The sequence below is a fragment of the Poeciliopsis prolifica genome, unplaced genomic scaffold (genome assembly GCF_027474105.1).
Source record: "Poeciliopsis prolifica strain line A6 unplaced genomic scaffold, Auburn_PproV2 SCAFFOLD012, whole genome shotgun sequence".
NCBI classification, from domain to species: domain Eukaryota; kingdom Metazoa; phylum Chordata; class Actinopteri; order Cyprinodontiformes; family Poeciliidae; genus Poeciliopsis; species Poeciliopsis prolifica.
In genome coordinates, this window is record NW_026562387.1 from 10,257,512 (window position 1) to 10,378,544 (window position 121,033).

A 121,033-nucleotide genomic window follows, 5' to 3' on the forward strand; every position below is an offset into this window, starting at 1 on the left:
ATCAGAGGCACAGAAGCAGCTAAAAAGTGTGGCAGACAAATCCACTTTTTGAAGTCTGGCCTCCAACTCCTTACTATAATCCAGAGCTTCATCAAGTGCACCTGTAAAACCACAAAATAAAATAGCAAAACATACGATTAACAATAAGTTTTAATTATATATTTGAAACATTACTTCTGTGAAGATCAATACAAGTTGAGTCAGAGCATGACCATTGACTTAATCTTTCCACAAAATACATAACCACATAATCTCATAATTTCATTATTATGTGATCATAATAATAATATTATTATTATAGCAACAGTTATATTTTACTGAAATTATCTTACATGGAAAATATATACAACGTACTATCTTTTACCTGCGGGTGGATGTGCCGTGTAGTCATGGTCCGCAGTATCATCTTCAGCCTGGCTAGCTTTCTGAGAGGACAAACTGCCGTTTCTTATCCCTCTCGAAAGCAGACTCTCATTGCCGGTGCAGTGAAGGTATTCCAGGCAAACAGGGAAGGAACAGCTCCACTTTTAAGGCGGCTGGTGGTGGATCCGCAACAAAATCCTCCGGTGTGAAGTGGCGGCTACATACGAAAGTGCTCCCCGTGTTTATGCAAAAGTCCGGACCTTCATCTCTTCGGATCTCCTGGATCCACTTCCTCCGTTGGTCCGTGTCCGTCGGGAACGCATGATATGACAGATAAGGCTGTTTTCTTGCCCCACATGAACAACCAGGGACTGAACAAAAACAACTGCGCCGAGACTGAGCCATTTTCCTAGCCCTTTAATGCTAACGCTATAGCAACCGGAAGTTGTCCAACCCCACATCCGCTTTATTAAACGCATGCGCACAACCGCCCCTGCCCCACGCATGCGCACAACCTTCCGGGCCCCGCGCATGCGCACATCCTCCCCCTTGCCACGCATGCGCACAACCGCCCCTGCCCCGCGCGTGCGCACAACCGCCCCTGACCCGCGCATGCGCACAACCGCCCCTTCCCCGCGCATGCGCACAACAACGCCAGTCCCGCGCATGCGCACAACCGCCCGGGCCCCGCGCATGCGCACAATCACCCAGGGCCGCGCATGCGCACAATCGCCCCGGCCCCTTCGGGTGGATGTGTTGTGTCGTCATGGTCCGCAGTAGCATCTTCAGTCTGGCTAGCTTTCTGAGAGGACAAACTGCCGTTTCTTAGCCCTCTCGAAAGCAGACTCTCTCATTGCCGGTGGTGCAGTGAAGTTATTCCAGGCAAAAACAGGGAAGGAACAGCTCCACTTTTAAGGCGGCTGGTGGTGGATCCGCAACAAAATCCTCCGGTGTGAAGTGGCGGCTACATACGAAAGTGCTCCCCGTGTTTATGCAAAAGTCCGGACCTTCATCTCTTCGGATCTCCTGGATCCACTTCCTCCGTTGGTCCGTGTCCGTCGGGAACGCATGATATGACAGATAAGGCTGTTTTCTTGCCCCACATGAACAACCAGGGACTGAACAAAAACAACTGCGCCGAGACTGAGCCATTTTCCTAGCCTTTTAATGCTAACGCTATAGCAACCGAAAGTTGTCCAACCCCACATCCGCTTTCAAAGCCGAAGCGTGGAAAGGTCTATCGCATTTTGTTCAAAGGTTTTCATTAAAGCGTCTTAGGCAGCCACAGGCAGCTGGTGTACACATTGTTTGCTCAGACAAGGACAAGAAGAAAATATTTTTTTTTAAAAGGGATTAATCACAAGAACTCCATTTGGCTTTTGCATCCTTGTTTTATCCCATAGATAAATGAGCAGCTCTGGGAAACAGCAGAAATCAGTTGTCTTCTTGTGTTTTTTGCTCATGACTTGATGTGTTTGTTTGAATGTCTGCTTTTTGTTTGGCACCTTCTCTAATTGAAACTTTTATAATCTGCTGGCATTTACAGGCAAAACATGCACAAGTAAGTTGACTACATAATGACGTCCAGAGACCCCTAGTGGGCAGGCACAAACCACAAAATCTGAAAATAGGGTGAATTAGGGCTTACAATTAATTGTACCAATTCCTTTCCCCATGCTAATAGTGTCCTAAGCCTTTAAATTTTAATTTGACCCTGAAGTGTCAGGCTTCCAAATCTAAACATCTATGTAGATGCGACAAATTCCTTCCTGCGTAAATGGCCCATTTAGAAATTAATTAGAAATTAGGAAAGCTTTAAAATAATCTGTACATGCCACACAGTTTTATCTACAATTGTTCATTCAAAAAGTTTTATCTTTCAAAACCTTTAATTTAATTAAATAAATTTGTAATTTGTAAGCAGCGGCTTAATGTTTTGTATATAAGTGTTGTATAGCCACTATTGTTATTGAAAAACTATGTAAGGAAAGCTCTGAAAGTACATCAAATCACTTCAAGTCACACACCATAAAAGAGAAAAAACAGGAGTGTTTTTCCTACAGCAATGGGCCACAGTGACTTTCAGCATCAGTGCTTCACCTTCCGTGATTCTCATTTCCTTCAAGCACCACTCCCTCCTAAAAAGAAGAAGAAACGCAGACTTAATTTTATGCTGAGCGAGGATTTTCTTCTCCGTTTCCCTGCATTCAGCCAGTAAAGGTTGAATCCCGTTTGCGACCTTTTCATTTATCCACTCTCTTACAAAACTGAGCAGATTTGACCTTTTACTCAACTGCCGCTGACCTCTGAGGCAGCAGAGCAATAAACATGAAAAGAAAAAAAGAGGAATACAATGTTAGAAACCCTCTGCTACATTTCATGGGATTTATTTTAATAACCTTAATGCTGTGTCCCCATCTTATTGCTTTAAAAGTGAAAGTTTTTTTTATTAATTTTCGGAGATTCTGTTAAGGGAAATTATTTCTGAAAAGAGCAGCTATTACATAATAATGACCATGCTTTCAGAAAATGAGTAACTGTGCTGACAGATCATCATTTCTGCTATTTTAGAGTACCAGAAATAAAATGGATGCTTTTTACCCATGAGTCCCAAATACACATAGGGTCAAACTGAATTTTAAAATGCTGCCTTACAATTTCACACAGTGAACTATTTCTTGTTGACACAAAGGTAAATTGAACAATGATAATTGATCAATGTAGTCAACACTTGTTTTGTTGCTGCACCTGATTTTACAATTTTGTGATTTTTTTGTATGTCATGATCTGTGGATATTTGAATTTTAAGTTTCATCTGTGTTTCCAGTTTTGATCATTTCTGTATTTACTGAGATCTGATCTTGGTTCGTTCTTCTATGTGTTTTCTGATTGGTTATTTTTTGTGCATGTAGAGTTAGATTCCTCAGATTGCCGTTCATTTCTGCAAAGTTTCAGGTTTTAATTCTGTGGTCCCACAATTGATATTTTGATCTACTTACAGTTTCCAAGTTGGCACACATATTTCTTGAGTGATGTAAGCTTTTTAAATCAGATCACATGTTAAAATATAACAGTGGAAGCTAATCTGCACAAAAATGTTGTCTTGCATTCTTCTTGCATATTTTATCATTAGAGCCAGAGACTTCAGTTTATACTTTTACATTTAAAGCAGGACCAAAGAGACAAAACGTGGAAAAAGTTAATAGATGTTCAAACTTGAAATGTTTACTGAACTAGTTAAAAGTTTGTTCCTAAAGTATCTCAGTTTAGCATTAGATTAACATCTTAAGATGGCTGTGGCAGTAATGCTTGGATCAAACTCATCATGGAAATGGTTCAAAGTGCCCTTAAAGGGTTAATGTACACACTCAACTCAATGTAATTTGGCGCAACACAATTTACCACTTTTACCGATACAAATCTAGAGAGAAAATTAGACTTATTGATTAAGTGACGTGGAAACCTGTTGCCCTTCATCACTTTTCCCAACATCTCAGCATTTCTCTCCCCATGAATCTCTAGAGCTTCTCTAATAAGACTTTTAAATCCTGGGAGAACAATGATAACTGTGGGTGTACAGTATACAATCTGCATAAAAAGTAAAAAAAAAAATAACAACACCAGTCCAGATGTTATTGAAGTTTGAAACACATCACAGTGTGCTACTTATTGATGTCCAGGTTCAACCTGAGCTACAGTTCAATTGACCAGGATAGCATGTTTAAATAATGGTTTGCTAATAGAAGCAGCTCGATATGTTGACAGACGCATCTGCAGTCTCCTTGAACACCTGCTTTCAGTCCACCGTCATCATCCTCCCTTCCCAAGGAAAACAGTGTGTTCTGTTTAAATGACTACTGTCCGTTTAAATGCCACATTTGTGATAAAGTGTTATTAAAGGGGAGTTATATCTCACCTCAAAAGGACCACCATCCAATAATAATGATGCTTTCATTTATTCAGGGCTTTTATACTAGAGGCCAAGGGTATTCGTTGGCTTATGCTGTTTAATGCCTTTAGTTTGTCATTCAACATTATTGTATTATGGATTTATAGAGTAAGTTCCCGTCCTCCATTTCTCTGAGAGGCAAAGACCACAAGCCTGGGGCAAAGAAAATCACATTTCCCATTATTTATCCTCAAAGGAGCAGCAGCAGGGGGTGAAGGGGACAACACCAGTATGTTAACAAGTACGCTAAGTATTAATGCTAAACATTTTCTGCCTTTGCTATTTGCAGTTTCTTGTCTTCAAAATGTTAAACTTTCAAAATATTAATGGACTTCATAAGGTTAGACTTTTAATCCAATGAATTAGTAATCTAAACAGCTGATTTATCATGGGCATTTCTTGTCATTTTTTATATTGACTTATAACTTTATGGTATGATGCTTCAAAATAAATTACATTTTTGTTTAAACTTACATCTTAATCCTTATTTAGATAGAAAATGGGATAGATCTTCAATTTAACAATTTATTCAAGAATTTTTCCTTTTTTTTAACTACAAGGCAGATGGTCATAACATTATGTTTGATCAGAGTAAATTAGTCAGACCAAAGTGGAAGTTAAACATTCTTTGAATTCTACAGAAACCAAATTAATGACTATCTCAGGCTCAGTAACTTCTCAATTAACCTCAGATGAGACATTTATGTTCTTATAAGGTCGAGGGAATTAGCATGTCTGTGAAAATCCTCAACAACTTCACCAGAAACCAACATGTCATCATCAACACCATGGTAGTGTGGCACGTAAATCCGTGCAGGGACATTTACAGGGTCTACAACAGGACAGAATACACCCCACTGTCCCATCATGTGACTGCCATCAATAAACAGCTACAGGAGTAACAAGTCAAGGACGATGAAGCCCACAGCTTCCACCTTCAGGCTTGTAAACGATGAAGCCATCAATATTTATCCAGTCTCCATCAGTCCATCGGTAACTGGATCTGTGTTGTTGACGTTCATCTGTTACTTAAATTTTAGAGACAGACCCCTGTACAGGATCTTTAAATGTCATGGTGGCATTTAAAGATCTAACAGATACTCTGTCATCTGTTTTCTAAACTATTTTAATTCAAATTTAGTTAATTACTAATGTTCTTCAAGCAAAACACCTGATAGATTTACAAGCCCACAGCTGCAGAAAGGTCTCTATTATGTGTTGAATCCTGTGGTGCCAGCCCTGCTGCGCAGATTGCAGCGAGTGCATTTCTCAATTTTCCGCTAGTGGTTAAATTACAAAACGCACACAATGACAGCGTTATTAACAGATTTTCAGATTTTGTTTTGTCAAATCCTACAAATTATTGATTTGAAAGAAAAGAGTTGCCTCTCAAACTTTCTGATGACTTGGAGCAATATTTTGCCAGGAAAATAGCTGTATTATTTTATTGTCCAGCTTAAAATCCTATCTGGCCCTAGACAATTGACTGTTTATTTTTTTTTTTCTCACCTTAGATAGAGCATTTGACCTTCAGCAATTTGTTGATGCAACTGGGGCCATCTAAAACTCCACATAACTAATTCAGTGAAGAAACATAAAGCGTTTTGCTGGCAATAAAAAAAACCCTGTAGGATGCAGTTTATAAACATGCACAAAACTTAACACTTATCTCACAACATCGTTATTTCCAGTCAAAGTACAGGATGGTTCAGGCAAGGCTGGAAGTAGCCTATTTAGGGGTGAAGAGCCACCGTACAGAGGACATCAATTTCACATCACATACTGCAAATAGGGAATTTAAGTCTTTGATCAAAAGATGCAGGCTTTGAGGTCACATAGAATAGTGTATCATTTCCATAATTATGGTATCTTGCATTATTTTTTTTATTCTTTGCGATAACTGAGGACTGCAGACATTAATCAAAGGGGCCCAAGATGGAGCTGTGGGGTACTCCACATGCAATGAAGTACAGGTTTTAATCCCAAGAAATCTTCTAACGGCACAAAAATTAACGACCAAACACCCGTTTCCACTTTTTTGCACAATGTTTATAAATAAGAAGCTAAGCTAAAATTATAATAATTTTTATCATGTCTTTATCTCTTTTTTTTTTTTTTACTGGAATCCAACTTTTTGGAGCTTATGTACACACTTTGTGTTGCCGTCAGAACATTTATTGCCAAAAGGAAAATCCCATCAACCCAATTCCAGGGAAGCCTCATGCAAACAAATTGGATTTTTCACAACATAAATTAGAATAATCAAGCATGACAACCAATCAGGCCTCCGCCTAGCACTGTAATGTCACAAGTTCTCTGTGATGAAGAGTGATAGAAGCTGGACATAAAACCATTTAAAGAAAGTGCAGAGACATAGCAAGGATACAGAGTAATTGACTTCCACAAAAAGAAAAGAAAGTTATTCAGCCTTTTAATTCCCCCACGTCACCTCTGATTACATTTACACAAAACAGGAGGGAAGGTCATGATGTTAAGCAATGCATCTGAGTAAAATGCTGTGTAATGACCCCTGTATTTCTGCAGAATACTTTTTACCTGTGCCTTTATATTACGATGCTCTGAGCTGCATGCCTGAAATCAAAAATTCACTCAGCGCGTCCACCAGAGCCGGCAGTGTCATCTCCAATGAAGCAACTGCCAGCTGAAGATTTATTTTGTATAAATGAATCCTGAGATACATCAGGGAGCTAATAAGGCATTTGGCCTCCTGTTTAGTGAGCAATCATTTATGGCCAGCAGAGAGCTGAGATCCCTGGCTGCTGCTCCTCTCAGGGTGTGTTTCCATAGGGACAAAATAGAGGGTCGGGTGGTACAGATGGAGTCACATCCGTCTCGGTTCAAGTTGTCCTGATTGTTTTGGATCGGGTGAAATTGAGGGGAATCTTTTAAAGGAGCCGGTTCGGTGATGCGAGCACTTCAAGACTTTTTTGTGTTTTTTGTATTGTCAGCAAACAAAATAAAATCCAAATATCACTTCGGCTAACTGCTATATTTGTATCAGAACCCTGGCTTAGCTTTTTTTAGACATAGCTGTCAGAGGGCAGCGCTGGTATCCGGTACCAGTTTGAAACGCATCAGAGAGCCTCATAAGACACACAGAGTGACATATTTCTCTTTCATCCAAAATTCAACTTATTTACAGACAGCTCTGTCTCTGCAGGTCCGTAACTATCACGAATTCAGCATCTTTTGAGAGTTTCTGTCAAGCACACTCCATCTCCAATATGCCGTGCCAAAAATGACAACCTTTTTAATTTTGTATCAAAGCAATTTTAGTCATCTAAGATGTATGTAACAGAGACAGGGAATATACATGCAATAAGCAACGTAAACCACTGGGTATCACAGTGTCCTCAAACTTCATCAGAATGAAGTATCGAATGCATCTGATCAAATACAGTTTATGCAAGATTTTTTGCATTAACTATCCTAAAATAACATGATTCTTATTTGGCGGCAGCAGCATCTCATACTCAACATTTTTTGATAAATTCATCATTCATTTGAATGATTCTCAATTCTCCTTTTGTGGGGGAACAATCTCAGCTTGAAAATAATTGTTTCCACTGAGAACCTAAGCAAGTACTATGAAACAAAGGTAGGAAAAGCCCATTTGCAGTTTGGACTTATTAGTAAAAAGTATTTTCCTTATAAAAACTTTGTCAAGTTAATTTCCGATATTGTCACAATTTGTTGTTTCAGATCATTAATTTGATATCATCAGACACAGAAAACCTGAAATTACTGTCTAGAAACTCTTAAAACAAAAACTGGTCCGTCAACTTGAAGGAGGCTGAAAAAAAAACACATCAAGTCACAATTAAAACAAATATTAAAAACAAATGGAAAAACATAAAAGAATGTCTGGAAATGTATAAAAAGTGATTTTCTTGTAACAAATGTCTCATGACAGTTATGTGGTTTTGGGGGAATTCAACTTTTCAACAAAGGGACAAATTGGTTTGCAAAGTGTTTCCCTTAAAAAATAAATCAATATTTTTTGCATTTAGCGTATCTATGTGAGAGATTTAATTGTCTTTTGATGCTCTGAAATATTTCAATGTGCCAGAAAAGCAAAAACAAAAAGGAACTCTGAAAGGTCACAGTTACTTTCAAGCTGTGCTATGCATTAATTACAATGTCTAAAACATTTAGTTATGAAGACTTCCTGTCACTCTGGGGCATAAATAACCTCTAGTTTCTCAACAAAATGGGAAAACATTAGTTTGTACCATTCAGACAAGACAGATGTATTGATCTTCATAATGTCTGTTGGAAAATAGAAACTCCTAAATTTGCTCATCTACTCAAAGAATCAACTAATTAAAATAAATAAAACTGTGACTCATATTACTGAACAGCAACTCAAGTTTGCACTAATTTAATCCTTTTAATGTGCATTACATGAAAGCCAAACAAAAAGTTGAAAAGCTCAAGAACACTTTTTTATTTTTATATATACTTGTAAGGCACTCTATGCTTCAAAATCAAAATGAGTTAGGAATAAGTAGTTACTAGATATTGAGGTTAGTATATTGTTCTTCTTCCTTTTGGTAGAAAACTGTCACTTTTTGAAATTTAATTAAAAGAGGAGTTATTTAGATGCAAATAGGATAATTAATTAGGTTTCTCTGAACATTTCAACTGAGCCAAATAAGAAAAACAAGCCACCGCATTGAAATGAAATTGAAAAACTTCATTCAGTTTGGTGCAGTGTTAAATATTCATGAAAAAAACTTAAGAATAGAGCCAAGATCTTAAAAAGTTATTTGAACTTTTTATTAAAATCCCTGCCAAAAACAGCATGGGTTAGTTAAGTCTTTACGGAAATCACCTATTCTTATCACTTCATTTAGGGGAGCCAATAAAATCTGATCTCTTCCGACTGAGAAACATTACGACAATTCAGTAATCCCTCTTGGCAAAACACTGTGGTGAGGGAAAATTAACCTGAACCAGGCTGGGTTTGCTTATACTGATGGAAAAAATCTGACTCATGGAAACATTGTTATGAATAAGGGCGAAATATTCAGATTTAGATGAGTTCTAAATTGAAATGATGCAAAAAAAACAAAACACATTTATCTTTGGATGAAGGTTAAATGTGAACAGAAAACAGAAGTTTTGTAGCAAAGTCTGTATCACAGAAAAGTAGGCCGTAAAATTGAAAAGCATCTGTGCATCACGTGTTTTAGTGTTTGTTTTAGATTATGCGATATTTCTGAATTCCTTTTCATTTTAACGATGTTTTTCAGTCGAATTTTTCTGCCTCCTCTTGCAGATCTTAAATATTTTGTGAAATTTTAAAACACTTTTTCTGTTATCGGTATTTTACCTGGTGTTTTGTAAAATTTATTTACTCCATTTCATTTTAATCAAGGCATTATGTTTGTTTCCATTCTCTATGGTCTGTTCTGGCGTGATTTTCTTTCTCCTGTTCACAGACTTTCTCATCTCTTGATTATTTTATTTTTTGCATTTTAAAAGTTCCCTCTCTGCTGTTATGTTTTGGAGCGCTGCAGTCATTTGATATTCTGCTTTGTGGTGTTTTACTGCTTGAGCCTTGAAGCAGATTAATATTATTCTGCTATGCTTTTTTTTTTTTTTTAAATAAATCTTTCTGGTTTTCTGTGCTTGGAAATTGTTTTATTAAATTTACTGCTTTAATGAATTTTTTAGTTGTCATTTATGCTGTTTGCATGTCTGTAATCAATTTGCATTCCATTCATTTTTTGTAGATATGGTCGTTTTATGTAGTTCTTGAACTTCAGATTGCCTTTTCAATTTCTGAAGTTCTCTTTTTGTTTCCCTTTCAATTAACTTCTTTATATTTCTGTTTGTTTTGGATACAGGAATTTCAGATTCTGTTTTTGCTTTAGTGCTCTTTTCCTGTCTCTTTTTGCAGCTACTTAACTTCTCCGAGGTGATTTTGTGCTGTGTCTTTGCTCTCCTTTTGGGGACTTTTATTTCATTCCATTTTGTCATACTTTTTGGACGAAATTGTAAGGGAAAGTCTCCTGGAGGCTTGCCCTGGGCAGGTCCCCGGTGAAACTATCCGCTGCGTCTGCTGCTGCAACACCTTGTCAAATCAATGATTTAGGCTTCCAGCACACTGTCTACGCTTCCCCACAAAGTGACAAATACTTGCACTGTCTCCCGTCTCTGGACAGTCTGCTCTTACAACAGAATCCCTCACAGTTAAACCCTTTCACAGGCCATCATTTCCTCCCCAGTGACACCCAGCGCACCCAATAACACTGGCTTTTGAGATGTTGTCATGTCGTCAGTCTGTTTTGAATGAGTAGCTGACCTCAATCCTTTTTAAATGTTGTGCTGTCACAACATCAGATAACCATCCAGCTGCCATCCGAAGAGTGAGACAAATGTGAGGCTCAGCTCACGCCACAGACTGGAACATCAAAAGAAAAGGAGAGAAAAGAAAAGAAAAAAAACTTGCAGCGATCAAGCCTGAAAGGCGCTCTCCGTCTGTATAATTGGTTGAAATGAGGAGTGAGGGCCACCTGCTGACTGTGTCATTTAGAGCTCTTTTACATGGAAAATTTGCACTGTGTCACTCAGTGCGACAGAGAAAGAGGCTCAGAAAATGAGCGTGAGCTTCACTGATGGAGGCTCTCACTTCTGCTTGATGTCTATCCAACAAAGAAAGCTCATTATTGAGAGGACTGCTGTTGGAAAAAGAACTAATGGTGATACGGTGACGTCAAAACAGCAGATAGTACCAACAATGTTTCCCTGTCACTTTAAAGTTGTGCCTCAAAATAATTTTACCAAAAAAAAGTTATAAATGTCATCCAATCGAAAACCTTTGTTCCCTTTGAGGTTTTCCTCACTTGCTCACATCGAAACTCCATAGTGAGGCCAGATTTAAGAAATCTATGACCAGTTGCTGTGCTGTAGATCACTGCAACTTCTCGTGAGTCACTGATGAACACACTCTTTTCTCCAGCTTTTCAGTTCAATTTTTCAATGTCCCAATGTTTCAGTTTTTTTCAATTGAAGATGTTTGACTGAATAGCTGTTTTACAAACCTGCTCTAAACCTCTCCACACTTTTCTTCCTGATCTGTCTGCTGTATTTCTTGGCCTTCGTGATACCGCATGTTCGCTGCTGTTCTCATTCAACACCTGAATTTATACAGAGACTGTACACAGATGGACTACTGAATGATCTGGTTACTCCTGAAGGTAACAAATGCATTGGTCTCATTTAGGAAAAAGGGAGTTGGATACAAATGCAGGTTGTTCTTATTTTCTAAAATAAAAATAAAATCTGTTGGTTTATCTCATAAAAACCCAATAAAAACATTGAAGTATGGGGTTTGTAATGTGACATAAAACCTAAAGGGTAAGTAGGCGTAAGTTTCCCAAGGAAACTTTCTAACTGTAAATTGTTATTCATAAAAAAACAAACCATACAAAAACACATTCTAATAGTCAAATTAAGCAAGCACTAAAGATGTGAGCTATAGGTTTCAGAAATAAAACAACTGCATAAAAGATTTGGCCAACTTTGCTCAGAACTAGTTATGATGCACGTTGCAGCACAGACACACACACACACACACACACACACACACACACACACACACACACACACACACACACACACACACACAGAGACCCTCATTTCTCAGTTCCCTTCTTTCTGTTATCACAGCCTGCTGTGAGGCTAAAACATGAAATCCATTGCAGTATGTTACATAAATTCCCCACGCTAAACCCACTGTTATTGCTGTGCCCTAAAGCTGCTGCTACAACTGAAACTACAGCTGGCAAAAGTTGGAAAAAAAGTACTTTTAATTCATATGAATGAAATCATCTGTTTGGCCTTAAATTAGAAACATTAGTGCATATTTTGAGGAGCAAAGGAGAAACTCTGCAGCCAAATGGGAACTAAATATTAAATTTGATCAAATAACATTCCAAGACAATATTTTCTTCCTTCTTTTTTTTTTTTTTTTTTGTAGTCTGTTTTGCTCCGTTCTGCACCTCAGCCATCTCAGCTCTTTCTATGACCTTTTACAGCTGCAACAATTTTCTGATTCTGCAAGATATTTAAATTTTTCTGTCTACTTTATCTGGTTCCTTTAGTTCTTTTCTCACACATAAACATTTATACAAAATAAAAAAAACATAAAAATGTGACATGATCATTAAAAAAAAGGGAGGATTTTGAGTTTGGAAAACTTAATGCTTTCAGATTTATTGCATATTTATTTTATAGAACTTGTAAAAATATTTAATTTATGACTTCAATCTGAATTTTCATGAACACAATATAGGTATTAATTCATGTTTATTTGCAGGATAGATTAAGGCAAACTTCATGCGTTGTTGAAGATATTAAAGTTCATTCAGATGCCAAAATGTAGAGAAAACAGTTAAATAGCCATCTACCAATTCACTGGATAAGCAGCCAACTTGAACAGTTTGTTTGAAAATTTAAACCACAGAATCTTGTTTGTAGATATTGTAGAATTTATACGTCAAAGGATGCAATTGTAATATGTAAAATACTTAAGAAACCTATTTCGTCATATTATAACCATCTGGTATATTATCGTTGGTTTTTGAGTGATGACCACATCACAAAGCAGCACTGAATGGGGAAGAAGCTTATAGATTTTGCCCATTAATAAAAATTTGCAAAAGCTGGTGTGATTACTATGCAGCCCTCTTTATATAAAACCTCTGAAAAACATTAGCGTCAGCCAATTGCCGTCAGAACTCACCTATTTGGCTGTTTGTGATAAATCTCAATATAAATCCAGCTGTTCTGTTAGAAAACATCAGTGACCAGAAAGCATTGTGAGCACAAAATCCCCTCTGTAAAATATGGGCGGTGGCAGCATCATGCTTTTCTTTGCCAGGTATCAAAAAGCTAAATGCAGTGCAGGCCAGCAGAAAATATCTTACATTAGTCTGGAGATTAATCCAATTGAAAAGCTGTGGTAAAGACTGAACATGTTTCCTGAAACTCCCCATCCAACATGCCAGATCTTGAGCTATTTTGAGAAAATGGGCAAAAAAAATTGTTTCTAGACATAAAAAGCCATTAGAAATGGAGAGAAAAATGCTCAGAATAAATAGAAAATCTATCAGTATTTCTGTCATGTTTTTTACATATTACAATCACAAAATTTTTTAATTACACTTAATATTACCACTTAATATCTTTTCGTTTCAAACGACTAATGTTGAACTCAATCCTCAGCCTCCCACAACCTCCTTCTGGGAGAAAACATCTATATTTTTCCCAATCATAATTTTTTATTTTCCCCACACTGGCAGCTTCTACAACTCCAGTGTGGGATTTTATTGGGACGCAGCTAATCAATACTGAGGAATGTGAGACTGTAAAAGGCCCTGTGATGCTGGTCTCTACAGATTTACAGAAATGCAAGGTCAACAGCTCAGACTGAGTTCAGAGTGTCTGAAAGATATTCTGCTTTCTGGCAACATGCATTTCTCTTAGGTCACTGCAAAAAAAAAGATCACAGTGGTTTTAAAATGTGAAAAGATTTTTTGTTTTAATGTGACAAAAAAAAAAAAGGTACATTTGAGCAAACCAATGGTGTCGGCATTGTGCTGTCACAGGACCCATAATTCAACCAGCGCTGGTTTCATGATGATGGGACACTGAGAAGTGATTATAGTCGACTTTTATCTTCACATACCCTTAAGACGTTCATAGTTCAGAGGAGGAAATTGTGTTTTAAGGCTGGAAGTCTCTTTACAGTAAAACATGGTTTTGATTTGTCCTTTTTAGCAAATCTGTCAGAAGTTCAGAAATGTCTCGTCTCCTGGAACTCGACCAGCTTTTCTAAACCACTTTAAAATCTTTCTGCAATATTCAGCAGCTTTTATTGCATTAATCATTTGCATTTTCATAGATGCTTAAATGAGCCCAAGGCTGCTCATTGTTGCACTGTGAAAGTTTTATAAAATGGTTATAGCATTTCCAAAGGAAAATGCTATATTATATATTATTTGGCCATTAATTGCCATTACCAAAGAATACCCTTTCTTTAACAACATGTTTAACATAGCCACCAAATCCAAAACCACATTCAGCCTTTTTTCTAATGTAAGTTTTAAACTGACAGTTTTAATTTCCTTTATCAGATAAGGGGTAATGCATTGCAAGTTCATTACATTCAACTTGCAATAAAAGTTGAATGTATTCAAAAGCATTTTGCACAGTGCATATGTGTTTTTCTGTACTTTACAACAGACAATGACAAGCTCAATAAATCTATGCAAATAAACAGGGAGGAGTTCAGACCCTGAGAAGCAAATTCAATCGTCGGTCAGCAGTAATGTCTTCTAAAAGACCACATTAATGCTGAAACCAGAGGAAACCACAAAGTGTGGATTATTTGTGCAGACCTTCATTCCAGTTTGCCACATGCACTGGCGTTCTTTTCACTGTTGAGAACCTCATCTGGAAATGTTTCAGGGTGAAGAATCTGCAGCAGCTTTCCTGGTGAGGAAGGGTGAGATCCAATCGCTTCTATTTTTACAGACTAATATGGCGGATTGCCCTTCATAACCTTCCCTGCAATACCTTCAGTCTGCTTGTATCCCATAAGACGTTAAAATAAACAGTCTAGAGGTCACTGCTCGTTTTAGATTTTACCCTGCTTCCCAAAGACTTTCATACTTTTTTTCCTTATCGTTCCTGGCCAATTCTGTGCTTTTATTACGCAGGCACTTACACTCAGCTCCCACCTACTTAATGACAGCAAATCCCCCAACCTACTTCTTTACAAAGCTTGATGCAGTTTGGGTAACTTACAGTACAGTGGGGGGGAGAAAAAAACTCCTCATTGCTGTTTCATAAATCTGTCACACTCTCCTCTTACTACATGTCCCCTGTCCCCCTCCCACAGGCATCCGCACGCTCTGGCAGTCAATTATACCCCCTCACCTTCACAATGAGCCATGCTCCATCACTGCACGGGAGGCAGCCCAAACCCATATCTGTATCTGATCTTTATCTTTTGTCAGCAACATGAAGGGTGGAGCTGTCAACTCGCAGCTCCTGTTGGCAGGGTGAGAGGAGTGGACGGTCGTAAAGCACTTTAGTAACACTGTCTGACTTAACGTATCAATATGGACTGTTTATACTGAGTAATATATTACCCTGATTTCTTCTTCTAATATGTGCTGCTATGTAAGTTAGTCCATTCGACGTCTTATTCCTAGATTGTCGGCGTGTGTTGAAGGAACCATCATCCTGTCGAATGATTGCCAGTGTGGGTGGATCTAAGGGATACTGGCCCTCATTGAAATAATATGGGCCACAGTAACTTCCTTCTTTCATCAACAGTGGCTCGATTTTTAATGCAGCAAACAGACAAAACGCATTTTGCACATCTGGCACTGCGATTTTGGATTTCAAGCATTTGGTACATGTCTGGTGGACTTTACTATGTGACCTGTAGTTGGAGTACTGTCAGGAGATGCAGGCACCGATGAGGTCAGCAGGTTGTCAAACTGGGCCTTCAGAAGATGAAGTTGCGCTGAAAGCGACCTTCGTCATCGCACAGATGCTGTAGGCAGTGGAAATCACCAAACTAAGAACGCCTCTGAATCTTAATCGCTAAATACCCAAAATATTTGGTCATGCATTCTTGTTTTGTTGTTTTAGTCATTGCCAGCAGTTTGAGATATAAACCTCCACTGCGAACTTGAGATGAACCGAACACACAAACAGAGTTCTCAATATCTATCTGCTCCTTTTCTTCTTTATTTTTCAGAGATCTGGGATAAGCAAACATAAGTCATCTGAAGGTCTGTGCAGCATTACTGTAACCTGCATTGTGCCAGTTTAGAGAAACATTATCCGCTTTACTCCTTTTCTGTCCCAAGCACACATCTCCTCAGGAGGTCCATTTTGTCATTGGCCAAAGCTTCTCTGACTGCCCTGAAGAAACTGTGGTAGTGGCTTGTGTTGTGAATCATGAGGAGAACTCCCGCCAGCAGCTCATTGGTCATCAGCAGGTGGTGCACGTACGCCCTCTGGTGGTTCCTACAGCAGTAGCAGCCACACCCTTCCACCAGGGGCCTGAAATCACCCTGGTACCTGGGCAGAAGTTCATCGAAAGCTCGAGCTGAGTCGAATTTACAAGCAATGAGCGTAAATGTAGATCAAACACATGAAAGCGGAGAGTTTGCGAAACCCTGTGGGGTTCTCACAAATCCCTCCACAAACCTTTTGTCTTTGAGATCCATCTCGAAGCGTGTCGTGTGTGTTTGATCATCACAATTAAGATCTCCGTTCGACTGCGTCTCCCCCGCTGCGTGCTGCTCTTCATCAGCCACTGCCAAAACACACATGCACCTTATTAATTCCAACAGAAGCTGTTCAAACTATAATCTTACCCTGTGGCAGAAAACAATTCCCTATGCACACAACTACCAGCCTAAATAAATGCCAATTATGCTCTGACCTACAGTGAGGCCATGCTGAGCCTTTTATTTTCTCCCTTCTCCATGTTAGAAATGCTAACAGGTTGCGTTGTGAATACTAAACTTTGCTTTATGCAGACAGTCTCCCTTTGGTTTTATGCCAACTAAGTGAACTAGAAAGAAGAAGAGTGAGACGAACTGAAGAGGAGCATGAGGGATGGTGAGAAAAGGAAGGATGAGGAATCGGCCCAAAGTTAAGCACAGGATTACAAACTGAAATCTACAGTCAATACAGGTGCAAAATGGATTCAAGTTGAACGTGAAATAAGCAAGAAAGATTTGCGTAGAACTGTTGGGAGAAAAAAAAATCATATAATTGGGTCTGTCTGCAAAATAAAGCTGGGGAGGTAATAACCATGAGAATAGAATGGGACAGAACAAAACTCAAGCAACGATAGTAAAATGCAAAGCAGGGAGATTTCACCTGTGCTGAGGATAAGTCATGCATTACAAATACGAACAGCAGCAGATACAGAAACCAACGGGGGAACATGACGAGTCTGAAGGCTTGGAAACAAATAAAGACGACTCCTTTTTTGGGTTTTTTTGCTTTTTAGCAGAAAAAGAAGTGAACTACAGCATCATCTTTCCATCCTCTACATTATGAAACATAATGTGAAGTAAAGATTTTTACACGTGGGAACAAAGATAGGAGCTACACTTTCTCTCACAAATTTGAATACTTTGTCTTTCGCATACCTTTAATGACAACCAACTTCTTGTTCAATTAAATTTATATTTGTATCATTCCATCAAGGGCGAAACGTGACACTTTCTGCAAGAAATAAAACAAAGTTGCTGTTTTAAGCTGCAATACTGTCATGCTAAATCTTCTGGTTGTTGGTTTAGACGGTGAGGGTCAAAGCTTGCAGATGTTCAGCAGACAGCTGACCCAATTTTATTTTTCCCAAAAACTCGATTGTAAAAGTTTGAGATTAATGGATTAATGTTCCTACATTTTATGTTGTTCATTATGTTGCCTATAAAATACAGTTCAGCATTTTCAAATAAAACTAATTTTGGAACTGGATACTGAAGCTGAATAAGTTCGAACGTCAGCACTTGACATGTGAGCTTTTGCACACTTATGTAATCAGGGTGGAGCAGATTTTCCATCATCTTCCTTCTCAAATATTTGTTTTTTTTAGGTTCACAATAAATTCTCCATTATTGATTTAAAACAAAATCTGGCATTTTAACAGGGCTGTGTAAACTTTTGAGAGCTCTGTAGATCTAATACAGCTCTATCTTTTTTTAACAATTTCTCTGAGCACTGCATGCTGTGACCTTTGGATGAATCTGCAGGGACAGACACTGCTGGGATGTTTGGAAAAAGTCTTGAATGTCTTCCTCTTTCTGCAGAACATTCTTACTGCAGAACAAGGACAGGATGTCTGGACCTGGCCTTGTAATCCTTCAGAGATTGATACACAGCAACAAGTGTTTCCCTAAGTGGCTTTCATGGAGTTCACCTGAATTGGGTTCACCTGACTGCTGCTTTCCTACTTAGTCATATACAAATATGTTAGTTTTTAACTTTTTCTCTTGACTTTTGATCAATGAAAACATTTAGATTAATAAAATCAAGGAACTCTGTGCATCTTCCAACAAATAAGCAGGTGCAGTGCATCTGAAGGAGCTCACTAATCATTTTCCAGCTTTATTATGTTTTGGTATCGGCATCACAAGATCTCGGATCAAGACACAAAACATTAATCGTAAAGATGGAAAATGATCCCTTTCTGCTTTTGCAACCAATGCAAGTTGCAACAATAAACAGAAATTATTGTTGCAACTTCATTCAACAAAGACTAACTAATAAAGAAGTGGACACAGCATATATGACTGGATATTTGGTTGGATTTTTGTTTTTATCAAAACAATAGATAAGCAGCTGTAGCCACTGACTGATTTAATAGGCAAGTTAACAGAAGATTCAATAGAGTCATTTGAAAATGGTCAATGTTGCCAGCTAGGAACCTTTTACAAAAACGTCTAATTTCAATGCAAGAAAGAAAAAAAAGACTAGACAATAAAAGAGGAAGTTCAGAAAATTGAGAATACCCCATAAAAACTAGAAGAGGATCGAAAAGGAAGCAAGGGGCGAAGTGAGTAAAAGATTGGACATGTCAAGAGGATCCTAGCAGGAGGGTGAGGGTGTTTTCACCTCTTCCCAGGGGGCATCATAATTGGCTGAGGGAGGGGAGTCACAGTTTCTCCTTGGATTCGACACTATCACTGCTCTCACCTCAACTGAACTCTATTATGCACCCGGCACAGAATCGATTACTCTCTTTTTGACACTGCATGCCAAACCCTGTCAGGGGAGTTTAACGCAACTTTTTAATTAACCACAAAGTCGAGAGTCAGACCAGTTCAGCGCAGCTCTTCAAACGCAGCTCCTTCTGTTCCACTTCTTCACTTCCTCAACAAGGACAACAATCACTGACAGGGTCGCGTCTAATTGTTACCTCGCTTGAAGCTGTTCAGGAGATATATTATTGATTTATTTTTTTTCCCACCTAATCTATTTCCGCTTTACCCACTGAGTTAACTAATCTGACACTGACTTTCACACACTGCCATGCATGCATAATTTTGGAGCCATTATGTGAATCTGATCACTAAATCCACTTATTTCCTATTCATCAGGAGAAAAACGGCTGTCGGACGAGGCTGTGCTGTTCACCAGACTGAGACTAAATGAGGGGCTGTTTGTGTACCAACAGCCCTCCGCGGGCCTTTAAACTAGACCACTTAAGTCTAATTGAACGTGGTGTAATTCCCTGCTCAGAGGCGTGAGAAGAATGTTTCTTTGCATTTCCGTAAGAACCAAGATTGTTCATTCAATGTTTTTTTTTTAAACTCCAGATGCTCCTTCTATGGAAATGAAAGAAATCCTGCTGGGTTCATGAATCAATCATGAGCTTAGTTTTATCAGCTCAGTGCAACTTTGTGCAATTAAAAACATCAAAGCTGATTACCGTGCTTTTAAATATGCTGACATCACCGATATTTCCTTATATATTAGCATATTTTCTTACTGCAATCTCATCGCTACTCTCCATTTGCATGTCTTTTATGAATTAAATTAAAGCTAAATAAACCATTTTATGCAGAAGGAATTAAATTTTCCATGACATCCAAATTCCATTAAAGAGTCCTTGTAATCAGAGAAACAGGAAAACTTCAAACTTTTCAATGATCTCAGTTTTCTCCAGGCACATATTATTACAAGCCGCTAACATAAAATGCCAGCATTTTGCATCCTTTCAGGAGTCTCATTTGCCCAATCCTAGTTTCATTAAAAACTGTCACCTTTTTGCTTTGGGCAAGGTGTTCTTACCTGAAAAGATCATTAGAATATAGAAGAGAAGAACTAAGAAAATAAAAAAAATAAAAACTATCAGTGCAGCAGAGTTTGAAAAAGTCTTAAAGTGAGTGGCATTTACAGTGTGCTGCTTAATGAGTACAAGACAGCAGCTGTATGGGAGATCTGGGTCCTGCAGGGGATAAAACAAAACATCTACAACAGGGGTTGAAAATCAAATGAAAGTGATACACTCAACCTCAAAAGTGTGCATTCGTTTGCATTTTGTCACACAAAAAGCTTTGAAGGTTTTGAATTATTATTATGAAGATGGAAAAAATATATAGTTTGACAACTTTTACTCATAAAAATAAAAAAAATATATGTAGTCCGTTTGTTTTCAGTTCCTAATAAAATCCAAAGCAACAAATCGCAGACGTCACCAAAGTAGTAAGTAGAGTTCAGCTGTGTTCACTAAATTCAGCGAGACCTAAGAGACGCATTGCAAAACGAAGGAACACAGCAGACAGGTGTCCTCCACCTAATTTTGGAAAAAGTGACTTTAAACTGTTGAAGGCTGGAGTGAAGGTTTACAATAATCCCAAACATACAACCAGAGCCACAATAAGGGTATAGTTTGACACATATCGATGTGCTAAAATGTACTACTTAAAAGTCCAGATTGAAATTACAACTGTTAAATTATCATTCACAGAAGCTCTTCATTGAAACCAATTTTCACCAGTGAAAGGATGAATATTTTCAGCTGGTAGGGCTTTCCAGCTAAGAACAGTACAGACTACATGGCCTTACCAAATACACATAAAGTACATAAACATGTAAAAAGTTGTTTTTTTATTCATAGGAATTAATCAAACGTAATAAATAGAAGAAGACAGCAAAATGAAGAGGTAAGACTTTGAGCCATCACAGAGTTAAAGTTTGACAGATTTTCACCACACCTGTGAGGCGGGCTCTACCTGCGCTCTCCGGGTCCGATGTGATGTTGAAGCGGAAGCTGAGAGCGCAGCCCCGTTCCGTCGCCTGGAAGGGGAAAAAGCCCTCGAAAAGGTCTACGCCTGCTTCGATGCACGCCAGCACCTCATCAGGCCTCCCCACCCCCTGCAGCAATCTGAGTCACACACAAAGACAGAGACGACAAACTTAGAGACACAAAAACAGCAGCAAGTATTAAACATTAATGCAACATGTCTGAGAAACAAGACAGGTGACGTGCACAAACATCTGCAGGATTCCTTTCACATCGGCTTGCGCTCCTCTTGTGTGTTTTGAGCTTTCCCTAAAACTGGCTGCTTCTCACTCTTTGCCTGCAGGCATCAAGGTCAAGCCCAATTTAGCATCCGATAATGACTCCACTCCACTTTCTGGCTGGAAGCTGCACCTGCCTCCAGCATGAAGAACCAGCAGGGGGGATGCCCCATGGTGTTCCAGATGAGCCAATGAAGCAAAGCTCTCAGGGAGCCTGTGGAAACAGATTATTGTTGCTCGCAGCTGCACTGCAACGCTCAGGGCCTCTAGCAGCAAGCACAACTCCTCCACCACTTCCAGAGCTCATGTGAAACCGACTTCTTCAGAGGCAGGGAAGTTTCCAACACGCTAATTTAGTCCAGAACACAACTATTTCCAAACAAAGTTTTGTCCTTGTGTCGTTGAAAGGCACAGAGGTCTATTTGAATATCTTCAAAAGAATCTTGTTTTTGAACAACAAGCAGCTAGTAAAATTATCACCATGTCAAAGTTTCTTTTTTATCACAACATTCATCAGGCAGCTGTGGTTTGCTGAGTCATGGCTGATTTATGGTTGCACATTTGCATCTGTCAGCGCCGCTCTGTGACCTTGAGGAGTGAAGGATTAAAGGAGGTTTGACCAAAGCAAAGGCTACAGAGAGAAAGAGGCGCGATGACAGTCCATCAACAAACGAACAGCATGTTACCTCTGGCCGCATCAGCCAATATCCTGGGCCTTCTGCAGCAGCCGGGTCAAACTCAGGCAACTTCTAGCATCTACGCCCAGGATGAATGCTTAAGGCGATGCAAATTTGGTACTTTTAATAGCGGCATATGTATAAAAAAACAACTTTTCTGTGCTTGAGAAAATACATTTGAGAGTTAGAATCCCTTTGCAATTCATAATTAAAAACCAAATGCTGCCACTTTTTAAAAGCCTCTAGGTTTGAAAATATCCCACACAGTGAAGAAGTTCAAATTTGAGCTGAAGAAATGTATCGCTGCTCCACCTTAGAGAAAAAGAAGACCTGTGCGTCGTTATCTCCTCCCATGTTTCACTTCCAACCATGCCAGACTGCCTAGGTAAGGATGTGTACAAAGCCTCAGAATAAATTTACCTTTCATTCCAGCAGCATAATCTCACTCTGAGGAAATCTAGGGAAATACAACCTTTAATTGGTGTAAAACTTTTGTAATTTAACTTTTTCAAGTTTAGCACCTTTATAACAACTTTATGCTCTCTTCAAATTGGGGAAGAAAAATATAACTGGATATGCGAATACAAGTACAACAAGGATCTATATTTATTTTTGCCACTATGCATAATGTAAGAAACAGAAGGCAGTAAATTTCAAAAACGTTTTATTAGAAAAGTGAAATTTTTGTGTAGAACAAAATTTCAAACTGCAAAACAATAAAAATGCAAGCTATTGAGCTGCTCCAACAGGGTTGCCAATAATTGTGAAGGATGCTGTCGCAGAGTTTGTCTTCCATAATGACGATGGAAATTAAGATTCCACAAAAGTTCTACTGGAGAGCATTTGGACACTATCTAACGAGTACGCTAAATCGCATTTGAGGTAATGGAAATGGAAAGAGAGACAAAGAAAGTAAGAGATAATGGAGAATGTGGAGACAAATCGTGAAAAGCACAGCTGTGCTTATTGTGACAAGCTTTTGAAACAGGCTGGGCCGATTGTTATGAGAAAAGGAGGATATTAAATAGGTTGAATCTGCAGGAGATCCCTGAAGAGAAGTGAACCTATGACCCCCACTTTCTCGGATGATTGTTCAGTCTTGTTTAGTCATTTCAATAGTTTGATGATGTTGAAATTTAGTTGTTTGTCTATAAAAATGTAAAAAGCTTTTTGTTTATTTCATCTCTGAAACAACACATGCATCTGAATGTGTTTGAGAACACATTCAGATGCATGTGAGAATTAAGAGAAAACACATAAAGCCTTTTAATCAACATTAGTTTGTATTCGCTCAAAGTTAACAGCAAAACAGTAATCGTTTTGTGGAGTAATGCAACATCCTTTTTGTGACATTGAAGCAACACAGTTATAATACCTCTGCAGCTAGCAAGATGTACTTTGATGCAAATGCTGGTGATAAACTCTCTCCATAAGGATCTATCTGAATATAGATCCTCCAGTTGATTCTGCCACTCAGAAATATTCCACTTTACAGAATGTCAAAGCACGGATCTGCAACAGTCCTATAAGCCAAGTGGATTTCAATGGAGAAATGGCAGTGTGGTGTAAGATCATAAGGTAAGAAAAAAAGAGTCAAATTGCATAAATATCTGAATGCTAGGCTTAAAGTCATAGAGAAAATAATTCAAAGGAGATGTGGTGTAATATTGAAATTTATTTCAACAAGACTGAGGCTTAGAGTTGGATTTCTACTGAAAGGCTGAAATGTAAATGCAACTCAGTGATTTTGGTTTGATTTACGATGTAATAATGGGAGCTTTACAAGTCAGCCAGATTTTCCATAACAGATCTTGTGCACATTTAGCTACATGCCACGTTTCTGCATTTATTCCTTCATTGCTTTTGTTGATACTGGCAACACAAAATGATCCCCAGGACTTTTCAGGGCACATTTTTTATGTTGCTTTCTTTTTTCTTACGTGAGTTTTACAGTTTTCAATAAATTATTTTTACTTAAGCCCTAAAAACTTGTTAGATTTCCTGGGGAAATATGAACCTGGTATCAGAGTTTCACCTGGGTTTGTCCTCAGGCAGCTCCTTGGTGACAGCAGTGATGAGCTGGCTCCTCAGGGCCTGATCCATGGCACCGTTCTGGAAGCCGTCCAGGCAGAATCCCGCTACGGGCCTTTTGGCCGTCTCCCTGGCTGAGCGCAGCCTCTCTTCCAAGATGTCTCCTCCCTCCACCACCCCAAACACACTGACTCCTTCCAATTCCTGGCAGCAGAAAGACACACTTGTGATTGCACCCTGAAACTGCTACAAGATTCAGGGAAACAGAGGATAGAAAGAAAAACTATGAGGAAAAAACACTCATTGTTTTTTAACCAATAAGCATGATGCATGAAAAAAAAAACTTGAAGGTAAAATGTTTTTTTCCTTCTTCTTCTCAAGGGGGAAAAATAAATAAATAATGACGATTTCCTCTGCCAGACTCCATTTGGATTTTGATTACTCAACAAGCAGTTGCACATCACGAGGAGGACCGACACACTGGGGGGTTTGGGGAATTTGGCAGCAATCTCACAGCTCACTGGGTATATGCAAGATTAAAAAAATTACCTGCAGTAACTCAGTTCTTTTTGCTCAACATGATTTCTCATTTTATTGTGTCAAGGAACATTTGCTTGGCAGTCGGGCAAAAAGAAAAAGATAAAAACGGTGGAAAAACTGTTTTACATTAAAACAGACAAACGGAAAAGCTCTGCTAAACATGGAGATCTGAGAGAATGGGGTGATTTATTAGGAGGAAAAAGTAGAATCTGATCAGTCGCTCTTAATGCTGCAGGCTCACACATCTGCTGACAATGTGTTCACCCTAATCTTGCCTGTTTTTCCAGCAGCAGCTTAGCTGCAAGGCGGTGCCAGCGACAGCCACCGAACAATCAATCCATGTCTGATGTTTTTCACTTTGCGCTTGACTGACTCCAAAAGTTTGTGTGTGTCAGTTGAATGTGTGTGTACCTGTGATTTCTGATGCACCAGCAGGCACTCGTCCAAATGAGCCAGAGATCGGTCCACCGACTTTCTAACCCTTTTCCGCGAGATGCCGGTCTGCCGGGTCTCCCCATCTGCCATGGTCTGGTACCAGTCTGGCTGCACCGTCCTCTGAAGGGCCATGTACTTAGCCACTGTCAGCTCTATCCGCCCACCGCTGCCCCAAACTGACACCGTCTAATGGTGGATAATTACATTCAAAGCCCGAATGTGCTTCCTTTTTGGCACCTCAGTGAGATACAACCTCTTCCAGGAGGAGCAGCTCACCTTGTTGGTGGTGTGGCCTGTCGGGCTGTGGGCTGCAGAGTCGTGGAGTGAGCAGTACAACACAGTATCATGGAGACCTAATAAAAAACAGCAGAACCCCAGAAGTCACTCAATGAGAACAAACTTCAAATCCACACAGCCTGCGGCAGCTGAACCCAGAGCAAGCTGGCGTAGCGACGTGCTCCATTAGCGCATGTTAATGTGACGACTTGTATAGTTATCAGCAGAGCCAGCTGCAGCAGAAGATCAGAAGGTGAGAAAACAAAAGGGCTCTAATTATTATTTCTAGTAATTAAATCACTACTCTTCCTTTCTGTAGCTTTAGAGACAACACTGAAGTAATCCCTATATTAAACGAAGCAGCGATTACATTTCTAATTTTAAATGTGGATGCCAGGGTGTTGATAGAGCTCAGCGCCATCGCAACGGAGGTGCCGCAACGACAAATAGGATCACACTTCTAGCAGATTTAACACAGAGTACAAATGAGAAATTTACTACTTTTAGTCAAGCTTAAAAGAGTTAACCCTCTCCAGGCAGGTGTTGCAGATTTGCAACAACTTAAACAGTCTTTTCAAGTAATTTGAGCCTGAAAGAGTTAAATAGATTGTAAATATTTCTAAAATGCAAGGAAGGACGTTGTAAGGCAGAATGGAAAGAATTGACATGGGACACACGAAAGTCATGAAGGAATGACAAGCAAAGGAGAGAAAGGAAGGAACAACAAAATAAAGGAATGAAATTATGACAAGCAAAGAAAGATCGATGGACAGAAATAAAAAAAACAGAGAAGGTATGAAAGGCTGGTAGAAAGAACAAATGGGAGGAAAGACATTTGCAACATAAATGAGAGCATGTGGAAGGAAAAAAGGAGGTGAATGAGAGAAAGGATGAAACAGGGAGCACAAGGAGAGATGAAAGGAATGAAAAAGGAAAGTAGGAAGGGAAAACACTCAAGGAAGAATTGAGAAAGAGAGACAGGTTGAACAAATGGACACAATGGGAAAGGGTACATAAGGACAGAGGAAATTGTTGATTACATTAGGTCTAATAAGGTAGAAAAGGACTTATGTAGGTTATTTGACAGCCTCAATAAAGTTGAACATTTCCTTCCATCCTTCTACATCAGAAAAAAGTTGTTTTACCCACAAGACAAATGCAGTAAACAAGAACATATAAATAACTTAATGCCACCACTTATGCCTTGAAAGGTTGTGAGGGGCTGGTGCCTATCTCAAGCATCAGATGAGGATAATTAATTCACACTACATTTTATATCGCACATTAATCACATGAAGCCAGATGAAGAAAGTGTTCTCCCCAACCACACGTGTGCTTTGGGTAAAGCATATACCTTCCGACGGGTGGAAAGTCTTGAGGTTATTCCCTGAACATCTACCAAAATGTCCTGTTGTTACTGTTTTTTGTCAACATATGTCAAACTGTTGCTTTGCCCAAGCTATGGAAACCTGGGAAAGAATGGAGCAAGCACACACACTTTTCTAAAAGATGCTTTGCACAACTGAGAAACTGAGATTTCTAGAGTCCCAATTGAATTGAATCGAATTCACAAAAGTATTTTATACTTAGCAAAGTATTTATGACACTTTAAAAAGCAGCATGCAATGAACCAACTACTGAACATAAAGGATTATTAAATCAAATAATAAAACATTAGAATTAAAGCAAAAATAAAATGATTAAAAGCAGAAATAAAAAAACCTCAAATGTGGAAAGATATACACGTAAAGCTAAATAAACCCAGTCTCTTGGCCCTCTTCTAAGATAGGTATCGTTTTTTTTGTACATATAAAACCCAGTTTAATTTCTTGATTACTTCCAATTGTATAACCATGAGTAATTAAAACAAAATTAAATGTGATTTGTACCTGCAAACTTCTTAAATCCGCCTTTAAACTCCTCCAGCACTTCTTGGTGCTCTGCACTGGAGAGAGATGATGGTCACCTTTAAGGAGAGAATCAGGATGTGTAGTGTGTGTGTGTGTGTGTGTGTGTGTGTGTGTGTGTGTGTGTGTGTGTGTGTGTGTGTGTGTGTGTGTGTGTTCAGGCTTACACGTTGGACAGAGTGACCTGAGTGACAGTGGGGAGGCTGCTGAGGGTGTGCAGGGTGTCCTGGGTGAGGTGGGGAACGGTGCCCAGGTGCGTGAACAGAAGACATCCTGGAATATCCAGACAGTGCTGCCCCGTCCTTCCTATCTCCTTCAGTTGACCCAAACGACTTCTTCCCTGAACCACTTTGGACAACTCCAACTTCATCCTGCTGCCAGCCATCACTAGCAACTCCTGAAAAAAAGCATGTAAAAATACTGCACGGAGCAACACTCGTCAAAGTGGGACCACTTTGCTACCACAGGCAAAGCGTGGAGTTTAGCCACGTCGCTAGTTAGCTTTATCACACAAAAGTTAAGGCGCGAGAAACCCTTTTAGATACTTAATATGTTTAATTCAGCGAATAACTCGTTATAATAGATAACACGCGCAAGTAGTCATGCTCAAAGTACGAGTATTTACTTAATTTATAGACATACTTTCGGCTTACCGCTAAAAACTCGTGGGAACTACAAGTCGGGGAAATATAACGTCAGAAGAAATTGTACGTCAGTACGTCCGCCATATTGTGAGTGGAATGTTCTCCTTGGAAATTGGATATTCTGAGTAAAAGAAGCACTTTGCTTTGAATTAGTTGTGAACCCAATTACGTGTATTCACTTTATTACCAATAGAAGGCAAAAGTTTAACACAATGTGCAAAAAAGCACTATGACTTCTTTCAATTTTCCTATATTAAAATATATATACACTGCTCAAAAAAATAAAGGAAACACAGTGTTCCCTTTATTCTTTTATATATATATATATATATATATATATATATATATATATATATATATATATATATATATATATATATAAAAACTAAATAAAATTGTTTTACTTATAGAAACTAAACATTATTTAGTTAATCTAATCTGTTTTGCAAATATAAGAGAGGTTCTTTAAAGTCAATGTTTAATATATATGTTGCCAAACTCTCGTGAAAGAGTTTAGCAAATAGCAGAGATAGCATCCTTGCAAGTTTGCAGTAGTTTTGGGTTTCTATATTGATTTTATTTAATGCCTGCTCAACGTCTATTTGTGGTGATCATTTGAACTGCCTGCAGAAAGCAAATACTCTAGCTTCCATCTTGTGACAGACTGGCGATCTGTTCAGAATGTGCTCGTATCGTAGATCATGAAAAACACCTATAAATACGTGTTTAACTCTGTTAAATAGGTTTAATCCTCTGTTAAACCTACTTATTCATACAAATTAATTTCTCTAACCACATGCAACACATTTAAAAATCCCTTATTCCGTTTTCAGAGGCGAACATAGTTGTCATGGGAACTTCTCAACGCCTCGAAAGCTAACTGGGACTCGTAGTTTCGAGTCCCAGAGATTCAGCAAAAATGATTGTAGACGCACTCCATTACCCAGAATCCTTTGCCGTCCAAGTTAGCGTTAGTTATGTTGACACGTTTACGGCGTCCGTGTTTTACTCTGGTAACTTTTCTACCAAATTTTTGGCCTACCGAAGTTTGGTATCGTACACGGTGGAAATAATAGGCAAGTCTATCGCGGGATTTAGGATTATATCGTAATTTTATGCAGATGCATAAACAGTTGAGATGGCATCACCAGGGTTCAATTATCACCTGTTCAGGTGGAAAACACTCGGCTCTCCCAAAAAGGTAAGCCTGGCTTACACTTAAAGAGAGAGTGCGCATCTCCAAGATAAATATAGAAATTTTTCTTAACAAAAATAAATCAAAAGTAGTCACTTAATATTTTATATATATTTATATATCAACTGACAAAGTAAAATAAATGTGTGTTCTTAATTTCAGAGCCTTTACATCAGGGATAAAGTTATAGTGCATTACAAAAATATTACCTTTTACTCTTTCTAACATCTGTCAAAAGTACTCCTTTGCATTTAATCGGATTTTTGTGTGGCATCATAGTAACACAAGGTGGAACAAATGTTTAACCTCGTTTGAAATCTGGAATGTGTGCAGCCCTTACTGCACAAGGTTGCCATTAAATAAAAACCTAGAAGAATTAGGAAATAAGGTCCAGATGAATGCAACACAAAACATCGCCCTGAAAACGCCATCTCTATTGGAAAAACATGGCAGTTGAATATTCATAGTAGGGGGATGCTTTTGTTTAGTAGAGAGAAAGCTGGTGGGTGTTAACTGGATGAAGGATGAAGCAAAATATAAGGCAGTCCTGATTGGAAACCTGTAGACCGTGGAAGAGTTTCCATTTCCAATGACACTAAACAAACTGCAGAAACTACAATGGAATGGTTTTGTAGTTGTAATCTGACCAAATATGAAAAGGTTGTAGGGGTATGTGAGCCATTTTGTATGAAGATAAATGATACATGAAGGATACACACATATAGCCAGAGTATATGCATAGATGTGGCTTTTTCTAAGTCAGTGGTAAATATCATCCACGTCTGTTGTCAGATATTTACACGCTTGCAGCTGTACACGCTTGCAGGCTGAGACTGAGATAGCTGAATTGCTACCGGTAAACCGCTCACCTTTTGAAGTCTGGGAAATGATTCTCGGGGTAATCTGCGGATTTAAGGCAAAAGCTGAGCTTTCCTGTGAAATAATCCACAGACATCAGACCCTCGCCTCAGCCCACAATTTGCACACTGCATCAGCAGCTCAAGGTCCCTCTGAGGGGATTTTCAAAAAGGCAAAAGTGACAATGTGACGTGCATCTTTCAGTTCTGATTTTACCCAAAGGTGTTTATTTATGTCCTTTAATAACAGAAACCTGTGAAGAATGATGACATTGATGAGTGGAGAAAGGTGAGACTTTACCATCCCTAACATTGAGCTGGTAATATAAAGCAATTTGCTCATAATGACATTTTAGACTTTCTTTATTTTTAGCTACATTAATGTGTCTTATTGCCCTTGTCTCTGTCCTCAGCGAGTGGAGATGGCCTCTGAGTTAGCCATGTCTGAAGTCTTCTCCCATAGGAAACCTCAATCAGCAATAAATAGAATGGCTGTACCTTTGGAAAGCTCTGAACAGTTGAGGGATCACGATGACGCTTACAGTGAAGGTGGGTTAGCTTACAGAAAAAGCTACCTTCTATAGTTTACTAACGTAAAATGTTTCTTTGTTTTCAATTAGGTGTAATCATTAAGTAATGTGGATGCTTACAGAATATATCTTTTGCTGCACAATTCTATATTATTTATTTATAATGTAGAATAAACACAAAAGCTTTGCAATTGCAAATCTTTAGATTAATGTGTTTCAATAAAGCCAGACTGCAACTTGAGAGTAACTCTCACAAATTTCTCCTTCCATTTTTCTCCATAAATTTTGGTTATGATTATGTTTAGGCAAATAGGTATCTTATGGATAGCAATCTCATTTTTCAACATACATTTCTTACTTGATTTGCATGTTTTCTTGCATTTTCCGAATTAAGATTAACCAGAAAAACAGGAAGTCATTCAGTTGGATTGGATTCAAATCAGTTCAGCTCATGGCCACAGAAAGCCATGGGATGATACTTAAAATTGAAGCACTTTCAACAATTGTAAAACCAAACTATAAAAAAAATAACAATTCAGTTACATTTAATTCTTAAAATTTGCTAAGGGTGTTAAATATATAAAAAAAAAACATTAAAGTTGTTGTTGAACACCAATGAATAAGCTTAAACAGAAGCTTATGAAAAGTTTTGGATTCCACCAAATGCAGTTTGTTGTTTATGAACTAGAGAAAATTTTAGATAATTTTTATCCTCTTAGGAAAGTTGTATTAACAAAAAACATCATATTATCCCAGCAATGTGGCAGTTGAATCCTAAAGCAAGTTTCCATTTAGGAAAACCTGTAATCTCAGTGACAGCGTTCATGTGATCTGATCACCAGTACACCAACAACATTACTAATTCCATCAATTTTTTAAAAATCCAAGTGTAAGAAAGTTTGTGATTTCACTTGGCTCACAATCTGCTCTTTCTTGCAGCTCAGGCTCTTCTAGATGACTGGCTGAGTGATAAGTTACGGAAAGAGCTGAACATGGAGGATGACGATGAATTGAAGGACCATGTTGAAAACACACAACCTACTGCCGCAGCTAGTGTCCAGCCTACTTACATTGATTACAAAAAGTTTGACGGTATTTTTTTTTTTTTACTTATTATTTACAAGGTCTGAAGATACAAATGTTATATTGTCGCCATACTGCAGCTATTAACTGGCACCAAATAGATGGAAATCCATTGAATTAGCTAAAAGGTGTAATTTGTGAAAAGGTGAGGTTCATGTCTCAATCTTATTTCAGATCTTTATGACTGTCTGGTCGAAGAAGAAGAACAATTGGCTGTTGAGAGCTTCCTCCAAGATCTAATGAAGCAAGAGCTGCTGGACTGTCGAATGCTGGAGGAGTTGTCTCATGATGATCAAGAAAAGCAGAAGAAGTTTAGAAATCCAGCAATCACCATAGAAGCACGACACCAACAGGTTTATGCATGTGCATTCACTGCTATGCAAATGTATTAATGATCCAGGGAACATTTTCACATTTTGTCACATCAGCCACAAACACCTATGTATTTTAATGGGATTTTATTTAATATACTTGCACAGGGTGGTGCATAAATACTCCACTTCATACAGATGAAGTGGAAGGAGAAAAATATTTATGGTAATAGGGGAATGTGTGTAGTTTGAAATTGGTATAATTGAAGCTGTTCTATGAAGGCCACAGTGGTTTGTTAGAGAACATTAGTAAACAAGCAGCACCATGAAGGCAGACAGGTCAAGGGAAAAGTGTGGAGAGGTTTAGAGCAGGATCTAGTTATCATCAATATAACATCTGAAAATTGAAAAAATGTATCAGAAGGAGCATTAATCAGAGAAGCAGCCAAGAGGCTTAGCTGGAAAATCAAAATACCAGTTGAAAGAGCAAACTTTAGTCATGAACTCCACAAATATGGCGATTATATGAAAGTGACAAGAAAAAAGTGTAGAAGGAAAGTAAGCTAAATTACGTTGAGACAAGTCCTAAAAAATAATGTTTAGAGTCGTTCTCTATCAAATCTGATAGCACTTGAGCTGTTTGGCAAAACATAATAGGCAGAAAAGACATATTCTGGAGATGTGTATTGCAAGTACACAAGTACTGCTGAAAAAGACATTCAACTTTAACAACAGTTAAACAGATATTCACAGATATGGACTCACAGATATGCACTACTTTGTGTAAGTACAAATAAAAGATTGTTGTTGTAACAAAGTGTGAAAAGGTTCTGGTACAAGTATTTTTCTATGGCACTGTAGGTTCAGTTCCTTTGTGGCCACAAAGCTGCTGCTTGTTTCTGCTCAAGGTGCGAGAGAACAGGGCCCGAAGAGAGGCTGAGAAAAAGAGGAAGAGGAGAGAGAAGGAAGCTCAGCAGGATGCCATGGAGGAGGCGAAGAAGAAGGAGCAAGAGGAGGAGAAGAGGAAGAAGCAGCTGAAGCGTAGAGAGGAGGAGATAGTGCAGCAGGAGATGGTGAGACTGAGGCGACTGATGGAGGAAAAGAAGGCCTTGGAACATTCATCTCGTCAGAAGTAGGTCATTACCTGATTGGATAATCTGTTCTGACTCTAATTCATTCTTATTAGCCATAACATAACATTCATGTATTAAAAATCCTTCCTTGTTGACCTGATGTAATATTCAAATATCTATGAAACTGAATTAAGGGTTTTCATTACCTGTAAGGCTCAATAATTAAACTTAACAGAAATAATTAAAAATAAATATCACTCTCTATATAATGAATGTAAGTGAGTTTCACATTTTTGAACTGAAATTGGGTCCCCAATTTAAATTCTAATTATATTTGTTTCTCTTTCCAATTTGGAAAAAAAAATCTTCACATGATATTTTTATGCTGTGTTATGATTTCAAAATGTTGTAGTGAAAAACCTGACCTTAACCCAATCACTTTCTAGAGCTGCTGCTTCTAAAGCCGAGTTGTTTTAAAATTGCACAACTTTGGGCATTTCTAAATGAAAGCGAGTAAAACCTATAATAGAAAATTCCAGATTTTGCTGTAACTTAGAGTGATGAGTATTTCTGTTTTATTTAATATCCTGACAAATTCATGTTTCTGCAACAAACTCTTGATGTAATTTATCGTACAAATGAGTCTTTGGTCTATATTTTGTTTCCAGAAAGAAAGAGAAACGAGTGCAGAGAACAGTCAGAAGCTTTGAGTCAACCCCTGCACTTCCCTCAAAGCAGCTGCTAAGGGAGTTTAAACTACAACAGCAACAGAAGATTCAGGCAAAGATTGACATGAGCAACCTCCAGGTTGGTGCACATGCTATGCAGGAGATGAGTTCACTGACCAGTCTGGGATTTCAGGTTGTAATTTCACCTGCAGATGTTAATGTAGTTGTGCAATTGTTGTAGTGTCTGCACAAGCATCTGTCTGGATGGCATTCAGTGGTGTTAAGGCGAAAGTTACACGAGGGTAAGGCGGTGGCCCTCTGTGATTGGAGGAGGCAGCTGAGAGCATGGCGAGCGTGGCGAGCTGTGGTGTGGGCGGAGCGCAGTCGGCGAGAGGTGGCAAGAACAGAGGAGCAACTGCGAATCGAAAACAGGCAAGTCAAAGAATTGACCTGCCTATCGATTGCATTAGGAGTTAAGTTGCACTAATAGTTACAGCTCTTTGCAAAAGTATTTTGGCCTCGGGAGCTTTTTTTTGATTTTCAGTACAAAATCAAATTAAACATCAGTAAAATGATGAATGATTTTAGAAAAAATTTGTCTACAAAGACAAAAGTGCATATGTATTTTTGCTTCCCTTTGCTGTAATAGCCACAAAACAAACAGCAACCAGGAACACAGCAGATAACTTTCTAAAGTTTTAGATACCTTGATTTAATAGTTTTAAAGATAAAATATAAGCAAACCTTCATGTTCCTTAGGCAATTCCAGCTGGCTGTGGAAAACGACCAAAGACGTTTGCTTCGGCGATGTCTGAATGAGTGGCAGCTCTGGAGCCAGAGGGCAAAGTTACAACGGGACCTTTTGGCCCAGCAGCAGAAAACCAAAGTTAAGATGGCTGCCTTGATCAATGCTGCAGCTACAGGCAAACTGACAGCCATAGAAACTCCTGCCAATTTACCAATATGTTTGGTCCAGGAGCCGCCGAGTCAAAAGGATACAGATGCCAAGGTGAGGGATGCAGCCTCCTTTACAAACTCAAAAACTACACATTTCTTTGATGCTTTCATCTAAAAAGTACTCTATGATTTATTGTTCTTAAAAAATGACTCAAGGATCGCAAACATGACTAAAACATAAGTTGATCCCTGATGGTCGATGTTGAAAGTCTTAAAAAAGCAGGAAAATGTGTTGTTTTTAAGACAAACTTCTGGGAAATAAACAAAGTAATATTGTTCTGGGACATTTCTCTGCACATTTAAAACATGAAGCTTTTACTTCTAGCCAGCGAAAATAAATAAATCTCTCCAGCTGAAATATTCACTGCTCTCAAGAGAGAATAGAGAATCAAATTGGCAGCAACAGAATAAAGTACAGCATTACTGTCTAATAAATAAAACAATAATTTATAATCCACAAAGATCACAGACTTAACTTAGAGTGTCTTATGCTTAGACATTTGTTTTATGTCTAATATTGTAGATTTGTAATGGCAGTAAGCCATTATCGTTGAATTTAACATAAATAAATCCCTTAAATGTCTCATTTCCTGTGAAGTAAACCTATATCAGTGCTTTACTTTGAACTGGAACTTAGACCATTTTTAGCTGATGGTTTCTACATGTCTAATCTTACCTTCGTTTGTTCATCATATATTCAATAGCAGTTCTGCCATGCAACAGAGAATGAGGTCCTGGAAGCTTCTACAGGACGTCAGAGTAAAAACTCTGTGGGTGATGCGGGCCAACCTCTCCGGCCTTGGGAGGTGACCAGACGCCACATTGCGCCCACTGCCGAAGAGCTACACAATGCACGGCAGAGGGTGACAGAAAACAGGGTTCTCGGTAACAAACGCACGGCATCACCAGCTGGCAGGTTCGAAAACAGACACGCCATCCAGAAGCAAATCATCACGCAACAGAGGAAACTCCTGAAGGAGCAGCAGGAGCAAATCACCCGGCTGAAGGAAAAGCAGATCTTTACAGAGTTGGAGTTAGAAATGGAAAAGGCTGCGCAGATTACTCAGCTGTCAGCGCTACAGGAAGCGAAGAGATGCAGTTCTGTCCCCGGGGAAAACAGGTTGGCTCACTGAACATCATTAAAAATTGAAGCGACCTGAGATCACTTTCAAAGCAACACCAGTAAAGAGATTTCTACTGGCTTATAGTCAGTATAGAAACCCTTTAAAAGTGATTTCTAAACCACTTGTACATTGCATTTAATCTTATACATTAACAGGACTTCAATCCTAAATGTTTGTGGACTGTGTTTTAAAGCCAGGTTCATGCCAGGAAACTAACTTGGAATATTTCTAGAAAAATAGAGCACCTTTCCCCAGTGCTAAAGTCCTTAAACTGACTCCCTGCAGCTCAGACAATGGACTTTAAAAGTGTTTTGTTGGTGGAATAGTTTAGCATCAAAATAAATTAAAGATATGTTGCCTTTATGCCAACCTCTCAGTCCACTCGTGTCTCCTGGTCTTCTCATCCCCGGGACCATAAACAAACATGGAGAAGCAACATTCAGTTTTTATGCTTCACTAATCTGGAACAAACTTTCTATAAATCAGCTGAAATACTGAGTTCCTTTATGTCAAGGCCAGTAATCCACCTGTTTATAACTGTCTTTGATTATAAACAAATTTGTCTAAAACAGTTTTAGTTTTAGTCAAGATTGCAACTTTTCATCATTTCTCTATATTTTACCACTGCAATGTCATGTTTTTTTTGTTGTTGTTGTTTATTTATTGTGTTATGTTTTTATCATGTAAAGCACTTTGAATTGCCTCGTTAATGAAATGTGCTACACTGATACACTTGATGAATACGACAACAATGATGATGATGATGATGATGATGAAAAGAGAGGTCAAATATCTAGACTTGTATGTACTTCAAAAAGTGTATGCTTTCCATGCTTTTTTTGTTATTTAAATGTAAATAGCTTTAATTTTTAACATAGATAAATTGTTTAAATCCTTTATGGATAAAACTGAGTTATTTTTTGAGAATTTAATGTGAAAAAAAAGTATATTTTGTGAGATAAAACCTGTCCGCAGTTTCAGATTTATTGCCAGTCTGACGTTACTTCTCGCCGCTGGACATTTCCTCCGCCGTCTGAAATTTGTCAAGCAACTATCAGGATGATGTGAGCACACGAACAAAAGTTGTGACAGACTTTCTTTCTTCTGGCTGTTATCATCCCAGCTGCAGAGCTCCAAAGGCTACAGGAGAGCCGGATAGTCAGAGTGCACCTTCCAGGAAACCTGTCAGGAAGCAGACATGCCCCCATCCCATCATCACAGGTCAGTCTGAAAGCTTAACAACAGAGAATGTTCACAGACGCACTCAGTGTAAGGAGACACAAGGCAGTACAATATCTTGATCCAATCATTATTTTACTTTCTCTCTTTCTGAAATTACTGTAATAAAATATTATATTTAATATCGCAAAATATGATGCGTTTTTTTTTTTTTTTTTTTTTTTTTTCAGTTTTACCTAATGTGTAAAACAAACAGTAACAACAACAAAAAAATGTGCATTTTCACTTTGGTCCTGGAAACCTCATTTCCACAAACCTTTTTTCCTCTGGTTGCTTGTTGTGTGCTTTTTGACTTTATCAAAAATCTTAAATTACCAGTAAATGATGTAACCTCAAAATGTACAACAGCAATGTTTGTTATTGTTTAGAAATATAACAGTCAAATGTATTCATGGAGCTTCAGTAACCTGAGAAGATGTTAAATTCAGAACAATTTGACATTAATCCCAGATTGTTTCATTGAGGCTGTAGTTAAAAAATCTCAAATTTATTGGCATTTTTTTAGAGAATTTGAGTCAATTGCATAAAGTTCACGTAACTGATATTTTAAAAAGATATACTTGAATGTAAAGACGTGCTATGCAACACGAACTACTTAGTTTGTATGTTAGGAGGCCCAGAAAAAAATACCCCTGTTCTTTAAAAAGATTCCTGAAATAGAAAAACACCTACATATACATACAAACTGATATCTAGGGAGACTTAATGGTTCAACCTCAATAATGTTAGTTGTACCTTGATCACAGTGAAAGTCAAAAGGAGCACCTTGCCTGTCACTGTTAGCATTCTGCATACTTAAGCCCAGTTTCGCTCTATTAATAGATAACATTTAAAAAGATTGATGAAAAAACACCCACTCTCCTTTAATGGCACCATTTTTAATCTCATGCAGTTTCTCTGTTGGAATCTCGTCTTTAAATTTAACAGCATATGTTTTTAATCGGAGAGAAAGAGAAATAAATTAGTCAAAATAACTAAGCACATCAAATGCAGAACCAAAAATGTTTAGCACAATGCTGCAATCTGTTACCGCAATTTCTTCTTCCACCAGCTTCTGCACTTCTGACACCAAACAAGATAAATCTTGCCTCATTTAAAAGCCCATCTTGTGACCAGATTCAGCAGATTGCTTTTATGGATTATAGATTCACACCCTGATGGAAAATAAATGACCTTCATCTGAAGCTGCCTTGGTCTTCTCCCACTTCTGTCTGGCACCCGTCCGTGTCCCTTCATAAGAGGATTAACCTCCCCAGGGTGTCCATTGTGTAGTAGCTGACCTCCGAACTTCTCATGTCTTCATGCGTCTTATCCCAAGCACTGCTACTGTCTACACACACATTTGAAATGGAACAGAGAACAAAGGGAGCCTGTTTTCATCACCAGTGCCCATTTATAAACACACAGTAGGACAATACTATTTTATTACCAACGGACAGACTTTAAAAATGAAGGACGGTTTCCTGAAAATTTCCTTTTGGGGACCAAAACTATTAACTATTTTCTCTTTCACCAAAAAAAATATACGTTCAAGTTGATCAGCTGGTGGATTTACAGAAAGTAAACATCAGGCTAATCAACCTTGTCAGATTAGCAATTATTTCTTGTCCAATGATTTCCTTTTAACACACTGTTTATCCTACTGCTTCTGATGTCAGATTAAACTCAAAACCTCATAAAATACTCACTATTTGCTTTCAGAGGTTGGAAAAATAAAGAGTTGCCAGTGAATCAATGGATTGCATCAAATAAACAAAAATCTTTATTTGGCTCAAAAGGGATAAAAACAAGAAACTGATTTTTTTTTCTCTCTCTCTCTCTCTCCATTTAGTATAGATTTGCTTTCTCTTTCATTATTTCACATCTTTACCCAGGTGTTGTGACTAAGACTCAGACCCAAACATACAATTATATGCATATTTAACCTTGCCTGATTTTCTGACCTTTTTTCAAACCCACACACACGCTACTGTTTATCTCCAATTTGCGAAATGCCCTTGATACGATTGCTTCTTTTCTTCATTTTACTGCTTAAAGAGATGCCATGCCTTCCTAAGAACTTCTTACTTTCAAGGTCTTTGCTAACCTACAGAATTCTTTTTTTTTTTTTTTAACAAAATAAAAAAAGCATTTCCTTTGCCTTGAAAAACTTGAATCTCTCTTTTCCCTCTCCCGAGCCATGGAAGCCCGAGCTCGACAGCGAGCCGAACGGAGGCAGGAGATCGAGGAAATCAAGAAAAGGAAAGAGGAGGAAAAGTTGGTGAGACTGACAATCCTTCCAGAGTAACCATATGTTCAAGCATTAATTATACAAATTTTAATGACTGAACCTTCAGTCTGAGATGAAAGCTGCCGAGGAGCAAAGGCAGAGGGAGGAACAGGAGGAGAAACGCAAGGCAGCCGAAAAGAAGAGGGAGGAGAAGAGGCTGGAGCGAGAAGTGAGGAGTATTTTATGTTTTATTCACCTGACACAAGTTTCTACAAGTTACACACAAGATGTAAGCGTTGCTGCTCTGCGTCCATCCAGAGAGAAGCAGAAAGACAAAGACGATTAAAAAGGCATCAGGAGCTCATGAGACTGGCCTGTGAACACCATAACAAAACCTTGTTGTTGCATCGAGGCCTGGCGCCATGGAAACGCCTCATGCAGTTAAGACGTGAAAACATGGAGGTAAAAGCAGCAACATGGACATGTTAAAATACATAATATTCTTGCATCATCTTGTATGTTCAGAACATACAAGATGACATATAAGTATAACATACATGTAACATGTAAGTAGAAGCAAAACTAATGTCTTTCAAAACTATCCATACTCTGAGAATCCACATTTTGTCATGTTGCCGCCACTAGCTTTAGTGTTTTGGGATTCGATGTAATTAACCATCACTAAGTAGTGCATAATTGCCACACAGAAGTGAAATTACTTTGTTGTTTAGTTTTATTTTGTTTGATGCAATACAATAAATGAAGGCGCAGAATGTATCTGCATCCTTACAAATACATCCTTTAGTTCAATTGTTAGTCTGTGGCGGCCGTTATTTTCAAAGACAGTTTTAGTTATTTTGGACAATAAAGAACGCGTACAGGTTTTTGTTTTTAGATGTGCAACGACGGTTAGAGGCACACCCTAAAAGACGTGCAGCAGTAATAGAAGCCAGACGTAATTTCAAGAGGTATTGATTTACAAGGCTTAATACAAAAGCACAGCATTCTTTTCAGATCTCTGGTTGCACAAAAATGTATTTAGCAAAAGAAAACGCTTCATAATCATGTACTGCTTAGAATTAGTGTATCACATAAAATCCTAATAAAGAGCGCAAAGATTTGCTGTGAAGTGACAAAATTTATGGATATGAATACTTTTGTAATTCACTATAATGATGTTACAGTGCGCTAACATCTTGACCTCTTCTATGGCGCTTAGATGTTGTGTGCAAAGTTATGTAAATACTTTTAATGCAATAATTAAAGGTAAACATTAATTGTAAAGGAACAACAATCTGTCGTCTATTGCTTTGTTTAGCAACATAATAGAGTAGTACTAATTTATCTCCCCCCATTTGTTCCCAGCTGGCTGAGAGTCACCACAACCTCTTCCTCTTGAAGCAGTGCACCCTGGGATGGCTACAGTATGCAAGAGAGACCCAGCGTGAGAGGGTGGCCTGTGCTGACCAACTTCAGAAGCATTTTTTGCTTCGTTGGAGTTTAAACTGCTGGAAAAGAGTGAGTAGACCCTCTTTATACCCAGTATACATTACCTTGCAAAAGTTTCTGTGTATAGTCTTTAAACTTGCAACCAAAATGTATTTTATTTAAATTTTACCTGGCAGAGCAACAATTTCTAGGTAAAAAGCAATCCAGATGTTTTGTGAAGGTTTCAGTTTAAATTTTGCCACAATCTGTCTTAAATACTATCGAGCTTACACAAATCCGTTTGTAAACATCATATGTAATGGATAGAATACCAGTAAACAAGATTTAGTTGTTTTTTTATACCTCATCAGTTACATCATCCTTATCTTGGTTTCAGCTGGGTGACCTGCGGATGATTCAGGAAGAGCGCGCTGAGCGTTTTTATCGGAAGCGGACTCTGAGAAGGTTCCTGCTTGCTCTGCAGGACCATGTGACCCTACAGAGGCTGACGGAGTGGGACAGTCGAAGACTGGCTCAGCAACACCGGGACAGGTCTGCTCCACCTGATGCTGCATTTTGTTCTGACGTTGCCCTGATAAAAACTCTTTGCTGTGTTTCTTTCATGGGACAAAATTTATCAGCAATATCTAAAAACTTCTCCTTTAAACTGCAGTATATCCACTATTTTAAGACCTCTAACAAACAATCTAAATGTAGAGACTTAAAAACATATGCTATGAAATGATCTAGTTGCCTCAGCAAGATTATTTTTTTGTTTTTTAGGGGTTTTTTTTGTTTTGTTATTAAGTAATAGACAAAACAGAGTTTTTAGAACATGCAGGCTTACAAAACCTTCAAGAACACAAAGACAATGTGTCTCTTTGTCCTGGTGTCCCCCAGTGTTTACAGGTAGACTAGTAAACAAGAAAACATAAAAAGTGTTTTCATTGAATCTCTTTTCACAAAGAAAGCTGGAGACATCTGAAATGAAATGTGGACTTGCCTGACAGAGTGTGAAACACAAGAGAGCGGGTGTGATTGTAAAGGAGGCACTTTTCCTGGTAAAAACCAATGTTTTTCCTCTGCAGCCTGTCAACAGGAGTGGATGAGGCTTCTTCAGGAGTTTTTTATTTATTTCTCAGCATTTGTATTAAAGGTATATACAATGTCAATGAGGAAGACACACAAGTTCGTATAAAACTGAGTCAAGCTGTAAAGACGAACGGTCACTTCCAGCTCTAAAAACCTGAAAGTATTTTTATGGTTTTAGATGAGTTAATGGATTTTTCTGTACTGAACAAACTAGAATCATTTGATCAGGTGTCTGGAAGAGCGCTTCTCAATCTCAAACATTTGTCCACCTTCTGGCCTCTGAAAACTATTTGATTACCTTCTTATCTTACAACCATCCAACAAAGTTCTAATATCCATTATTTACGCAGCTGCTGCTCTCCGAGAGAACTATGCAGCTTTTCATGTGTACTTTGCAAAAGTATTCACACCACTGGAACTTATATTTTACCACAAACATCAATGTATTTTACTGAGATATTCTGGCAAACCAACACAAATAACATTGATGGTAATTATTGAATGGAGTCAATATGAACCAATAGTGTTGAAATATTAACTGAAAGCAAAATGATTTTTCGATCCTCATTTTTTACATAACTTATCAACCATTTCTATGTAATATCTGTATCATCAACCTCAAGAAATATTTTTGAGTCAGCTGCCTGGTCTGGTTCTGCTAAGTGACCACAGGCTACAGGTGAAGCCCCAACAGCTGCCTCGCTGCCAAACACCATGTGAAAACTAATTACATGTTGTCTAGCCAACAGTCCCTCAGATCCACTTCGTTAATGCTCATTTGCTCCGTGTTTGTCTGTCCTTCCATCTGTTTGTGTTTTAGGCGCGTCCTGCAGAGGTGTTTCCAGGCCTGGAGGCAATTTCCTACTACGCTGCGGAGGGAAAGGGAGAGAGAGGTGCGACGGGAGAAGCTGAGCAGGAAAGTGGCAGAGCTTCTGCCGGATTTCTGCTCCCGTCCATTAGGAACGTCTGAGAGAGAAACCGTCTGATAGCGACAAGCTGCATATCCAGACAAAAGCATCAAAGTGTTACTCCAGCAGTAACAGGGGATAAAGAAACGGCTCAGTCATTTCTTACTTTTATTTAATAAAATAAATAAAATTCTTACAAAATCTACAGATGTACAACAGAGAAATTATTTAAATACAAAAGAGTATATATTTGATTAGAAACTAACGCATAGTAAAAGTGGAAAGTTACAAAAAAAAAACTTTCCCAGATGAAAGCTGACAGTTGTGCATTTGATCAACTATATTATAATGCTTTCATGTGGAAGTGTGACAACAACGTAATACAAAGTAGCTTAAATTATACAAATGCAATCATCTACCGCAGAACCTAAATTAGCCTTGTGCCAAGACATTTCATTTGTCTGATATGAAAACCTAAGGTGCAATTTGCAAGGCAAAGTGGAGGCAAGTGGTGTCAGTCTTTGAGAAAGACAAATGAGGTACAAAGTCTCACAAAGATGATTAAAGTTTTTCAAGTGGTTATGTTAGAAAATTCCCAAACTTCAAAGTAAAGGATTAGGATGTAATAAACAAACACCCGCTATACAATTGTGACATGGGAAAAAAAAATTACACACGATCAGTTATACAAAATGACTGCAGTTCTGAACTTTGACTGGGCCATTCTGGCTCATGACTATGCTTTGACTGAAACCATTTCACTGTGGTTAAGGCAGATGTCCTGCTGGAGGATGAACATTTTCTTCTGGGATTGCCCTGAGGTGTCCCTGCACTTTAACACAAATAGCGTATTTGATGTAGAAAAAAAAGATTCAATTAGGGTCTCATCAAAGGTGCCCATTTTTCCACATTTTGAATCTTGATATATAATCCAGAGGAATCCTGAAAATGTCCCATTTCTTTATGAGAGTTTAACTTTCCTCCAGTTGTCTACCGAGGCACTGGAACGTAGCAGAGAGTCCAAGACCGAAGGAAGACATTCGCAGTGACAGTTGTGTGTGTGTGTGTGACGAAGATGCTGCATAGATGAGGTCCCAGTTGTCAGTCACTGTAATGGCAGTGAATTCACAGCATTGAGATGTGAAATAGTTATCGTTAAATGTCAAAGAGCAACTCCGGAGCTGCAGAAACACCTCTAAGCAATGCTGACTGCTTGAGACTGAGAGCAAACCTACTGTGGATCAAGTGGCAATGCTGCCACCCAATGGTCAGAAGCTGTTTTTACTACTCCTATATTGTGTCTCACACCAGGTCTGTTGGAGATGAAAGCCTCAGTTTGTCTCCCATGGACATGAACTCGGACCAGTTGCTCCAAAAACCTCGAGAGTAAACGGCGGTGTCCACGACGAGTCCCCAGCAGGCTCTGCGGGCCGTTTTCTCCCTCAGTGCAACTCGGGCTTCCCGCTCCGTCACATTGTAGCTGATATTTATAATTTGCACTAAAAGGAGATGCAGGAGACCGCCGGTCACAATGCTGCAGTACCATGCACAGGTGAAGCAGAGAGCAGAGCTAGAGAAAACAGAAAGGACAAGGCAGACATCTTACGGTAGACCCAGCACAAAAAACAAGACCGAGGGGCATAAGAGTATTCTCTGTGCTAATTTTGGTGCAATTTTTCAGTAATTGGTTGAAAGGGATTTAACACAAGGCATTCTACAGCAAAGTAAAGTGAAAACTATCCACAATCTAACATTCAGAATAGGTGATTTAGTATTGATGTACCAGAAAACTGATAAGTCTTTATTTTAATCGATAAAAACAGGAATAACTTGATTCAGAGAAATAATAAATAATAAAGAAGATTTAACAGGCTCATTAGTGGCTGTGGAGTTTTACAGTTTTGGAATAAGACAACTTAATATTTGTTCTTCAATCATCTACTGCAGTTACAGAGAATGCTGCAGTTTTTTACATCCATTGGTATGACTACAACTCCATAAGAATGTCTTTTTGACTGTTATCAACCAAAAATCAATGTTAACACAGAACTGTTGGATTAGGAATCCTACACATTGAATGCCTGTAGTACGACTAAAATTTTACTGTACTGGTATATATCACCTAAAATCCAAATGCAATACACTGAAGTTTGTAATTGTAAAGTGACGCTACGTTCAAAAGCTCAAAAGGTATGAAGACTTTTGCCTGCTATTATATGGTTTTCGCATGGTGTACTTAAGTTCTGGCAAAACTAGTACCTTAAAATGGTATCATATCACATAGATGAGATTTTTTTTTTTTTAAAGAGCCAAGTTGAACCTGTACTGAGTGTAAACTCCAGGGCAGTAGAGTAAGGCAGTGAGGACGTTCTGCTGGGGACACACACTCCGCAGCACCAGGCCAATGCCGTACAGGGACGTCAGCAGGAAGAAGACGAGAGTGAGCAGGAAGCTTACGTGATTGGCCTGGCCCACACAGTTGTTTATCCTGGCCGCAAATAAAGACACACAGACAAATGAGCAATGAATGCAGACTGCAGGTATGAGCAGAAACACTAACTGGAATGGACTATTTCTAACTTACTAATAATGGGGCTGAACAAATGGCAAGAAAGTAATTATACATTCAAATCATGTGTGCAGTAATTCTACAATATACAGCTTTATACATTTCTGAAGGCAAAACTTTCATAAAACTATTGCATAAAAATGGCCTCTCTTCTTGGTAGAATAACAAGAGCTCATTGAACATGGGTGATTTCTAGGATCCAGCTTTTTTTTTTTTAAAGCAAAGTTTACAAATGCTCAACTGATTTGAGATCAGAACCCAAACTGTATTAATGTAGGAACAGCCAATTGTGTAACATTTCTCACATCTAAAGTAAACTGTTCCTATTAGAGTAAAGAAATTAAGTTAGGCTATTAAAGAAAAAGGCCCTGCTCCAAAACTTTTGAGACAAACAGACGTTTTCTGCTGCATCTTCCTGTCAAAGATCTAGAGAGAGATCCAAGCCTATATGCCATCACTGTAGGATTATTATAATTATTCAGTTGCAGCAGCCTGTCTTTACACTTGTAAGCAAAGGCATGACCACATATCACACAAGTTTAACTTCACTGGCTTCCAGTGAGCTATTTTTTTTTTCTATTTGGTTCCTAAATGTCTAGAGAGACTGGTATGCCAGTACCTCCTGGAACTGCTATTTTCTTATAATCCAGACAGATTATTACAAAATTACAGCTGAAAGTTTCTGAATTTTGGCTGAAGACTGGAGGTGACAGAGCCTTTAGGGCAGCTGCTCCTGGACTCTGGAACAGCCTGATGATGTACATGAGACCATCTTCAACCCCTGAGAGTTTTACATCTCTTATAAAGACTCGTTATTTCTCCTTGGCTTTGCATTATTTTCATTAGGTTAAGCATGACTCCTACAATCTTTTTTATTTATGTACTTTAGAATGTTCTGTGTAGAGATTCCAGATGTATGCTGACTTAATGTAAACTTTGCACATTTGAGATTTGGGATAAACTGACTGAAACCCACCAGACACAATGGTGGTCCAGACGAAGCACGCAGACGCCACAGATCCGACAATGTCCAGCCCTCGGCGGCCGCACAACCCTGCACACTGAACACCAGTTCCTGCGGCCACTTTCCTTCAACTCCAACCCTTCTTGCTCCAAGGATCCGATTCGCTGGACTGCTGTCATTAATACTTCCTGCGTCCCCCCATCGAAAGAGGAGTCTTTGTCTGGCGGGGTGCTGTAATATGTCACCGTGCTGTGGACGGCCTGTTGATCCAGCCGAACAATCCCAGGATCTCTCTTGGTCCAGATAAGGGTCAGCAGGGTGAGGCTGACCCCTACACTCACAGCCGCCAGCTCACCCTGACCAACATCCCCACGTGGAAACACCTCTGAGACGAACAGGTAATACATGTACCCCAAGGAGAAGAGGGCCAGGCTGAGGAAGAAGAGTGTTCGTCCCTTCTTGCGGTGGGTGAAGAAGTAGTACCACAACACAAGACCAGGCAGAGCCGTCAGAACCAGCACACCGAGCAGGAAGTGGAAAGCAGCGAGGTGAAGCAGGGCAGGAAGGAGGACGAGAGGAGGAACGATGGACAGATCCAGTTTGCGGGCTCCGCCCCAAAACCAGGGTACACGGATCCGGTCGGAGACGACTGCAGCCACATGCGACAACGATTCCGGTTTCTGAGGCTCTCTCTTTAGAAACCTACAAAAACAAAGAAAATGGTAACGTAACTTTTCATTACAGCCTCCATTAGGCTTGAGTTTATCACAAATGGTTCAACATGTCTCCAAAAAAAGTTAACAGTTCCAGCTTTTTTATTTAGCGCACATCAATACATTCCTTTTCCTCCATTTCCCAACAAGTCTTCATGGACTTTTGGACAAGAGATAAAGAATAATGTGTAGCCATTTTGTTTGTCTGATTTCCTAAAAACGTTTCTGCAAAAGGGGCTTCCTCTGATGGTCGTCAGATCTTAAAATATATCTTAGTATTTGTAGGAAATAATTTATGTTCTCAGATTTCACGAAACCTCCCAAGTTCACTCCGAGTAGCTTTTCTTCATATTTATCTCTCACCTGTCACAGGCGTCATCCAGGTCCTCACAGTCACAGCAGCAGGCTGCGACGTGGCTGCGCTCCCCGTGTCTGTTCACATACTCACAGCAGCACAACACTTCCTCCTTCTCCTCCTCCTCTTTCAGCTCCCTCTTTGCTCGCTTCTTCATGGCCAGCGTCACTGCAACCTGTAGGATGTTTCAAAAAAGAAGAAGAATCATTTACAGGTTTGCTGTTTTTGTCAGCATTGAGGTAATATGTTGCAAAAGTTTTCAAACCCCTTGAACGTATCCACATGCCAAATCAAACTTTAGTATGTTTTATTAGAAAAAATTGAGACAGAGAAATCTTCAGCTCAGAGGGTATAAATGCTTCCACTGTAGATGAAATCAGCAGTTAAATTATGTGCAAAGTGGAAGATGAGCAACAGGAAGGGAAGTACAATAAGTAAAAATGACTCCAAGCCCACTTTGCTGAAATAATCTGTTAATGCACCAGATTATCAAGCACTTGCACACGTTTTAGACGACGAAGAGCTTCTGATTCCATTTTTTTTCCCCCACACGTCGCTGCAAAGCGTAGCCTCTGCTCACTTGACCTGACCCGATCCATCTGCTTTCTGCACATCTGCCACACATCTGTCATGTTTTAATGATGAGCCCTACTCCCACCCTCTTCAACCTCGTTTATAGTCCAGACGGATTTAAGCTGAGGTGTCGTGAGCATTTATAACAATCCCACAAGTGTGCAGCTAGATGGGATTAATCATCTGGATGAGTCTAACCCTTCCCTAGAGTGGGAGATCCGGCTCAGTTGAGGAGTTCTGAATGAGCCTTTGAATGCATGATGGTTTGCTAAAATAATTAATAATCCAAGCAACATGTTTAACGGGGATGCTGAAGTCAGCGACTGAGCCTACAAGCATCTCCCTGCAAGCTCACAGGAAGGGTACTAAAAGTGGGCAATCTGGCTCACACCCACTGATTAGTGGACCCGAGGCAGCATCAAACACTACATCTGTTCTCTTCTGCCAAAAATAAAAGGACGACTAATGCAACAATTCATAGCATTACGGAGGCACACAGCAGTTTACAGCCTGTCCTGCTGTGCTCTGACAGCTGCGGTTCTTTGAGTGCCTCTGCAGGTGGGATTAAGATGAGGAATCTCTGCAGTTGATAACATCCATGAATCTGCCTGCTGTGTAACCATTAGACTCCTGACTCTGCAGCTGGGATCCTTATGGCACCTTTTTTAGGAAGTCAAAAACTTTTTATCTTTGAATGTAAAGCATGAGTCTTTATGGATAACTGTCTCCGGTGGACGTTGGGTGAGAGGCAGGGCACACTCTGGACAGTTCATTTCAGAATAAGACAGAGACACATAAGTATGCACACACTCATACCAAAGGGAAAGGCAAAAAGGTTTGGATGCATGATTTTATACTGTGGGAGGAAACTGGAGTTCCCAATGAGAAATCACTCCTTAACCACATCAAGAACCACCAACAGCTTTAACAAATAGGATGAAACTACTCATATAGACCACTTCATGACAGAAAAAGGAAAAAAATAAATAATTCATTTCCATTTTGTTTCCCACAAAAGATTTCTTTTGTCAATAAATGTCAAATTTGATATAGGTTGTCTGTTTTCTTTTATTAAAAAAAGGGAAAGAATTGATAAAGTAAGATAAGCTTATATTTCTAAACTTTAATGCTGTTTTTTTTTTGTTGAATTTAATTATTGCTCTTCAAACACATCACCCATGCAATAAACTTCATAAACATATGAGAAAAGACTTGAATGATGCGTTAGTGATGTATGCACATTGAGGACGGCATAAAGTTTTCTTACCTTAAATGCAGTATGCAGAGCTAAATAATGCCGAGAGCCTCATTTAGTCTCATGCCTCATGGTGCATTTTGTCTGCACCAGCAGGTCTGTCCACCTGTGTGCCCGAATAGAAACAGAAACACGGCTAACAGACATGAACGCCGACCTGCTACAGGCTAGTTTTTCCTTCCCCCTCCATGGGAACGTCGGCTCGGTCCTCCTCAGCAGAAGCCTCGGTGCTGGCAGCCGCGGTTCGTATCCAGGTGTTTATTTCCGCTACTCGGGACTCGCAGGACACCAGAACACCGGTCCCTGCTGCGAATATTAAAGCCTCAAAGTCCACAAACAGCCTCCAAGGGGCTCTGCTTCCTGGTTCTGGCTCAGTGTCCCCGGTGTGTGCAGCGGAGAGGAGATGTTTTCTTTTCCTTCCTGGTGTCAAATGAAGCTCTTTCCCCGCCCAGAACTTCTACAGCCACATAACTGCATATTATATACAGGCGAAATGTTGCTTACGGACGAACAGCATTTGGCGACATAGCACGCTTTTCTTTGCACGCTTCAGGGTCTTTCAGGTTTTGTATTTTAATTTAGTTGGTGTATATACCGCGACCGCCAGAGGCGGCTCTTATGTGAATGGGGCCATAGGCGCCTGTCTATCCAGCCCCCCAATAAATCTGTTTGTGGAAATAATCTTTTAATTTGTAATTTGCTTAAAAATGTGTGTAGACAGTCGATTAGTTCAAGTGTTTTAAGAAATCGATCTTTGAAATATGCATTTAACAAAAAAAAAAAAAAACCCAAACAGCTTTATCTGGAGACTTGTTATAGTCAGTAAATTAGATTGTTGAAATTGCTCATTTATTTAAATAACTAAATTTTCCAAGTGAGTTACATATGCAGGGACTGATATTTTCAAGCCTTTACTTCCATTTATGATTCTCAGTTCAGAGACATGCTTAATAATAATTAAATAAAAAGTATTTTCAACATCTGCTTAAAGTTGATTTTCAAAAGGTACTTTATCTGAATTTGTTTGATAAACCATTTTTGAATTTACTCGGGACTTCCGGTCATATTAGACTTGGCCAGTTGGTGGCATTCAATGGTTTGACACAAAAAAAAAAAGCTCAATGAAGCTGCAGCACCCTCAATTTGCTTTCCTCTGTAGAGATCAATTTGTGTGAAAAAACTAGCCAGGTTTTATCATGCATCAATAAGGTTAAACTAGTGGGTTCATACTGTAGTAGTATAGTGTTATCTGCAAAGGGTAAAAATTGTTTAATTCCCCATTTAGATCTTTTTTGACTTCACCTAAACTACCAGTTAAAAATACCAGTCATCCAAACGTACTTTACTGCCATCTACTGCCCGAAGCAGCCAAAACATGTGCTATTCAATATTTGAAAAATAAATTTAAAAAACTGCTTAATTTAGATTAAAACCATTTCCTTTCACATGTAATAAAATAAGGCAATGGGATAAAATAAGCCAAAAATATACATTTGTAACAATCTCAGCTAAGAAGTTAAGCTAAAAAGCTTTTGTTTAAAGAATGTAAAAAAATAAAAATATGCATCCATCTTAAAAAAAATTTGCATAATCTGTTCTTTTAGTTATAAATGCACTTTTACTCATGTTTGTAATTCCCCTTCATGATGGTGAGCAATATTCAGAAAAGGCTAAATCCACCTTCTAGTAAGGACAATACATTTAACTGGTTTAATGGGAATGTGCTGTAATGCAATCCTACTCCAGATGCCTTATTGTGTTTAGTCCTTTTGTGTTCAGTCAAAAGGACAAAACACAAGAAGCAATATGTACTTTAGCCAATAGGACAGGCTTCTGGTCAATAATTAAAGCCTGAGCTGTGTGTTGGTTCTGTGAAATGGAACAAAGAAATCAGGTTCAGTTTCATTGAATCATTTATTCTTTCCCATTTCAAGAACAATATGAAGTCCACCTAGCATTCAAGAATACCAGAGTCCAAACTATAAGTCCTTCAACCAGCTTGATTTCACTTTGGACACTTAATTTTTATCCCTTAATATAAAATTAAGGGATAAAACATACAAAACAGAGGAGAGGAAAAACAAATCATTTTAATGTAAAAAGCACAGATTGTTTATTATAAATACAGGCTGGGAAGGAGCAGAACAAAACTGCTGTTCCTTTAACATTCAGGATAAAAACATTGTAAACAGTAAACCTGGCTCAATTGAATTGTGCATCACCAACAACTAATTAAAAAAAGGAAATATTTTTCCTTTACACTTAAAAATGATAACAGAATAAATCTACATTGTGCACAGTGATCTGGGCCCTGAAATATAAATTAAACATATACAACAAACCCAACACCTGAGCCAAACCTTTATTTCATAATTATGTTTGCTAAAGTTAAAATAAAACCTTCAAGTTTAGGTCACAATAGTTTTATTTTAGTAAAAGATATTCACAAGACTTGTGCACAAATTTAAATTCTTAAATAGTAATGCATGTACCAACACTAAAAGCAAAAGTAAATATTTACACTATTGGTACATCTCTTGGTAAAATGGAGGAATAATATGCCACCGTTTTAAAAACAGAGAACCCTGAAGAAGTTTGCACCTGCTGCACAATCTTTCCCTCAATAGCAGCTCAGTTTAAAAAAATAAATAAAAATCATCCTGGGGTGCTGGCCTGCAACTCTGGCAACGCATAGTATGCCTGGAGTCTGGGGACGCCAGTGGAGCAACAAAGCTTTGAATACCAGGCCTTCTCTCAGCTGCAGCAGTCTGTTGCTCTTTTAGCATGGATGTGAACGCAGCTTCTTTAAGCACAGTTGGGACAAGGACAAAGTCACTGCTGAGTTGTTGTTTGATTGGCCATAGCAAAATTCTGCTGGAGCACAACTAGAGAGGTACGGAGCTGTGGAGGAAAACATACGACCAAGTTTGTGTAGAAGGTGCTTTTTGTTTTTAAAAATCAATGGAGAGACAAGTAGATATACACAGACAGGAAAGCCAGTTCTTTGAGATGGGAAGATAGAGCAATTCTAAGAAAACAATTGCAAAAAGGCAACATTTCCTTCAGCAGAACAAAACTAAACATACAGCCTGAACTACATTGGTTCAGATCAAGGTCAGCAACTTTTTCCAATTAAAAGAATTTTGCCTTTGTTGCAAAAATTTTGCTTTTGTTTTCTAAAACAAAATTCTGACAATTTTGTTTTAGAATATGCAGTAAATGAAATCTTACTTTGAGAGCTAGAGAAGTTAATCTGAAAAAAATTAAATGTATATATTTTTACAAAGGAAAAAAATCTTACTTGTTCTAGAAGAAGAATGGAGTCCTGCAGGACAGTTTTTAGCAGCTGCATGTCTTCCTTGGTCCTAAATCCTGGCAATGGTTTGGGTCCAAAGCTGTCAGAAAGAGAGCATTAGTTTCCTGCATGCAATAATAAGGTGCACTTACTAAATGCAAACTCAACAGCATGCAACTTTAGACAAGAGCTGATGCAACACCTCTTGTACAACCATATTCACCGAGACAGCATCTCCATAGACTTTGTGCAGAGAACTGAGGTGAGCTGCTTATGCAGGAAAACAAACCTGATGTTTTCCTGCATAAGCATCACCCTCACAAACTTTTCAGATTTAGTCAACTACTGATTGTCCTACCATCTACAGAAATATGTTGATTAAAAGAACCAACCTGGCTTCCATCCGCTCCCTGAGCCGATGCTTTGTCGTGAGGTACATGCGGTGAGCCACGTCCTCCATGGCCCACAGCTTGAAAAACAAGCCCACATTGAGTACTATCAGGATCAGCAGACTGTAACCAGGAGAAAACACAGTTTATGTCACAAGAATAAAAGACAGTGGTATCAGATGATCAAAGATACAAAAGGTTGCAAAGTTCACAGGTTTAACAGGAAATGATTTTATATGCTCGAGTTGGAAAGAAACATGTCCTCATAAACAAAATAGAAAAATCACAATATTCAGCTCCCTCTTTGGTCCATCAACTTACATTACACTCATGCTAACAACTATTGCAGTCGTGCTCCATCTCTGTGGGCTTGAGGTATCCATGGGGGCTGAAACAAAAGATTTAAATGGGCTTAATTCTTTTAGCACACAGACATAAGCAGAATTTTAAACTAAAAAAATTTTGCACTGGTTTAATGAAACAGGATATGCTCTACTAGGAACAGGAAACATTTTGTAACAGAACCATGAGATAGATGTTGCCCCATTCTTCAGCTACAATGATGCAATGTCTTAAATTTTTCTCAAGTCATCTTCCCACTTCAGCAACTGTATGAAAAATGGCATCAATCTACCACCAACTTTTTCATGCAAAACACTACCTGGTTATACCAACCTCAATGGTAAAAGTATGGTTCGGTAACTTTATGTCTTTAAGAAATAGTTCAGTACCCATGTTTCCATCTCTGTCGTCAGGATCCTGCGCTGACTGCTTTCCGGGCTTTCCATGATCCAGTAGGGTCCGGCTGAACGTTCGCCTCCTCCTGCGGAGCCCAGCTTTTCCAGACTCTCCAACTGCTTGGTTAATTTCTGCCTCCTCTTCCAGCAGTTCAGCTTCTGCATCACCATGAAGAACATAAAAAAAAGTTATTTAAAAACCACTTTGCTATTCACTGCATTGTGAACTAGTTTCTTGTTCATGATTTTTTGCAGATAATCTAAATTTCTGTTAAACTATGTTGGACAACAACTATCCACAGATTCATGATGTTTTATCTGCAACTATTTTGAAACCCAAAATTCATACAGTATCAAAAAGTTGATTCAATAATAACTTCTCTCTGCTGAGTTTCCCTGAGCAGAAAACAATTTATAACCAGTATTAATGCATCATTTTTTAGTTCATAATGATTAGCTTCATCCATCTTTTGAATGAATTTATAACATACACTTTTTCACACTGCAAACAAACTTCATACAAGAATTCTACAACAATGAGCAACACAAACAGCACATTATTGAAATGTAATAAAAATTGTGTCATGCATTAGTCATCCACATTAACTGATATGCAGGGGAAAATGCAGCGCAACAAACTGCCTAGAAGTTAATCAATAAGTAAATAGCTGTAAATAAGGGACACGGTAAATATGCACAACAACGAATGTAATTGGTTTTATTCCTTTCAAGCAGCAACCGTCCTCAGACTGGGGCAGTAAATCTAGAGCAAGGGTTACAAATCAAAAGGTTTTGATTAAATTGTATTCATGGGTCAAAATGGTTAAATCCAAGTCCAGACTCAAATCTAATTGAAAAAATAAAAAATAGTAAGACAGTCTGAACATAAATTTTCAATCTGAATCAGCTTGTGTAACTGAACACCACAATCTTCAGAAAAAAAAACATCCTCTGTTGACAATTATGTACAGCTTTGTGTTGTTCTTAGGCTATTTTGCAACAAAATTACAGAAAATAAAAGTCTGCATGTGAAAACCATGCATCTCCCCTGTACCCCCATTTACAGTCACACTATTCTATGTTCATCTATTGCACAAAAACATTTAAAGCTGAGACTGCACAGCGCACTGTGGTGTTTGTATTGCCAGATCGTTTTTAATTCTCGATAGCGATATGACCAATTTGCGCACAATAAATGATAAAGGTTTGCCGTGCCGGCTTTGTGTGACGTGCATTCAGAGTAGCTGATAAGAGTGACTGCAATATCAGCCCTCATTCTTTGCCCTTCCTGCAGACACAGCAGTAATATGATTCAGCAGTGCTATATGTGCGCTAGAAGAAACTCTTCATATCAGATAAAACGTACAGTAAATCATGCAGTGAGAAGGAAAAAGGACAAGCCCTTTCTGCCTTTGGACTGTCCCCCACCCCCAAAAAATAAAAAAATAAATTAAAAAAAAAAAAAAAAAAAAAAAAAAAAAAAAACTCACCCTTTGGACTGTCCCAAAAAATAAATAAATAAAAAACAAGCAAAAAAAAAAAAAAAACTCACCCAGTTGTCTAAAATTATCCTCAATGCCACTCCAGGAGTTTTTTGTAATGAAGGTTTTGATTAGACCAAATGTTGGTTTGCAGTACTTCACATCAGAGTACACCCTAACAAAACAAAAACTTTTAGTTTAAATCCATTCACATTTAAATAGTCTGCAAATCAATTAATTCATCACCTTAGTCGACACTTCCGTTTGGAGACTCGCATGATATAGTAGCGGTTCTGTGTGTAGAAGTGATCATGGTAGGGGACGTTATGAGTGTGCACCACAGCATCCACCTGGTAATACTGACCCTCCCTGGATTCTTTGGACAACGTCTGGTGAAGTAAATGAATCTCAAATAAACCAGACAAAAAAAAAATGTTTACACATCTAGTCAACCGTTCACACAGACAAAACCACACCTGGTTCTCTGTAGCGGTGGAGAACTTCCCAATAAGGGGGTTATTGATGGTTATAGTGTAGTTCATGACCCGCTTGTCATTTCCTGAATCATCCTTCTGCCAACCAGTAGAGCTCAGATCTGAAGACACAAAATGGGAAATCTTTATTAAAAAGCTTCCATGAATATGTTTTAATACGGGAGAAATTGATGTAAGGTCCTACTTGTTATCCTGCGGATTTCCATAAACCTTTGAGTGAAGCTGGAGTCTGTGAAAAGCAGCTCAAACATTTTGCTTGCGCTCATGTGGAAAACCTTGTTGAGGTACAGTCGTCCTGGTTCTTCGGACTCGTCCATTCCATCCTCCACTGGTTGAAACAAACATGAGACCAAAGTAATAAAAAAAAAAAAACCAAGAGAAACAATCCCCATTCTCTTACCTTCTTCATTGGTTTCCGAGCCGCTTTGCTCCAACAAGTTCTCGTTGGCGTTGAGGTCGAGGGACTGAGTGGAACGCTTGGAGAGCCTTTCTGCGTGGTGTCGCTCCAATGGAAGAGTCTGAGTTCGTTGTAGGGACGGGGTGCTATGAGACTCATCCTGCAGGAAATGAATACCATTCTAAGAAGATGATTTGAGCAAAGAAAATATTTAGTAATATAGAAAAAGAAGACGATACCATGCTGGTTGTCCTTTGTGAGCTAATGGGTGAAGGCATCTCCTCTCTTTGAGGTGTGGAGCTCTGCAATGGAACATGCTCCACCACTGGGAGACGGAGGCTGTTGGGCCGCTCCAGTCTCCCGAGACCTTCATCAACACCGCTGCTGAACTTCTGCTGCAGGCTTTAAAAAAAAAGGAAAAAAAAAAGCAGATTAAAGCTGGCACCAAACTTTTCTATAGACTCAATCTTCCTTTTTAGAACATGTTGCCATAATCATGTTTTCTTTTGCCATTCCCTTGTAAATTGTCAATTAATAAAGATAAAATCTATGCTTTCCCCAAAGAAAGTTCATGCTTGTATTTGCCTCTTATCAGGCATAATTCAAATCAGAGATATAGGTCATCTTCTCCCTCTTTGCAACCAAACGGTTGCTAGTTATTTTGCTCCTTCACCTTTAGCAGATAAATTCAGAGTAATATACAGAGTCGTGCCAGTTAAATTTTTGAAAGCAATCGCCGCCATCCTCATCGTATTTCTTCAGCTTTGCCATGATGAGTCAAACATTCGATGCTAAACCCCAAACTACTGAGATGAAACTTGAATGCTTCAGAGTCTGGAAATCAGTGAAAGGTCTCTGTAATTTTAAGCTGATTGGTTGGGATTGGTTGATTCTTTTGCCTCTTGTGATGCCATTACCCAAACATGTACAATGCAGGTTTATATTCTACATGCTTTTTAAGAGTCATTTTGAAATCTACACCCCAAATTGTGTTTTAAAGGTCATTGTTTATTGGTCAACCAAAGAAAGAATGAAACCTTAGAGTATCTTTAAAGTCAAGGAAAAGAAAAACGTTCAAGGTCCCAAGGGCTGAGGCCAAGTTACCTGATCTGCCCAGTCGATTCCGTTAACACCTGTAAACTCTCCATCTCCTCATTGTTCAGGCCCAGATCATAGCCATAGTGCTGTTTGATCATCTGACACAGCTCCAGGAACGTCAAAGTCTAAAATAAAGATAAATAAACATCAATTAGAAGTATGCAGAGGTCCCCTTCTCCTGCATTCTCTTGGTACCAGAAGGTGAACACAAAAACAAGCAATTATGCAGAGGGTGTACAGTCCAGGGAACTCCATAAGGAATGATTTACAGCCTTATCTCCATGGGTGACAACCTACAAACACAATCATCGTCAACTAGGCCAGTCAGGTAGCAGTACTGTGTTCTCAATGCAAAAGAAGTTCAGATTACCTAATATCTACTGGGAGGGGGGAAAAAAGCCAAAAACAAACTTCAAACGTGAGGAACTACAAATGGACAGATACTCAGCTTATTGAATGAATAATGATGACTTTATTTCAGTAAACCGGTTCCTCAGGGTTCTCCTACCTGTCAGAGGACATGTCCCCCCCTGCCGCTGTGCGCTTCGACCGGGTTCCGACTGGCTCTTACGCAGCGCCACCTGAACGCACCACCGCGCATTCAGGAAGTCCGTAAAGACGCGCCGCCCAAACGCCAGTTAGATATTTTTTCAGAGAAACCCTCCTCCTCTGCGCAGCGAGAGAAGCCGAGGTCCGTAAGTCGTTTGCCGTCGAGCCGCGGCGAAGTCCCGTTTAGTTACAAGCAGCTTGTCGATACAGATCTCTTGGCCACACCCAGACGGGGTCAATGAACTCCAGTTTCACACAGGTGTTTGTTTACCTGACACACTGTGACAGGGGAACCGTTCAGGGGAATAAAAAAAAAAAAAGAGGGCTGCAGCAGCAGAGATGAAATGAAAGGGCTGAAGTTCACTCTGACTGAAAGTTGATCATAATATATCAAAGCCCGCTTATTCACAGCCATAATATGCCTAATAAAATTAGGCATACTTATCAGTTAAATCCACCATATTTTATTAATCATTTTTAGATCCCAACATTTTGTTTTGACATCTTACTTTCGATTCTGACCGACACTTTCGTGGAGCCCTCAAATTGCATTTTGCACTTTATTTTTTGGAATCTCAACAGTAGGCTGAGACTTGTGATAAAAAGGACATCGAGTTTCTTTAAAAAGAGTTTGTTTTTTTTAATGTACTCATATATTTAAAAAATACATAAAATCCGTCTTATTTACTGTCATTGCATCAAATAGAAAGCAGATTCTAGGGCTCCACATGTTTCGATGTGCTTCCATCTATCACACTAGAAGTTTCTACCCGGCTCCACCTCTTAAAAGTGCTTTAGCTGACATGACAAAGCACTTTTGTACAAATTGTGGTTTTTGAAGTGCAGAAATAAACATGTCTATTTTGGGGGAACGAGCTAGGTCTGCTTTCCCATGTTACTTTGATCAATAACTGAGCCAAAGGTGAAAGCCTAGATCCTGTGGGTTCATTTTGAACTATATCCATGACTTCTATGAGTAAACTTCAAACCTTGCCTCAACCTGTAGAACAGTAAACAAAAACTCAGTCTGTTGAACTAGTGCAAAAACCTTGTAGTTTGTCACTGATAACATCAGTCAGTGTCTGTCTTTCTGTGTCTGTCTTTCTGTATCTGCGTGGAGATATTCGCTTTTCAACTGGACACACTGATCCTCAGGAAGGAGAGTAGATGGTAGAAAATTGACTGCAAATGAGTGGCAGTCATTCCTCCTATTGGAGCCCGACTGTTCCACTGAAGAGCCTTACCTTGTCCATCAGACTGTTCTGCCATATGCCGAAAACACTCCGATAGCTTTTCTCTCTTGCCGAGAAGGAAGCAAAGAAATACTGTGGATGAATGACGAACAATATATGTAGGATTATGTACTTTTATTTTATATTTTTAAAAAAAGTCTGAATCAGGTATCTTTTTGCTCAAATACCTTCTCGGTACGTGTGCCGATCTGGATGGCGTTGGGGATCAGCCGAGCCGTTTTCTCTTTGGATATTGTGGTTATATCTTTGAGAGACAGTATAATCTGTAAATGCATTTTAAACAAAGATGTTATGAAAACCAGCGAGTGCTTTGATAAGTGAAGAGTAACTTGACCCATTTTAGAATAATTATGTTTTCTGCAAGTGCAACTGATGCATACCTTTTACTTACCAAGATTAAACATTGGCTTTGTGCAAACAGATTTTAAAATATATAAACAAAAAAATAATTCTCATTTTCAAGGTATGTTTTGTAAAAGCAGAATGTTCTTAAAAACAAAAACAAAATAAAATTGCCCTGTTCTGCTTTTATTTGCAATGCATTCCCCCAAAATCAAATGAATCTATAACCATTTACTTAATCTTAGATGTCTAGGTAAGGTGGATTGTAACAAACAGCTGATCAGATCAACACGAGCAGATATAGATACAGGTGACCTTTGACCCAAATAAGATGGTACGACAGACAGAAGGATTTTTTTTTTTTAAAGCGTACTAATAAACTGTATTGATAAGCAAGTGTGACCCTATGAATCTGTTCAGATAATCTGTGGGGCAGTTATCTTCTGCTGGTGTTTAATTTTAGAGGATAAATTCTAATAAATAAACTAAAGTAGAACTCTTTCTGTACTGTTTTTACATTTATCATAACTTAATCCAATTTTAAAGAAACTAAAATACTCTTATGTTAGAGCACAAGATGTTTTTCACAGGATTAAAAAAAATAAAAAAAATGGTTAATTTTTTAATTTTATCTTATTTTTTTTATAGCTAAGAACAACAACACTGGGGATCATTGTTGAAAGTTAAGACTCATTTCTGGTTCCTCATCCTTTCCCCTCCAGTCTCATTACCTTTGTACCACGAAACACATAGCTGTAGAAACAGATCCAGTTCTCTGAGAGGTAGAGGCGTCCCTGAAGGAGGATGTCCCGGTGGAGGGCACAGGGATAGTCTGAGGAGAAAACAAAGCAGACACCCAGTACAGACAAATAAGAACATCAGAAGTTTTATTTTAAAACTTATTCACATTGTGGTGATTCTACAATGTCTTAAAATAAAAAATGTATATATATACATTTTTTTTTTTTTTTCTCCATCCTGAACTTACCTAAAATGAGTATTTCTGAGTCAGGCAGCTCCTTGAACAGCCTCTTAAACTCCTCCGCTCTCTGTTTGTAGTTTGGCAGAGGAGACTGAGGCACAGCGAGACACGGAGCCAGAGCGTCGGAGCTCTGTTTTGGGAAGATTACGGGTTCAAATAAATGTAAAACTCAAAGTTTCAGAACATTTCTTCTGCATCCGTGTGTGAAACAGATGATGCGGTTGAAAATAATGCAATACTTCATCTGAACCACTAGAGAGCAGTGAAAGATCATCATCATTTTTTGTGTAGTTAGTTCATTCTAAGCAACATTTGTCCTCATGACTAAAGTCTGAGGAAAATGTGGACTAATTTGAAGACTTTCAGGCTGAGCTCCAGCTCAATTGTTCTTACATCTTCATCCGAGCTCAACTGGACGTCCAGCAGGGATCCCGTTTCATCCGTGAGATCATCACTGCCCACTCCTGACCGGTTGGAAAGCTGGTCCATCAGCTCTTCTGGGCTGCTGACAACAGAAATACCCAGGTTTACACTTAAAGACAATATTGTAATAGAATAGAAAGCTACAAAAGTTGTCAAGAATAAACAATTCAATCAAAACATCTCAATGTTTCACATAAAACTGTGTGAAAGATTTTAACTCTGACTGGTTCCTCTATACAACATTATAATACTTATGAAATAAGTTTCCCCCTTTACTCTGGATTTTTCACCACTCAGGTGCATTTAAAAACAAAAAGACCAAAATAATTTGGCTCTTTAGACAAGAACTTTAAATAATGATAATATTGAACTGACAAGCTTTTAATGTGGTGAAGGCAGCTTTGGTTTCAAGTGGAGAGCAGATTAAATCAGTGGCACATTGTAAAATAGCTCAAGGTTTGTCAGCTTGTTCAGGAGTGAGCAGCTCTTTTCAGCCACAAATTGAGATCTGGACTAAGTTGTAATTCTCCAAGAGACTATATCAAAATAATGTCCAGGATTTGGTGATTTTTACTTAAGTTATTTATTTAGCACAACTATATACAGATGCAGGTTTCCCCTCGACGTATACACCTATTCAACATAAAGGGATTCCAGCACTCCATTAACTTAATGTGCATTAAACCAATATAAACCTTATTAGGGTGCAAATAAACATGAACACCACCATCTGATCTGGAGGCATGTCAATCAGATAAAGCCGCCCGCTGGTTCCCCAAATGCCCCGACGTGTCCACGTGTGGGTCATCCGAGCCAGACCTGCGGCCATCGGTCACTTACCGAACACGGAGGGGACCCAGGGTTCCGGTTCTGTCTGGCCGAGGTTTAAAAAGTGGGTCTGTTTGGTTCTGACGCCTCTTGAGTTTGAGTCAAACGCGCTCCTCCTTCCGCTTGACGCTTCCGCAGGTGCGTCTCATCCAGACCCGAGGGAAAAACGCCTTGAGGGAGTTGACGCCTCACTGATGACGCTTTAAATCAGCGAGTCAGGATCCAAACATTTTAACTAGTCCTCCAGGAAAGCAGGGTGATTGCTACGGCCAGGTGTTTGTGGTTTAGAAAATTATACCCATTTTTAAAAAGCAAATCAAAGTTGATCTAAGGAATTTCTTACAATAATTGTTAAATTATAGACGTCTGTGTTTGTATTTAAAAATCGACACACTTGCAGAACACACCTTGAGTAATCTGATTTAATTATGAGCAGAATCAGCTTTATGTTTAAGAAAACTGTCTCTGGTTGGCTGCTCCCACAGTGTTGATGATCCAGCGTCACAGTCATGCAGAAATACCAGTCCAACTGCATAGATCCACACAATGAGGCTGAACAAAACTCTCAACACCTTGTTTTTTTTTCCCCACAATGATTTAATTCTTTGAGAGTATTATGATGAAACAGTTGGACTTTCACGCAGCAAAGTACACAGCACTACACAGCCTGAAATACAACCATAAAAACATCAACAAAATAAAATAAAAAAAAAAACAGCAGCAAAAACAACAGAAGAAATGCTGGCAATAAATAGACTGATCTTAAATTTATATTCAATACTCTTCTGTACAGATGGTCTGAATTACAACACATTAACTGAAAAATTTTCAGGAAAAGCAACACAGCTACACAGAAACCGTGTAAATAAAAAAAAAGTAACGCACACATATTTAACACATTCACATACGAGCACTCACACACAGTCAGTGACCATGCAGAGGATCCAGAGTACGCCTGTATGAGGCGACAAATAATGAATACAGTACAGCTTTCTCTTTTTCCCCTCCACACTAAGTTTCACACACGCACACACACACACTCGCACACAGAGGATCACAGAGAAGCACACGATGTCTGGGAATACACAGAGGTGGAATGTGCTCAGCGGTGGAGGAGTAGAGATGGAAAGACTAGAAGGGCAGCGTGAGCCTATTCCTCCAACGTGCGGAAGGCGTTCTGCATGTCCTCCAGAAGCTGCGCGTACTCAGACTTAATCTTGGCCTCGCCGTCCTTAACCGGGTCCTGCAAACAAAAACACACACACACAGAAATCCAGTCAAACAGTGAGAATTAGGGCTCACATCTAGAAGCTACAAACTCTCAGCGTTTTACTTTCATTCTAAATGGAAAAACCAATAATAAATTAATGTAATCAAATTTTTGGTTTTTGATTAGTTAATTTTTGGAATTCTAGATTTTTTTTTTCACAATGCACTCTTTGGGTTCCCATAGTTCAGAGTGATGTCACCACACTCAATGCCAACCATGTTGTTTGACAAGCATGTTTTATAGCTTCTGTTTATCTGGTCTTTGAATTCAGGCCAAATCTTTGATGCAGTATTAGACCCAAATTAGATATTTTTTTTAAATTACAAAGATAAAGTCAAAACATTAAAATGTTACAAGAATACAGCTGTAATATTAGGATTTTTTTATTTTTCGGAGACACAAAAAATAAAAAAATAAAATTAGGAATGTTGATAATCTACATTCGTTGTTCATCAGTAGACGTTTTATAGATAATACTTAACCTTTTCACACATGAGCATCAAATTATTATCAGTAGGAGGACAACTTTTTTTAATGCTCACGCAAAAAATGGTATCTATTTCAAAGAAAGAGCAGCATGAACTGACATAGTCACGTCAAATCGTGATAACTAACAAACTATTTTTCTCATTAAAACAAATTCCTTCTGGCAATGTTAAGGTGTTTTTTTTTTCTGGTGAAATTACGTATTTGTTTTGCTGATACTATGACCATATTCTCCTTAAAAGAAACATTCTCAAAGCCCAGCCACAATATTCTACGATTCATCTCGCACACTGAATGTTTGAAATAAAAGCCATTTTTTGAAAAATATATTTTTATCCTTTGAAATTTCTTTTTTAGGAAACAAAGCAAAACAAAATCAAATCTATAAAATTTAGAAATTGGATCCGGTATGAAAAAATAAAATCTGAGATTTTATGTTTAAGCCTTGTCGTCCAGCTCTATTCGAACATTCCCTTTGAATTTATACAAGACCCATAAACCTTCACAGTCCCCTGAATTTACCTTGAACTTCATGGAGCTAATCCTGTAGAGGATTTCTCCCATGTGCTCCCTGATCATGGCCCAGGTGATCTTGTTGTCGCTCTGGGCCGTGGTCTCCACCGCATGCCGGGCCATGTCATAAAAAGCTATCGTGTTGGACAGAATGCCCACTGTCTTGTAAAAGGGGCAGAACCTGAGGAAGTAAATTATTCAGTAACTATAATAGTTCTTTTAGAATGTGGTAGAGGCAGTGCTAAGTAGACAATGCCCCCATGGTACCTGTCATATGGGGTGTAACCATTCTGCTGCAGGAAGTCATCTTTAAGCAGTTTGGCCACTTCTAGAGTGATTTTGTCAGTTTCTGCCAATGAAGCCTAGAAGGAAATTCATCTTTAATTCATAGTGAATGGATTTAGGTTCTTCGACGAACAAAAGCAGAATATATTTTGTGACTTACTTTTCCAACAAGCTGCACAATCTCGGCCAAATCTTCTTCCTCCTGCAGGATCTCCTTTGCTTTAGTACGCAGCGGAACGAACTCTGGGAAGTGCTTGTCGTAATATTCGTCCAGGGCGCGGGTGTATTTACTGTAGCTGATCAGCCAGTTGACGGAGGGAAAGTGCTTCCTCTGAGCCAGCTTCTTATCCAGGCCCCAGAACACCTGAGGAGGGGATGACACACACCTGAAGCATCTACCACTGATAGTGCAGGTGTGTTTGAGAAGAGAGCAACTGCTTACCTGCACAATACCAAGCGTGGCTGAAGTAACAGGATCAGAGAAGTCGCCACCAGGTGGTGATACACTGAGAGCAGAGCAAACGATTTATTAAACTACCATCTTCCACAACAAATAGGACAAAAGAAAGGAAAGGCAAAAGAAAAAAAATTATGACAAGTGTTGAACTATATAAGGATTGGAAGGATACAAGAAAACAAAGGATGAAGGCTACAAGGAAAGTGGAAAGGACACAAGGAAGAAGAAAGGAAGGGAGTAAAAGATGGAAAGAAGGAGAGAAACAAGGAATGAGATTGGAGATAAAAATAAAAAATGGACATGAAATCAGACACACAGAAGGATACACGGAAAAAGGAAAGAAGGAGAGAAGCATGAATAGAAATTAAAAAAGCATAACAAAAGAAGAAAGAAAACAGGAAAAGAAGGGGACATAAAGAAGGGCAGAATAATGAATAAATGGGAAAAAGGAAAAATGAAATACAGGACTAAATAAGGAAATAAGAACAGAAAAACTGGATGGATGGAAAAACATGAGGATGGATGGAGTTGCAGCACAGTCAACAAAATGAAGAAAAAACACAAGAAATTAAAAGTAATGAAGGACACAAAAAAGAGAAGTAATAAGGACAAAAAGTGAAGGACAGAAGAAGGGAAAATGTACATAATGGAAAAAGATGCAAGGACAAGCAAAAGGAACAAATGAAGACAGAACACAAAGAAAGAATAATAAAGAGATGTAAGACAAAAAAAGGATGGAAATACAAAAGAAAAGGAGGTAAGATTACAACAAAGGCTGAAAAGAAGAACAAAAAGGAATAATGGCATATGAAAAGAGGGAGAAACGAAGCAGGACATAAGAAAAATAGGAAGAATACCAGGAAAGGAGGTAGGACTCAAGGACAGAAATAAAAGGATGTGCGGAAAGAAGGACAAATAGGCAAAAAGGTAGAAAAAGAAATAAGGATATAAGTAAGGAAGACAAAAAGAGTGATAGAAGAAAGACCACAAGATACAGGGAAAAGAATGAAAGCAAGAGCATGAGAGAGTGAAGACTATCAGAACAAAAAAAGAATGGAAGAAAGGCCAGGGGTAAAGTAGAACAGAGTAGATTAGAACTCTAGAATTGGGTATAATGTCCAGGATGGGAAATAATGTGTGGAAATACAAATATATATTTTGCATTTATATCCACAGACTTGAAACATACTGTCATTTCAATTCCATACTTTTGCAGACTGTGTAGTAAACTTCGTCTCCCTCTAGTGACAGAAAGTTGTACTCACGCGCCAACAATACTGACACTGCCCTCCCTCTCAGGGTTGCCCAGACACTTTACTCTTCCTGCACGCTCGTAGAAGGAGGCGAGTCGGGCGCCCAGGTAGGCTGGATATCCACTGTCTGAGGGTGGAAACAGAGGTTACGCTGCATGCTGAGAGTCGACCTACTTTTCTTCTATTCAGGTTCAAATACTGAAATGAAACGATGCAATGCTCCACTAGCAAACTATTCATAAATCAAAAGCAAAAAGTGTGAGGCGTAAACTCCGTAAACAGACAAAAAGTGCAGCAGCTGCCGCTGATCAATTTACATGGCAGAATCTTTAGGGAACTATATCCGCCACATGCTTCATTTGAGAAGTTAAATATGAGGAAGTGAAAACTAGAATTTCATAATTTCATTGACAGAAGTCTATTTCACAGTAAAAGGTTTTTAGCTGTGATGTGCTCATATTAAACATCACAACACATTGTGATAGAGGAAATGTTCCTTCCTTGAACAGAAACAAAATGCCAGAATTATGTCTTTTAGCAAAACTAAGCTAATCATTTGCATAAAAGGTGAATTTTTTTTAGTCCACCTTAGTCCAGAATGAACTCTGATGCTTTACATTTGTGTTCCTTTTGAATGTTTGTGTGGTATTTAGAGCCTCGCCACATTAATAGAGCAGAATTTTCCCTTGTCTCCAAACTTACCAGCAGGCATTTCTGCCAGACGTCCAGAAATCTCCCTAAGAGCTTCAGCCCAACGTGAAGTGGAGTCGGCCATCATGCTCACGTTGTATCCCATGTCCCTGAAGTACTCGGACAACGTGATTCCTACAGACACATTTTAATTATGTGCTCAAAAGTAACAAAAATAAGAAAAATAGTCAATGTCCAATTGCTACCAGGATTTAGTGTGCCTTGCAAAAATATTCAAACCTATTGTTGCCATAATGCAGTCACAAACTGTAGTGTGTTTCAATGAGACCAACACAAACTAGTCGGTCTCATTAAAACCAACTGGTTTTAAAATGACTGCCATAATAACTTGCCATAAGACAAGTTCAAAGAGGTATGAATAATCTCACGATGCACAGTATGAATTAGTGACGCGGTGTTATTGTTGGCTTCACCTGTGTAGATGGAGGCCTCTCTGGCAGCGACAGGCATGTTGGAGGTGTTAGCCACCAGAGCTGTTCTCTTCATGATGCTCTCCGTCTTTCCATCCACCTCCATGGTTAGCTGATGATCAGACAGTACTGTCAGTTGCATCGAGCATTAGGTTAACTTGCTTCCAAGAGAATATTTTGATAAAACCCCAAGAATCACCTCAGGGAAGTCTCGCAGTACTTCTGACATCTCATTACCGCGCTCCCCGCAGCCTACATAGACGATGACGTCACTGTTGGAGTACTTGGACAGTGACTGAGAGATGACGGTTTTTCCACAGCCAAAGGCTCCAGGGATGGCTGTGGTTCCTCCTTGCACACATCTTCGTACAGGAAGAGAAGCCTTGGATTAAGAGAACATCTTCAAAACATTTTAAATCCTCCAAGAGAAGCTTACGGGAAAAGGGCGTCCAGCACTCTCTGTCCGGTCAGCAGTGGGTGATTGGCAGGTAGCTTCTCTGTGACAGGCCTGACCTGTCTGACAGGCCACACCTGCACCATAGTAAACTTCTCCTTCACACCCTCAAACTCCAGCTCCATCACCACATCCTGATGGAAAGAGACAGAAAGTTAACCCAAAGCGAGGCCCGACAGACGCCAGGCAAAGAGATAATTTGCCGAACTTACAGAGATGTCATAGTTTCCAGGTGGAGCCACATAGGTCACAGTGCCTCTGTTCTTGGGAGGAAGCATGATTTTGTGCCTGATAAGAGAGTTCTCATAGACCATGCCGTAGATGTCTCCTCCTGTGATATGACTCCCAACCTATTGTTAAGAAAAGGGAAGATCAGTACAGAAGAGATATCTCATCTAAATGATCTCAAGACGAAAGTCATACTCGCAGGCTCTTGCTGGGAGAAAACTCCCACTTCAGGTCTCGGTTGAGGGCGCCGATGTTGACTCCTCTGGGGATGTAGATGCTCTGTGTGAGGTCATTGATGTCCTTTAAGGGTCGCTGGATACCATCAAAGATGGAGCCCATGATACCTGGACCCAACTCGACAGAGAGAGGCTTTCCTGTTCGCAGCACAGGGTCTCCCACCGACACACCAGCTGAATTTACATTCAGAAAAACCCACCGATGGCAAGAATGAACAGTTGTGTTCAAAATAAACTCCTTGACGCAATTGCCCTACCTTGTTAAGTGCAACCTTTAAATATTGCTCCATGATATGGCATAAAAATGAAATCTCTCATTAGATCGTACCAGATCCAATTTTAATAATTTTTTTCATGCTTTCTTTATCTTAACAAAAAAGAAAAGAAATTACAAAACAAAATATTTTCAAAAAGTGTCTTATTTCCATAATTTTTTTAATTTTTATTCTTAGCCTTGCCCTAATATTCTGTTGTTGAATTAACGTGAATTCAAAGTTCTGGTAAACAGAAACTGTAAAACATGCTTGTCAAACAAAATGGCAGCCTTGGGGGTGTTATTATCACTATGAACAATGGAAACCAACAGAATACAATGATGAAAAACATAATAGTTTTCCGAAAATTGAATCGTCAAACACCAACAATTTGATTAATCGACATAGGTAAAGAGTAAGGATACATGTCTCCTCGTAGACCTGGATGGTGGCCATGTCTCCCTCCAGCCTGATGATCTCCCCCACCAGCTCACTGTGACCGACACGAACCAGCTCATACATGGCTGCTCCTGCCATGGCCGTGGCCGTCACCACTGACAAACAGGAGAAATATTATCTTTAACTAAAATAAATAATAAATTATGTTTTTGCATGAATGAAAGTTTGTTTAAGCTGCATTAGATAGCATGCAGATTGACAAGCAAAAATAGTATTAATCAGAAAGTGCCTCCACTATGAGGAGCAGCGCTGATCAAAAGTTTAGGTAGAAAAACTTGTGAATACGATAATCTCTGGTTTTTCTTTGAGCAAATGTGGTCTTTATAAGAGAGTGACAGGAAGAATGGAATAAAAAGTTTACTCTCTGGAGAACACAAGAGATATTTAAGCTTGTTGGGCTGCACTTAATAGAGGCTGCAACTCAAATGTGACTACATCTTTGTTTATAAATGTATCTGTGTATATGTGAGCCCATGGCGGCCGACCTGGTCCAGAGACGCCATGAACATATCCAAACTGGCTCTCTCGCTCCTCATCCCTGATCTTGGGCAGCTTGGACATGTCCATCTTCACTGGTTAGTATCCTGAGTCCTGAGCGGAATAGACAAGAAAAAAAAAAAAAAAAAACACATCAAAATGAATTACAAATCTATTGATTAAATTCATTCTGCCAAAACAAAAACAGATGATGATTGTCAGAGAACTATAAAATCAGCTGTCATTTGAATGCAATAACATTCAAAGCAGTACATATATTAAAATAAAGCTAATAACAGTCTCTTTTCACATTAGTGTTATTTCCAAAACTCCATAAACAACATTGATGGTGAAATCGTTTGCTGCACAAACTGTACAGCAAAGCAGCAGCAGCAGCAGCTCAAGCTGTCAGCAGTCGTGACAAACCCATCCCCCAATGCAGCCGACTCCACAGTTACCTTCAGATGTACAACAAACTGAAGCATAAATTAGTCCGTCTCAAAGCAAGTGGACATTACAAGAAAGTGCAATTTTCTGCATTTAATGACTGCTGCTCTCCCTGTGTCCTTTTATGCCCTTCTTACTGATGTACACATCTATCTTCCTGCTTACGCCTGGCTGCTCCAACCAACTGGGCATGAGTAAAGCAGCGCCACCAAAAGGTCAGCGGAAGTACTGCAAAAATTTAACCAAAGGAGACACTCTTCTTCTTTGATTTCTAGTAGAAATAAACTGCACAACAAAATAAAAACTTAAATCCAAAGATGCTAGTCAGCTAAATATTTGATCTAGCTTAAACTGAAGCGGAGCCCATTAACAGAGTCGATCTAAATGTGATATTGAAAATATTTCTACCAGCATTCCGTCAAATACTGTATGAGACCATCTGCTTAAATACAAAAAACAAAAATGCAAACCTATAATATAAAAATCATCTAATTTCTTCATTTATTTTTTAACTGTATGACTTGTTTAGAGCACAAAAGAAGAGAAAACAAAACACATCAACTAAGATTAACATATTCAAACAGAAGACTGATGAGGCAGAAGTTTAATGCATTTAGGCATCTTTATGAGCTCAGTTTAAAACGCATCATAAGCATGAGATTTAAGTGATTGATAACAGCATGATCATCGGTGCCAGGTGAGCTGGTGGCCTGAGTGTTTCAGAAAATGCTTTTCACACTAAACTATCTCTCGGGCTTCCACAGAAAGGCATGCAAGACAGAGATAAACAAATCGGCTGCATGACTTCCAGCAAGATAATGTGCCACATCACAAAGCTGATTAATTGGACATGAAAATAGTTTAACTGTATGGTCAGATTTTAATCAAGCAGACCAACTTTGGAATGTGGTGGAATGGGAGATCTGGATTACTAACTAATGTGGAGGAATTGTGTAAGGCTATCATGTCAACATGGACCAAAAATACAAAAATATTTTCAACAGTTCTGAAGGTAAAAAGGGATCAAATATGATACTAGCAAAGAATACCCGAAAACTTTATCAGTGACTATATATTTTGGTACATTTATATTGGCACATTCAGGAAGACATGATAATCATTCCCATCAGATCCCTAAAGACATACTGTGTAAATAAAGTCTTTCATTGTAAATGTACATCCGTTCTCCAGAATTACATTTAAAATAGTATTAAAGTCTCTATTGAAGGACCTTTTGGACACATTTACATTTCATGGTATATAGCCTTGTCACAAACCTTGTAATAAGCTTTTTATAGTGGCTGTCGTTCAACTCAGCAGAATTTACAAATGAATTGTAAATTCTGAATTATAAATTCTGATAAAACAATACTGGTCAAACCATTTTCTCATAAACGTTAGCCATATGATCTATGAAACCAGACTTTAACCTTCACTTGATCATATGATTCTGGCACATGACTGGCTTCCCACTCTCTTTTAAGGAAGTGGAAAATGAGTATAGTTTCAGACTGAGAAGTAGATTTTTTTTTAGCTGTGTGGAAACTCTGGAGAAGCCGTGCCACCTGACAATACTTGATCTACAAAAAAATGATCATTATCCACAGTGAGTTGGATAATCAATAATTGTGAAAAGAGGAAAATATCTCCTGTTTTCCAATTTCGTATATTTGGAAAAGGGGGCCCTCTTGTTAAAAAGGCAGAGATAAAGCATAGATTGTATTTCCTGTCTCATGTGCTGTAGGCAAGAGAAAGGGCAAAAATAAACTCCTGTTTGTATCATGTATGCGGGATAGTCACGCAGAACATTTTAACATGGTGATGTTACCTGCAAAACCTTGTAAGATAGCTAACTCTGATCCATTATTTCATTTGGTCAAACCAGACTCCCGTGTAAACAGTAGAGATGCTAATGCTTAGAAAAATCCAATGTCAATTTGATGCTTTATATCGAGTTGAGATTAGAGCTTTGAATCTGAATTCGGGGATGTCGGACAGGTTTCCTCGAAATGACTGTCTATCTTTATTTGCACTGCGGAGAGCGGATATAATCCAGTCGTAAAATCAAAAATAAGAATGTCTCTGAACTGAACTTGGTTCGTTACACAAAAAACCAACGTTAACTAGAATGTAACTATAATTTAGTATCATGCTAAATGGTAAGATGTTTCTGTCGGCCTGGTTCAGAAAAAAACTGCTGCCTCTATCGTTTTGTCGCTAAGCTAAGCGGTTTCATTTCAACACACGAGCACAACAAACCTTATTTGTTACAAATAACAAAACCATTGAACCCGGTATAAATATATAGATTTTGTTACCGTCTGATCGAGAAGTGGTCGTTAAATGTCTTGCCTCGAAGGAAAAAGACTGGCTACTGCGGTGCGTGACGGCAGGCTGGTGTCAGCTGACTTCATTCACTCGCCTTTTAGTTTTTTTTAACTGTAAGGCCCTGGTAACTACCGCCATTTTGGATCCACCCCCGTACAAGGGATGGGAATTACGTATTTTTTTTGAGATCCAGATTATTTGGTTCAATTTACTAACGAGATCGTATATTTTGGTATCAACGTGCTTTTTCATTCACTAATACAAAACATCTTTTTGTCTTTTATTTGTATTTTTTTTACACAAAAACATATATTATTGAGAGAAAAAACAAATTCCTTAGTCGGGAGCTGGCTACAATTATTCATTTTATGAGCTGAAACACCAAGCCGAATCGACCATGAACGGCACAGGGCCGAAGCTCTTCAAACAGCGAGTGACTGTGGAAGCACAGTCAGCAAACATAAAATTATGAGCTTAAAATGTACATGTTTGATATTCAGAAACATTATTGAAATGCACTAAGTTCATAAAGAAATTATACAGTCGATTTTAAACGTATTTTAAAGGTTTTAAGTCCAGAATTATGACATACAGTTAAAAAAAACACAAAAAAACGAATTTGGTTTTGGCAATTTTGACAATCAGGCACTAGTTTGACGTTTAAAATCATTTAGATTTGTGAAGTTTTAAAGACTTTCAACTCATAATTTCAGTTTAGTAATATTACCATATATTATGATTATGATGAGACTAAAATGATAAAAATTTTCCAAAATCATATATACGAGGCCCAGCCCTAATTCTGTTTTACAAAATTAAACTGACAACTGAATATATAAAAATGTACATTTTTGTGTGGCGTTATTATAACTGTTTCATGCATTAGCTTGGTAAGCCTGGTGGAATAATTTGCTAAATAAATAAATAAATAAATAAAACAATAAATAAAAATCTTTCGATGTAATTAAGTGACCCTTTATCCCTTCACTAAATCGGAAATCAAATTTAATTATTACAAATTTTTGTGTTCGTGCTACACAGTTTTTCAATTAGTAGACACTAATCATTGCTAGCTAAATGTTACACCAAAACAATTTGGTCTTCAAATAGAGTAAGGTATCTTACGTTTTGTGTGTGGAGTTTACTTTATGTGAGACACTTTAATTTGTATTAACGTCATAATTAGTAGCAGTTCATTTTATTATCCAAATTGTTGCCTAATACTTTCTGCTTTCCATGCGAGACTTTACGATTAAAAAGGCGGTTTTCATTTAACTTTGACTATTTTACCCTGGTTTTAGACTCGCAGGTTCGTTCTACATGCAAATCTTAAATTTACGAAGATGACTGCTCTAGACTTAATCTTTCCCATAAATAAGTAGTAATTCTGAATGTTATCATATAGTTTGGCTCATCGTTGTTTAATTATACAATCTCCTTCAGAGCTGAACACAGCCTAACAGACTAAATTCAGGACAGATTTTTCTAGTTACGTGAGGGGTTCAGGGTTGACAGTCTGCCGTGGTAGTGTGGCGGCTAAGCTAACCGAATCCTTCGCTACATGTGGAGGGTAGAACAGGAGGCATCCCTGACCCTTACTCTGTTCAATTTCTTAACTTGTACCCCAGACAGCGCCTAAGTCAAGCCTAATCTCAAACAGGGATAATATCTGTGTAAAATGAAAGGGTGAGTCTAAGCTTTTTGAGTCACGAATATGTAGCTTAGCGCGACTAAAGTTTTTCATGCCTGTCTTTTTTTCTTAAAAGGGAGGTGGGCATGGGGGAAGACGACGCAAACTAGCCAACTAAGCTGAATCTAGACAAGTGTATGAGAGGATATGAGCGACAAGACAGCTAGTGAAACTGCTCTATTGTGGTTGTTTTTATCTTAAGCCGCTTTTCTGTTCGTCCACACCGCTAATATGCTAAGCTAACCATTTAGGTGCTACTAGTGGGAGGCTGAGTCAGGCAAGACTCAAAAGCGAAGCTAAGCTAAAAAGAGAGGACGGGGATATCCTGATTTTCTATGTTTGCTGCGTCCTTCTACTTAATAAAAGCAGACTAATCATCGAACGAGTTATCGGTATAGACTGTACTATAAGCGTGTTCTAGTTGGACAGTCACCAGTACGTTAACTGAAGTTCAGCTTTTTTAGTGTAACTCGATCTGTCAAAGTAACAGGAATGAAGTTTGCACTCACATACTGTGGTGCTCTTAATTGAACTATTTGTGGCAAAATTTTCAAATGACACATGTATAAATTACTCTAAGCCTCGGTAATTAGGAAGACGGGATAAAATAAATGTTATTGAACATTCCTGTGAATAACACACGTGATCCGAGGCCCTTTTCGGGGCTTGCAGAGGTCCTATAAATACTACAGTGGAACCTTTACAGAGACAGTTCTGGGTTAGAGTCTCCTTCTTATTAAGAAAACTTTGAAACCTTGATGTAATTAATGTATGTGTTTCTAAATGAAGCTACTAGTTAGAGGTAACTGTAAAAATCAGAACTACTCACTTTCGATGTAATTTGTCACCAGTAATACAACATATGTGTCCATTTTTCAATTTTGCTATACAGTTCTTAATTTTCTGTCCACACACACTTTATCAACATTACTTACGTTTGCAGATCGCGTTTTTTTTCTTGGCATTCTTTTTACTTCTTTATTAGTATGTTTTAAATCAAATACTCAACAAATATTTGTAAGCATATATGTATTTTCAAATTATTCATATTGAGTCCAGCCAGGGAGGGTTAACAGAATACTTTAGGAAGTAAGAAAATAAATTGAGTTACTTAATCATGTTTCAAATTATGTCTTTTGTGGGTTTGATCAACAGTATCTAGCAAGAAAATAAGACACAATTCTTCTACATTTACCTCTGTCAGCTATTTGACCGTTTTGCTCTTGTTCCAGTAGCCGGATCGAGCTGGGGGATGTTACGCCTCACAACATTAAGCAGCTGAAACGCCTGAACCAAGTCATCTTCCCTGTCAGCTACAACGACAAATTTTATAAAGATGTGCTGGAAGTTGGAGAGCTCGCAAAGCTAGGTGAGACATGTCTCCGCAGGTTGTCAGTAGGCAGTAGCTTAAAATCACCCTCTCCATAAAGCTTGTCAGCAAAAGAAAGCATGAAGTGCATTCAAATTTTTTCAGGTAGTCTTTTGTGTTGACTGTGGACATTAGAAAACCCAGTGGACAAACACCAGCAGATGATATAGCACCCCAAACCATCACTGATGGGAAAATTCACTCTGGACGTAGAGCAAAATGGATTCTGGGTCTTTCCATTCTTCAACCAGAATCTTGGACCTTGATTCCCAAATAAGATGCAAAATTTTCATTAACGCTTTTTCCTTTCACTAAACCTTCTATTAGTATATTTGGATACAGAAAACTGTGAACAACCATCTTGTTCTACAAAGGCATTTTGTACTTACCCTTCTTGTGGAGGGTGTCAGTGGTTGTCCTCTGCTTGACTGTCCAGTCAGCAGTCTTCCCTATGATTCCCCACTGACTCCTGAGTGAGAGACCATTCAAACACTCAACAAACCTTTGTGGGGATTTAAGTTAATTAACTGATTAGAAAGCAGTAGGCAGTAGCTTAAAATCACTACTGTCATGAGTTTTCTCTATTTAACTTTTTCACAATTTGAAACATTTCTGACACTGAATTTTGGGTTTTCATTATATTTAAGCCCCAACCATCAAAATTGCAAGAAATAAAAACTTCAAATATTTCAACATGTGTAATGAGTTTTATTTTTTGAAGTGACTGATAAAAAATATTAAACTTTGTAAATGTACATTTTTGAGACATGTCTGCATTCCTCTAACTTCATTCTGTTTAGTGTCATACCTAAAGCATCATAAGAGATTATGTATGCGAGGCTAGGTGTTAACATTAGTTATTTTTTGCCTTGCAGCATACTTCAATGACATTGCAGTGGGGGCTGTGTGCTGCAGAGTGGATCACTCTCAGAACCAGAAGAGGCTGTATATCATGACCCTTGGGTGTTTAGCACCCTACCGTAGACTTGGAATTGGTGAGAACCTCCATTCATGTGTAAATACTGTTGTGACTCATTTTGGTTTTCTGCATCATTTTTTATGAATCTGGACTTATGATTTTATATTAGGTACGAAGATGCTCAATCATGTGCTAAACATCTGCGAGAAGGATGGCACTTTTGACAACATTTACCTGTAAGTGTCTAAATACAGGAGAAAATGGGGGTGTTTGATGTTTGACATTTAAATGTTTTTGACTGAGGATAGATGTACAAGGAATTTGACTATCTTTACTTCTTCTTGTATTTGGTCTAAAGTGTTACTCCTTTGACAATGGTTCAAGAGTAATTAAAAACAGATTCCTCCAGATGTGCTAACTGTATCTTTCTCATTCCACAGTCATGTGCAGATCAGCAATGAGTCAGCTATCGACTTCTATCAGAAATTTGGCTTTGAGATAATCGAAACAAAAAAGAATTACTACAAGAGGATAGAACCTGCAGATGCCCATGTGTTGCAGAAGAGCCTGCGCAGTCCATGTGCGCCACCCAGTGGGGAGCTTCAGAAAGTAGAGTAGGGGCACACAGCTTTTTTTGGGGGGACAAAGAAAAGCGTGTGTGCCCATCGACGCAGAAACAGAACTGTGACAGATGCCCCAAGGTCAACACATTCAACAGTTTCTTCAAAAGGACGCTAGAAAGAGAAAGCAGTTTTCCAGTATAAAAATTGCTGCATTTATTTTGCAAAGGTGATTTTTTTTTTTTTTTTATATATATATATTTTGTTGTTCCCCATTATTTCATGCGGTTATTTGAAAAGTGACAGAAAACTCTGTTAACCACAAATTGGTTTCCAATGATGAAATGCCAACACAGAACATCAGTAGACACGGTGACGGGGATGGTGTTCTGTTTGCTAATTGTTCTGTTTGCGTTTTAGTTCTTTTTATGCGGTTATCAAACCTAATGGGGACATATCTATATTTTTGGAAAAAAGGAAGCAGTGAAAATGTTTTTGCAAGACCATCACTTAGCTGGTCAATTTGGAGTTGATCAGCTGGAGCTGATCCGTTGAGCAGATGAGACAATTCTCTCGCTACCTGAACCCTGGGATTCATGGGAAGTGAACAAGACCAGTTTGTTCATGCATCCAAATGGGAGGAGCAGAAATGTTTCCCCTCAGTATGGACATAGGGGAGGCTGAATGGTTTGGTTGTGGTGGAAAAATGTTGGCGCCACTCTTGGTTTCCAGAGAGCTTTATTCTCTAGGTTTTTTAATTTAATTCCCCTAAACAGTTTTTTTTTTCTACACTTACACAGCAAACGGCTCAGAGGTTCCTCTGGGTGTAAAACATAAAATTAGAAATGCTTAGTTTGGGGGGAACCAAACAAGAATTTCCAGTATTGGAGAGGTTTTGATAGGTACATTCCCTGTCATTGACTTTTAGGAGATGTATCAGTAATTAACTAAATGATTTGATTTGGCATTAGTAAATTTATTTGCTTAAGGTGGGTAAATATTGATTTCTTACACACCTTTGGCAGCGATTTCTTTAAACTTGGGGAGTTTTTGTCATTGCGCCCTCATGAGTTTTTATGACGGTCTGGAGGTTTTGGTCAGATATAGATTCTTAACCCAGAAGAAGCTCTGACCCTCTGCATGCAAGGAGAGTTGTTCTCTCGACTGTAGTATACGCATGTTTTTGCTTTCTTTGAAGAATTTTATCTTTTCTGGAGCTCTATATTGTAAGACTTTTTAATGTCTAAATAAAGGAATTACTATTTGCAGTAAAGGTTTTTTTTCACAGCCTGGTTGATTTCCTTTGCTTTGCAAATTGGATGCACCTCAGATCGATTTACAGATCATTGCAGAAGTGTCAATTTTTTTCTTCCAGTTTGGAAGAAATGTACTCAAAAATCTAAAAGAAACTTGGTGACAGGAAGTAAAAGTTTGGGCTGATATGGGTTTCCGAAATAGACAATGACCAAAGTTGTTACAAAGTGTTAACAAAGTGGTGTAATGGGAACAGACTTCATGTTCTGGAACAAAGTCCTGATATCTGTCCTGTGTGTGAGCATATCAGCCTACAACCAAACTTGACTGTTAAACCAGTTCCGTCTGGAGGAATGAGCTAGAATCCAACAAACTATTGTGAGAAGCTTATGGAAGGAAACCTAGGATGTTTGCAAATATACGTAAACTTATAAATAAATCTCACATGGGATTTAGCTAGTAGAAATAATTTTGATAAAGTGAACTGACCGAGATAAGATAAGTTTGGTCCGATTTAAATTCAGATAATTGTCTTAATTTGGTGTTTTCAACTGTAAAATATAGGAATTTGAAAAAAGTATTTCCCCCTTATATATATATTTCTATTAGCCTACAATTTTTTTGTAGTATTTATCATATAACTTTACATTCTTGGGATAGATTCTCGATAGATAGAGGAGGTACACATTTTACATGTACCTAGAAAACTAATGGAGCCTCATTAGACACGAACGCATACAGTGATGCTTTTCTTACCGTTTCGTGATTGGTTGAGACTTCTTACACTCGCGATCCCATTGGCTGTTTCGAAGGTACAACCCTCTTCTGCACGGATTTAGGTGTATCTAGATTGTTTTGAGAGATGAGCTGAATACTCTGCTAGCTTAGCTCCCAATGTCTAAGTTGTTACTGGAACATATATTCACCACAATGCCGAAGTTAGAGGTTGGTGGAATTTACATTTGTTTTGCGACGCTTAGTTACATGGGACGTAAATTATTTCGTTTTTAATTTGTCCAATAATTTAGGTAACGGTAAGCTAAGATAGCTGTTGGCTAACTAGCTAGTTTAAATGCTCAGGTTGATAGCTTCTGTTTAAGTGACAAAACTGACGTTTGAACGTCATCTGTTGTCGATATGATTATGTTGAAGTAGAACATTTGTTTGAACAGTTTATCAAATAAGCTGTTTTTATGCAGAAGTTTAAATGTTACAGCATTTAGGTTTGCAATAAAGCTTGGTTACTCTGCACTAGCATGTTAGCATCCAGTTGCTCTGGAGGAAGCCCAAATGTAACATAGTATAGTTGTTCATACGTAGCTGTTGATTACAGCGTTTTTGTGTTGTGTGCAGGACGGGAACAGACCGGACTTAAGGTCCAGTTGTTGAATGCGTTAACTGGTACCTTTCACCATTCAGGCAACTGTTAAAACAGGATGCCAGAGATGACTGAAACTCAGACACCTGGTCGAAAACCCAAGTGAGTATGCTTATATACATATGAACATGTTAAGTTTAAAGAGAATAAGTATATTCAAAGCATGGGAAACGCTTTGCTTAAATAGACAAGCTCCCCATTCTTTGTCTCTTTTTTTTGACAAAAAAAGATTGCACTGCTCATTGATTCTGTTTTTCTTTTCTCCCATTTTTCTTTCCTTATATAAGAAAACGTTCATCTTAAATCCTTTAATTGAAAATGATCCTCCATTGTTTGGATCATTTGTTGCTTAACAAATTGTTGATCATTTGATTTAAAACCGTAAGATATGTCTTAAATCAGTTATGTCAATATCAGTGTTTGATATATTTTAATGGCAAAGGATAACAAAAAGTAAAAAAAAAAACACCTCAAATTGTCAATGTGTTCCTGGAAAACATTGACAATTTTTAAGTTGTTTTATTGCTTATTCATTTTTCTGTCAGTCCATTGACTATATCTGCTTGTCCTTTATTAACAGAATAAAATTTAAACGAATGTCCATTCAGTTCTGTTTTGTGCCCTATTTATTTGTTTCTCTTGATTGAAGTGAGTCATGACTTTAAAGGCAAAGTACAGACTGATCTGGGATTGCTTTGTACAAATGCACCCCAAGTTCATATTCATCCTGATGATCACTGTATCCCCTTGTCTAACTTGAAAGAAATTACTCCAAACATGTTTATATTCATTTATTCTTTTTCCTTTGAAACAAATGCACCAAAAATTATGTTGGCCACCTATAATCTTTGTAAATATTTTAAATGCATTATGAATTGTTCACTTTTTGCAGAAAGAAGAAAAACAAAGAATCTCATAATGCAGGTAACATCATATCTGCTACTTTTGCAACTTGAGTTGTCGGCCGTTTTTTTTTTTTTTCTTTTTAAACCTAAAATTGAACTGGATTATAAAAGGTATTTTCTCTTTGTTTGTGTCTGCATATAGTTGAGAGACACAGAAAGGAGAAAATTAATGCGGGGATTAATCGCATTGGGAATCTTCTGCCGTGTTCTCAGGCACTTAAACAGGTAAATAGCTGCTTTTTATTGAAATACAATCATCCATGTGTCTATCTAGTACAATGTGTATGTTTTATTTTATGTCAATGTTCTGTTTTTAGAGTAAGAACATGATATTGGACCAAGCTTTTCGCTACATTACTGAGCTGAAGAAACAAAATGATACACTGCTTCTGGACGGTGGTGATAAAGTCCAAGGTCAGGGTTTTTGTTTGTACTTTTTTAAAAAAATGTTTATGAACTTTAAAAGAATCTTGTATTTATTCCGCAACCCTCAACCAAGTCTACCAACAGCAAAGTGACAGGCTGCGCTTGAAGTTTTTATGCATACCAACAATATATTATAATAATGAAAATGATAGAGCTATAAGTTTATTCGGCCATGTTTCTAAAGTAGCATGTGGGGCGGTGTCCGGCATCTTTTAGATGCATCTCTGGTCCAAAATATCTGAGGCTGAAGTACTGCCTCAGTATGCAGTTAAATTCTCCAGAGTCCTGCTAATGACCTCATTATTTGACTCTGGTGTGTTGAAGCAGAGGCTTGTGTAAAAGAGCTCCCAATCTTGAGAAAGCAGAAAGAATCAATGGCTTATCCAGTCCTGCCCCCAAAAGTAGCACCTATTAAGAAAAAGAAAACCACTGCACAGTTATGCTCCACTTGATGTTGGTCAATTCCTTAAATATTTATCTAAAAATACAAATACCTGCTTTGCCTCTATGCAGCTGAAGAGATCCGGAGACTGCGGCATCAGTTGGATGAACTGAGAAAGGAGAGCGCTCACTACATTGAGCTTCTCAAAGCTCATGATATTAGCCTTTTAGAAGACCCAACTATTCACTGGAAGGGAAAGCACCGCTGTGCCAAAGTGGCAAAAGTGACTCCTACCCATCAGCTCCCAAAGAGAATTGTTGTTTATTCCAATGGCAATGTGATCGGCCCTGCAGGGAAACAGGCAAGCCTGGGAAAGAAGTCCTCTGAAGCAATTCAGCCATCATCTGATGCCAGATTGCAAATTAATGCAATAGAAGAAGTCAGTACTTCTACCACCCCTGCACTGCTCCCAGGCTCAACCACAACACCCTCTCAGTCAAAATCAAATCTGAGGATGTTGGAGCAGTGTGTGGTTGAAACACCTGCTGTAGGCCCTTCTTTGGCGCCTTCTGTGTCTTACATAACTCTCCAGATCCCTGCAGCCACTACATCCCTGCTCCAGCAGGTGCAGCCTGATCCCCCGCCTCAGAGCATTCCCTTAGTAGCTAATTCAGCCTCGCCACATACCACCGAAAGCACGGCGCAGTCTGTGTCCACACGCACTACATCTACCCAGACCATAACCTCTGCATCATCGGGAGGTTCCTCTTTGGGGACACAGGACACTGCCATCAGAACTGTAAGCTATACTGCAGTTCCTGCCAATCAAACTGTTCTTAGAGCTGGAGCTGCAGGCAGCACACAGACAACCTGGACAACATTGCAGATGGCAGGAAACACAGTCCAACCAGTTTGCCAGAGTTTGTCCGCGCCAGAGGTCAGCAGTACCACCCAAGCGGTCCAACAGGTTACAGTATGTCCTATGGGCAGTAGACCCTCTGTTAATCCTGTTCAAATCCAGCTGCAACCACATTTGCCTCTACAGCAGGCACCTATCACAACTCATATTCCAACCAATTCATTCAAAAGTACCCCTCAGCTACAAGCTGCTGTTCTAAACCGGACACAGCCTCAATGTGCGGTTGTACCCCAATCAGCCATAGTACCGCAGCCAGCTGTGATTGCTCAGCCCCAGCCTGCAGTTCTGCAGCCAGCGTCGTTGGTTCCTCATCCTCCAACAGCCCTCATTCCACAGCCTCAGCAAACCCTGGTTCCTCAGCATCAAGCTGCTGTGCTACCCCTGCTGCAGACTATGCAGGTGCTGCAGGTCAACCCAGCTGGTTCTACCACTGCAGCACCTGGGGTAACTGCACCTCAGAGCACGAACAATCCAAGTGTTGTCATCCTGCAGCAGGCCAGTGCCTGCCCCACCCAGCAGGTTGTGAGAGAGGACATTTCGAATCAAACACCTTGTCAACATATAGTGATCATCCAAGCCCCCAGTCAGGCTGTGCCTGCTCCTCAGAGCTCCCAGCTGAGCATTGGTCCTCCCTCGCTCCCTGCTGTTTCCACTCAAACACCGACCACAACCAGTTCAGTGACTGTCCCTCCTTTACAAAGTGTTGGGGGAAAGCAGCTCGTGCATATCCTGCCTCGTCCCACCCAGCCTGAGGTAAGCCATCCTCTGCAGGTCAGCCAGGGATGCTCCTCTTCACCAGTCTCCACAGCCCCACAAACAATCACTGTGAATGGCCAGGTGTTTGCTCTGAAGCCAGTAAAAACTTCTGACAAAGGCAGCTCCCAGATCGGTCAGAGCACCCTCCAACTGGTACAGCCCACCACCACTGAGGAACCCACTACTAATGTGGCCCTCAACACTTTAGGTGCCCTTAGCAGTCTGAACCAGAGCATATCTCAAGGCCTCCCTCGGTCTTGCCAGAGCAGTTGCCTTCTTACCCCGACACCTGTCACCTCATCACCCACTGGACCTGTACCTGGATCTTCACCTGCTCTACCTGCTCAGCAGCTACAGGTTCCTTCGGGGATAGCTTCCAGCACCTCTAAGCCTTCAGGAAAAAAGCCCCACATGGTTGTAAACACAAAGAGAGTGGTAGCTAAAAGGACGAAATGTCCCTCAAAGAAAGAGCTAAGGACTGCACAACTAATTCCTCTCAAAAAATCTGCTACTGCTAAAGACAGCCAGGCAGTTGAAGATAAAGCATCTCAAGTTTTACAGTCCTCAGCAAACGTTCACCCAATGGACACCACAATTTCAGAGTCCCGAGATGCAGTATGCTCTGTAGCATCAGGTCAGAACACACAGCAAATGATTGTGTGCAGTTCATCCAGCAACTCTGTTGTATTTTGTCCGATGCAGGATAAAAGCTCTGTCTGTGCATCTCAGAGTAACTCAGCTGCACCAAAGGTCGTCTGTGAAACAGCTATCAAGCCATCAAGTGGCTCAACTTTAGCAATCAAGACTAAAATTACTCCAGTTTCTAACAGCAGCTCTGCTGTAACCAAACCTTTGGTGTCACAGGTTAAACAGGTAACTGTTACTACTACAACTACCATAATGCAAAGCTTACCAGTTGCTGCTTCTTCTGTTGCTAAACAAAATAAACCCACTGCAGTCACCTCTGCAGTTTCCAATGACCCTCATGTATCTTCTGCTTCTGATTCTAGTTTGTGTTTGCCCCCAATCTGTATTCAGACCACTGCATCAGTGGCTCAGAATACCAACACAGTGCAACCTACTGTTCCCCAGAAATCAAAGGTCCAAGATCAACCATCTTCTTCTCAGCCCATCACTTCATCCTCTTCTCAGTCCACCTCTTTATCCTCTGCACCCAACACACCTCTCACCTCATCACCCACTGATTTGGCTCCAGACACTTCTATCACAGTTTCCACATCAACTACAGAAATTAAGAAAAAGGCTAGTACTTCAAGAGCTCCTTCACAACAAAATGATGTGAACATTCCCCCGCCTTCCTTGTGTCGTCCTGCAGAAGTCAAACCAACTCAGACAACAAGGATTGATAGGGATGCCTTGGAGGAGAGGCCTTCCACAGCAGCAAGAAAAGATGGATTGGTTGGGGTGATGTCTGAAGTTCCCTTAAAGAAAGGCTTTGCAGTGTCTCAACAAGTTTACACAAACCTGGACGACCAGGCAATGGAGCAGAATATGACATCCAACAGGCAGACTGATTCTCCAATGACCACAGGGGGAGCTGGTGGTCGAGGATTCTCTGTTGCATCAATGCTTCCTCCAGGTCATAGCATTGGTGTGTCTTCCAGCTCCTTTGGATCATTTGCGTTTACATCCGAACAAGCGGAGATGTTCGCGTTGGCAATGCTAGAACATGACAGCCCAGAGAGAAGAAGTGGAGGATGCTCAGGGGACAACACTGCTTCAGCTACATGGGACTCCCCCAAAACCCCACCTGTATCTTCCAGCAGAGAGAGAGGCTCAGCTGGGCAGCAAGGCAAGATAACCAAACTAATGGACCAAGGTGCGGCTAAACACCATGATGTGTCTGTGAGTGGGCCAAACAGACATCTGCAAAGTATTGCTTGCTCAAAATCTCAACCTCTCCCTCCAGGACAGTCTCAGAGTTCAACTCAAGGTGGGACAGCCACTAGCCTTAGTGTTAACAATCTGATAAGATCCAGCTCCAGTCACCAACCCTATCCCAGTTCCCCCAGTATGACGGCCCAGCAGGGGTCAACTCCCTCTCCAGCTGGGACATCTACTCATATGTCCCAACCCTCAAGCAACGCCATCTCAACCTGTTCAGGCACTGCCCAAGTAGTAGAGTATGCTGCCTTGAAAAATAATGCTTTAAGAGGCCCACCTGGAAGTGTGTTAGGTGAGCGACATGGGAAGATCATTTCCAAAAGACAAGCCCCAGAAGAAGCAATGCTAAATGCAGGAAAACGACCAAAGCCTTGCCCTCCTCCGGGTAACGCAGTGGGCCACATGGATGTGAAAGCACCAGACCACAGTCAGATGATGTTGGGACAGCTGCCGTCCACCTCTGCAGCTGTCATGACTAGGATTAATTCAGAAAATGCAGGCCCTCTTTTCTCATCAAACTCCTTCATGAGCCCAGTAGTGCGCCCCATTGATGGTCACTGCCCCATTCAAGGTCCTCCTGAGCAGAACCAGGCAGGTGGCCTTCATCTGCCACAGGGTCACCCGCAGCATTCTGTTAGCCAACCCAGTCAGCATTTGGGAGGGAACCTTTACATGAAACAGCAGCAACAAGAGCAGCAGAGACACCATTTATATCACCTGCAACACCACCTGACTCAATCTGACCCTGCACAGCGCCACTCACTACACCAGAGGGCGCTGCAGGAGCAGCAGCAGCAACAACAACAGCAGCAGCAGCAGCAGCAGCAGCAGCAACAGCAGCAGCAGCAGCAGCAGCAGCAGCAACAACAGCAGCAGCAGCAGCAGCAACAACAGCAGCAGCAGCATGTCCAGAAGAAGCGGGGAATTGTCAGAGGGAATCAAACTGGCTCACCTGCTGGCTTGCAACAGAAGCAGCAACATCATCTGGAAAAGTCTGGAATTCATCAGCATTCCCATCAGCAGCAGCAGCAGTCACAGCACCCACAGCAGTCCCACCAACAGTCTCAACAGCATCAACAACCAACACAGCACCAAGCCTCTCATCCACAACACCAACAACAGCAGCAGGCACACCAGCAGCCTCCCCAGACTCAGCATCAACAGCAGCTGCAGCAGCAGCAGCAGAACTCTCATCCCAGACATCCTCAGCATTTACAGCAACAGATTCAACAGCAGCACTTTAGGCATCAGGACAAGACATGCGAGGCCCAGTCAGTGGGGTCCAGGGCCCATCACAACAGCCATCTGGCTCAGCAGGACCACCTCAAGGTGTGTATGGGTAGCATGTTAGTAATGTGTAGGGTATGAACATTTATTTGAATCTGAATAAGAAATGCTGTTAAAGTTCATCCTCTAAATTATAAACCTTCCTAGTGCCTACTAGCACCTGCTTGTTTTAGATGACAGAACCTTTCTTTCACTCTTAGCTCTTTCATTCTTTCTTTTGCTGTCTTCCTTTAGCACTTTTGCTCTTGTTTCTTTTGTTTGCTCTCTTTCTTTTGCAGTTTATTTGCAATAACCTTTTTTTCGAAACAGGAAACTATCAAAATGTAAAGGAACCCTGGAATTGGCCGACTGAACTCATTTTTATTGATGATAAATGATAATTTGCAGAATTTCATCCTTGTTTCATTTTACTGAGGAATATTTTATGACATATTATTGTCTTCTTTTTGTTATAGTAAAGGTTTTTGTGTCTTTAACTTGTCATTCTGCAGTCTGGTCAGGACCATAATGCTATGCAGAGGATGATGAGCGCTAGAAGCTTGGAGCAGCAGCTCATCTCTCCTCCCACCAACACGGTGTCTCGTTCGTCTGAGCTGGCCTGTGCTCCGTCTCGACAGGAGAGACACCGAGTGTCGAACTACTCTGCAGAGGCGCTCATCGGTAAAAGCTCCACTAGCGGGGATCAGCAACAACGCATGGCTCTCCATCTTCAGCCCGGTCGTGGTGCCACCCAAGAGCAACCAGACCTCCGCAGCTACCTGGATACATCGCGAGGGAAGGCTGGCATTGTTCACAACCCTCAGAACCGTCTTTCATCTGACCATTCTACATCTGCTGACCAACGCATATCTGAGTGTCAGTCCTTCAAGGCGATGGCTGGTGGAGGGGGAACGCATCAGCTCAGCAGTTTTGAAGCTCAGGGCTCTCGTGGGAGTGACATGGCTCCCAAGTCGGTACCCCCCTCTCAGCGGGGCCCTCAGGGACAGCAGCAGGGAGGATTCAGGATGAGCGTTGGCCCCACTGCAGACGTAAGAAATCGTGGCAGCTACAGTGGACCCCATCCCGGCCCTCAGGGAGTCCAAGTTGGCCCTGCGCTGCCTCGGGAACAGGAAGGCTGTCACCAGAGTTTCATGCAAAGCCTCCTTTCTCCCCACCTTCCTGAGCAGAGCAACCATCAGCGAGCAGTTCAGTGTTGCCCCCCAGTGACCATGGAGTACAACTGCATGCCTGGAAGTTCATCAGGAGACATCCAGGCCAAGGCCTCCAGTCCGAGCGTGCCTCAATCCCAGAAGGCCCCAGCTATGCGACTCACAGAGGCCAACAAGGGCCACATTTCTCAGGTCAGCAGTAATATGCATGTAGGGCCCGGCATCCGAGCAGGTCTGCCCCACCCTCCGACCCCCCACAGCAGCTCTGAACCCGGCCGATCCTCTGCCATCCCCAGACCACCTGTTGCTGTCAGCCAGCATTCCCGACATATACCCAGAGACGCTCATCCCGTCAAACTGAGACATCGATCGGGAGCGCAAAGACCCACCAACCCTTTTGAGGCCGAGGGCCATCTACCTTTGCCCTCAGGAGGAGGGGTCCTGCTGGGCCGGCCTCAGTCTGGGGGAGAGAACCGCCGGACCACCATTGTGCGCTTGATGGCAGACAGCGCACAGGTTCCCAGTGACAACAATCTTGTTGCTGACCAACACCTGGCTCAGAACTTTGGGTTCCCCTTTATTTCAGAGGGAGGGATGAACCCTCCTCCTCCGATTAATGCAAACTCTACATTTATCCCTCCAGTGAGCCAACCCAGCACCTCCCGCACACCGTCCCTCCTCCCTGTGGAGCCTCAGAACACTTTACCCTCCTTTTACCCCTCTTACTCTCCAGCTGCCCATCCCAGCCTCCCCGGTGATGTTGCCCTCCAGTACTTTCCCAACCAAATGTTTACAAGCCCGAGCGCCGACAAGGCCAGCGCTCCTCCTCTCAACAACAGATTCAGCTCAATCCTCTCCCCTACGCGACCAGTGGGGTTTGGTCAGGCCAGTTTCCCTTTGCTTCCAGATATGCCTCCTATGCCATCTTCTGGAATCACCCCTCACATCTCCAACTTCAGCCTCACCTCGTTGTTCCCTGAAATCGCCACCGGCATGCCCTCTGATGGCTCATCCATGCAGATGTCCCCTCTGCTATCCCTCACCAACACATCATCAGCTGACTCTGGCAAGCAACCCAATCGTCCGGCCCACAACATCAGCCACATCCTGGGCCATGATGGCAGTTCAGCTGTGTGATGAGTTTCAGTGTGATGCCTTTTTGGACTGTAGTTCAAGAGCAAACAATTGCATTTTCTGTTTGAAATGTGTAGTTTGTTTCGATGTTAAAGAAGTCATAAAGCACTTGATGTGAGGGGATTTGTTGTTTACATATCCACTCAGTTTCAGTAGTTTTTTTTCCCCTTTTTTGACATGCCTAATGTCAGAGTAATCACTTAAAAATTTTATAGTGCTTTTGAATTTTATGAAAATAAGTCCTGAATGCTCTTTTTTGAAATGTTGGTTAAACTGGTTCTGAAGAAAATATAAAAGTTTAGAACTTGAATTTTGGGTCAAAAGGAAACCTTCTGCACAGTTACTAATTTAATTTACTAACTTATCAGGTTATACTGTACAGATTTTTCAAAGAGCTATTTTGTAAATACCAATATTTCATATCAAAGTTGCTAGATTATGTATTTGTAAATATAAAATTGCTAAATAAAATTTATAAGGATAACATTGTCATTTTTCTGATTTTTTTTCCTTTTCAGAATCCAGTTCATTTTAAAGAATTAGTATTCAAAAATGCAAAACTCTAACTCATCTGAGTAGGCAGGAAGACTCCAGCAGTGATCTGCATCACAGCAGATATGAATTGGCCTTTGAAGATAACACTGCTGCCCAACAGTATAATGAAAAGGCCCAGGATAATCTAATGTTCAGATGAACAAACCTTTCCATCATCTCTAGATTGTTTTAGCTAGCATACTTATTGATAACTAGTATCTTTCCTAACTTTAGCTTTTATATACCATTTTGAAACATGCTAATGTTCTAATAACTTTGTAATTCCCCTGCCTTTTTTTGCAGCTAACATGTCAGCATTTTAGCTGCTGTCAACATAGATTAGCTGATGTTATGCTAACATGCCATTTGTAGCTTATTTAATAACACCAATGCATAGCTGTGAATGCTGTATGGCACAAATATATCAGGCATTGAGTATAGCAACCAAGAGCAGACGATTCATGCTTTTTCCACTTAAAATTTCCATTGATTGTCTTCATTTTAGGTTCTACATTTCAAATACCTTCATAAAATGATTGGGCTGAGCAATTCACATCAAGTGGTTAGTATATTATTACTCGAAACATAGGCTAATGACTTGCAGCTAGTCAAAAGAAACAGAACAACCTTAATTATTTTATAAGCTTTTTATTTACATGCAATAGTGCTCCAGCATGTGCAGAAAACAGTCTGCACTCTTTAGGGAGTTTAGATTCAGGATCTCCTTCATTTTGATCACTTTTATGTAATACTTTTTCCACTGACTAGTGAGAAAGGAATAATACTAACACCTGTCACAGCTTCCTCACCTGGCAGTCTTTTGGTAACCAGCGAACAAGTAAACAGAAGTTGCTGCAGAGTAAAGTTCAGCTTATTGATGACTGTTATTTTCCAGAATCTCTCCCATTCAGTGATGATTAAAAAAAAAAAATACCATAAACTCCGACAAATAAATAACTATGCACAATATATAATCTCATGTACACTACTGAAAACAATTATTTAAATTGCATACACTTGTTAATAGATTGTTAATGAAGAGCAAATTATATTATGTTACAGTTGTACACAATGGCAGTTTTCAGTTCTTGAGAACGTGATGACAAGCACCTCATAATTACAGCATCTGATAGGAGAAATGGTCCCTTTGTTTCTGGTCTGCATAAAGCTAAACACAATGAACATTTAGGAAGGGGTTAACGTCTGCAAAGTGAGGAATTAACAGGTGAGGTTTGGACATGGAAGTGCGGAATAAATGGAAGTCGCTGTGGAAATGCAGACTCCCCTTGTCAAGGATGTAGAGTGAGCAGATATATGAATAAATTGTGTTTTATATGAAAATACCCACATATACAGTATAATAACACAAATATATGTACAAAAGCATAAATATATAAATACTCTAATACAAAAATAAATATATTCTCTTTCTTTTCCTGTGTCCACTAAGAGTCTGTTATGCATCTGTGGTGTCTGACGTCCCTATGTTCTCAGAGGACACTTCATTTGGGAGGATGTTTACTTCCTGTATTGTATCTTGGGATTGTTGCATTGTGGTTGTGGAATAAGAGGAGGTAAAAACTCTGTCGTCCTCAAGTGACAAAAGACGAAGAGGTTCTTGTTCTGTAGGAATGAAAGAGAGCAGGTAAAATATGTTTAAGATTCCTACATTGGGGAAAAAAATACTCAAATCTCAAAGGGTTATTTGCCACATTTGTTCCTTCCATATTAGAAGAATCCACACTTACTTTGATTGATGTTTGGCATGCCGTCACCAAACCTAACTCCGCCTCCTACTTCCTGTGAACCGACAAATTCATGGGAAGACCCCAGAAGCTGATGAGTGGCATCGTCAGGAGAACAGTGGCTCTGTTCCTGATGATCCACCTCTCTGAGAAAAACACACATTCACAATGATAGCAGCATGTTTTTATTTTTAGCTTTACTTAATAAAATCTCATTGGCAGAATTTAATAGTTATTAACCTGCTGGAGTACTGGTAAAGAGGCAGATGTCCATTTGCCTGTGGCAGAAGCGTGTTGCACTCCAAGTCACAATCCACTTCATCCTGCAGAGTAAAAGTACACGAAGGTTTTTATTCAACAATAAAATAAAACATTAGAAGTAGTAGCATAAGTGTTACAAAGTTTTCTAGTCAGCAACACAAAAAGAACAGAAACTATTGCCATATGGTTTTGGGGGGGGGAAATAAATAAATCACCTTCCTGTCCCACCCAAGTGAACAACCTGAGCCAGAATTTAAAATTAGCTTTGAGTTTATTGTCTGGACTGAGATCCAACATTTAGTTATTTAAAAGAATATGATATTTGGGTGAAAAAATAAACACCTTTACTAGTATTTCTACTTTAAATCTAAGCTAATCTCAACCAGTTAGATCCTATAAATACATTTGTCAAACTTTTTCTTAACCGTTCTCACCAGTATGTGGACACTGGCCTTTAAATGTGCATTTTTTAAATATGCTCCTTAAATTCTATTACTGATTTTTGTTCCAGTGCGCCACATGTCACTTCAGGCAAAGTGTTTTCACCTGCTGCAGTCCTGGAAGGCAGTGCTGAGCTTTTCCGTTCTGGATGTACTCTCCGTTGGCGGGGTAAACGCTTCGTGAAGGACTCATGTGAGAGTCCAGTGGGCAGTGTCCAACCAGGGCCAGTCCCTGCAGAGGAACCATGGTGTACTGACAAGCTGACACTGGAGCAGCCACAGTTGGGAAGCATAAGTCTGACGCTTGCTCTGCAAGTAGTGAAGTAATGAATTAGGATGCGTGCAAAGGCAATAGCCTGTCATCAAAAACCAGGGGATCTCTGGGGAAAACTCACTCTGCTTGGCCCAGGCTCTCCAGAGACAGAACGGGATGAAGGCGACAATGATGAAGACAAAGGCTCCTAGGACAATACCAACGATGAGGTAGGGGAGGTCACCAGGCCGTGGCACCAGCACCCCGGGGGCTTCAGCTTCTGGATCTGTAGGCTCTGGAGGCCGAGGCCGCGGGTTAAGACGAGCTGAGGAAAAAATAAATAGAAAAGGCTCAGGAAGATCTTAGGCTGATAGCTACATGTTCAAGAAAATCCAACAAACATCCTCTGTAAATGCTCTCACCTTTAGTTTCAAGAATTACTACGTTGCCAAACTCGCTCTCGCCCTTTTCGTTGAAGCTCTGCATCTTAATGTCGTACGCCGTCTCTGGCTGCAGGTCAGTGATCGAATGCCAATACCGGTCCCCCTCCACCACATCCTTCTTATAGTCGCTGTCATTATCGCTGTCCGTTGGGCGGTAGTAGATGTAGAAACCATAGATGGGCGTGTTGTTCACAGGATCATACTAGTAAGGAGGTAAAGATCACAATGAGCTTTGTATCAAATCCAGTTTCCCTCTGTATTTTTAAACATAAAAATACATTTGCAGACTTAAATTGGCTAAGTTGAGACACTTCAGATCCTCCCTGACTGTCAAAATGTCTTTGGGCACATACCGTCCATTTCAGGATGATCGTGGTCTCATTGATGGCTTCATTGTAAGTGATGTAAGGTCCATCAACGGGACGCTCGTGGGTTTTCCCACCCACCACAGTGTAGGCCTTGGAGGGGGCACTGGGTGGACTGGAACCGATTATGTTCACGGCGACCACACGAAACTTATAGGACGTACCTAAAGGGAGAGGAACAAACATTCGCAATCAGCGGGCCCAGACTTCTCAGACACTTAAAAGGCAGAGTGAAGTAGTTTTATGTTTTCTTTCTCAGAGCAAATGTTGTGTTAATTGTAACCTAGTTATGTTTTGATTAATGGCAGTAATCTCTGGAATGGCTTTAACTATACTCATTATGGTGATAAATTTACAGACCGAGGAACTGTAATTACGCGGGGCATCATCGTCATAATTGCATGGAACGACATCCGATAACTCCCCTCCTCCAAACCAACCTTTCTCCAGGGCCATGATTTCCACAGACAGCCTGGATGGGGGAATGTTCTCCACCGCCGTCACCCAGTCCTCCCCGGGCCTCTTCACCTTCTTGCACTCCACCCGAAACGACTGAATGGGGAAGCCGCGGTTGCCGCGAGGAATCCAAGTCACGTACGCCGAGGTCTCCGTAGCCATGGAGACGGTGGGTTTATCGGGAGCTTCGGGAGCTGCAGAGGGTAGGTTGGGGTCAAATATGTAGCGACAATATGGGAATAAATCACAGGACAACAATGCAGCCTCAACGTGCTCAACTTACTGAGAGCTCATCCTTCAGACAGAAATGCAAGAGAGAAAACTGTTAGAGGAGAGGGTTAGTAGCTGAGGTTAGTCCTAGCTTTGGCCTTTGAGGTCATTAGTGCTGTTAAGCAGAGATTTGTTGCGTTCGCAGGTAGAAGGCTTACGAGAGAGGCTTGGTGAAGGAACAGCAGGGGTTTTTGGTGGGTCGTTGGACGCTCCGGAGCCTTTACGCACTGAAGACAAGAAAAAAAAAACTGCTTAGTGCTACAGATATTTCCTTAAGTCATCTTAAGAAATGATGCAGATTGAATTTCTTTTTGTTGTGAACAATGGGTTTAAAATGGTGAAATTGATTCCAGGGCCTCATAAAATGGAAATGTCACACAATTTGTCACACAAAACCACAAATGACGCAAAAAAAGCGCAGAACTGTTACGTGGAAAGAATAGGATACACGGTTTTCAACCGTTTTTCACAGAAAACAATAAAATCAATAACCACCAGGCTTAGTAAGTTTTCTGGGGGAAACATTGCAACATCATGACGGAAGTATGAATACAAGGAACAAGCGGATGTAGGAGCTCAGTCAGTCAGTTTAGGCAAATGTTCCCCACTTCTGAGTGGAAAAGATTTTTTTTAATTCTCTAAACTATTTTTTACTGAAGAAAGAATTACATGGGATTGCAAATATGTCAGGACAAAATGAGAGAATAGATGCATGTATCTGTCATACCTTTGCCAGTCCTGAAGGTCATCATGGCTGGCTGTCCCAAGCCAGCACAATTCTTTGCAGCCATCTCTACTTCATACAGGCTGTCTGGCTGCAGTTTGGTTAGAATCAACTTATGGAGGGAACCTGAGATACTTCGAGTGATCCACTCAGCAAGAGGGGGTCCCTCCTAGGAGTAAAAACAGGGCTTGATCAGAGAGAAAAGACGAAGAGGTGCTATGTAGATTTAATAAGAGCCCTTGTTACCTTTCTGTATTTGATCACATACTCCAGCACAGGGGACCCTCGTTCATGCCGAGGTCTCCAGGTCAGTTCATAATAGTCAGCCTTGCCTGTTCGAGGCTGGCTGAGAATAATGGGGGCTTCTGCAGGTAATATTTGTCCTGGTAATGAGGAGCAGTCCAGAGGCAGCATGGCTCCGGTGGCCCCAGGCCTTACAGGAGGCTGCTCTTTCAGCACTTTATCAGGACTGAGTGGGCGAAAATTAGGAGGCAGCCTTCCCCGAGATGAAATTCCTACAGAACAAAAAACAAACAAAAAAACCCTATCAAATCTGAAGGCTTCCAAATACAGAAAGAACCTTGTTGCGGAGCACCAATTTACAGCAGCTTACCAGTCGATACCGTGATGAGGCGAGCAGAGGCCTGCGAACTGCCCAGCCCGTTCTCCGCCATGCACTGGTACAGGCCATCGTCCTGAGAGCTCACGTTGGAGATGCGCAGCGCCCGCGAGGTGAGGCGGTGGCGGGTGGACTGAGCGAGGGGTCGGGCGTTGTGGAGCCACATCACTGAGGGAGTGGGCTTTCCTCGGGCCTGGCAGATGATCCGTACAGTTTCTCCAAATGCAACCTCCTGCTGCTGCAGCTCTATGGTCACCATAGGAGGCTCTGCAGGAGGAATGGTACACATGAGGGTTAAGAGCCTGCAGTTTTATATAAGACGCCTTAGAACAGAAAGAAAAGGATATTTGTTTTTTCACATTTTACACTTTCAAACACCTGAAAGAATTTTTATGCATTTGTCTGCAGTTCCTTACTCTGATACCCCAAAATAAAACCCAGCAATTATATGGACAAAGATTTTACCGTCACATGAGTCCAGAATTGAATGTTTTAGTCTAAGTTCAAATCACTGAAACATGGTGGTGGCTACTTTATCCTACAGGGCGTTTTTCTCCACCAAATACAAGAAAGCTGGTCAGAGGTGTCTGGAAAGTCAATATGGAAACAAAACCCATTAAAGTCTCCAAAGATGTTGAGACTTTGAAAAAAAATTTACTACCCAGACCCTAAACATGCAGCCAGAGTTACAATGGACTGGTTTAGATCAAAGTGTATTCATGTGTTAAAATGGCCAAGTCAAAGTCCAGACCAAAATATAATTAGAAGTCTGTGGCAAGCAGGAAAAAAAAGAGATGCTCTTCATCTCATCTGACTAGGTTTGAGCTGTATTGCAAAAACCAAAACGGCCGTTGCAATCGTTTCTACAATTTTTAGGTTTTACGTAGTAAAAACGTAAAAATAATCTTTCCATTCACTTCACAATTAAGTTCCACTTGGTGTTGATCCACAGCATAAAATTACGACAACACACATTGAAGTTTCCAACTATTATGCAACAAAATATGAAAAAGTTCAAGGGGTGCAAATAGTTTTGCAAGGCACTGTACATATTAAAAGGTTTGTGTGTGTAGAGAGAGCTAGACCCACTAGTTGATGGTTGGCTGCTTGTGAATGGGGGGTAAAGACAGAACTCATTACAGCAGCACTCTTGACTTTAATTAGAGCCAGCTGTAGAGAGACAAGCTCACAACACATTAACACAAATATGCACGCACGCACACGCACACTAAATCACTGTAAAAACAGCCATCCATAACCTAGACACGTTCAATCAAGTGCAGCTATAGAATAAAGGGCCCTGTCTCCAGCCTGTCTTCTCCACCTCTGCACACACAGACACAAGTCTGTCTTGCTGCTTCGCCAAACAGGAGACGAAATAATTCCCAAATTCACCACCCAGACAAAAATACAGCCAAATTAGCGAGACTCGGAATGTAATAAATTATCCGCTCACCAAAGACTTGAACGTCGTAGAGCACGGTGGCGGATCGGTCCGAGCCCATGCCGTTGTCCGCTCTGCAGACGTACGTGCCCGAATCGCCCTCGCTCACGGCGTCAATCAGCAGGTTGCTCAGCAGAAAGCGTGTGTTGTTATGAGAGCGCAGTTCCAGCCCGTCTTTCGCCCACGTGACCTGTGGTGTAGGGATGCCGCTGGCCACACACTCCAGCACCAGCCGCTGGCCTTTGGTCACCATGATGGATCGGGGCGCCGGCGGGTAGATGATGCGAGCCGCTTCGGACATGGAGCCTGAAAGAGCGATGGAGAGAGTCGAGAGATGGATGAAGAAACTGGGAGAGGTGAAATAGATGCTAAATTAAAACATCTATATGTTTTAATCTTCAACTTTGATGATTGTAAAATAGGAACTCTGCCACCATTCAGTTGTTACTGTGTTCTTAAGGTCATAAGTTTAGATTTTTCCAAATCAAACAAATTATGCAAAGATTAAATCTTCCTGTTTTGCCTTGATGTTGAAGTTCAAAACCCAGACTCACGGCGAATGCGCAGGCGATCGGTGGACCTGGACGTTTTGACCTCCTGAGTGACAGGATTGTAAGCGGCACACTTGTACGGCCCCTCATCATCCTGGGTGGCGTTGGCTATCTGCAGGTTCCCTGATGGCATGATGAGGTAGTTTCCTAAAATAAAAAAGAGACAATACATGCTGGATGAGAGAAGCCCAACAGACAAATAATGAGGTCTACTTTTGTGGATCTAAGACCTGAAAAAGCTCCTGATCTGGCTTTACTTCTGTTTTTAAGCCATTGCGTATGTCGCCAAATAGATATAAAATGCAAAAATCTCCAATTATTCAGTTTAGTCATATGTCATTTGCTGAAAACTTTCTATAATTCCCACCCATTTGCATTTATTGTGGTTTTGCTCCCCAATTTTACAAAATGGACCCGATCGTGATGTCCAAACCAAAACCTAATCATTGGAGTCCTGGAACCACACTTCATTGTAGTAAACTTTGAGAACATACTTTATCATTGAGATCTTTTATGCATGATTGGATGCCATATGATTAACGTTTCAGAAAGTTGGTTATGAAACAATCTAAACCCAGAGGCAGAAACGTGTGATTCACACCCAGTGCTGGTTAAGTGCAAAACCAATTACCCTCCTCCCCCTCCCAAAAAAAAACTAAGGGAAGAAGAATATGTTCCCTATTATCAACTCTTAGTTAAAGTTTTACCCAACTTATTGCAGCAAAGTTTCTCTGCTTATGTTTCTTTGTCATGGAAATCTGGATTTCAGAAATGTTGGCAGTCTTTTGCAATTCCCACATGTCGACATTAATCATATCATATCATTTCTGTTTGAGCTGTGTAACAGACTGCTCTCTGTCACAGTGCCACAACTCCTCATAAATAATGAAAAGTCACAGAGAGCTTCTTAAAGCTTCTGAACAGTTGCAATGGTTGAAAAAAATGATTTAACAAACACGCGCAAAGAAAGGAATAACTGAGCTTTTCCACTCAAATATTACATTTGTAAATCCGAATATTGTGTGTGATGGCCTCAATTCCATTTTTTACTTGAATGTATAGACTGTTTTGGAAAAGAGATGTGCTGCATGTCTTTATTTGTACAGATACATCTGTCCCAAAACCTGGAGAATTTTCAGATTTCCAGAAAGAGACGACCGTCTTGCTCAAAACGAACCGATTTTGACAGATCTATCATTCTGTGAATTGTGTTTCAACTCTGGGCAAAGTATTTTTGTCCACTCACGACTACCGTATTCGATATCTCGCAACAGTTATGACAAAATGTGTGACTAGCAACCACCTTTAAAAACAGTTTGATTTATGGGGGAGTTTGGCAGAGTTAATTTACTCTGTGGTCAGGGTTTGTTTACTTGGCCTCTACAGTCATTAAAAGCACAAAGGCAGCTGAAAATACATTAGGGCACTTTGGAATAAGAGGATGACAAAGAAGAGAAGCTAAATAAAAACAAGAACAGCAACAACAACAAAAAAAAGTCCACGTTGCAAAACTTTGGTTTGTAACATGAGCCCTCAGAGCCATTCCATTCAAAGGCTGTACTGTCCTAACAAGCCACAAAGTGGCGCCCTTGAGTCTGAAGCAGGACAATCCACTAGTTTCTGACAATGTGGTATTCATTTCCTCACAGATAAGAGGCAGATATCAGTACCTACGGCTCCCAGGCATCATCAGCATACCAGTGACAAACGACTGGAGCTATTTCTTTTCTTCCAGGAGACTTAGAAGTAAAACCATTTTAAAAAATAAACAACTACATTCCCATGTTGCAACATTCCCCAGATAACGGCCTTATCGCAGGCTTTATGAAGCGGTCAGAGGGGAGGATTACAGCATTCCTGTAAATAATGAAGACAGTTTAGGACTTGAAATGGGATGCGGGATGAGAACGAGGAGCAGTACCTTTGGATGTCTCCAGCCATTCCTGTTTGACACTGTAGCGGACCTGAGCTTTGGGCTGACTCTCTGGGAGGTGACACTCGATGACGGCCGTGTTGCCTTCGTCGACTTCTATCTCCTGTTGGATGTCGGGCTCGAAATCCCGTAGCTCTGCAACAGCACACAGAATGACGGAAACGGTCAGGAAAGCTGCGCAACTTCGTTTCAGCAGACAAGCGGACCAAATAAAACTCATCTAGCTGCACATGTACACAGTCAGTCCTCAGCTTTAGAAGCAGAGAAACCACAATATTTTGAGCAATAATAACTGTGCTGTCTCCGTGCTGAGTGTCTGTCACAGCAGCTTCACTCTGCTGTGTTGCAACCACATTGTTTCTCTTCTTCCCCACTGTGTGATCCAGTTAAACTTGCTGGAATTTTATAACAAATTTGTTTTTCTCATTTTTTTCTTGTAATCAAAAGTTTCATTCAAAAGCCAAAAACGGGGTCTCTGTACTATCCGAGGAGGTCTCATCAATCCTCCCCGACATCAGATCGGGACTGGAACTGATTCGGAGTCTGTGGGAAACGTGGGAGCGGGATTACTGGAGCCATGTGCTGCGACCGTGTTCTTGCAGACACAGAGTCTGCACGGCCTAGATGATCATCTGACCCCGTGACCCTCCTCCCCTCCTTTAAAAAACCCCAGCCTGAGCGGCCCAGAGGGCTGAGCAGGACGGGTCAAAGGTGAGAGAGTAGAGTTACAGGGGAAGATTTCCAGTTTGGGCTCGAGAGGAAGCGGCGAAGCTCTGCTCTTAAGAGGCCGGAACAAAACAGAACCCCAGAAAGCAAAAGCCGAGGGAAGAAAAAGAGGGCAGGGAGAAGCTTGGAGTGGGAGGGAGAGCAGGAGAAATTCGTCAAGGAGGAGTTCAAGAGTGAAATGAAAGATAAATAAAACTTCTTGTGGAGCATAATTAAACGTCTACCAGTTTTTTGTTGATTTATTCTTAACAAACACAGGCTCTCCGTTCTTTCCAGAGGTGCCATGACTGCTGTGTTTTTTTTGGACTGGTCACACACTTTAGCACAAAAGAAAAGGGGGGGATAAAGGGGAGCAGCAAAAGAGAGGAAAAAATGAGCAGCTGATCAGATTTAAACACGGCTCTGACTCAATAAGCAAATCTCAATCAGGGCGTCGGTTTCCACCACGATGTAGTCAAATCACTGGCGCAAACACGTCCACAGCAGATTAATCTGCTATTTGTGCGGGATGTGAACCCCCTGCCAGCATCTGGAGGAGCTTTGATGGGAGACATGAGGGAGGCAGATCAGGGTACACACACACACACACACACACACACACACACACACACACGCACACACACTCAACAGCTCCATCTCAAGACTGTCAGCGCCGATTCTGAAAGATGAGAATCCAAGCCGTGGCAGGCAAAGCTTTAGTGGTGTGTGTGGCGCTCCATTTGCTAAATCAATCGGGTGCTGTTTTTACAAACCCAGCCTTCACATCTACCCATCGTCCTCTTTCTCTACCCCCCACCACCACATTTACATCTCTGAACCCTCCGTTTAACTCCCCTCTCCTGCATTCTTCACCGAAACAACCCGTCCAGAATACCTCTCAGGTGTGTGTGTGTGTGTGTGTGTGGGGTGTGTGTGTGGGTGTGTGTGTGAGAGATCTTTTTTGTGTGAGCGAGCATCCCTGCACGCACAGAGGATTGATTGTATGTATAAAACGAAGCAGACCTCCCACACCAGGGCAGCTTGGCAGGGCCCATGAAAAATATTTCAAGAAGAGACAGTGTATTCATCATCTTTATGCGCAGCTGCAAGAGGCCCGTCTGTGTTTTTTACGTCTGAATCCGAACATGTTTGTGCAACGTGTTTTGCAGATATACGGTGGGGCTGATTGTCAGCACAGGAATTTGAGCGAGCTGCTTTTAAAGTTCTGCCAAAGACAGAGGGAGAGAGAGAAAAAAAAAAGGGCTGGGGGTGGATTTGGATGGTACAGAGGGTCTGGAATCAAACTAGACTGCTGGTAAAAACATGTGCATACAGCTAAAAGGGTTCAGAAGGAAAGGAAAGCACGAAGAGGCTCCCCATGGAGAGATTCCTTAGGCGATCTGGGGTGGCCACGAAAAACCTTTATTAAATTAGAGATGGACTTTTTTTTATTCACATCTGGCTCTTCCAACATGATTTATACACATTCAAATGTTAATGTCTGTGTACAATGCCTTCCAGGAGTACTTATGCACCTTTAACATTTTTGGAGAAGTTCAAAGTACATCTCTTCGAGTACTTATTATCTCAACATGGAAAGAGCACACAATGCTCATTGAAAAAGAGGTGGCAGTATCATGCTGTGGGACTGTGTTTGCAAAAGAGTCAGGAGAAGATGTGCAAAATAGCTCAAGTTCAGTCAGGTTAGACGAAGAAAATCTGCTAAATGAAACAGCCAACCGTTTTAGACTCGATGAGGAAAGCTGATGGAGACAAACCCCAAAAGATCTGCAGCTGAGCGGGCTGGAAACAATGCATAGCACAAGTTTTATATTTCAATTTGAGAAGAGAATTGAAAGCCCAGGAGTCATTTTCCTTACACTTCATAATTATACCGTTGTTTCTGTTGGTCTGCCACATAAACTCCCAATGAAATACATTAACGTTTGTGTTGGTAAGGAAATAAATGTGAAAGTGTTTTGCGAGGCACTAGAGATGCTGTGCTGGAAAAAGGAAAGATGAAGAGATCAGTGCTGCAGATGACAACCCCCCACCCACCCAAAAAAAGGTAAAAAAGCAAGGAGGAGGAGAAAAAGTGACAGGGAGTGAAAATGTGCAGAGAGAGACGTGTGAGAGTGTGAGTGTGACGTCTTGTCTCATCTCCTGTCAGGGTCTTGTCTCGACTGGCCTAAAAACACCCCAAGCTTCCCAAGTTGAGGCAACTTCACACATCAATCACATCTGTGCATGTAAAACAATACTGTTAACAGCAGCCCTGCCTAAACCCATATCCTCCGCCAACCCCAGTCCCTACCCACACACACACACACACACACACACACACACACACACACACACACACACACACACACACACACCAGTCTTATCTCCCTCCAGCCCTCCTCTCGATAATGGGGCTGTAATTTCTGACCAGGCCTGCTGTCAGGCCCTGTGGAGTGGAATGTGAAGTTGAGAGGGGAAAAAAAAAAAAAGGTAGAGGGCCCCCACGGTGTGCGCCGGTCCCTTTTTTCCCCCTCCTCAGACCGGCCCCCAGCCCTAGGGTCCCCTCCATTCCTAAAGCTCATGTTTCACAGTTTCAGGCCTTCTCTCAGTCCCATGATGCATATCAAATATAAGTGTGCAGACTTGGTGCAGCCAAGCACTGAAAGCATGAGGAATCATTTATTTTAACTAATAGATCAATATGACTCACTATCAAAGCAGCTGTATTGTCCAACTAAACACACGAGCGTTGTAGTTCTCATCCGAAGAAAAACTTCAAATAGTTTTAGCCCTCAATAGAGCTGAGATTCAAACAGGCTATAACCACTGGAAAAGTACAGAGTTTACAATGTATTGATGAAGTTTTTCAGCAAACAAATACCACCTCCTCACTGTTTTTGTTCTACTCGAGGAAAATCAACTTGAGGGAGTCTTTTGGATACTTTGACTAAACCATAAAGAGGCCTGTGTGTTTATTTGTTACGGTTTTGTGTGGGCGGCTACTCACTGGCAGCGGTGACGTTAGCAGGCACGCTCGCCAGAGAACCAGCGCCGGTGCTGGCCACACACTGGTATCTGCCCAGCGTTCGGTTGGTCAAAGCGGGGATGAGAAGGCTGCCCGGGCTCAGCACCACGCCCAGATCGCCGTTCGACAGCTGCTCGCCGTTGAGACACCAGCTGAGCTTGGCTGAGGCGGGTCGGGCGCTGCAGCGCAACATGACGCTGCCTCCCAGCTTCTGCACCACAGACACAGGCTCCTCAGTGAACACCGGCACCTCATCTGAAGAGACGAACATACAAAAGCACCAAGATGAGGATTAAAGACAAACAGCGTATGACATTTGGTAGAACCCTACACAGAAAAAACACAAAATCTTTCAGTCCAATTTCTATTGCAAATAACCTTGCACATTTGAAACGAGACTGTACTAACTTAACAGAAACTTTTCAGCAAGATATAGAAGCTTGTTTTAAGTCAATTATCCTTTAATATTTGTGAAAATAGTTAATAATCTACTACCTTCCTCATCAAGAGCTTTTGACTCCTACATTGTTGAACAGTTACTTGTAAGTTAGTTTCATCTTATTTTAAGTAAACTAACATATTTCCACTAGAAACTAGTCAAAAATACTTGGTAAGATTTGTTGGGGGTTTTTTGCATTGTACAAGATTCTCACACATTTTAATGTCATATTCTCAACCCTTCTGAGGACATTTATAAGTATAAATACAAAAAAAAAGATTATAATAAATGCACTAAACATTCAGTTATTTTTAAAATATCCCAGCTGGAAAACACAGAGACCGGAAAAAAAAGAGGAATAATGAGAATATACATGAATTTTGTAAAAATGGGCCAGATGGACGATTAATTAAGAGATGTTTCTTTCTCTCCATCTATATATTTATTCATATAGATGCACTATTAAACTTTACATCTACATTAAATTTTCTATGAAAGTTGTAAAAAGTATACCACCGACTAATCAAACTAAATCAATTAACAATAAATAATTCAATCAACTATCTTCATTTATTCATTTGATTAATGAGAAACCGACTCCAGCTTTCTATACAAAGCTTCTTTTCATTTTCAGTTCGCCCATGGTGGCGATCCAAGCCCATCCAAATTACCTCCTTTTTCAAATCTATTTCAAATAAACTTCTGCTGCCAGACATATAAAACAGTTCACTCCCTGTGTTGAAACCAGAAAACGTCCTGGCATGACTTATCATGCACCAGGTGTTTAGAAAAACTAAATGTACAGGGCACTTGGAAAGGGAGATTACACGGAGTACCGTCCAGTGAGAGGAGATCAGAAATGGCAGGGAGCGGTGTTATTATGACTAATAAAACTAAAGAATAGCAGAATGAATTTAAACTCTTTTAAAAGCATATTCAATAAATATTGATGAAAAAAAGTCTATTGTTTCAGTAAACATATTTAAAAGCGTTTATTCTTGTCCATTAAAAAACACTTTTTATACACAATAACCATGTCAACATTGCAGCCTACAATTACTAAGTGTTGTATCCAAACATATTAATAGAAAGTTGAGTGGAAAGAGAAAGTGTGGCAGACATAAACTAAAAGTAGTGGACAGCCTCAACTTTGATTGTAATTTACTGAGTAATAATTTCATTAACTAAAAGTCATAAGAACAGAAATGAAAACATAAATGGTTTGAGTTATGCATGCAGTCATTATGTACAACAAATGAGTTTTAGTTTAATTAAATTACTGAAATATATGAACATTCGGTGGTTTTCGAACTCACAAGTGGTTGAAGCGCCGCTCTGCAGGCAGCACAGCAGAACTGCACCCAGAGCACAAAACACTGGAGCTTTTCTCTTTTTCATCCAAGGAGTCCAGTCTTGCTTTCCAGACATTTTCCATGCAATATGCCCTGAAAAACACAACAGATAATGATTAGAGGGTCATTTACATACTTAGCGCAGTGAAAACAAACAGCCTAAGCACAGTTAATCTGACTGGCTCACACAAAAACACCTGCGCCAAAAAAGCACATGATTCAACTGGGAGACAAACAACGCTCACCAAAAAAGGCAGCCCTGGACTCATACATGCACTCCTCTGTCAGCTCGGATCTAGCTTGTGTAGGCGCGAAGAAAAACAGGCAACCATTAACACAACCCAGGTGAGATGGCTGCACTCTGCAGCACCCTCAGCAGCCAAAACTCCAGACACAAATAAAGCCTTTCTTTTCTCTCAGCCCCCATTTCTCCGCCTGCACCCGCACTCCAGCTTGCACTCATCAAAGGGGGGCCCTCATTCAGCAGGCCGTAACCTGAGCCCGTCGCCTTCCCGCTCAGGTGTAACCGATACAGGTAGAGGGGCTTAGATGGGGGAAGGAGGGAGGGAAAAGGAGAAGGGGAAAACACATAGGCAGCATTCAGGAGCTGGGACAAAGAGCAACTAATGAGAGGGAGGACAGGAGAAGGGGGATTGAGTTGGGAGGGTGGGATGGAGATGTATATCCCAGCAGCGATGAGTGGGTCGAAGGTAGAGGAGTGCTATTTTATTCCCCAGAACAGAATATATTGGAAGTATAGCCAGTATATGAACAGCTAACGCACAGAGGAGAGCTTTTCTCTCCACTGTCGTCTTAGCCAAGTTTCCTGAATTCTTTCCTGTCAGGTTAAACTAACAACTTCCCGTCAGGATGAGGAGGGTGGTCCTGCAAAAGTGAACTTCTCTTTTCCCCCCCTTTACTTTTACAAACATACGATTGCATGCCTCTGAAAACACTCAACTGTCCTGTAATAGTGGAAGCAGAACAGAACTTTCACATTTATCCTATTAGAGCAGGAGGAACGATTAATGGCGCTCTCTCGCACACAAACACAGACTTGTGTTACGGGCTCAGGATGGGTTGGGGTTAGGGGGGGCAAAGAAGGAGAAACAGTTAGTGGAAACTCTTACAGCGCACCTTCATCATCTAATGGGAGCCGTAAAAAAAGTTTTGCTGCCAGGCACATTTATTGAAAATGAGCAAAGGAGGAGGCTAATGGAAAAACAGCTCCCAATGTCTGCAACTGCTAAACCAGACCACACATTGCTCTGCAGAAACCTGAATGTGTAAACAACTCTAGATGATGAATTCAGATGAAAACAGCAGCAGCAAGCCATTCGCATGAAAACACAATGTGCGGTGCTGCAAGTTACTGTAACTCCCAACAGTTTGTTTTTTAATACGCATTGAAATAAATTAGATTTTAGTTTTTTTTTCATGAACACAGATTTCTGTGTGCATCAGAAATCTGCACACAAGAACCTAGCCAGACGAAACAGGCCCCTAACCCAACTGTAATAATCTGGAGTAAAAGGCAAAAAACATGTGATCTTCTATTTATTCCTTGAAATCAATCATGGTGGACCGGCATGCTGCTGAGAGAAGAGTGCTGAAATAGACGGCGAGGACTCCTGAAATGAGCAATTATTAGGCAGGCTTTTACACGAAGCAGATTCTGAGTCAGATTCATGAGTGGCCCACATTCTTTCAGTTCAAGTAGATTTTAGTGCTGCTTTTCTTCCCCTTTCAATGTAATTTATAGTGTGTTGATATGGATTGTAATTTTATTTTATCTTTTTTACTTGTTACAAGAGCAGTCTGACAGTCCCAACAGTTGGTTTTCCAACTTTCAATGACAAGGGGACCACACCAAAGCCAAAATCTGGTAGGTTGCTCCTGATACTGCCTCTAGTGGCGCCGGGTTGTTAATGCAACTAATATAATTACATTTCTAAATCAGAGGACCACAGAGTCTTTATTTATTATTATTAATTCTGGCATTCCTGGGAATGTAAAAGTTAAATGATCTTATAAACACCTATTTTTTTCATTTCCTTAACATGTAGAACTCATTAAATGACACAAACAATACTCTTATACATTATAAATAATATCTATATATGTCCATCAATTATAGGAGGAACAAAAGAAATAAGAAGACATGGAAAGCAACATGATCAACTATAATAAAACATACCATTTGCAATGCACCAAAGACATTTACTTGAGCAAAAGTCAATAAACTAATTAATTTCACAGACAAATAACCAGGGTTGTTGAACAGGTACAAGCAAAAATTCACATTTTTGTTTTTATGGTGCCATGTTCAATAATTTGTAAACAGAGCAAAACACCCAGCATGCTATAGGTGAATGTTATCATTTATTTTGGTTAAGACTAATTATTGCACTGTCAATAAATGACTTCTAATAGATGTTCTTAGTTGGTAGAGGAACACAACGCATTCATGAGCTCAGAGGTTCAAACTGATGAATAAAGAGGATGGATGCTCTTTGCTAAAATATTTCTTGCCATCTTCCATGTTCTTTCAGCAAACAGTTCAGTCAGAGTTGTTTTTGGTTTCACCACCATTTACCTGCCAGTGAAAGTATTCTTAAAAGATTATTAGTCTGCAGCTCATGTGACCAAACCGGATACATGCTGAGAGTGAAAATCTTTCCTAAAGGTGAAGATATAAAACAAATTTCAAAAGAAAATAAAAACAGGAGGCTGTGGAGACTAATATAGCGCCTCCTTCACTTCCAGAGTGAAGGGGACAGACCTCCTCCTCCCAGAAGGGGGAGGAGGAGGTCTGTCCCCATCCCCTTCTGTTTGTTGCAGCGAGGTGTACTTGCCTGGGTGGGTAAAAATTACATCGAGTTAATTGCAGGGTGTGTAATTAGTTGCAATTGATCGCATTTTAATTAAAAACTATATATCAACAAAATAAGCTACATTCTCAATCCAAAAACCCCTTTTGCTGCCAAACTACTGAGTAAATAGACTGGGTGAGCACAAAAACAAAGATATTTGTTTATTCTCTTAATTAGGTTATTCATCCATCAGGCAAAGTCCTATTCTACTCTTAAGAAAAGTCTTTGCTTGCTGCTGTTTCTTTGTAGCAGATGTTTTGCATTAAGTTGCTATTTTAGACTTGACTAATTCAGTAATAGTCCAACTCCTGTTTGTCCAACATCATATAAGATTGTTTTGAAGCAGGAATTACAAAAGAAACAGAAACATTGATCTGCAGTGAGCAAAGAGTAGCAGCTTTGACATACATTGATGTCATTCACAGATGTTGCTTGTGTGTCAGATTTATGGGTGTACTAGAAACAAAACGCAAGTACAAAGGTTCCACTCAGAACTTTTATAGGAGAAAAAAAAAATCAAGAAATAAATAAACAGTCCATTCAGACACTGAAGTCTTCATCAATCTTCTCAGACCATTGTGGTTATCTCCAAGAGTTTCTGTTTCATCATTATCATTCCACAGACTAACATAGTATCACAATGACCAGAGAAAAAATAACTATGATGCGTTCTGTAACCTCTGGATAAAGCCTAGCAGATTTGCTCCTTCTCATTCACTCTCTTGTCCACGGGGAGGCCCATCAGTAGCAGGTTTACTCTGTAAACAAACAGCAAACTGCTTGGATCCAGGAGGCAGCAGAGCTGAAGGCCTGTGGCTTCTGTGGCTGTTTGCATTATGGACACAACTCAGGACAGCTGGCTGTACATGTGTATCGAGCACCTGTCACAGCTGCGAGAGTCAATAACTGTAAACCACACTGAACCACCAGCCAAGCGGACACACAACGGGTTACGCTGCCCTGCTTTGAAACCGCTTACCTGTGCGGTTTGCTGCAAAATCGACACAAGGATGACATGACATGAGCAGAGACAGAGATAATGCTTTGTAGTATCAGAGGTATGAGTAAGGCCCCTTGTATATCATCAGTCCCTAAAAGGCACCCCTGTTCCTCTGAGCCTGTCTGTCTGATTCATTAGTCAGCTGGGTCCTCTGTTTGCTTTGTCTCAAGATGAAAAGTTGGCCCGACATCTTATGTCCAAGTTTTTCCATCCATCGCTCCCAGAAAGGTCACAGACGTAGAGGCAGATGGAGCCTCCTACCCATCAGGGTGACTGATAAAACACAGAGCATCCGCCCCGACAGCTCCACTAAATTAGCAGCTCAGCTTGTGTTTGTATACTGAGACTGTTTTGTTTTAGCCTCAACACAGAGATCACTGCAGCATGGCGAACTTCTAAAACACAGTCTTGTGTTGCAGGTATAAAACAGCTTGAGCTTTCCAAATTAGGCAGTTCAAGGAGAAAACGGCATTTCTGTAACCACATTAAAAGATAAAGCAAAGAATTTCTGAGAATCAAGAAACTAAAACAGACGGCTTCCACTTGATTTATGGGTATTTTTTCTGTCTGGAGAACAGAGAACATCAGGCCTAGAGACGTTCATGAAAGACGACAAAGAACGAAAAAACAAAAGTTATATAACTGCAGCTTCTCATAGAGCTGCTTTGACGGCTGTAGAGTAGCTTGATGGAAAGAACACACATTCCTAACTTTACAAGTCATGGATCTTCATTAAGAGTAGTTAGTTTATTTTGGTGGTAGCTTGTTTCATGTTAAATAAACACTTTTAATTACAAAAGTATCCATTTAGCAAGGAGAATTGAGCATGCTCCGATTTTTGCCAATAAAATGCTTTTATTTGAGATGCCAGTTCTGGTGCGGTTATTAATGCGTGCTAAATGTGGTTCGGTTTATAGGTGAAAAAACTGCTTCAGAACCATCATATAGGCCTACACCAACACTGTTTAATCAACTTTCAAACCATTGGCACCATTTTTATTGGTGGTTATTTATGAAAAAGCAGATGATTGTGGAGGCAGGAGGCAGTGAGTCACCAGTGATGTTTCCTGTCAAGCATGCACTGAGACCAGAACGTGTTAAATGTTTCTGGCCAGAATAACGTTTATAAAAGTGAAGAGATTTAAAAAGCAAAAACTCCCACTTTGAGTTTTACACAGGAAGGTTATGGGTGGCGCACTGTACTCTTAAATGATCGAGCTGTTTCTAAACAACCAAACAATGGATTACTTTGGTTTATCGATCCCAAGGTCCATCAAGATTATAAGAAGTTGTGGTTTCAGAATCTCTACAACATTTCTGCTTTGTAGACCTCTCCTAAGATTTACATTTATTCATGTAGGATGTTAGAGAAACAACCAGTGTGACACTGCATCCATACTTCCCCTATTAGCCATTCAGCTGGATGGCCAATAGGGGCCATCCAGCTCTCCTTCCATTACAAAAAAAAAAAAAAAAAAAAAAGTCAAGTTCAGTCAGTTGTTTGGAAATGTTTCTGCTCTTGAAAAACATGAAGTGAAAATGTACAAAAAAAAAGAAAAGAAAAGAAGTGCCAACTACCACTCGAGTTTGTGAATAGAGATCTATTCACAAAACATGCAAAAATGTTAAATGATCACATGTCAATGGACTTTACCTGAGGAGCTACCTGTTGGCTCAGGTTGCCAGACTGTACTTAGTTTGCCCTACTTATTATTTGCTGATATAAGCTTTTATGCTCTAATTTGGATAAGGATAATATTCTGTGCTATAAGCTGTTGATAACCAATACAAAATGCAAATATTTTAGCTATGCTAGTTAATACCTTGAGAAGCAGGACTTTGACTGAAGGTACTCATACCTTGAGAATCTCATACAGACAAAAGCCTGGTCATAAAATAGCATTTGCATAGAAAATTATCTCATCAATAGTGTTAAAATATTTGCTTTGCTCTTGGAAAAGCTGTTGGCCACATCTCCAAGACCAACGGATCTACATTTAGACTAAATAACGGGTACTACAAGAGTTATCTAATCAAGGTAGAAAACTTATAAACTCACTTAATAAGCTCTGGTCTTTCCGTAAGGCTTAATTTTTCTTGTGAAGGCTGTTGTCTCATGCTTCAAGAGCTAAAGCATAATCACATACCGGGCAAGGTATAAATATTTTACGAGATGAAAATCCCTCAGAACAGCAACATTTAAACATGTGCTGTAACTTAATGAGATATAAATACTTGGAGGACAAGTCCCAAGAGACATACCCCAAAACAGGATCAACTAAGAGACAATGCAACACGGTATTTGTGGTGCACAGGCATGTATCATGACCATAGCTATGCGAGTGCCTTATAAGATGATGAGCAGAAGAGTCACTTGACAGAAGTTCATTGTGAGCGTGCTAAGTAAAGACAGCGAGGGACCCTGTCCTCTCAAGCCACTGCCAGTCCCATTGTCCCCTTGCCTCCGTGGATAAATTCATTTTGACAACCCTGCTAATTGGATAAAACCAGACTGGAGCCTCCTCCCTGAGCTCTCACATTCCATCTGCTTTCTGGCATGGAGAAGGCACACAGGAGGGAGGGAGGAGGTGAAGTGCTCGCAGGGTAGTAACTCCAGAGGAGTTGAGCTGTTGAATATTTATCACCTCCCCAAATTTGCCCCCCCCCACCCCCTTCCTCCAGTTTTACGTCTTTTTACACTCCATGCCCCCTCCCAACATTTCACTCTGGAGGTTCTCCAAACACCACAAAGCCCCCCCCTCTATATAAACACATGCGGTGTCAAGTGTGAGGAGTGCCGGGGGTTCAACTGCCCCCGCTCGAGCCCGAGGCCTACAATGCCGAGCTGCATAGCTGCCATGCGGGAGGCCGGTTGCCCCTGGCGACGCTAACAGGCAGAACGCACCTTAATAGAGTGGAGAGTCATTGTAAAGCAGTGAGCCGGTGCACGGACAAAGACCCCGCAGACCCCTGGAGAAAAGGGAGACGCTGCTCTGAAGGGCCTGGGGAAGAGCTGATGGGCCCTGCTCAATGACCAAAGAGAGAGGAAGGGGGGGATACGTGGCAGAGAGGTTAAAGAGTGGAGAGTCTGTGGAGGCAGGAGGGAAGAACAGGGGCGTAGTCAATGCCTTTATCGATTGATGTGAAATGGTTAAAAGGGGTTTATGAAGCAGCGGTAGTGGGGGCGGTGACTGGGAAAGCCGAACAGCAACTTAAATTAATATAGAGGACGTCGACGGGCAGGCGAGCGGGAGGAGAGAGCAGAGCCTCGTCAATGAGAGGGAGTGTTTGTGAGAGTGTCCCAACATATTTTCCCCTTACTCTGTCAATCTGGTCGCTGGCCTCTCGGTCGCCGCCTGGGATTTGTGCCGAGCGGCGCGCGATGAGACAAGTGCTGAGGTAGCTTAACAAACCAGCACCCTGCCCGATTAACCATCAACCTCATTAACAGGAGATGGACAAACAACAAGAAGCCCTTCTTTGAATTTACCCACCCATGAGTTTTCCATCAATCAGCACATTCTCAACAAATTTGTGGCACAAACATTTCCTTTTGCAATTCTGTCACAGCAAACATCTAATTATATTACAATAAATATTGCTGCTGTGAGCAAACTTCAATGTGTGGACTGATCTTGATGTGTTCCTTAGTCCAATCAAAAGTTTCAAAGGTCATTAGTCAAAGCTGGTATTATGAACAACTGCGCTACTCGCCACAAACTTGGTCTTTAGTAATGCAGTATTACTGATTCCAAAACAGTCCTGGGGTAAAAGTACTACAGCCCAAGATAATCCCTTAAAATGATCTTTTTAACTCCTTTACCCTCTTTATACATGTAGACAAGGATTTTTGGTGAGGCTCTCAGCTTGTGTGAGTCACACACAGTGAGCCAGCTTTAATTCTCACAGTTCCACCTGATCTGAACATTGCTCTTTCTGTAGAAATGGGAAAATACGACGTGAATAACTTTTTCTGTTTACAAAAATCAAGATGGGTAATTGAAGTTAACATTTTTCTGAATATTTTTCTGAATATTCTCAAAGTTATGCTACTGCAGTAACAGATAAATTAATTTTAGGGTTTTTGTAGGGGTACCAATAATAGTTGGGGGCACATGATTCCTGTTTAACTGGTCAGCGTACACTGTGGTGAATATCGTCAAAGCCCATAACTTTTGTCTTTGTTTCTTCTGTCACCTCTGGAGACACACTGCTCAAACAGAAAGTGATCATAATCTGCCAATTTTCCTTTAATCGGCTCAGATCAGTGAGTCACTCGTAATTAAAATCAGATGTTGTTTTAAAGGATAACTTTATAATTCTTCCAATTTATGCTGGATTCATAACTTCCACCTCTGTCAGTCTGATAAATTACAAATCTGTATGAGTGAGAATAATCCTAATCAGTTCATTATTGTTGACCCAAAATGTAGTCATTGATAAGCTTGTTGTTATCTTGCCAAAAGTTGGTATACGTTTACTTCATCGTCAGGTTATTGCATTAGTAATATATCATCAGTGTACATGCATTATTGATCTACAAACCTACTAAAAAGATGCCTTAACTGGGAAAAAGTAAAAAGTAATTTCACATAATTCTTTCACAAATTATGTGAAAGAATTTTTGCTTCAGAATAAAAATGTTATTGTCTCTGGATGACCCAAGCTGGAACGGACTCTCCCTGCTCTCGTTTTATATTCCACACAAGAAAAGACTTTGTCAGGGAACAGATCCTAAATCGATTCCCAGTTATCGTCCCATTCCCCTGGAGCGCTCCACAGGCAGAAGGGAACACTGTGGAGTCTAATTTGGCAAGAAAATACTTCTCAACAGGTGGATAGGGGGTCAGTCCAAATCCAACCCCACACCCACTGGAAACACCCCGTTCTCATGCCATAAAATTACACTTCAAAAGCATCCCTAATGAGGCTGAGAATGCACCCCCTCCCCTTCAAAATACGCTCTCTTAAAGACCCACACACATATTTATCCCTATGCTTTACAAAGTATTAACAAGCTGTTTGCTCGTCCAAGCGCTCCTTTACACCCACCCCTGCAACCAATCCGGCACTAACGAGCTGCAGAGCGTCTGGAGGATTAAGGGATGGGATCTGGACATTACTGCGTTGTGGAGAGGAAGGAGGCGTTCTAATCAATTAGGCACAGCGCCATTTGCATAATTTAGATAACGAGGCCGAATTAGCCGAGCAGAGCTAATTATGATGCCATGGTGAGCACATCCACCCACATTCCGAGGCTTGGGATAGTGATGCCAATATGCCCAGTGGGGCCATGGGAACAGGACGGGATCATCATGGCCACCCAGACCTGATGGGAGGTGAAGAAGAAGAGAAGGAGGAAGGATTATTTGAAAAAGAAGAAGACAACAAAGAAGAAATGATGGCCAAGATGACAGTTTTTCCACCATCTGGGAGCAAAATACGAAAGATTTTTTTTGTAATTTGTTGCGTAATCGCAATCATACAATTTCAAGGGGAGGAACAAATTACATATCAAAAGATTAAAATGTTTCTGTTTTGAAAAAAAATGTGTCATGTCTGTCACCATGTGACTTTTATGAAGATGTTTGCTTGAGGCATGACATCCTGTTTAAAAATCTTTTTTTTTCTATTTGATTTTTCAAAACTAATTCAACAGGTACATGGTCTATATTTGACTGATATGCCAAGCCCACTTCCTGCCTGAACCTGGATTTTTAATTTTCTGAATTCTCCCAATCTTGATGGCAATGCCTGATATAGTAAAGCAGCCATTGGGACTAATCCAGAGAGGGTAAAGGTCTTCCACTCCTCCTCCTTCTCATTTGTGAATTGTAGACATTATGTCCACAATACAAAGGAAAAAAGACTCCATAAAGGCTCTACAGACACTTTTCTGAGTATCTATAATCTTTTTCTTAAACACTTTTCCAAGGCCAGATTAAGCCAACTGGACTCCAATCTTAAATGCTAGCAATTTATGAGATGTGTTTATTGATAGTAATTGACGCGTCTGATTTTCTGTTGCTTTTTTGCATGTGTGGATAACTGTATGTATGTGGGACTACAATGCAAAGTGTTACCAAACATTTAAAACAACAAACCTGGACCAAAACCTTCTTAAAGACACACTTACTGAAATATCTTATTTCTAAAGCTAAAAAAATATATATATCGTGAAAGACTAGTACCGTCACGCTCCCGTGAACCCAAAGGATGAGCATCTCCCTCAACTTATGAGCTGGATGTGTCACTACACCCCTAACACTCACATATTTCATTTAACCACAGCCATTCTGTGACACATGAACAAGCGATCACGCCATTACATGGTAAAAGTATATTCACAGAGGCACATAAACATGCAGACCTGAGGAAGTTTTTCCAACACCAAATGTCAACAGGCAAAAAACACAGGCTACCACTTTTCCTCAAGCCAGAGAGATAAAATACTGCAGGCCAATGTGGGCTTTTATAGCTGCCTATACTGTACACGCAGCCTGCTCCCTGTGTGTTCCTGCAACATGGAGAGGGAGGGAGAGTGGGTATTGGATGGGTTAAAGGGGCCCCCAAACTCTTTTGGCAGCTCATGCATCAGAGTGAATGGAACCAATTATAAATCAAGAGCAATTTCTCCCCATTATTCAGCAGGAACCCAGAGAAGACAGGGGGGGGGAGGAGGGAGAGAGCAAGAGTTTGCCTGGCCCTAAAACTCTCAGTGGGAGACGAAGGAAAGAAGAGAAAAGCAGAACAGATGAAAAATTATATGAAAAACAGATATGGGGAGACATCAGGAGGGACAGATAAGGCAAAGACAGGCTGTGCAGAAGTATGGAACAGCCAAAGGTAAAATTTAGAGCAACAACAGATACAGGGAAAGAGAGAAGAAGCAGAAAATTGAAGGAAAGGACACGGGGCGTCAGCCATGTCTGACATGACGCAGCCGAGTAGGTTTCGAAGTGAGAGCTGGTGGATCTGAAACGGTTTAGTGGAGAGGACAAACAGCTGGAAGAAAAAAAAAAGCTTTAAGTTTCAGGAGCTGGGTTTGGAGAGCTACCACTTGTCCCATCACTCAGAGCCGCTCACAGATGTCCACAATCCTCCTCTAGAAATATCAGAAACTAAAACGTTAACCGACACACAGCTTTTTACAAGCAGACGGAGCCATTCTGTCGATGGAAAATTCCAGCTCCGATAACCTCAGGGGCCCAATAAGTAAGTGATCTGGTGCCCAGTGATTTATTCTGTTGAATCATGTCTTCTCCTGCCAGTCTGACATTCTTCAATGATGACTTTCCTTGCAACACAATAAATCTAATTACTGGTTAAAGACCTGGAACACGAACAAAATTCCCCTTACATGTCTTTTTGATGCTTTTTATTGTTGCTGGAGAAAGGAAAACAATGTGCAGTTAATATTCCTGGAGGACAGCTTGCTGTCAGACAGGAAAGCCTCCTAAAAACGACTGAAAATTTTCCAAATATACGCAACTGTGAGGCTTAAAGTGTGAGTGCAAACCTCAAGCCTGTGTGCAAATGATCTATTAGAGCGTCTGGGTTGCTTTTGGCTCGTAATAACGCCCCCCTAATCTTTGTCCAAATATCTGCTTTGCACACACTGAATTATTTGTCTACACACACAGAGAGCTTTCTTAGTGGAGTCTGGAGTTGATCAATGATCTAACGATGCAAACACAGCACTCGAAAACTGTGTGTTTGCCTGTTTGTCTGTAGAGGGAACCCAGAGGAAGGCTGGAATAACTTCATTATCCAATCAAGAGCGCCTTAAGTTTTGCTTTAAGCAGTGGAACTAATGAAGTTAACTGGCTCCAAAGGTTCAGAATAATCACCATTAAGATGTTAATTCAAGTGTGATTTAGAGATGCACCAATCAGAGATTTTATAGCCAATTTCGAAGCATGATTTTGTAAAACGCTGAATTGTCATGCGAGTTGAGTTGATTCTGGTTTTTCTCGACATGCTAAGAATACCTACAAACCTCTTTTTTTCATATTTTATTTACAAACTGGAAACTATCCAAACAAAAGCTCAAAAGAACATAAAACACAAATTTTCCTAAAAAAAACAGTCCAAGGCAGCAGAGCTGTCTGTCTCTCTGCTTCACTGGAAATCTACAAATAAAGTCAGATCTTCCAGATTAGAAGACAGAGATGTTTATAAATTAAACCCCAAAAAATGAACTGGAGCATATTTCAGTTGACCCTTTTCAAAACAGATTATTGCTTCCCTACTCTTGGTTTTCTTTTGGTACATGCCAGTGCATCATATCACAAGATGCAAAACGTCCACTAGTAAATGAAAACACTGACCAATCGAATGTAGGAACGGACTACTGCACAATCATAAGTCTGATTATTGTATCAGTCATTTTTTTTTTTTTGCAAATATACAAAATTATTAATTAGGTCATTGCATTCAAATAAAACGTATTTATATTCAGAAAAGAGCTTATGTCACTCCGTGTTTCTGAGAGACAGCAGACAATGTTACCCAAACCAGGAGTTTTCAATAATTTTGTAACAAAGGCGACATTGTTACTGATCCCTTTTTAAACAGCTTTAAGCATCTCACATTAGCAAGATGAGTGTGGTTGACATTACTAACCATAGACATAAGTCTCCCTGTGTATTCCCACTTTTACCCCTACCTACCTATCAGATACAGTAAACCGGTTCAATCCAACATTGTTAGAAAAAAGTTCCTATTCCCATATGAGGTCATCAGAAACCATGACTTGAGCGGTCATTACGGACTTGATGGCTTTTATCATCTTATATTATCAATTTGTAGAATTTGTGTGCCTTTCCATTTACAAATTGTGCTTTAACCGTGGTGTTAGTGGTTCCCTTCCTTTAAGGCTAGACTTGTGAATAGTTATGAAAGAGTTATGTAAACGTTATATAGGACTTATATGCATATATAAAAATGCAGATTCTTCTGAGTAAAAATGGTCAGAAGAATCAGATGGGGACCAAAATATGACGAGTTTACTTGTGACTGTCCGGTCCATTTTGATGAATACCATTCATTACACACTACACATAACATGCTTTATTAAACTTGTTGAGTATGGAGGATTTTACTGAAGAGAGAAGTCTCAACTAGCTATTTTCAGTATCGGTATGATATTTAAAAAAGAAGCCACAGGATGCACAAACAGCTGAGAAGGGCTTTAGAAAGGAAACAATTGTCACCTGTTCATTAATGCAGCAACTTTTTAACAGAGGTGAGATTTAATAAGGAAGCAGGAACTTGAATATTTCATAGCAAGGCTGCTCAGAAAAATTATTTTTCATCTGTGCTACGATATGTTAGAAAATGCTGGAACCCTTTTAGACATTTCACGGTTAAACAATCTGCAAATGATTGATTCTTCAGCTCCTTTCGTTCTCCCACTATCTTAATTGTTTTAACTACAGTCCTCTCAAACTCTATTCAAACTTTCTCCTTCACTATCCCCTCAATTTTCACATCACATTCCTCCATGCCCCCCTCTGTGGCCCTGGCTGGCAAGAAAAGAGAGGTATGCAGCCCCGGGGGAAAAGGGGGAGCGGACTCCAGGCCACCTGCCAGCCCAGGTGTCCGTCTTAGGTTATCCAATGTCCGACTGGACATAGGAACTCTCTCTTGGGGGCCCAACCCTCCAATCTGTCATCGCCACAAGAACTAAAGCACCGTATGTCAACAAGCCAACATTATGATCAGCAGAGGATGAAGCAGCCATATTTGGTAAAAGCTGCATCAACTCAGAATGAAGGAACAAACTGCTGCTAAATCATTTTCTCTTTTCCCTCTTATATAGTCTTCCTATAATGCTTTAATCTCTAAACAACTGCAAAGGTGAGAGCGGCTCTGGATCAAAACAACAAGTGATGCATTCCATTGCGGAGAAATGGTTTGGATTGGACGACTAACACGTGCGCACATGTGCCGCAAAAGGCCCACAGATTCTGCCTGCAGGGTGCTATGACAACATAAGCATACTTGCTGTCAGAAAGATGAAAGTACGCCCTCGGGAAGGATTTTTTTTTGTTTTCCTCTTTTGTCAATTAATGCCAATGTCACACCCACTAGTAATAACAATGCCGCTTTCCAGCGCCAGAGTCCGAACTGCTGCGTGCCAAACGTGAAATGCAGGCGCAAACAGAAAACCTTCTGGTCCCGCCGGCTGTTTCTTATCTGAAAAATAATCTTAAAACCAGACTTTATAGACTTTGATTTACATCCAGATGTGGAAGCACACCAGACAAGTTAAATCCACTCGTTTCTTTAGTGACTCAAATATCTGTGATACGTGTGAAAACACTGCTCCAGTTACAGTTACTGGTATCAAGGTGAACCAATATTTCAGGCAGCTGCAGTATCAAAAATGCTCAGGTTTTTGCATTTGGAGCAGAATGACATCACACTTGTCATATCCAGTCTACGGCTGAACACTGCCAGTCAGCTGACTGAAAGACGAATTCCCATTGCAAGGTGTGAAAACTAAAGGAGTGCCACCACCTGTGAATGCACATTAAAGCCACAGGTATCGTATGGCAATGCAACTCGCCACTAAAAAGCACCAACGTTTCATGATTGTCACACGCACTTCAGTTAAAAATAAGTTATGGCTGTTGTGTGAAAAAAAAAATCATTTCAAGTTAGTCATTTTTACAGGAAAATAAAATTTTATGCAATATATTTTTAGAAACTTTACAAGATGTCTTTTTTTCTAATGGTCAAATAGATTTGTGGCTCTATTTTAATTGTATTTCTTTGTAGAAATTCTTCAAAAGGCTCTTAAGGTTAAAAAAGTTGCTGCCATCTAAAGTAGTCCTAAGTATTTGCCATAGGTAGATGATTTTATAAATGTTACTTTGGATCCAAGTAAAATCTGAGAGACTGTAATATTGTTACATCCGGTCACATCTATGAGAATCTCCTGCAAGCTAATTTTCAGAACTACATTCAAAGAGTTAGATTCCTATTGTTCAGTCTCGTCTGAAGTTCCTATTATAATAGAAGTTCCTATTATAATAGAATAATAGGAACTTCTGGTATAAAACCTCACTACAACTACAACTTTCTTTTTCCTGATTGCCATCAGCCATTGCTTGCGTAAGAAAACCAGATCGTCTAAGCTTGATATCATGATTGTAGGTCAGAAAAGGTTGAGCAAAAGCAAGTAATCCTAGGACTGGGGATAGATTTATTAAACTATTTGTCAGCATTGCTTGAAATGGTTGGAACCACTAGGAAAAAAAAGACCTACTTTTGCTGATTAGGTTAACATGAGTCGAAAATTGCATTAGTAGCCAAGAAAAACTATTTAAATCATCCTAAAAAAATCTACTTTTACAGTGGCTTGGAAAGGGTAATGGCACTGGAGTTGATTAGGAGCTTATGGCACTCCTACTTAATCAAAAAGGCCAAAGTAGTGTGAGAAAACAGGCAGATAATCAGACTGGAATCATTTAGTTCCAACTTTGATCCGCCCGCCTGTCAGAGATGATCAGCAAAAACAACAAGAACCCAACGAGCGAACAACAAGGCCCCCTTCTTTTTACTGAGACCAATTAATTCGCTTATAGGCCCAGCGCCTAATTGGGGGAGGCCAGGCCATTCGTTTCGACTTTTAATCCAAGTGACACTGATTCAGTGGGAACAATCGGGCCCTCTTGTCCGATGCCATGTCCGTCACTGAATTACAGAGGTCCCCCTCCATGTAAAGAGGCGGTGGAGGCTAAATGTAATCCAAATCACAAAACGACACCTGGGGTTGGAAACTTGAGCCCCCGTGGCTGTTCCAGCAGGCCTTCTCCACCTCCTGCTCTTCCTGGCCAACACTCATTAGCAGCCTGGAGGACTGACAAGCATTTTTCTCATTAAATCAGACCTGAATGAGAGGACGATATCAGGAGACTCTCCTGACAGCACCTCCATTCCAGTAAGGCAGCTCCAGCAGCTGCCTGTTTACTAGGGTCAGTCTGACAGCAGGACTTTAGAGTGAGGAGAACATACTCAGGTGGGCTTGTTTTGTTTTGTGGCCAGCTACACCGACAGGAGCCCAAACTGATGAGAATAAGCCTAATTTTAGGCATGTGATATCACCAAAATGAACAGTATAAAAACTGCTTTTAAAAGATACGTAAGATTTCTTGGTGCTACACCTTTCTTATGTCAAAACTCCACTCTTCTGCAAACTCAAATGTGTCTCCATACTCTTAGTACTACCAAAAGAGCAGTTTTAAGTATAAATACAATAGTTCACTTTGGAATTACGGGAGAAACTTCCAAAATGGCCAAGATTTAAATATGGAACCTGGACAAACTAGTCGATAAGATAACTATGCAAAGATGCACAGATGGGTGACTAACAGGCAAATAAATGGACAAATAAATAGAGAGGGGAAAGTGTGGGAATACATGCTTATCCAGACACTGAAAACAGCTACCGTTTTCTCTTTTTCTGACTTCTTCCAACCCCTTCATTCATTTTCTGTGTTTCCTGCGACAGAAAGACGTAAAATACGAGCTCCTTCCCACTCAGCGGCCTCAAGTCTGCGTCCTTTGGGTATGATGGGGAGAAATGCAGCTCAGCTCGCAGGTCTGGTTTTGCCTTGCCCTATGGGAACGACTATAGGCTGCGGCCTGCAAACCCTGCACACGTCCCCCCCTGGACTAAAACAGACACTAATGCGCGTTAAAATAAAACAACAAAACACACACACACACAAAACTCCTTGAGTCTGCAACGTGTCACTGCGCGATCTTGGCTCTGCTTTAACGTGTATTGTGTTGTAATACATCGCAGGAGTTTGGAGGAACAGTTTGGATAACACAGGCGCAGGCTTATCGTCCAATCAACAACAAGCTAAGCCCGACAACAAAGTTAATTCCACTTATAATAAGCAAATCTGACACCGACGAACGCGTCAGACACGAAGAGCCAAACACCAAGAGCGTTAACTAAGACGGTTTGGGGGGGAAAGGGTCTACGTGGTTTTCCCTAAAAGAGCAAAACAAAACAAACGCGGCTATCAAAGCGCACACTTTGTGACCTGGACAAGCTGTGAAAAGGTTTCTCGGTGAATAAAGAATCGGGATCGTTCGTGAAATCGCGATAACAGCTGGAAAACAGGCACCGTGTGCGGATGAGTTTATTGATAGATTAGTAATAGAGGTTCCCAGGCACCGGAGAGCCACAGCAGCACGGGACCGCATGAAGCCATGAACTCACCAAATCTGGCTGGAACTTCTCTTGTTCTCACGATCCTTCTCCGGGCTTCTCTTCTGAGTTGTGGTTCTCTCTCTCAAAAATTTAAAGAAAAAAAAAGAGTCACTTTTCTTCTTCCTCCTCTTCTTGTTCCCTGCTTTAGTAATTTACTGCGATGCCACCGACATTTTCTTCCTTCGGCTCCCCAAGTTCTCACATTGAAAGGCCGTTTTTGGATGACTGAGCTCTCAAACAATTCCTCCCTTTTGGAACGCCTTTTCGGGTCCTCCCACTTCCCAAGCAAGGAGGAGGGATCTGAACAATGGGGACTGGCTCCCAAAAAAAGGGAGAGAGGAAAAAAAAAAATCCCTGAGCTGGGTACTGCACTGTCGATTCTCCACCAATTTCACTATACATTAAGGCTTTCTAGAGACAGTCTGCCTGGGACTGGAGCATACAGAGCCTTGTGTATAATTAAAGGAATATAAAACTAAAAGAAAAAAAAACGTATTTGAGTTTAGGTAAAGTTTGGGTGGAAAAACAGCGCCCCCATCCCCCTTCCCTCCTTCTATTCCCCCCTGATTTGGTATTCCATGATCCCCTCCGAGGTTGTATTGACCCCCATCCATTGAGGCCTGCAGGCCCTCAGGCGCAGCTGTGTACTGTGCTGTCCTGGTGTTGAGTTGTTGTGGTGCGGACCACTCAAAGCACAGTGATCACAGCCTGAGCTCACCCCCCCACTCCTTCCCTCTGTGCTCTCACTGGAGATCTCTTCCACACTTCAGTCAGCAC

At 40.2% G+C, this 121,033-nt stretch overlaps 8 protein-coding genes across 16 annotated transcripts; 3 read left to right on the top strand and 5 right to left on the bottom strand.

The window, feature by feature from the left end:
• Positions 1-16,087: 16,087 nt before the first annotated feature.
• qtrt2 (queuine tRNA-ribosyltransferase accessory subunit 2) lies at positions 16,088-28,921 on the bottom strand. Of its 4 annotated transcripts, none has more exons than XM_055037240.1 (9): positions 28,860-28,921; positions 27,440-27,669; positions 27,255-27,310; positions 25,366-25,442; positions 25,066-25,275; positions 24,119-24,318; positions 21,100-21,269; positions 16,571-16,679; positions 16,088-16,441 (listed from the first exon to the last, which is right to left on the bottom strand). In XM_055037240.1, exons 2-9 carry the CDS (start codon positions 27,655-27,657, stop codon positions 16,207-16,209), a joined length of 1,275 nt encoding a protein of 424 aa, XP_054893215.1. In that variant the 5' UTR covers positions 27,658-27,669; positions 28,860-28,921; the 3' UTR covers positions 16,088-16,206. The 4 variants fall into 4 exon arrangements, with proteins under 4 accessions (XP_054893215.1, XP_054893213.1, XP_054893214.1 ...); XM_055037238.1 differs by lacking the exon at positions 28,860-28,921 and adding an exon at positions 27,926-27,988; XM_055037239.1 differs by lacking the exon at positions 28,860-28,921 and adding an exon at positions 27,915-27,957.
• On the top strand, positions 28,851-42,767 carry ccdc191 (coiled-coil domain containing 191). 2 transcript variants are annotated; one of them, XM_055037236.1, is made up of 17 exons: positions 28,851-29,117; positions 30,219-30,257; positions 30,382-30,517; positions 31,438-31,590; positions 31,756-31,934; positions 32,801-33,024; positions 33,634-33,772; positions 33,875-34,065; positions 34,393-34,642; positions 35,295-35,710; positions 36,838-36,935; positions 39,131-39,213; positions 39,290-39,391; positions 39,481-39,624; positions 40,528-40,680; positions 40,988-41,142; positions 42,503-42,767. In XM_055037236.1, the coding sequence occupies exons 1-17, from the start codon at positions 29,055-29,057 to the stop codon at positions 42,666-42,668; spliced, it is 2,691 nt and encodes an 896-aa protein (XP_054893211.1). In that variant the 5' UTR covers positions 28,851-29,054; the 3' UTR covers positions 42,669-42,767. The 2 variants fall into 2 exon arrangements, with proteins under 2 accessions (XP_054893211.1, XP_054893212.1); XM_055037237.1 differs by having other exon boundaries at positions 35,298-35,710.
• Positions 42,742-49,543, bottom strand: zdhhc23b (zinc finger DHHC-type palmitoyltransferase 23b). Its single transcript, XM_055037243.1, has 5 exons — positions 49,032-49,543; positions 47,200-47,366; positions 46,136-46,825; positions 44,911-45,078; positions 42,742-44,160 (listed from the first exon to the last, which is right to left on the bottom strand). The coding sequence occupies exons 2-5, from the start codon at positions 47,346-47,348 to the stop codon at positions 43,893-43,895; spliced, it is 1,275 nt and encodes a 424-aa protein (XP_054893218.1). The 5' UTR covers positions 47,349-47,366; positions 49,032-49,543; the 3' UTR covers positions 42,742-43,892.
• A 1,371-nt stretch (positions 49,544-50,914) lies between these two features.
• gramd1c (GRAM domain containing 1c) lies at positions 50,915-61,433 on the bottom strand. Of its 2 annotated transcripts, none has more exons than XM_055037245.1 (18): positions 61,300-61,433; positions 60,430-60,538; positions 60,043-60,166; positions 59,786-59,886; positions 58,880-58,975; positions 58,704-58,784; positions 56,917-57,035; positions 56,052-56,214; positions 55,816-55,972; positions 55,600-55,743; positions 55,398-55,516; positions 55,168-55,310; positions 54,993-55,096; positions 53,435-53,599; positions 53,025-53,091; positions 52,707-52,826; positions 52,321-52,414; positions 50,915-51,920 (listed from the first exon to the last, which is right to left on the bottom strand). In XM_055037245.1, exons 2-18 carry the CDS (start codon positions 60,523-60,525, stop codon positions 51,852-51,854), a joined length of 1,962 nt encoding a protein of 653 aa, XP_054893220.1. In that variant the 5' UTR covers positions 60,526-60,538; positions 61,300-61,433; the 3' UTR covers positions 50,915-51,851. The 2 variants fall into 2 exon arrangements, with proteins under 2 accessions (XP_054893220.1, XP_054893219.1); XM_055037244.1 differs by having other exon boundaries at positions 60,430-60,541.
• A 694-nt stretch (positions 61,434-62,127) lies between these two features.
• On the bottom strand, positions 62,128-71,693 carry atp6v1ab (ATPase H+ transporting V1 subunit Ab). 2 transcript variants are annotated; one of them, XM_055037246.1, is made up of 15 exons: positions 71,546-71,693; positions 68,789-68,894; positions 68,270-68,398; positions 67,550-67,764; positions 67,339-67,476; positions 67,109-67,260; positions 66,872-67,034; positions 66,676-66,784; positions 66,254-66,376; positions 65,564-65,678; positions 64,284-64,347; positions 64,002-64,205; positions 63,824-63,918; positions 63,566-63,737; positions 62,128-62,530 (listed from the first exon to the last, which is right to left on the bottom strand). In XM_055037246.1, exons 2-15 carry the CDS (start codon positions 68,868-68,870, stop codon positions 62,438-62,440), a joined length of 1,854 nt encoding a protein of 617 aa, XP_054893221.1. In that variant the 5' UTR covers positions 68,871-68,894; positions 71,546-71,693; the 3' UTR covers positions 62,128-62,437. The 2 variants fall into 2 exon arrangements, with proteins under 2 accessions (XP_054893221.1, XP_054893222.1); XM_055037247.1 differs by lacking the exon at positions 71,546-71,693 and adding an exon at positions 69,239-69,385.
• Positions 71,694-73,061: 1,368 nt separating this feature from the next.
• naa50 (N-alpha-acetyltransferase 50, NatE catalytic subunit) lies at positions 73,062-77,366 on the top strand. 2 transcript variants are annotated; one of them, XM_055037133.1, is made up of 5 exons: positions 73,062-73,241; positions 74,478-74,614; positions 75,490-75,609; positions 75,703-75,769; positions 75,974-77,366. In XM_055037133.1, exons 1-5 carry the CDS (start codon positions 73,234-73,236, stop codon positions 76,149-76,151), a joined length of 510 nt encoding a protein of 169 aa, XP_054893108.1. In that variant the 5' UTR covers positions 73,062-73,233; the 3' UTR covers positions 76,152-77,366. The 2 variants fall into 2 exon arrangements, with proteins under 2 accessions (XP_054893108.1, XP_054893110.1); XM_055037135.1 differs by having other exon boundaries at positions 74,481-74,614.
• An 838-nt stretch (positions 77,367-78,204) lies between these two features.
• Positions 78,205-88,119, top strand: LOC129364611 (basic helix-loop-helix domain-containing protein USF3). 2 transcript variants are annotated; one of them, XM_055037368.1, is made up of 7 exons: positions 78,205-78,292; positions 78,701-78,827; positions 79,618-79,649; positions 79,773-79,855; positions 79,948-80,044; positions 80,570-85,347; positions 85,797-88,119. In XM_055037368.1, exons 2-7 carry the CDS (start codon positions 78,784-78,786, stop codon positions 87,588-87,590), a joined length of 6,828 nt encoding a protein of 2,275 aa, XP_054893343.1. In that variant the 5' UTR covers positions 78,205-78,292; positions 78,701-78,783; the 3' UTR covers positions 87,591-88,119. The 2 variants fall into 2 exon arrangements, with proteins under 2 accessions (XP_054893343.1, XP_054893344.1); XM_055037369.1 differs by having other exon boundaries at positions 78,217-78,292; positions 78,767-78,827.
• Positions 88,120-88,753: 634 nt separating this feature from the next.
• On the bottom strand, positions 88,754-120,488 carry boc (BOC cell adhesion associated, oncogene regulated). Its single transcript, XM_055037370.1, has 18 exons — positions 120,266-120,488; positions 103,114-103,242; positions 101,341-101,613; positions 97,614-97,760; positions 95,696-95,839; positions 95,154-95,447; positions 93,692-93,964; positions 93,325-93,593; positions 93,082-93,247; positions 92,513-92,581; positions 92,069-92,278; positions 91,617-91,792; positions 91,243-91,465; positions 90,963-91,145; positions 90,674-90,876; positions 90,107-90,189; positions 89,870-90,012; positions 88,754-89,744 (listed from the first exon to the last, which is right to left on the bottom strand). The coding sequence occupies exons 2-18, from the start codon at positions 103,223-103,225 to the stop codon at positions 89,578-89,580; spliced, it is 3,135 nt and encodes a 1,044-aa protein (XP_054893345.1). The 5' UTR covers positions 103,226-103,242; positions 120,266-120,488; the 3' UTR covers positions 88,754-89,577.
• Between the last annotated feature and the right edge of the window lie 545 nt (positions 120,489-121,033).

Excerpts from the sequence above, each read along its gene's own strand:
- qtrt2 (XM_055037240.1), bottom strand. The coding sequence starts at position 27,657 with ATGGCTGGCAGCAGGATGAAGTTGGAGTTGTCCAAAGTGGTTCAGGGA. Across the intron at positions 21,270-24,118 it reads CTGCCTGAGGACAAACCCAG|ATTGCTGCAGGGGGTGGGGA; the intron begins GTGAAACTCTGA and ends TGTGTGACTCAG. Across the intron at positions 16,442-16,570 it reads ATGGATCTCAAAGACAAAAG|GTACCAGGGTGATTTCAGGC; the intron begins GTTTGTGGAGGG and ends ACTTCTGCCCAG.
- ccdc191 (XM_055037236.1), top strand. The coding sequence starts at position 29,055 with ATGGCATCACCAGGGTTCAATTATCACCTGTTCAGGTGGAAAACACTC. Across the intron at positions 39,214-39,289 it reads GGAAAGAGGAGGAAAAGTTG|TCTGAGATGAAAGCTGCCGA; the intron begins GTGAGACTGACA and ends CTGAACCTTCAG. Across the intron at positions 39,625-40,527 it reads TAAGACGTGAAAACATGGAG|CTGGCTGAGAGTCACCACAA; the intron begins GTAAAAGCAGCA and ends ATTTGTTCCCAG.
- zdhhc23b (XM_055037243.1), bottom strand. The coding sequence starts at position 47,348 with ATGAAGAAGCGAGCAAAGAGGGAGCTGAAAGAGGAGGAGGAGAAGGAG. Across the intron at positions 46,826-47,199 it reads CTGGATGACGCCTGTGACAG|GTTTCTAAAGAGAGAGCCTC; the intron begins GTGAGAGATAAA and ends TTGTTTTTGTAG. Across the intron at positions 44,161-44,910 it reads GGAGTTTACACTCAGTACAG|CTCTGCTCTCTGCTTCACCT; the intron begins GTTCAACTTGGC and ends TGTTTTCTCTAG.
- gramd1c (XM_055037245.1), bottom strand. The coding sequence starts at position 60,525 with ATGGACCAGCTTTCCAACCGGTCAGGAGTGGGCAGTGATGATCTCACG. Across the intron at positions 53,600-54,992 it reads GGATAATTTTAGACAACTGG|AAGCTGAACTGCTGGAAGAG; the intron begins GTGAGTTTTTTT and ends ATGGTGATGCAG. Across the intron at positions 52,827-53,024 it reads GTTGTTAGCATGAGTGTAAT|TCTGCTGATCCTGATAGTAC; the intron begins GTAAGTTGATGG and ends TCCTGGTTACAG.
- atp6v1ab (XM_055037246.1), bottom strand. The coding sequence starts at position 68,870 with ATGGACATGTCCAAGCTGCCCAAGATCAGGGATGAGGAGCGAGAGAGC. Across the intron at positions 67,765-68,269 it reads CCAGGTCTACGAGGAGACAT|CTGGTGTGTCGGTGGGAGAC; the intron begins GTATCCTTACTC and ends ATGTAAATTCAG. Across the intron at positions 62,531-63,565 it reads TTAGCTCCATGAAGTTCAAG|GACCCGGTTAAGGACGGCGA; the intron begins GTAAATTCAGGG and ends TTTTGTTTGCAG.
- naa50 (XM_055037133.1), top strand. Across the intron at positions 75,610-75,702 it reads CTACCGTAGACTTGGAATTG|GTACGAAGATGCTCAATCAT; the intron begins GTGAGAACCTCC and ends ATTTTATATTAG. Across the intron at positions 75,770-75,973 it reads ACTTTTGACAACATTTACCT|TCATGTGCAGATCAGCAATG; the intron begins GTAAGTGTCTAA and ends CTCATTCCACAG.
- LOC129364611 (XM_055037368.1), top strand. The coding sequence starts at position 78,784 with ATGCCAGAGATGACTGAAACTCAGACACCTGGTCGAAAACCCAA. Across the intron at positions 78,828-79,617 it reads ACACCTGGTCGAAAACCCAA|AAAGAAGAAAAACAAAGAAT; the intron begins GTGAGTATGCTT and ends CACTTTTTGCAG. Across the intron at positions 80,045-80,569 it reads CGGTGGTGATAAAGTCCAAG|CTGAAGAGATCCGGAGACTG; the intron begins GTCAGGGTTTTT and ends GCCTCTATGCAG.
- boc (XM_055037370.1), bottom strand. The coding sequence starts at position 103,225 with ATGTCTGGAAAGCAAGACTGGACTCCTTGGATGAAAAAGAGAAAAGCT. Across the intron at positions 95,448-95,695 it reads CGATCGCCTGCGCATTCGCC|GCTCCATGTCCGAAGCGGCT; the intron begins GTGAGTCTGGGT and ends TCGCTCTTTCAG. Across the intron at positions 91,146-91,242 it reads AGTAATTCTTGAAACTAAAG|CTCGTCTTAACCCGCGGCCT; the intron begins GTGAGAGCATTT and ends TTTTTTCCTCAG.